This window comes from Prionailurus viverrinus, chromosome B1 (genome assembly GCF_022837055.1).
Source record: "Prionailurus viverrinus isolate Anna chromosome B1, UM_Priviv_1.0, whole genome shotgun sequence".
NCBI lineage: Eukaryota > Metazoa > Chordata > Mammalia > Carnivora > Felidae > Prionailurus > Prionailurus viverrinus.
This window is the reverse complement of record NC_062564.1, coordinates 196760661-196904839: the sequence shown is the minus strand read 5'-3', so window position 1 is coordinate 196904839 and position 144179 is coordinate 196760661. Positions and strand designations below refer to the sequence as shown.

Genomic DNA, 144179 nt, shown 5'->3' with positions numbered 1-144179 from the left:
TCCCTCCCTTCCTTCCTCCTTTCCTTTCTTCCTACCTTCCCCCTTCCCTTCCTTCCTTCCTTCCTTCCTTCCTTCCTCCCTCCCTCCTTTCCTTCTGTCCTTCCCTCTTTCCTTCCTTCTTCCCTTCCTCCTTTCCTTCCTTCCTTCCTTCTTCCCTCCCTCTTCTACCTTCCTTCCTTCCTTCATCCTTTCCTTCCTTCCTTCCTCCTTTCCTTCTGTCCTTCCTTCCTTCCTTCCTTCCTTCCTTCCTTCCTTCTTCCCTTCCTCCTTTCCTTCCTTCCTTCCTTCCTTCCTTCCTTCCTTCCTTCTTCCCTTCCTCCTTTCCTTCTTTCCTTCCTTCAGTCCTTCCTTCCTCCTTCCTTTCCTTCTGTCCTTCCTTCCTCCTTCCTTTTTTCCTTCCTTCCTTCCTTCCTTCCTTCCTTCCTTCCTTCCCAGAATATCTGTTGAACACCTACTATATGCCAGACGTCATTCTAGGTGCTAGGAACATATATATGAACAAAATAATCCATCATGAACCTTGTGTCCTAATGGAGGAGTCAGACAGTAAATAAATAAATTACATAATATTAGAAAATAAGTAAATAATATGATCTTAGAAAGTGATATGTGCTGTGAAAAAAAAACAGGGCACAGTAAGGAACAATTTGAATGGCCATGGTGGTAAGCAGCAGTCACTGTGACTTAAATGAGGCACTCAGGATAGGCTTCATCAAGAAAGCTAGCAAAGACCCAAAAGTGCTGACAGAGCGAGTTATTAAAATACCTGGTAGGAGCAAAGTAGGCAGAGAGAACACTATGCAAAGGCCCTGAGGCACATACAGATTTGAAATAGTGTAACAGTGGTTCCCAAAGTTTGGTCTGAATTATTTTTTCCAACGAAAGTGGCCTACCCCAGGATGTGGCTGTTCCTTCCATGTGGCACTGGTCTGTTGGGCCCGCCAGGTAGAGAATCTCTATCGTATTTTCTTCCTTATCTAATTTCATCATCAAAATAGCCTCTCCACGCAAAAGCACCCACTACTTGCAAAGCGATGCTGAGGCAGAAGGAAACCATGTTCATCCAAGGTTCAGTACCAGTGCAGCATGATCTAGAACACAACTCCTGGCCCTTTCTCAGTGTTTTCAGGACAGAAAAGGAAAAGATGTATTTGTTGAAATGGCTAAGATCATGCTTTGGTAGGAAACACCCTCACATCTCATTAGCTTTTCTTCCTCCCATAAAGTCTTCTGTGGATTCAGATGGCCAGAAGGGATGGCCTCCTGTGGTGGCTCAGACATTCACCTGCCCAGTTGTCTGGAAGGTGCATCTCACAGGGTGCTTCCAGAGTGGGCACAGCTGTGGAAACGAGCGCAGGACGGTCTCATGCTGGTGGTTAAATGCTTTAGCCTGGAGGTGAGGCATCTCTCGTGGGCTTACAGCCTACCAGCAGACTGGTCCATGGGCCCAAATTCAGATGCGGGTGACACCAGAAGTAGCTACCTGAAGTCCTTTCAGAAATGACTTTCCCAGAGTCACATGGCTAAGCAGGGACAGATAGGATGGACACAAGGTCTGCCCACCTCCAAAATGCTACCACATCCCACCCAGCTACAAAGGGCTCCTTAGCAAATAAAACTCCTCTCAGGCCCCAACTGGCTATTGTGTAAACTCTGAGTGGGAAGCTCTTCCAAGGGCACCACCCACAATCTGTTCAGAGGAAGCACAAAGGAGCTTCCTAATTAATCAGACTAATTAATCTAGTTTATTCGGTACATTGAGTTACCTGAGAAGAACTGTCAGACCAATAATGATAAACTTGAAGTTTTATTACGGGGGTAGATGCTATATGTGTTCCAAACATATGAAATTCCTCAAGTTTGAATATGTCCTGGTATAATGTCATCACTCGACACTATAATTATTAAAATGTTGTGTCAGGGGCGCCTGGGTGGCGCAGTCGGTTAAGCATCCGACTTCAGCTCAGGTCACGATCTTGCAGTCCGTGAGTTCGAGCCCCGCGTCAGGCTCTGGGCTGATGACTCAGAGCCTGGAGCCTGTTTCCGATTCTGTGTCTCCCCCTCTCTCTGCCCCTCCCCCGTTCATGCTCTGTCTCTCTCTGTCCCAAAAATAAATACACATTAAAAAGAAAAATGTTGTGTGTTGCTAAATAATTGAGTTTGCTTACCAACTGCATTATAATAAACTCTCATCAGGTCTTTACAAAAAAAAAAAAAAAAAACAAGGAAAAAAAAAAGAAAAGCATGATCACACATCGAGTGTCAAAGGGGGGATTCTCCCAGAATGAAGACCAACGTAACTTGATCTTGTCTTCAAAGCAAAGACATCGTGTGTGATGCTCTGGGAATGCCTCTTGTCTACAGCATCGTCTGTTATTGCCAACCACCACCCACAATTCCTGGGGCCAGGATTCCTGGGAAATAGCAATTGCTTTGTTCTCTAATCTTCAGTCAAACTGAAGATCTGGCCTGTGTCTCTGACTGGACAGCTGCAAAAGGCACTATTGTTGCTCTGGTGTTTCTACAGTTGAGTGAAGCCAGAGATGGGCTGTAACCTGTGCATGGAGGGAACCAGCTTCTACTCACTTAGATTATCTAGAATGTGACTCTGTGGGTCCCCAGTCCTGAGAATCTTTGTGAACAAAGGCTTCCTTTGCAGACAAGACCCCAACAGAAACAAGTATCTCACATAGACAATCATAGTGCTTAACAAGAAGACGTGGAAGGGGATTTCATTTTAAACATGTGCTCTGTAAAGTGGAAGCCAGAAGCCCAAGGGATATAAGCTTTTCAAGAATCACCCAAGTTCATGTCTTGCTGCTTAGGAAGATCCCTTTCATTTGAGTGCATGTGGGTCAAGTTACATTTCCTGCCTTACCTCAGGCTGCTTTGAGCCTGGCTATGGTGACAGGGTGGCACAGAGGAAGAGCACTGTCTTTTGGGAAACAGAGTCCTAAGCTCAAGGCCAAGTGTCCCATTCTAGCTATGTGACCAGAAGAGAGTGGCTCAGTTTACTCATATATAAAACAAGGATGAAAATATTGCTCATGCAAAGTTGAATGAAATGCAATGATACCTACAGAAATATCTACCATGGTGTCTGGCCTAAAATGACCATTCAATAGGTTGTTCCTGTCTTCTTAGTTACAGTGAGTACCACTGACCTTTGGAAAGAAGGTTCTAGGTGGAAGAGGTGACATCAAAAGATGGCCAGCTAGTTTGTGGCCCTCAGTGGGCACATCCTTTGAGAATGCATCTGGACCAGGGTCTGGCCCTTAGTCTGGTTCAGCATGCCCAGAGGATCAATCTTTTACTGATAGAGGATATAAGAAGTCAATCCTTCCCTGGGATCCCTGCCTAAATATCAAGGGTTAGTCATCAAAATCATCACATAAAAAGCAAAATGAAAGCAAAAGTACAGAAAGGCTGAATCTACATGTCATTGAGACTACTGTTCTCTGAGGATTAAATTTTCATTTAAATTTTGTGTTTTGATTTTCATGATAGTCTTTTTAAAAGCATATAAGTATATTCTAGATCGATCATATGTGGCTATCAAATTTTCTGTTAACTTTTTATTTAAATTCCAACTAGTTAACATACAGTCTTAGTTTCAGGTACACAATACAATGTTTCAACACTTCCCTGTGTCACCTGGTGCTCATCAAGACAAGACTACTAAATTTTTTTCTAATGTTTTTATTTATTTTTGCGACAGAGAGAGACAGAGCATGAGCAGGGGAGGGGCAGAGAGAGAGGGAGACACAGAATCGGAAGCAGGCTCCAGGCTCTGAGCTGTCAGCACAGAGCCTGATGCGGGGCTCGAACCCACAGACTGTGAGATCATGATCTGAGCCGAAGTCGGACGCTTAACCAACTGAGCCACCCAGGTGCCCCTAGACTACTAAAATTTTAAATTCAAATTGATAAGAAGTTTTTTTTTTATAATTTTTTTTAATGTTTAATTTTGAGAGAGAGAGCACACAAGCAGTGGAGGGGCAGAGAGAGAGAGAGAGGGAGAGAGAGATTCCCAAGCCAGCTCCAGGCTGCCAGCGCAGAGCCAGATGCAGGACTCGAACTCACCAATCATGAGATCATGATCTGAGAGTTGGATGTTCAACCGACTGAGCCACCCAGGCGTCCCTCAAATTGATAAGAATTTAAGAAATTTAGAAGTTCGTTTCTTCAGTCACTCCAGCCTCACTCCATGTGCTCATGACCACCACAGTGGACAGCATAGAAAGTTCTCTTAGATGATGGTGTTCTAGATCACTGTCGCATCAACAAGTATTTTCATAAGATTTAAGACTTCTTTTTTTTTAATTTTTTTTAACGTTTATTTATTTTTGAGACAGAGAGAGACAGAGCATGAACAGGGGAGGGGCAGAGAGAGAGGGAGACACAGAATCTGAAACGGGCTCCAGGCTCTGAGCTGTCAGCACAGAGCCTGACGCGGGGCTCGAACTCACGGACCGTGAGATCATGACCTGAGCCAAAGTCGGACACTTAACCGACTGAGCCACCCAGGCGCCCCAAGATTTAAGACTTCTGAGTATGATTTGTCTTTACCACTAAATCAGAGCCACCCAATACCACTTGACAAAGGCTAAGGCTGAAAAAACAACTTAATTAATATGATACATGCCTGTTCCGAGCAGGCGTGACAGCCGTCCTATATTTGTACTGAAGTTGTCATCTCAGCACAGAGGAGAAGGGACAGGAAAGAACAGAAGGGGTCCCTGTCATGGTCTCTGCAACCAGGGATCTGGAGGAGCAGAGGTATAATCCGTGGCTTCTGAGGCTGTCGCGGCCTGAGAGTAAAACAGAGTCCACAATCCAAGTGTAAAAACAGTATTGTCAGGCTCTCCGGGAGCCCCTGCCTCCTACTTCTTCCCAATCCATTCAGAAAGTCCCCACCTGGTGTCCCCTGTGTGCCCGAGGACACACACACTGTTGGCCGGAAACAAGGCCCTCTTGGCTGAGGGACAGAACCTGCCATTTTGTCTTCTCCCGCTGGGCCTGGTCAGGTGACATCTCTGGGCCACTTACTGCCCCAGCAGCGGGAGACCACTGTGCTGCCCCCTCCCCAGCCCAGGGAAGTCTGGGGAAAATCTGCCACCCTCTTGGCTTTGTCTCTTTCAGTGACATTTTCAGATATTTCAGTGATGTGCGGTGAAGACTGTTGTTTTCATTGTGGCACTTTCCTCCCTTCAGACACCAGCAAGAGCCCCCAGCAGGAGGCAGAGCCAGTAGACTAGCCAAGTGCTACATACCAGGCTTTACCCATCCCGCCCTCCACACCTCAAATCCTGGAGAAAAACATGTGCATCTTCATTTTATTTTCCATTGAGATGCACTCCTTCAGGCTAAGTGGAAAAGACTAAAATAAAAAAAATAAATAAACAAGAATCTAAGATCCCGTATAGAGCTATATTAAATATACATGTAAGAAGAAGAAAAGAAAGTATTACCTGTGGTTACGTGTGGGTAATGAGACTCGCTTGTTCAACAACTACCTCTTGAGTGTCGAGTAGGTGCCAAGGAGAGTTCGGGCACTGAGGGTAGAGCCGTGAACACCACAGACAAACCTGTCTGCCTTTATGGGAGTCAGTGGAGAGAGAGAATCCCAAGCCGGTTCTGCACTGTAAGAGCAAACCAGGTAAGATACAGTCTGTCAGACACCTTGCACCATGATGAAAAAGGGAGCAAGGAAGCAGAAATGGGGAAAAGGCAAGGCTCAGAAGGGTGGAGGTGAAGGTGGTTTGAAACGGCATTCACTCATAGAGAACTTCACTGACAAGATAACATTTGAGCATAGACCCACAAAGGTGAGGGAGCAGCCCAAGCCCAGTGGAGAACCTGAAGCTCCTCCCTCTGGGGGGCTCAGGCCTCTCTCCTTCGAATCCTTAAGAATCACTCCTGTCTTCCAAGTACCGCCACCAACCAAGATTTCATTGAGCTCCACTTCAAGGAATTCACATTAACAAAATAGTATCTTGGATTGTTTTGTTTTGGTTTCTTAGCATTCTGAAGATAATAGTATGTTACAATACTAAATATCCTCTCTTAAATCAAACAGCCACTGCCCAGAAATTCCATCAGACTCGGTCCCCAAATAACTGCTTTATTGAGGCAACACTTACAGCACGTGGTATTCTTCCCAAGCCCACTTCGGGCTTTGGGCTTTTCAAAAACTCTGAATTTTCACACTCCCTCTCACGCACAGACATCTTTGCATACACAAACGCTTTTCAGTAGCAGTCACGGAACAGCCAGAAAAATACACTGCAGGTAGTTCACACAGAAAGGGAAATCGGTTCTAACGAAACCACAGGGAGACCTGAAGAAGAGAGAGCCAGGGACGGCTTCCACCAGCCCCCTGCTTCACTACTAACTTCGAAAGGAGCCAAAGTTGAAGGAGTCAAAGAATGACCACTGATGAAAACCACAGGCAGCAAAGGGTTAACTCCAGGATAACACCTGGAAGCCACCACAAAGCCCCCCACTTGCCCAAACCCACCCCTCACTGCTGCCAGAGAAGCAATGATACTGATTTGGCCTCTGTTCCCCCTTGTAAGTCACCCCTTGGGGCCCGTTGTCGATAATGAAATCCGAGCTGGAGGCTTGCTGCAAGGAATTCTGGGACGGGTCATTCCCAGGCTCCAGGCCCTGTGATTTAGGGAGGAGCATGAAATCTTCATGGTGGGAGATGGTGGTGCTCACATTGACAAGACATTCTTCTGCACAGTCAACTCACCGTGCTCTTCAACTGACAAATGTGACTCGTGTAATATCCCTACCCCAGCATCTCAGCCCTGGGCAAGCATGCGGATAGGCTCAGGTGAACATTTCTAGCATAGTACTAGAGCTTTATTTCCTAGGTCTCTGGAGCCTCACAGGTGACCTGAGGGAAGGTAGCAGGTAGAATTCTGGGAGAATACTCCCTGTGGCAGAACTTAGCTCCCTAGGAGGGTAGTCGGTGGAGGGTTATTGATCCAGCAGGATGGCCCCTGAGACAAGAGAGCTGAGCAGGACTCCCTCCTGTCCCAAACTCCTTGCACCTTCGGCACCCCCCACCCCCGTCCCACTTGACTTCCCACACGGAAAGCCCTGGAGTTTAATAGCCCCTCAATACACCCTGATAGGCCATCAGAAAGAGCCTCAGGGGAACACTAACACAAATTCTCTAATGTACACCTAATGAAAGCTCATTCCCTCTGTTCCTCATCAGCACCACACTTTGTCTAATTTCCATTCTCCTGGGTAGGTGTTCTCTATCAATCCGGGGGAGGATGATTCCCCTCTTTAGAACGGCCCCAAATATTCCTTCTTTTAATTCCCCAAGAAAGGAAGACCAAACAAGTTGAACGTTCATGGGATTCTGTAAAGGTTTTGAGCCCGCAGTACAGCACTTAGTTGGGTGGACTCCCAGGCCCCGAGGCTGAAGGAAGCAAGATTGTGCTGTGAGATCTCCGGGGATTAGGATGCTCCTGGGTCCTGATGGACGAGAACTGTGTAGCTCCTCCAGGGATGACAGTCACAGCGGTCAGGCTGTGACAAAATCACATGGTGTGCAAATTTCATCTTACAGAGAGCAGAACTGTTTTATTTATTCCATGTAAATTAGCAGGGACCCTATCTGTAGACTGCACAGAGGAAGCCAAGCCAGACACAAAATGTCTCCGAATAAGAAACTGAAATCGCAAACACATTTACATCGCAGCGTGAGAACTCAAAGCACACCTGTGTGGATGAAGCAAAACATGTGTTCTTGGATAAAAATAAAACATCCTATCTCCTTAAGTTAGACCAGGAGAGTGTTTAGGAGGAGGTCCATAATATGGCCTTTGCTCTTAGAAATGCCTACAGTTTTTCAACTTTTCGACCACAGACCCTTTGAAAATCTGGTGAATGGCAGCCTATGCTCCATGTGCACTACCGGCCCCCTCCTTCTGCCCTCTGTGTGGACCTCTCCCCACATATGGCTCTAGAAGTAAGACTGTCAATATCAGTGTGTGCAACCCCAGAGTGATCAGCCAGAGGAGCTCAAGGCCCTAGCCCCAGGGATGGTGAAGGCTGGTCTATGTGACCCATGCTGAGGACTAACAGTCACTCTCTTACCATCCGGAAGTACTAAGCTGGGAGGGCTGAGTGTGGAGTTGTTGATGGCTTTTTTTTGTCCACCAAGGAGAGAGAACATCAAATCAGAAATGAAGTGACAGGCGAGTTTAGTTGAGAGGTGGAAAAGAGAAACAGAATAACCATACTCAGCCATTCTGGAAGCTATTAGTGCCCTGGGTATAAGCCCATGAAAAATAAGCCAATAAATTACCTTTATGCTCAAGGTTTCTGTCTTATACAACCAAGAGAGTCCAGGATAAACAGATCCTCTCCCTAAAGAAAACACACAAACCTACCCGTGCATAAAATAATTCATATAATATCAGTGGAATTTGGAAGTCCTTCCAAATTTGGAAGTCCTTCCAAAGACCCTAGGTAAAGAGCCCTGCCCAGCCCGTTTTCTAGATGGTCTTAGAATAGAGCTGATTTTACCATCAAAACCTTCTTCCTAGGCATCAAGTTTCTGTGACATGTTAAAATGTTAGACTCTGGAAAGGTAAATACCACGAGTCATTACTAGTCAGTAACAACCATTTACAAACAGTTTGAGGATAATAACTATGATTCAGAACTACCCGCATAGGCTTATTTGGCCACAGATGATGGACAAGTGACACTTGGCTCTTAGGATTTGAGTTCAAGCAAGTTATTTTCCCCATTTGAGCGGTTTCCCTATTTATATAATGAAAAGTTTGGACATGTGTCCAAAGGTCCTTTCACTAACGGATCTGTTAAATTAACCACAAGTGCTTCTTCCATCTTTGATTATAATGCCATTTAAAGCCATGTGAAAAAAAGGAAATATTTCTTCAATGAGCACAGCACTTTGCCTTCCCCATCCGTGAGTCCCAATGTTATACAGCCTAGCTCTGGGTTCTTCTCCACTGGAGTTGTTTATTGAAAGAGTATACAGAAGAGACTAGCAGAATAATAAATGCATCCCATTAGCCTTTAATGGCTGTTCTTTTAGTTATTCCAGGAAGACTCTAAACTCAATTAAATTCTCTAGGTTCCTCAATCTCCCCAGGAGGATTCAGAAATGAATACGTTAGTAGGGGTGTGTGTGTGTGTGTGTGTGTGTGTGTGTATACTTAAGAACAGAGCAAAACATTTTAAGATACAATGCCCAAGTATTCTCAGTGAAGGAATAAAATTTAGACTTTGCAACTTGAAACATGGAAGTACTTTTTTGTTAGAATCATCTCCAGAGAAAACTAGTGAATGAATAACTGTAGCTGAAATATAGCGTCTTTCTCCTCAAAAGAATATACCGGAAAACAGCCACTCTGGAAAACAGTATGGAAGTTCCTCAGAAAATTAAAAATAGAACTACCTTATGACCCAGAAATTGTGCTACTAGGTATTTATCCAAAGGATATAAAAATGCTGATTCAAAAAGGCACATGCACCCCAATGTTGATAGCAGCACTATCAACAATAGCCAAATTATGGAAAGAGCCCAAATGCCCATCGACTGATGAATGATAAAGAAGATTGATAAGACTGGTGTGTGTGTGTGTGTGTGTGTGTGTGTGTGTGTGTGTGTGTATAATGGAATATTACCCAGTGATCAAAAAGAATGAAATCTTGCCATTTACAACAGCATAGATGGAACTAGAGTATATTCTGCTAAGTGAAATAAGTCAGTCAGAGAAAGAAAAATACCATATGATTTCACTCATATGTGGAATTTAAGAAACAAAACGGATGAACATAGGAGAAAAGAAGGAAAGATAAAATACGATAAAAACAGAGAGGGAGGCAAACCAGAAGAGACTCTTCAATACAGAGAACAAACTGAGGGTTGCTGGAGGGGTGGTGGGTAGGGGGATGTGCTAAATACGTGATGGATATGTTGAGATGAGCACTGGGTGTTATATGCAAGTAGAACCATTGGGTTCTACTCCCGAAACCAAGACTACACTGTATGTTAACTAACTTGAACTTTAATTAATTAATTAATTAAGAATAATAATACACTGGAATCCTAGTCTGAGCCTCATCTGTGCCCACCCTGAGGTTTATTCACAGCTGGCAATGATGGAGTCATAGTGGGGTCCCAACGGGATATATTTTAATAAGGAAGAGAGATAAGACTGTCCTGGAAGATCAAAGCCTGCCCTCAAGAGAGTGAGCTCCTGGACACAAGTGTGGTGAGAGAGCAACTTGTCTGCATTTGTGGGGTGGGTCTGGGTAGAGCTCCTGTTGTCAGGTAGACAGAGAGCCAGAAGGTCCTGTACACAGGGCTCGGGCTGGATTTGCAGTAAGGGGGTTGCCATAGAAAAGCAAATCTGAGAAGAATGGGACAGCTTCAGGGCAGGGTACCTGCGAACCTTGATGCCAAGAGCACCAAGTGGACGCGGTGTGTTTGAGGCCAGTTCCAGCAGCCTTGAGCAGGTACTAGTAGGTATCGGCAGCCCTGGGGCCAGCGTCGATGAGCAATGCCCAGAAGATGGATGGCTCCAGAAATCAAGAGTGGCAGAGGAATAAAACTGAAGCCACACAACGCTGACAGGGCAAATTCCTGGAGGACTGAAGATGTAGTCACTTCTTGGGCTTCTCTGAAGACTTGGAGGGGTACTCAGAGGCTGGAGTTCCTTCTCACTCCACTCTCACATCCCCCCACCCCTGGCCGTAAGGCCGACTTGCTTTGTTTTTTTTAACATTCCATGGCGTTTTCTTCAGAGAGCCACCCTATTTTCCCTCAAGACGGCATGGGCAGCAGAAGTGCCAGTAAGGTAAGCCAAATGGAGCTTTGCCCAACAGTGGTCAAAAGATAATTAGAACATGGAAAACTTGGGTTGGGTTCTACCATTTCAGGCCCTCTGCCCAAGTCGACATTATAGAGTCAATAGACCAGCTGCCAGATTTCCAACTCTCCTCTCTCTGGATTCCTTAGTTCTAAAACAATGCTATGCCATTTGCATGGATATCTTCTCACTGAAATGCCCAGTGATTGCCAAGGTGACAACAGGAGACTGGAATATTCCAGATACAAACGGTTGTAAATGAAACTTTAAAACCTTGACCTAAAATGAGGGAAGGGTGGGCAGGCCCGTTTCCTGGCGAGTGAGGACTCTGAACGTGACACTTGTCACTGTTCCCTGGTCTGTTATGCAAGTATTCCATAACGTATGCAACTTGACAACAAAAAATAAAGAACTTGGTTAAAAAGAATAAAAAGAGGCAAAAGACCTTAGTTGACATTTCTCCAAAGATCTGCAAATGGGCAGTAAGTGCATGAAAAGATACCCCAAGTGACTCATCTTTAGGGAAACAGACATCAAAACTGGAATGAGACACACTTGGCAAGAGATGAATGGATAAACAAAATAGGATATATACATACAATTGCGTGGACACATAGTACACATACTCTGACACGTACTATAACATGGATGAGCCCTGAAGACATTACCCAAAGTGAAAGAATATAGGTGTAAAAGGACAGATACCGCACGATTCCACTGACATGATGTGCCAAGAGTAGTCACGTTCATTGCAACAGACGGTGGGATGGTACAGAATGGTGGTCGCCAGAGGCGAGGAAGAAGGGACAGGAAGAACCACTGTTTAATGGGAACAGAGTTTCCCTCTGGAAAGCTGGAGAAGTTCTGGAGACTGACAGTATCGATGGTTGAACAACGACGTGAATGTACTTAATGCCACTGAACCATGCCCTTATAAATGATTAAAATGGGGGGGGGGGGGGCGCCTGGGTGGCTCAGTCCGTGAAGCGCCTGACTCTTTGTTTTGGCTCAGGTCATGATCTCATGGTCATGCGACGGGTCATGCCCCACGCTGGGCTCTGCGCTGGGCACAGCGTCTGCTCGTGATGCTCTCTGTCTCTCCCTCTGCCCCTCTCCCTCGCTCACGCTCTCTGTCTCTCTCAAAATAAATCAACTTTAAAAGGTTATTTAAAATGGCAAGTGTTATGTTATATATACTTAACCACATTTTTTTTTTTAAAGAACGTGTGCTTCCCATGCGTGTCTGAACAATGATTGTGTATTGAGGTGGAGAGCCTTTGGTTTGTGCTGGCCCCACACCATGTGTGAAGATAGATGCCCTGTCACAAAACATGCCTTGAATCACCTGGATGAATCAAGTTTACCTCCAAAGGCTCCCGCGGGCAGACAGGAGTAAGTGGATTCACAAGATCCTGTACAATCCAGGCTACTACCATGAGGCAGAGCATGGGAAGGGACAAAGAGAGGCATGGAGCCTATTCCAAGGGCTCCCGGGTGTCCTCGGGCAGCTTCTCAGCCAGCTCAACGGCATCTGGACGACGCCAGGCTTCATTTATGCAGCACATGCGGTTTACAGAAAGGAGAAGCAGCAGCGAGAAAAACCACACCACTCCATATGCATACGAAGCCCTTGTTTAGAGAGGCTCAAAAGGGAAGTTCTTAGTCTATAATATCTCTTCCCTGAAATTCCTTCCGGGCCTCCTCCGACCTCAGCACCATATAGAGACATCAAGTGTTTATCCAAATCGCCCCCTGCTTCCTGTGGCTTCTCAGTCCCCCAGCCCTCTGACCGTCCTGGCTTCCCTTGGACGCCCAGAGCTGATTTCCTAGCTTGCCTCTTGCTTGCCCAATCTCTTGTTCGTTTTCACATTTATTTTTACTTCACCTGTGCGCCCAAAAGATTGGTGAAGCACATATACATACGCAAGTCAGCAAAGTACACATAATCAGGACTGTGGAAGGAGAATGAAAATGCTTAAACTCTAAAAAACATAGCTGCTGTAGCTTCACCTCAGAGATGCACTGTCACATTAGCTATCTCTGTCAAAATGAAAAAGCCTAGAAGTTTCTAAGCGCAACAAAGCTTTTGAGGGTAGTGAAGTTCTGTCACTTCTTACCTTATAAATGGGACCCTGAGTGACACGGTCTTGTTCCAACTTCCCCTGCTTGCCTATTGGAGGTTTACCTGAGTGACACCACAAGACTATTTGCTCTTGGATTCTATCCTCTTTGCAGTGGCCAACTTGGGGAGGAACAGGTCTCCCAGTTACAAACTTTTCTATGACCTGCTTCCCGTCAGGTACTGTGGGGAAGCCAGTGAGGAGCCATTGTGTCCTCTTGCACCAGGAAGTCCTTCCTCCCGTAGGCAACTCTAGTCTCCATGTCAACATATCTGACTACCTAACTCCTTGCCCATGACTCCTCCCATTACAGGGTCTAAGCATCCATTGAAAAATGGATGGAAGAGCCACGTGGGACAAATTGTCCAACAAGATTGACGATGGATAGGCGAGAGCAACTGGATTATGCTACATCCCTATCCCCTCCGCCTTGATTTGAAGAGAATAGTGGTCAACCTCTCACCCATCCTGGGTAAGACAAGAAAGTGAGCCTGGAAACTCATCTCCTTTGTCTACTACATGCCAAGAGATAGGCTAGAAACCTGAGATAAACCCACAGAGGAAGAGAAGAAGAGAAAAGGAAAGGCAAGCAAGGAAGTATGCTCAAACAATGATCTTTCATATAGCAAACCCACCAATTACTAATTTAGGATAGCAGCCTATTTAAAAAATAATAATAATTACATTGAGTCAAGTAGCAGACTTCCGGACAGACCTGCTTGGCTATTAATTTCTGTTTCCCAGTATGGAAGACATTGTTGGTTGGTGGACACAATTGTCATTTCCAACTGCTGCCTCCTTATTCAAGCTTTCTATATTGTTCTAAAAGCTAAAACTTGATCTTCCAGGCTGTCTTGTACTCAGGATGGCCTTGTGACAGTTCAGATCTGGGCAGTGGGAGGTAGGAAATAGCCCCTTGGGAAGGTGTCTGTGGTAGGCAGAATAATGGCCCCCAAAGTTGCTCATGTCCTAATCATTGGAACTTGTGAATGTTACCTTCTCTGGCAAAAGGGACTCTGCACATAGGATTAAAGTAGGGATCTTGAGATGGGGAGCTTATTCTAGATTAGCCAGGTAGGTCAAATGTCACCACAAGGGCCTCATAAATGAACAAGGGGGGAGCAGGGAAATCAGAGAAAGAGATGTGACAAGAGCAGAGTCCAAGTGATATGAGGAGAGAAAGACCCAACTGGCTATTCCTGGCTTTGAGGACAGAATGAGACCATAAGCCAAGAAATTCAGTGACTGCCTAGAGCCTCCACAGAAGAACACAGCCCTACCGGCCCCTCAACCTTAGCCCAGTGAGAATCATTAAGGACTTCTGACCTCCAGAAGTAGAAGGTAATAAATTTGTGCTGATTTTAGCCACTGTTGTTTTTTTGTTAAACATGTAATAATTTGTTACAGCAGCAATTGGCAAGTATACTGAGTCTCTTCCCAAATAAACACGTCACCCTTTTTCTCCTTCCCCTTTCTTGCTGCATAGGATGTGGATGCGGAGTCTGAAGGGATGGCAGCCATCTTGCAATCTTGCAGCAATACCCATGAGGGTGAAGGACCCATTCTCAGCATGGTGGAGCAGAAAGTGTCTGGGTCCCTGACGACCTCACCAAGCCACTAGCCCTGAGCTGCCCATCCCTGAACTTCTCATCACAACACAAATAAAATGTGAGTGTGTAAGGCACTAGAGTAGGACTTTGGGCAGCAGTGTGCTGGAACTGACTGAACCAGATCCTGAGAGAGAATCTTTAAATTTTCAGAAACTTAGTGAGCCAGTTAAACTTGAACATTATTAAAAATTAAGTTATAGGGGCTCCTGGGTGGCTCAGTCGGTTAAGCGTCCAACTTCGGCTCAGGCCATGATCTCCTGGTTCACGGGTTCGAGCCCTGCATCGGCCTCTGTGCTGACAGCTCAGAGCCTGGAGCCTGCTTCAGATTCTGGGTTTCCCTCTCTCTGCCCCTCTCCCACTTGCTCTCTCTCTCTCTCTCTCTCTCTCTCTTTCAAAAATAAACATTAAAAATAAAGACTCTCATAAAAAATTAAGTTATGTAATCTTACACTCAAATAAATTGGTTGACGGCAGTAAATACTGAAAACTCATCAATGCCCAAATATTTTACAAATTTTGCTATTATCCACGCTCATGAGGCTATGGACATGTATTGTATCTGAGTGTGGGGATGGCACGTATCTCCCTACACCATACTATACGTGATAGTACACACTCTACCAGGTACTACATATCTTTTCAACTCCACATTGGTTGACATCATAATGGGAGCTTGAAATCAGCCATGGTGGGAGTATTTCCACCGTAGAAATGAGCAAAAACTACAAATCAGCATTTAATTTTCCCCAGAGTGTCACTTGTTAATCATTTACTGGCTCGCCACTGGTTTTGCGTTCCACAGCCAAACACATTTCTAATGGATGCATCCCTAATGGTTTTTCATGCTACTTGTAATAAGATAAGGACCTCAACTTGTCAACTCGAATTACACTTGTAGGAAACTGGGTTCTCCTGGTCTCTCTCTTAAATGACCATTTAGATACCAGACACTATGCTAGGCAGATTCTTTTTTATTCTATCTCACATAATCCTTCCTAGATCCCTGAAAGGTAAATATTCTACACCTATTTCACACACATGAGAAAACCAAAGCTCAGTGGGAAGCAGGGTTTGCCAACGATGTCCAGCCAGTTAGGGGCCAAGATAGGATGTGAACACCCTTTCATCTGACCCAGAAATCTATACTCATTCTCCAGCAACACAATATGTTTTGAACATAGCACGCACTGAATAAATACTTGTTGAGTTATTGAAACAGATATTAACTACTCCTTCCAAATAGTTAGGGACCCAAGATGCTGAGCTCATGTGCGAGGCGGCTTTCACACCATATGTGCAAGAGACATTGGCACTAAGCTACTTTTCCTGAACATCAAAGAGAGCCCTGAAACTCTTATGGTTAGAAGATTGAGTTTCATGAAAGTATTAAATTTATGTTTTTTCGAACAGCATCACTGGGGGAGGGACCGTGGTTACAACTCTCTCATCTTGAAATAGACACAGAGCAATTTCCTCCATTGCTGGTTGTCAGCCTGGCTCCCAATCATTGCCCCCAGAGCTGGCAGAATTTCAATGACTCTAAAATTAATCTGTGGGGCAGAGAGTTTGTCCAGTGCCTTGAAATTCTGGGAGCTTTGCTGTGGTCAAAAAGTCAGTACCTAAAATGGCAAGTCAGGAGGTCAAAGGTGAAATCCCAGTTCTTGGCCCAACTGGGGACCTTGGAGAATCCTGAGGATACATTTCTCCCTTGGTTTTATGATGGGAAGCTGCACAAATTATTCTGAACTAGAGTGATCGGCAACTAACACAGAATTTCTAGGTACATACATGGGATATTTAATTAATTTGTTCAACATTTGTTTGAATTCCTAAGGAAGATAGTCATGTGAACAGATAAACAGTGTGATGTATATAGTGAAGAAGACATGTACAGGCTGCTAGGATTGCACAGAACCTGGGGTGACCAAGCCTATGAGATGCAGAGGAGGAGGCCAGGCAAGGCTTTCTGAGATGACGAAGACTGAGGTTAGATTTAAGGAAAAAATGAAGCTGGAGAAATGAAACAGGAATGTAAGGGATTACAGGTAAAGAGAGTAATGCCTCTACTAAGGAATTAAGATGGTTAAACTACAAGCAGTTCAGTGTTATAAAGCATAGAGTGTAACATGCAGAGTGGCATTAAAAATAGCTAAAGGGGTAAGGACCAGGATGCCCTTAGATATGCCCAATAGAGTAGGGAACAAGGATATTCCAGGAAAGCACTTGAAGTGTACTCCATATGGAATGGGAAGCCACCAGAAGTTTCAACCAAGGGATGATGTAGCCATATTTGTTATCAGAAACCATCTTGAAGGCCCCCAAGTCCATTAAAAGGTAACTGCAAAAGAATAGGTAGGAGATGAGGGCCAAGGATGGGGCTGTAGTGAGAGGTGAAAAGGGCAGCATATAGATTCAGAAACATTCATTGACAGAGTCACAGGATATAGAGATTGAGTCTAGGATAAGCCCTGAGTTTGCTTGGGCACCTAGCTGGGTGTGATACCAGTAACTAAGCACAGGCATGGGAGCGGATCTGGAGAAGAGAAGAGTTGTAGAATGTGTGCATCATCCAAGTGGAGATATCTAGTAACCAATGGACATATGAGTTTCGGAGACCATGCTTTATTCATTTTTTAATCCAACCTAGAGTGAATCCTAGCACATGTAAAGATCTTGACAAGTGTTTGTAAATTGGAAGGATGGAAGCCTGAATAAGGCTTAGGAGAATGGTTCAAGATAGTAACGGAGGTTTGGTGGGGGGAGGTTAGCAACTACTGAAAGTGATTAAAACTCAGAATAAATGAAATGGCAGAGAGGGTCTCTAAAGTGAGAAGACAAGAGAGCCAAGAATGAGATCCTTGGGAACACCAACATGCAGGAATGGATGAGACATACCAGTACAAGGGGATGGAGACCAAGGCACAGAGAACTTGGAGGGGGACTAAGACAGGGACGTCATGGAAGCCAAGGAAATCAGGTGGAGAAGCAGGGTCCTAAAGATACACCCAGAGAAAAGTCCACAGGGACCATCCAGGGGCCTCTGCAAGAACAATTCCAGTGGAATGGAGGAGACAGAAGTCAGAATACCCTGGGTATTCTTGGGTGAGGAGAGAGATAATAGGTGGGATAATCGGCGGACTCAAGGTCAAGGGGGGATATTTTAGGGAAAAAAAAAAACAACTTACACATGGTTGGAAGTGTTAATGGGTTGAAAATATGGGAGAGGCTCCTGGGTGTCTCAGTCAGTTAAGAGTCTGACTTCAGCTCAGATCATGATCCTGCTGATCCTGGGTTCGAGCCCTACACCAGGCTCTGTGCTGACAGCTCAGAGCCTGGAGCCTGCTTCTAATTCTATGTCTCCCTCTCTTTCTGCCCCTGCCCCACTCATGCTCAAAAATAAACAAACATTAGAAAAAAAAAAAAAAGATGGGAGAGAGATGGGGTCATCCACCCTCTAAGATGCCATAGAAGGTGCCCAGGCAGGAGACTGGCAACCCAAGTGTACAGAAGAGGTGCTGTGGCTTCATCTGAGACTGTGAGAAGGTAAGGTGAGGCATAGAGATTCCTTTGCGAGAGCAGAGGACAGAAACTGCTCCATTTGCTAGAGCTTAAAAGTTGGGGAATCCCTCCATGTCCAAAAAGGGGGAAAGGGCTATATAATTATATCTACATAAAATAAAACAAAATATCTTATGCTCACATATAGTCATGAAATGATGTGGCCATATTTAAAAAGGAGTTATAAAACGATGCTGAACAAAAAAGATGAACGATTCCTAATTCAAGTCACATTTCTTTTTATAAGAAACTTCAGAAATATGTCTAAGTTATTAACATCAACTGTGATCATGTTAAGGTATGGAAGTTTTGTGGGTGCCTCTTAGTACCGTGTCTTTGATTTTCTACAAGTTCATTGAATGTATTCTGAAAATTTTTTAAATAATACAGTAGGACTTACAACAGCTAAGTTTTTCCATAGGTGATAATTCTCATCCTTCTATAAATGTACCCAAGAATCAGAGCTCCAGATACCTCTGACCTCTGCTAGAAATCTTTCTCCCATTCTTCAAGTTACACCTGATGGGACCATCCCATCTGCCTCATAATTTAGTTCTCACCTTTTCCTTCACTGCCCTTCCCCTGGAGAATCCAAAGACCTCCCCTGCCATGAACACAGGCTTTTCGTTGCTGTGTCCAAAGAACTGCATCCAGACCACAGGAAAGCTTCTGTCCTCACCATGGGACAGATGTGCCAGCCAGCCCTGAAGTCAGCCTGTGTTCCATTGGATACTTTGCCAAAGGTCTCACCTAATTCTGCAAACGTAATTGAGACAGGCACCTTACGGGGAGAACCCAGGTACCGGAGTGAGGCAGAACTGGGTTAGAATCTCCGTGCCCTCTTCTTACTAGGACAAGCTACTTACAAAAACGGACCTTCAGTCTCTACATCTGTAAACTGGGGGTAATGAAACCTACCTCAGTGACTTTGGAGAATTGTTAAAAAGCATCACATATGTGTGTGTATTTATTATATCTACATATGACAGTATCTGTATCTAAATGTCTATATTTACATTTTACTGACCTAGAATTTCACAGTCTGGGGCTTGCCATTCCATGCGGTCATTTACAAACCATCTGAGACTTTGAGCATGTTACTTAACTACCAGTGACTGAGGACGAGACAGGATAATGGGGGGCGTCTCTATGGATGCTGGTGAGGATAGATGTAGTAAAGACCAAATCGACCAGTCTCTTTCAAAAGGTTCCAGAACTTGTCCGTGACCCTGGTGAAAGACAGGACACATGACTCAAGTGTAAAAGGAGCTTGAGATAAAAGTTTAATTTGTTGGGGCGCCTGGGTGACTCAGTCAGTTAAGCACCTGACTTTGGCTCGGTCATGATCTCGCGGTCCATGAGTTCGAGCCCTGCGTCGGTCTCTGTGCTGACAGCTCAGAGCCTGGAGCCTGCTTCGGATTCTGTGTCTCCCCCTCTTTGCCCCTCCCCCACTCATGTTCTTTCTCAAAAATACACATTAAAAAAAACAAAGTTAAGTTCATTGTAATAGAAAAATAAAGGTATATTTCTAATACTCCTGAGTTTGCACATGGAACATTGCATGGTAACTTGGGTGGGAAGATAGAAGTGGACTTAGCTGCTTAGTAGTGTGGAGGAAGGTGGCAAGACAAGCCTATGTTTCCTTCCCGATCTAATATTCTCATTTTACAAAGCACTCAGTGGGAGCCCAGACAGATGAAGCAAATTGATCTTAATCACAGAGCAAACTAGAATTGAGGTCTTCCAAATCTCAGGCTCGTGTTGCCTGCTGAAATAGTTTGTTATGGTTTTACCAAAAGCAACAGAATGGGAACGGGATGCCCTAGGTTGGGCAGAACCAAAGCCTGGAAGCTGACCCATTTGCCCAAATTGCAGTTGCCTGAAGGAAGAGTCATTAGGAGAAAAGCAAAGCCGACAGTCTCTACAGTTCATCTGACTCCTCAGTTACATCTGAGGACACATAACCAGTGCATCCAAACTGACTGACCCAATAGACTATCATCTGTAGAGTATATACTCATGTCACAATTTGCTCAGCAGCATTCATTCCTAAGGCAGGGGCTTGCCAGTGAGAATGTCTGCCAATGTGACAGAATCTCTGCACCTTCAACCCAAGTGACCTTGGATTATTTTCTACCTAAATTACTGTGTGACTTAAGATTACTTTGGCCAAAAGTACATGCCTTGAACTAGCTTAGGTAAGCATGTGAGCCTCTTATATTTTTTTTTAATGTTTATTTATTTGAGAAAGAGAGAGAGAGAGCTCAAGCAGGGGAGGGGCGGAGAGAGAGAGAGAGAGAGAGAGAGAGAGAGAGAGAGAGAGAGAGAATCCCAAGCAGGCTCCACGCTGTCAGCAAAGAGCCCGATGTGGGGCTCAAACTCACAAACTGTGAGATCACGACCTGAGCCGAAATCAGGAGTCGGATGCTTAACTGACTGAGCCAATACAGGCCCCCCAGCATGTGAGTTTCTTATAAGAATGTTTCTGGCTCTCGCTCAAGACCAGACACGTCTTTGGGTTTCAGGATGCATTGGAACTAGGGGTTTGAATGCCATCAAAAACTCTGTCTCCATCTTGCATTTCTAAGGCACTGTTCCTTTCCTCAATTCAGTAATCCTGGAAAAGGAACTCACTGGTCTGTTTGGATCAAGAACTCACCCTGAGCTGACCAGCTTGGCTAGAGAGGGTGAGTCACAATTAAATGCCTTCTGCCGTCGTTTAAGGATGAGCTGGGAACAGACAGGCACCAAGTGTTCATTTTAGTATTTATTAAGTGTAGGGCTCTGTATTAGGCTCTGGAAGAGAAGAGCAGTAAGGCAAACAAAACGCTGGCGAGGAAACAGATTCCTCTCTCCAGGAGACTCCCACTTTGGAAGGGAGAGTGACCTAATAGGGCCGAAGCAGTGCCACCACCATGGGGAAATCTCTTCTTGCACAGGGATTGGATTGGATTCTGAAGTTAGTAAGCAAAGCAAAAAAGGTCTGTGGTCAAGTATGACTGCCCTAAGTACCTGAATCGCACCCAACACAACAAGATTGTCGAAGCAGGAGACCCCCAGAACAAAACTGACTCAGCACAGATCCATACCTCCCACCTCTCGCTCAGGGTACGGTCTCCCTGAAGGGACCGGCGGGCACAATCACCCACCATCGCCCACCCTATTGAGAGCAGTTCTCTTTATTTCATGCCATTTTACTTAAAAGCTTCAGAAATTCAACACTTTTACGACGTGACTCGTTAACTTGCCAAAGTCACACCACATTGAACTTGAGAACCAGAATCTGAGCCCAGGGTTGCCTGACTTCTCAGTCCATTATCACTCCCCTATCCGCCATCTCCCAGAGTTGGCTTTTCCCCATTTTCTAAGCCGTTTAAAGCTGGAGGACCCAACTTGTCCCTCCTGGGAAATCCCTGGCCCTCAGCCCAGAAGCAGCACAGAACTCTGCTCAGGTGAGTCCGTGTGAGCAGCGTCGGGCGGGTGCTGGACTGAGCAGAATCGGAGGGTCATCTGGACAAGCACAGGGGACAGTGATTCCAGGGCAACGGGCACAGGGACATTCGTTTTCCTTGGTTGTATATGCTATAAAGAGCTGATCGAGGAGATGTTTATAAACGGGGAAGGGAGCTTGCTGTTTTTAACTGGTTATAACATGTTGGTTCAGTGACCTGATGGTGCACTTCCATGAACCGTTACTTTACACTTGACTCTTTTTCTTGGATGGTAGGCTGATAAAGAGGCTGCCGGGTTGACACAGGAGAGGCTGGCCATGCCCAGAGCTTCCATTAAGCCATGAAGCATGGACTCTTCAGGCTCTGGTACAGCTTAGAATCCACCCAGGATCGACATTTTGCTCTTTCTACATGGCCATCGAAGACCTTCCACCACCTACCCCTGCCGAGGGCCCCGTGCGTGTCTCAGGTGGGAGGGGCTCTCAGCTCTTATGCCAGTCCCTCTTTCCAGAGCTTTCCTAGATCCCTGGAACTGTACCTATGTTGGTAGATTCTTTTGGATGTCTACTCAGATAGCCACACTTCCCTTTCCAAAAAGGCACCCCCCATACCAGGAGCTAAAACTTGGTAGAATTACACCAATGATTCCTAACCCTAGATGTTCATTTTGGAATGCGTGTGCCCCCCCCCCCCACACACACACACACGCTCACCTGAGTGTACAAAAGGACATGAACAAAGCCCAATTAAATCAATCTCTAAGGGCATAACCTAGACACCTGAACATATTTTAAAGACTTCCCAATTCACTCTCCACCAGAATTGAGAGTCACCGGCCCTAACCATTCCCCCTACCACTGCTCTGGGATGAGCATTTGATAAAATCCTGGCCAACAAACGGAATGAGAAGTCTTCTGGGAGGTGGGGCTTTGGGGAAATTTTTCTTCTTTCTTTAAAGGAGACATGAAAACAAGATGGATCCCCTTTCCTCTTTCTGACCCCTGGGTTTTGCAGTATAAAGACATAAAAACCTGGAGTTGTTGCAGCCATTTTGGGACCATGAGGTAGCCAGCCTAACCACCAACAGGCTAAGAATGGCAAAGACAAGAAGGAAAGCATCTGGGAACTTGGTGGCATCTTTGAGCAGCTTTGTTCAACAATCCTGGAATCAGCTTACCCTGAGAATATGTGTGGTAAGAGGCGATTAATATTCTTAATTGTCTAAGACACTTGAAGTTAAACGTTCCGTTACTTGCAGCCAAAAAATCTCCACAGATATACCCACTAATGAGCTTCCCCTGCCTACTGCCTGAGCCATTTCTAACAGGCGCAGAAGGACATCAGCAGCTGGGCCCCCCCAGACAGTAAGTCTAGTGAGACCCAGTCTTGCTGCCCAAAAGACTAATAACTAATGTGAGCCCCGGGGCGTGTCATTAAATAACTAGTTACCTTGAGAGCTGTTCCAATAATAACCCTGACATTTATTATGCACTTACTTCATGCCAGAAACTGTGCAAAGTGCCTGAAGTATGCCATTTCATTCCATCCTTAAAATTACCCAGTGAGATAAGTATTATCTATGTGTTACACATTAGGCAACTGAGACCCAGAGAAGCTGAGGAATTTGACCAAGTTTGCATAGCTAGAGAGTGGCAGGGGGCAGAATGCCCGCCCCGATCTGTCAGACTCTCGAGACTTTCCTTCTTTCCAGGAGACCATGTTGTTTCATTTCCCTATGACTTATGATGCCCTGTGTGTTCACACATTCGCTGAAGTGCTTAACGACGCGAATAAAAGGCATTCATCATTGTAATCCCTAATGGAGATAACAGAAATATTAGCAAAGGCTGAAGTGAAAACAGTTCAAGTGAGGCCTCATTTTTTACAAGGCCAAGGAATGATTTACTTTATCACAGCAAAGAATTTTATTTGACAAATGCATACTTTATCATCTCTGGTCTGCTGAAAATGTAAGTTTACATTTTTCCTAGCCATAAAATTAAAATAATTTTGGCTCCAAAAACTTAAGAGAAACCCCATTCCAGGTTCAAGCATGTCCCTGGAAATGGAGAGGCTAAATGTGGAGCGTGAATGAACTCCATTGCCGTTGGGCGGGACAGACTGGAGTCACTAAGAGCCGGGTTCAAATCCTGGTCCTGCCTCTTATTGACAGCGTGATATTGGACAAGGACCCATCGCTCCATTGAGTCTCTGCTTCCTGGTAAGATGACAGTCACAACTGCCACTGCGGGCCTGGGACGGAGGATTAAACCAGATGGCCTATGTAATACTGCCTGGCAAAGCAGATGCAATAGAAAGGCCGCCTGTTATGAAATATACGTACAAAGTGCCGAGCGCGGTACCTGGTGCAGAGTAGCTACTCAGTAAACCTCTGATGTCTTCCCTCTACCTTCCCTCATCTTCCACTGTCTTCAGGAGTGAGCCTCCAAAGATGAGCCAGGCTAGGTCCCCCCTGTTCTCGGTTGGGGAAGGAGGTGTGGGATGGGGTGCACATCTTGGTTCACTCAGCTTCGATGGCATCTTCCTCCACCCTGACCCAAACACAGGGCAGCTAGCCAATCCATTAGTGGGCCACCTGCCAATTTGGAAGACAAATCTGAGAAAGTGTCAGAGGATAAGAACAAGCGACAGAGCAGGGGGTGGGGTGCCGTGAGAGGAAATGGTTAAGCTGGTTCAACGGCCAAGAGTCTTTGGGAAGCCAGGAGGAGACAATCCACACCGCCCGCCCCCATCCCCAAATTAGAAACAAATGAGGAGATTTCAAGGGAATCTAATCTGCTGGTGGGAGAAGCCAAAGAGGGGCCTCAGCAGATTGCCTATCCGTAACAAGGGGGGCCCCTCACAGGATTGGTGAGCCAAAACTGGACTCCCAAGTTGCACCAAGAAAAGCACACAGAAAAGACCAACAGTTCACATGCTTGTTTGGAATTGTTGTAAGTTTTTGAAGTCCTGCCTCCCATGATTAGGGTCTCACGTCAGCCCCAAGAAGCTCCTAGGACAGTCACCATGATTATCATTCCATTTTGCAGATTTGCAGATTGAGGCTTCAAAACTGGCAGTATGTTCTGGGTCACATAAGGGAGCAGTAGATACACTGAGAGATGAGTTTGTCCAGTGCTTTCCTCTTTTTTTTTTTAATATTTATTTTTGAGAGAGAGAGAGAGAGAGAGAGAGAGAGAGAGAATTAGTGGGGGAGGGGCAGGGAGGGAACACAGAATCCAAAGCAGGCTCCAGGCTCCGAGCTGTCAGCACAGAGCCCGACGCAGGGCTCAAACCCATGAACCATGAGACCAGGACCTGAGCCGAAGTCAGACACTCAGCCGACTCTGCCACCCAGGCGCCCCTGTCTGATGATTTCCAAACAGAATCCAGGGCCCTGCAGCTGAGGTCGAGCCCCAGAATCGGTATTTTGTGAAGCCACTCAGGTAATTCTGACAATCAGCCAGGTTTGGGAACCACGGACGGCATGTACCAAACTTGCTGTGGATGAAGAAAACGGAGCCTGACAGGGGTGGAGGAATTTGCCCAAGGTCACACAGCTGGCGAGTGGCTCAGACAAGGAGAGCTCAAGGTCGGAAGAGGAGTGAACAGGAGAGACTTGGCCGTGGGATGGCTCGGTGCTCCTACTTTGCTCGGAGCTGGCCGGGCGCTTGAGCCCGGGGTCTCTGCTGGGGCCGCGGTCCCATGAAAAGCTGCAGGATTCCCTTCCATGTACAAGACAGGGGCACGAGGGCTTAGAAGGTTCTGCCGGATGGCAGGGGGTTGCGGCCAGGGAGGACTAAGACTTCAGAGGAAGGCAGAGAGAAACAAGGAAACAAAGGCTCCTTCTATGGAAGGCTGGCTATTTTTGTTTTAATAAAGCCACTTGCGTGCCGTGATTTTATACAACTCGAGTTAGGATAAACGATTCGGAATGAAAGCTTTCTAAGGATATTTACTGGGTATACAAGGAACAATCTGACATACTAAAACACTTAGGACCGAAATAGAGGCAGCAGGGAAGCGTTCCTGTAGACGTGAGTCCTCGCTGTCGCACACAGACCAGATCTGCCTTTGCTCACGGTTGTTGATGAAAGTTTGTCCACACCCGTGCTGTGGAGGGCACTAGGCAGGTCAGTGAACCCACTACATTTACACGAGGAACTCATCGTACTCTGATGTTGCCAAGGTCACGGGGAAGTGGACAGTGTCACCTGCCATTAGCAGAAAAAGTGGTACAATATTTCCGAAACGCGGTTTGGCAAAATTTATGAGAATATAAAATTGTTTTCAAAATACCCTTTGAGCCAGAATCCTACTTCTGGAAATTTAGTCCGTGGATAATAACATAAAGGCAAATACAGAAAGTTATACATAGGATGCTCAACAAAGCATAGTTTCCAGTAACAGTGAAAACTTGGGAAAACAACGAATGTCCATAGATAGAGGAATGATTACATAAGTTATTGGATTATCCACTCAAAGACCTGGGAGCCATTAAAACTGATGTGTGTTTATGTTATGGATGTTTACCTATGATAGCACTTAGTGAAAAACATACATCGCAAAGCGAGTTATTTAATGTAATGCAACTCATTATTAGTATAGCCTCTGGACTTGTGGACTGATGCACAGAGAGATCTAGAATGTGGCTTTTCATCAAAATGTCAACGATAATGAGCAGGGCAGGGGTGACTGTAACCTCTTTATTTTCCTCTGTATTAAGTATTTTACAGTATGTTAAAATAATTCTTAAAATTCTATCTTATATGAGTGGACTTGTGCTGTGAGGCAGGGATCCAGGTTTATACTTATTCCTTACTGCTGGCTAGTTTTCCTAATATTACTTGAGTGATACACCCTTTCCCCACTGATTTGAAAAGTCATCTAATGCTTATTGCTGAGAAATAGGAAGGTTATTCATATTGTTTAAAAATTACCATTGGTATACAATATTATAGTAGTTTCAGGTGTACGAGATAGCAATTCAGTATTTTTATACACAATGAAATGATCACCGTGACAGGTCTAGTTACCATCGGTCACCATACAAAACTATTACACTATTGACTGTATTTCCTATGCTGTACATTCCATCCCCACGACTTATTTATTTTATAACTGCAAGTCTGTACCTACCAATCCCCTTCACCTATTTATCCCATCCTGTCACCCCCTTCCCCTCTGGCGACCACTAGCTTATTCTCTGCACCTAAGAGTCCGTTTCTATTTTGTTTTGTTCACTTGTTTTTTTAGATCCCACACAAAAGTGAAATCATATGGTATTTGTCTTTCTCTGTCTGACTTATTTCATTTAGCATAGGACCCCGTAGGTCTGTCACAAATGACAAGAACTCATCCTTTTTTACAGCTAATGTTCCACTGTATGTACATATATACATAGCACATTTTTATCCGTTCATCCATCGACTGGGCATTGGCTGGTTTCCAGATCTTGGGTGTTGTAAATTATGATGCAGTGAACATAGGATCACATATACCTTTTCAAATTAGTGTTTTTGTTTTCTTCAGAAAAATACCCAGAAGTGGACTTATTGGATTACATTCTAGTTCTATTTTTAATTTGTTGAGGAACCTCCATACTGTTTTCCACAGTGGCTGCATCCATTTACATTCCCACCAACAGTGCATGAGTATTTTAGAATATCTATATAATCAGAAAAATGACAGAGGTCTTTTCATTTGGAGACTAAACTTAGTCTTAGGCAATAAGAAACTCCAACCTGACTTAATGGAGATTGAAAATATTCATTATTTTTAATATATCTATACATGCAATCCACTTAAATGTTCAGTCATGAAAGAAGTTTGTTCATTCATTTGAAATTGCTTAGTAAGCACGTACTGTGAATCAGCCACAGGGATGCTAATAAGTAAGGAGTATCACACAATACCTAAGAAGTCAGGCTTCTAGGGTATCTGGCTGGCTCAGCTGGAGGAGCACGTGACTCTTGATCTTGGGGTTGTGTGTTCGAGGCCCACATTAGGTGGAAAGAATAAATTAATTAAAAAAGAAAAAAGAAGTCAGGCTTCTGAGCCCAGCAGACCTGGGTTTGGATCCCTGTTCCATCATTCCCCAACTGTACAACCTCCTCCAACAAGTTATTAAACTGCCCTAAGCCTCACTTTCTCCATCTGTCAGAGAGAATACAAATACCCACAGTATTGGTCGCCCAGCACTGTGAAGCAAATTGTCCCAAGAGTTAGTGGCCTAAAACAACATTAATGACTTATTATCTCTCCTAGTTTCTGTGGACTTTGGAGACACCTCAGCTGGGTGCTTCTAGCACAGGGTGTCTGGTGAGGCTGCAGCCAAATGAAAAGCCAGAGGATTCACTTCCAAGCTGGCAAGGGGCGGTTAACTGTGGGTGGGAGGTCTTCTCGCAGTGGCCTTCCCCACACTGCTGCTTGAGCGTCCTCATGGCATGGTGTCTGTCTTCCCTCAGAAGGAACAACTCGAGGGACCACGGTGGAGGCTGTACTGCCTCTTGAACTCCATCACGTCTGCAGTATTCTACGGGTCACATGGGTTAGCCCCGATTCGGCACAGGAGGGGAGAACACAGGATGTGAATACCAGGAGGCGATGGTCATGGGGCCATCTGAAAGGCTGGTTACCACACAGGGCACTGAGAAGATGTCTACAAAGAGCTCAGTATACCTGCTCTGCATCCATAATGAGCCATGGTGACAACAAAGAGCAAACAGAACCGTGCTTCACAAATGGGCCCCAGGAAACTGGGCCTGGAGACGTCAAGTGGTGCCACTCATCACACAGCCCATTGGTTGTTGAGCCAGCAGAAGCCGTGGGTTTTCTAACTTGCCTCTTCGGGGTCTCTCTTTCCACTGAGAAAATCCCAGTGGAGACCCAGAGGAGAGGGACCACTTGCTAGAATGAAGCAGTCACCAGAGTTGAAGACGAACAGATGTCACAGAAGCAAGCATGGGGAGGCAGTCAGAGGTTCTGAATGTCAGGCTGAGGAGGTCATTGTCCTCTCATGGAAGAGGCCATGGGGAGCCACTGAGGAGTTTGGAACAAGAGTAACTTAATTCAGACCCATGGGTCAAGTTCATTCTCACAGCTGTGTGCAGCACATTGTGGAGGTCTCTGCAGGAAGCAGGCCGTTGGAGCAATCCGGGCATCAGGGGATGAGATACGGTAGCTAGGAGTCCTAGCCACATGTCACCTGTGGATTCAGGTTAGTTAAGGACTGAGGTGGCCAGGTGACCAGGATTAGGTGACGGTGGCTCACTGAGCTGGCCTGTGCACAGTACCGGTGACGTCTGCCCCTCCAGCCCAACCTCCAGCCCTGAGCCTCACTTCAATCTACAGTGTGGGAGGCCCAGGCGCATTCAATACAACTTGGAAACAGCACTTTAAAACAAATAGTCTGCCTTTCCTCTCGGTTCCAGCTCTCTGGGGTGGAAAACTGATGTGATGAAGGACCAGACAGAATGGAATGTATGCGGTTCTGAGCTCGGCCCAAAGGCCCCACTCTACAGAAAGGTTCACTTCCCCGGGCTGATGGTGTTGGGAGGGAGGGTGCCCCAGGCCAGGCTGTCAGTCCAAGCCTCACCTCCCCTATCAGATCTGTCCTGACCGCTCCCTCACGCCGTCCAGACAGAACTTAATTACCCTCAGTGCCCCTCACACTGTTTAGCAGCACGGCTTCTCTCCTGACACCCAGGATGCCATGACGCCCTGGTAACTTGAGGGCAGAGAACGCATCCCTGGGCATCGCACGTCCCTAGGGCCCAGTATGAACACCAGGGTTTTGCTAAGTAGAAGTCTGACAAATAATTCTCCCTCCTAATTCCGTCAGTTTTACATCCAGATGCTAAGGCTTACAGTCACAAGGGTGGCCATCTGGCCACCAAAGGACTGAATGTACCACAGCCATGAGCTGCCATTCACATCACAAGTATAGTAGATTTATCACCCATTTTCCAGGACAGTAAAATGCCTTGTTCTAACAAAATAGTGTGGCAACTTTCTTTAAGACGGAAGCAAAGTGACTTGAGAAAGGAACATTTTGTTTGTCCAATCGGCCCAACAATTCTATGATGGGTTAGAAGTGGCCCTGTCTATACCTAGGTTTTATTGGGCAGATAGAACTTAAAAATTGGATTGGAATGGCTTTAGACAGAGCACCCCAGCTTAATACCCACTCCCTATTGTCATACATTCTTAATCATTCTTTATTCATTTATTTATCTACCTAGTCCCTGATGGCCCACGAATTTGCAGCCCTGCAATGTGGCACACTCCCCAGAGCAATGTCTTCTTCGGGAAGCAGCTGTTTGCAAGGTTCTTTCTTGACCTGGACTGAAATCTTTCTATAGCTTCTGCCTACCCATCCTACTTCTGAGGTCCTATAGGTTCTACAGTAGAAGATTCATCTTTTTCTAAACTACAGTGTTTCACCTACTTAGAGAGTATGATCAGAGTCTCTCTGAGGCCTCCCCTTTTCCATATTAAGCATACTGTCTTCCTTCAACTGTTTCACAGGACACTGGATCCCCTCACCATTATCAGAACATGCCCTGTCATCCTCTTAAAGAGGGGTACTGGGAAGGGGGAAAATGCTGCAGGCATGGTCTAATTCCTTACAGTGCGAAGCGTAATCCAAAAGCCTGCAGCATGAAGTACCATTTAGGAGCTTGTTGTAAATGCAGAACCTTGAACCACCCTACCTGGGGTCTCCTGGATCAAGATCCTCCGGATGATCTGTATGCACAAACCACCTTGAGAACAAACTCTCTTGGCATTAATGTAGCCTAAGATAACATTAGCTTTTGAAGGTGATTATGTCCCACCGTTGACTCTGATTCCTGTTATCTGAAACCCTCATTTTGCCACACACACTGCTAAGCCACATCTTCCTATATTGGCTTCATTGAAGCGTTCAACAGAGTCATTACACTTTGAAGAGTCGTACATGTGCCTGGACTAAGGTCTTGAGGACAAAACACAGATCATGTTCACCCCTGTCTTTGGTTCCAAGCAAAGGCCCCGGTACATAACAGTTGCTTATGTAAGAATTAGGAAAAGAATAAATCAACAGCTGAAATGAGAAAGGAAATTGAGTCACGCTGTTAAAACAATTCGTGGCATGACTGGATCCGGGGCTCCGCTTCCGGGACTGGGACCCTCCCGCTCGTCACCTCTGCTCCCTTGACATCAGCTTTGTACCTGGGCAGCCCCCGCTCTGTGTTCTCAAGACGGCTGCCATGGCTGCTCGGGGCCATAGCCTTGCTCATTCAAGTCCAGTGGGCAAAGAGTCATCTGGAAACCTCAGGGGATGGAAACTTTTTTTCTTTTCTCTTTCCGAAACCTCAGCAAATGTCCCCTCCAGTTTCATTAACTTTCATGGAGTTATCCACTCATATCTGAGCCAATCCCCGAGGCCAGGAAAAATTAATATCCTAATGGGTTCAAGCCAGTGAGGATCCACTCCTAGGGCTTTGCGTGACTGGAAATGGAGGAGGGCTCCACCAGGCAACCAGGGAATACTGTGGGAGGTGTGGTGGCGTGGCTGCTGGGGAGGCAGTGAACAGATGTCTACCACAATGCTCTGTAGGTCTGCATTTCCGCGGCCTTTGAGTCTTGCAACGGTCTTCCAGGATGGCCAACATTACAGCAATCACTAGCCTGGGCGATGGCCAGAAAACTTTTCTATTTTTAAATTTGACACACAAATTATTATGCTCCATCACATTGTTTCAGCGATCGACTTTAAAGGGCCCTGGCTTACCTCCTCCTGGAATAATAAAGCAGTCGCAGGAGTTCTTTGGGCCACTCCAAAAACCACTCCAGAGCGGTTTGCCACACATAATAGAGGGTGCACTTGAAAGGCAGCATCCAATGACCAGTTCTGGCTGAAAACTTTTGTGTTTTTTGAAAGTTCAATAAGCAACAGAAGTGACCACAATGCGTTTGAAACTTTATAGCATGTGTCTTCAGGAGACGAAGTGCCTAAAACTAGATGGGAAGACTTGTAATTTTTTAAATTAAAAACTGTAGACAGGAGAGGTAACAGTCAAAGTAAAATAAGCATGAATCCTATTTTTTTCTTTCAAAAATAAAGCCCGAGGTATGGGGAAAATTGTAATATGGAATTCAGAAATCTGCTTTGGCCATATGTTACACTGCATGTTCGCTGTGCCTGCTCTCCTTGGGCCAAAAGGCTCTCAATGATGGGTCAAGCTTAGGTGGGGAAGACAAAACCGATGGGACCAAAGGCGCAGGGTGGGGGTGGGGGGCACACTTTCTGTCCTCAAGTCAGGGATCAGAGGGCAAACTGAACCGCCACCAGCCTCTTTAGTGGTCTAGGTGGTCGGTGTGCGAAGGTGGAGGGACCAGCGGTGGACATCACTACTTCTCGAGACACTCAGGCCGGGTCGACTCCCCACAAGGAGGTCAGCTTTGTGATCTGCACGAACGGAAGGCAGCCAAAATCAGTACCCAGCCTTGTCCATCCCGTCTCAGAAATGGTTTGTGCGGATCCTGGCTCTCCCACGTACTCAAGGAGGGAATTGGTTGTAACCACTCCCTCTCAGCTTTGGGGCCCTCGTGTGCAAAATGAGGGCAATGATAACTCATGTTGCAGACTGATGTGAGAAAAAAATTAAAAAAAAAAAAATAGCTCATGTGACAAGTGCCTGAAAATGTCCAGGACAAAGCGAACCCTACAAAGACCATTCTCCCTCCTGCCCCGGCTCAGTCCCCTTCAGTGCTCTAACTTTATAAACATACAACTAAAGTGCTTTGGTGTGATCACAGACCTTTCGTAACTTCTCTCTGCCTTTGCTAGAATGCGTGCAGCACTCAGCTTGTACAATCATATATATTTTTCAAGTCATACCTTTTAGTGCTGCAGTAATTGGATTAGGGGGAAAAAAAAAACTGAAAAATCTTCCAGTTTTCACACGGACGTAAAAACAACACGAAATGACGGCAGGAGCATGGCTTCATCTCCTGCTGAACGTACCGTCTTGGGCAAGTTTAGTTTAATAGTAGATTTAATCACAGCTTTTACAACAGCAGCAACAACAAACATTTCTCCTATTAGATTGTAAGATCCTTGAGAGTTGAGCTCTCTTTTATTCAAACTTCCATTCTCCTGAGGAACACAGGGAGAATACAGTCTCTGTCGAAGCCTGGCCAAAATGGTAGGAGAGGCTGAAGGGAAGGATAAAATGAAATACCTTGAAGGGCTTATTGCCTTGCAAGGCTGAAAAGGCTGCTTAAGTGCTAGAAAATAAAAAACAAAGAAACCACCGTTGAGAAAGCGTGGACTTGTTGCCTGACGACTACAGAAGTCACGATTTTTTTAAATTTCTTCAACTTCAAATCACTCTTGAGAAAGGGTCACCCTGGCCTCGAGACACAAGGTTTCCTATCGGGTCTAGCTTTGATTCCATGACCTCTGGGAAAGCTCCTTCTTCTCTCCAAACTTCAGTTTCCTCAACCACACAGGATACGGAAGAACAAGTTTTCTAAAATCCCTTACAGCTGTAAAATTAGGTGTCCAAGACTTCTGCGAGTACTTGTGGCAGTAAGTCTCCCCGGAGAGAGGCACCCTTCCCCCGCACCCCCCCCCCCGCCCCCCGCTAGACACTCCCGGGACAGACCTGGACTGTCTTCCACAGGCTCATGGCTTCGTAAGCAATAAAACACAAGGATGCAAGTGACTGTGATTCAAGGTGGGAAGGGGGAACGGCCATCCAAGAGGCGCTCACGCGGAATGTGGGCCGTGCAGACGAGGGCCAGCTTCGTGGCGGGGTGGCATCCGTGCCTGTCTCCGGGTGGCGAATACGAAGCACGCATTAGGCCAGACAGCGTGTCTCAGTACGAAAAACACCACACAACCGGGCCTGAGAGAAACAGAGCCAGGCCCTCACAGTGCCTGAGGCCGGCTGGCAGGAGGCAGACATCTGGAGCGGGAGGGAGGCCAGGCAGAGGGACCTGGACCTCAAGACGGGAGGGCAGGGCCTCCAGAAGCACACAGGAGCGAGCCCGCACTCAGCCTGTGCGCAGGCGGGCAGGGCACGGGCCAACGGCGGGAGGAAAGGCAGACGGGTGGAGGGTGGAGCCCCTGACGTTGCCAGGCTGCAGGGTCTGGACCCGAATCCGTCCAACGGAACAACCTAACAATTCGAAGTGACCGAACGCTTAGGAAACGCGACGTGATCGCTCATCCAGTACCCAAACACATCGTTTACTGTCACTACAAGGCAAACGGCAGAAGGAAAACACCCCCACAAAAAGTAACTGGAATGAGTTTATTTGCAGAACGTCTGAACATCAGGGACAGTCCGACCCACAATGATCCAACAGCAGTCGTGACACGTCCTGGGAGGGCTCTTGCACGGTCGCCGGACCACGTCCGCGTGCAGCACCAGCTGGACAGTTCTCCAAATTCACAAAGCCATCTAACCTGAGTAGTACATAATATAGCATGAGCATGATACAGTAATAAAAATACAATATCAAATACTCACTACTCTGTGAACTATAGCTACTATAGAAACCATTTAGGCCTTTTTTAAAAAAATGAAAAAAAAATAGATCTATTAGAGCTTTATTTCAAGCATTTTCAGGTGGATACAACTTTAGATATTTTCACTCACAAGAGATAGCAAAAGAATGCCTTCTGAAGTATCTGTAGACAAAATACGTTACTTGTTTAAATGTTTGCAGTCTGACGCGTACTTTGCCAGGTAGGAGTTCAGAGAAGAGAATGAAACCGTGCCGTGGCCAAATCCTGGCTGCTGACCAAGACTCGTGGAGTTTTCAGATTTGTCTAAAAAAGTTTACATCAGGTGAGAGAGAAGGGAGAACGTAAAGAGGACCAACGTTATTCTTCTCCAGTGAGGCCGTCTAAGTCCAGAGAAGGGCCATTTCGGATTCCAAGTGTGCCGTCCAGAAGTGGAATTCCGTCCGGGCCAGGGAGCGGCCTGCGGCTGACTGAGGGAGCTGAGAGGAAAGCGTTAACTGAACAACAGAGATGGCCACGGAGAACACAAGCTTCCAGAGGCGCCGGGCCCACACAGAGGCGAGGGGCAGCCAGGACTACGGGGACAAAAGCAAGCTGTGCTCACTGAACTGCACACATAGAGCTCCTAGGAGGGTTAACAGTTCTTGACATGGGCTCCTGGTTGTAGTTTACAATATCTGCCTTCACCACTCTCTGTCATAAAAGAAAACAGAGTCATTATCAGGACATCAGACCATTTAGAAAGAGCTCCTTAAAGTATATTTTTATTTTCTGAACTCTGGTGAACTCCTGATGACAGACATCATAAATGAAGCCGGAGCGGATATTAGAAGAATCAATCAGAGAACAAACTCATGTAGAGCTCAGACGGTGGGGAGAGAGGGATGTGGGTTTTTGTTTTTTGTTTTTTAAGGATGGAATATTAATTCCCTTGCCGAGTCTTCCCCGGTTTCATGACGCTAACTTGAGGTCACCAAAAGTCTAATAAAAAATTGACAAATCAACATGCCTTATAATTTAAGGCAAAAGAATTAAAATCATTCAGCATATTTTAATTCATAGGTAAGACCTCATAATTTCGAAGTAAAAAAGTCATTATTTATTAATATTTAAATAGACCATTATTTGCAGCCGTTAACTTTTTTAGAATGTTTGCAGCAATTTGTGAGTTAGTAAGAAAATGTGTAAGTGTTAAATAGGAGTCACATATAAAGGAGAAATGTTTTGAGCAGTCCAATTTTTAAAACTTTCCTCCCAAATCCCTAACTTACTTCCAAAGATCTCACTATTGGGTTATGAATAATGTTTCTAACAAAATACAGAAAGAAAAATTTAGAAGATTACCTCAGATTCGTGTTTTTAAAATAATTTCAACCAAAAGACACTTTTAACTCTTCTTTCCATCCCTCTAACCCACACTTCAAGGAATATCTTCAATGATGAATTTAGCAATTATGCCCTAAGTAATAATTTAAATTAAAACAGCTCCTTTACTGTTCTCAACTCTATTACCAAGTCTGCACACACGAGCAGACAAAGAAAGGTAATTCAAGGCAAATTTTAAAAATACTCTTTTGATTACCACGCTACTTCAGGAAAAATGGGAAGGAGTGAATAATGAAATAACTGTCTCAATTCTCCACTTTACTGCACATGCAATAAACACAACTATAAAGACAAATATGTTTGAAAGTAACCGAAATGTTATTTTAATTTGTTCCAATTCCTTGTTTAATTTGTCGGTCTCCTGGCAAAGAATCAATTTTCTAAAGTTCTAAAACAGAACTCACACAATATTAATTCCCAATAATGTACAATAATCATTTGAACTTCAGAATAAAGAACAAGATAGCAACCACTAGTTCTCCCGCCCTCCTCCCCCAAGTTGCAATCATTTGCCCATTAATACCTGCACTACTGTACTGAACAGATTCTACTCTGAGCAGAGTTGGTACGTTGATTGTCTTCTTCCGGGTACTTCACTATTTCTGCCCTGACAATATGCTGCCAATTCCGTACGATACAAACAAGATGAGGAAGAAAGAAAAACAAAAAGAAAGAAAGAAAGAAAGAAAAAAATGGAAAGTATGTTCAATGACGATAATAGAAGGGGGCATCAAAGAAGAAAAAGAAATACACACATAACTTTCAACACGTCACAAAAGAAACAGCAGAATATATGCATATAAAAGGAAAGAAAATGAACAAAGACCCAGGAAACGTAATTCTTTGCAACTCTATTTAGTTATTGAAATAGACATGGCTACTGACCCTCCCAGACGGGCTGTGAGTTCTATTTTTGGTGTCACAGTTACACATAATATACGTAGTGCCCAGAATTTCAGAGGACAACAAGGAATTACAGGGCTTTTCTATGCTTAAGCACAGTGAAAGTACTTAATTCCATCTCCTTCGACATTCCTGAAGACCCCTCTTTGTGCCAGTCATCCTGTACTGGGAATGCGTGGGGGAGTTCACAGGCTCTGTTCACAAGGAGCTCTGGACTTAATGGGCAGAGAAACACGTACACAGCTAATTGCCATACAAGATAAGTGCTCTACTAGTGGACTTATACTACGCTGTGGGAACACAGGGGAAGGAGTAATTAATTTTCTCTGAAGGTGGGGAGAGGATGCACAAATCCGAGGAAGCCATGGGTCACGATCTTTACATTTAATAATGTCTATTCCTTGTCAAAGATTTAATTTTGAGGCTCATTCCCTCATCCCACACAACCCTTACCTTCACGCTTCCAAATTCCATATAGAAGTAAACAAGCTGCAAAGCATACTTTTCTATCATTTAAAAAAAAAAAACTCCTGACATACAATATTTAAGCCCAAGAGCTGTTGTTTCAAATATCTAAGTGTTTGGTTGAATGAAAAAGCACAACTAGTTTGCTCGGTTTGGATCGCTATGACCCTGAAGATAAGAAGAGAACGTATCACAAGCAAGTATGATAAACATCCCCTCGAGTGTGGTAGACTTGAAATTATCCTCTCTTGTTTCATGATTTCAAATACCTGATTTCAGAAGAACTCTCTTTATAATAGTATCTATTAACACGTATTGAAAAGCACGTTAATCTGGGCAGCTGTTTGTGACGACATTTCTAGAGACTGTGGACAAACAACTGAAAGCAAACAAAGAGGGCGCTCTGGTATATTAGCCTTGGATGGGCTCCGCTCCAGTTCTCTAGCAAGCAGCATTAACTTCTGGACAAGACTCGTGATTTACTAGGCATTTGGCCTGATGCTATCAACAGAAGCATTACCAACTGCCACATGAGGTATTAACGTTGAACACCATTATCTGACCTCCTCAAACCTAACCGTTTCAGGCCAAACTATGGGTTACAATAAAGAAAAGGGATTTTCATAATCAGTAAGCAACTCATTAATCCTCCGCAATGTTGTTTAAAACCTATCCTATAAACACAACCAGGTTACTGACCTGTGGTCAAAACATTTTGGTTGAAGTATTGACTAACATAAATGAATTGGATTTTCACCATTAATTTTCATCAAATTAACGGAGAACTAACAGGGCAATATCTTTCTCGGAGGCATTGGCTGTCCGACATAAAGCTTTATACGAAGTTTCTGAACTGGAAGTTAGACCAAGGCTCTGCAGATTCAAAACTTTGCTTTCTATGAGGAGAAAAACATAACTTCCATGCAGTAAACTTCATGGTAGGTGATTTCATAGTAGTCAGCTTGTTTACAAGCCACTCAGTGATGTTTTCAGAGAAAATGTTACCTACAAAACATCAACTTCTACTTGTGGAGCCACAAAGTACACTCTGCTATTATTCTCTGCTATTAATCAATGGAGTCAAAATAAAGAAGTGGCCCTAAGGGGAAAGAACACCAGCTTAACCCTTATTTGTCGAAGAGTATTTATGAGTGGATACTGAAAACGAACTTGTAGCTATGTAGAGGGCAAGCAAGAAAGCAACCCAGGAGCTGGGGCCATACGGTGTAAGGAGTAGATAGACTTGTGGGAAGACACTAAAGATAAATTTGGCCAATTCTGTAATTGTGTCCTAATCCAGACAGCAGCAACACATTTACTATGGTAAAACTCGTAGTCTGTCATGTTCAGGATGTGGAGTAAACATACCCTGAAGGCTAAAACACCTGTCACTACCACTCATTCAAAGCCAATCACTATTCTAGATATCGAAGACATTCAGATAAATAATATATAATCTCTGGTTTTGAGATGCCTAAGAGTCTAGCATGGAACACAGGTACGTAAAATATTAAAGAATATCATGATGGATAAACACTCAAAGTGGAACAAAACTGTAGAGTACCATTTAAAGCATGGATATTGCATTTTTTTAAAGCACAGTACTTTGCACACCGTAAGAATTTTAAGGAAACTACTTTTCTTTTTCTTCCATACAATGTGCCATCAGATGCTGCCAGTAGCTTTCATTACTTTGGGTGAAAGTTACTTTACCGCTTTGGTGCTCACAACCTCCTGGTCTATAAAACACAAGGTTTATATACATGGTCTCTAAAGTCCCACCTTTAGATCTGGACACCATACGAGAAAGTAACTTTAAAAGGTGAGGAGAAAACGAAAAACATGGGATATGATATGGAGATCCATGAAGCAATGTTCAGTATCCGAGAATTAGAGTAGTATGTACAAAGTGAGTAAATACGTTTCACAAGGAAGACAAGGATGTTCAGGATAAGAAAAGAATCCCAGTGCAGTTTTTGTGAACAGGTTGAAAAAATTTATAAAGATTAACGTGTAGGTTAAGAAGAATCTATGTTCCTCATGGCTCCTTAAGGAAGGTCAGTTTTCAGATACAGCTGAAGAGAGGGACCCTAGGACCAGGGGTCAAACAGTGCTTGAGTCGTACAGTCATGTGCTGACTTTAGTTAAGTCTTGAGCATGCCTACCACATACCAGGTCCTATACTAGGTAAGTTCATATATAGTGTGAAAATACTCAGAGGGGACATAAGGAATACATAAATTTTTAGCAAGTTTAGTATCTCAGACATGAGAGAAATTTTTGTTTTAAAGAAACTAATGCTTACCAAGTTCGAACCAAACAGAAATACTACAGTTTATTAACTGGCAAGTGAAAAATGTCAAGGCTTAAAAATGTATTAACAACACTTAACACCAAGTATATATGGCAAGGCCTCCCTGCAATTCAGACTGAAAGAGGGAAGACACAGGATGATGTATTTTCTTCTTAGATGATCTGATGGATTACTGAAAAGCTAAATGCTGTACGTTTTAGAGAACAGCAATTGGAAATTCGTTCTTTCCCCTAAAGGTCTGACTACTTTGTAAACAAACAAACCAAAAACTTAAGCAACATGGGAAATGAGGACATCTGTTAACAACTAGTCCTAACTTTTATAGGATGCTGCAGGAGAAGAGTTGAGGGGAGGGGTGGGGCAGGGCGGAGAACAGATAAAGGATACAAATGCAGCTATTGCTTAAATCAGGGATTGTGGAAAAGGCATCCAGAGTGCACATTAAGTGTCTAAATAGCTGTCTGTCCCCGCTGATTCCGGGAGCTCCTTGAGGACAAGGACTTTAATGCATTTCTCTCTGTATCCCCAGACGCTGCTGTGGTCCCTGGCATGAAGGAGGCCATCAAACAGTGTCTGCTGTATTAATGAACTGTGTGCCCTTTCTTTCCTCCCTTTTCCCCTTTCCCTTCCTTGCAAAGCTTGCAAAACGTGCTGGTAACTTGTTTTCTAGAACTTCCTGAGAGGAACAATGCAGGTTAGAACTAAAATAGCAGAATCTCTTTACATAATCACTGAATGGAACTAAGACTCTAATCTGATTATAAATACCTATGTCACAAACTCAATTACTAAGTATCAATTCCCATGTGTCTGGTGAGTCTACCATCCAGCTCCTTCTCCATAAAATAATACAAAACACTATCAAATGTTATACTAAATTCCCCCAGGTATCCTTCAAATGGCATAAAAAACACAGAAAACAAGTGTACATGGGCTCTCCCACCCTGCCTTGCCTCCATGCCCCACCCCCCCCCCCCTCCTTCTCTCTCTCACTCACCAGTTAGAATGGCCATCATCAAGAAGAAAGAGATAAATGTTGGTGAGGATGTGGAGAAGTAGGAACCCTTCTGTACTATTGGTGGGAACGTACATTGGTACAGCCACTATGAAAGACAATATGGCAGTTCCCCCCAAAATTAAAAACAGAACCACCATATATATAAGTTAGTAATCCCACTTCGGGGTATTTAGCCAAAGAAAAACACTAATTTGAAAAGGTATATGCATCCCCATGTTCATTGCAACATTATTTACAATAGCCCAAGATACTCAAACAACCCAAGTGTCCATCAATAGATGAATGGATAAAAAAAAAATGTAGTGAAAATATATATAATGGAGTGTTATTAAGCCACGAAAAAGGAAGACATTCTGTCATTTGCAACAACATGGATATCCTTTTGAACTCATTAGGCTAAATGAGAGATGTCAGCCAGATGAGCACTGTGTGGTATCACTTATGTGTGAAATTTTAAAAAGTCAAACGTGTGAAAACAGAGAATAAAATGGTAGTTGCCAGGGGATAGGAGATGGGGAGGACCAAAGAGATGTCGTTTAAGGGTACAAACTTTCAACAAGTAGTAAATAGACTCTAGAGATGAAACGCACAGTACCTTGAGGATAGACAACAGTATTGTATTATAATCATGAGACTTGTTAAGACACCAGAACTTAATTATTCCAACTACTAAAAAGAAAGGATAATGATGTAATGTGACAGAGGTGCTAATTATCACTACAACTGCAACCATATTACAATATGTAAATGTATCAAATTAATGTGTCATACACCTTAAGTTTATCCAATGTTATAGACCAAATAAATTTCAATTAAAAAAAAAAAAAAAGAAAGAAAGAAAGAACTCTGGGCTCACCACAGCTGGCTGGCTTGCAAGTAAGGTTCTTAGAAATCTCTTTTTAAAAAATAAACTTTCAAAAATGTTTCCACTGAGAAACATTCATTGTGCAATCAGTAATTTAATTGGCAAAGACACCAAATTCGTCAGGTTCAGGAAAGAAAAATGAGGCTTCCCTACACAAAGGATTCTGACAAACACAACAAAGGAGGGCTCTAGTAACTTGAATTCCTTCTCAAAGAAATGAATTCAAAGTAAACGCCACCAACAAACTGAAGATTGAATTAAATGTCGTCACATAATAAACAAGATGACAGGGTGCACTAAACAAACAAGGTTTACAAGGTGTACAGGAAGTATAGAGAGCCATGTAATTTACACATCTGGATACCTCCGCAGTTAAAATATGCCTAGATTGCTTCAGATTCTGTGTCCCCCTCTGTCTCTGCCCCTCCTCCACTTGTGCTCGGTCTCTCTCAAAAATAAACAATAATTTTTTTTTTTTTAAAAAGGGGGTGCCTGGGTGGCTCAGTCAGTTAAGCATCCAACTTCAGATCAGGTCATGATCTCACGGTTCGTGGGTTCGAGCCCCACGTCGGGCTCTGTGCTGGCAGCTCAGAGCTTGGAGCCTGCTTCGGATTTTGAGTCTCCCTCTCTCTCTCCCCCTCCCCAACTTGGGTGGGCTCGCTCTCTTGCTCTCTCTCTCTCTCTCTCTCTCTCTCTCTCAAAAATAAATAAAGATTAAAAAATTTTTTTTAAAAATATGCCTAGATGTTAAATCCATCTCTAACGTCAAAATAGTAGCTATCTGGCTCTGGTGACTGAGAGGGAGCTAAGAACCTTAAAGCCTCCCTAAAATTTTGCCGACAAAAGTATCCCAAGTTAGTCCATCTCTCTGGAGTTTTTCTTGAAACTGACCACTGTTGTGAAGATGAGGCAGTACAGAGAACTTTCTCCCGGAGTGGCTGCCTGCGATGTATCAGCACACCTTCCACTCTAGGGAGGGCCCACCAGTCACCAGGGCTCTCCTTTGTCCATCCCCTTAGGAGGGAAATTGCAAAGTAATCTTGGACTTGTCTCTTTCGTCCTGTCCATCCACAAGCCCTGTTGATTCTGCTCTCTCACATCCATTATTTCCCTTCCTCTCTGAGTCTGGTCCTTATCACATGAAGGCAGTATAGTCTCCTTGCTTCAATCTCTTTTCCTACCAACCACACACACTCTCACACACACACACGCACACTCACACACACGTGTGTGCACACAGCCATTCGATTACTCCCACCTAAAAACTGCTTTCATTTTATTTCCCAGCTTTAAAAAATGATTTCCTACTATCTACATGTTACATAAAATGTATCCACTTGGCATTCATAAATCTCCATAATCGTTTTTCAAATCCCTTTCACTCTACAATGCAATGGTCATTTATTTTAACCAAACTGCCCTTCTGCTTCTAAAATGTAACTTGCGCTTTTCAGCTTGTCCATACGAGCTTCTCTTTCTGTCATTTTCTTCCTCCTACTTCAACCTGCCCAGCAAATCTTCCAATAGAGCAGCGTCATTCTCAAATGACCCTGAGTTCAAATCCTGCCTCCACCACTGCCTAATCATAGGTCAGTGAAATCACGTTACTCAATCTCAACAGTTTCCATACCCTGCCCGTAAAATGATGAAATACTGCCTGCCCCACAGAGTTAAGAAGATGGTTGAATGAGGTAACACAATGCCTAGTACATGATCATAATTTTCTTCACTTAAGGCAGAAACTAAATTCCTTTAAATCTTCTTTAGACCCACCACTATACTACATCTATATGATCAATATGATAATCACTCATGGACTCTCTAATTAACCAGAGACAAACATCATTTAGAAAGAGAAGCTAGGGGCACCTGGGTGGCTCAGTCAGTAAAGCATCTGACTCTTGATCTCGGCTCAGGTTACGATCTTATGGTCCGTGAGATCAAGCCCTACATCAGGCTCCTCGCTGACAGGGCAGAACCTGTTTGGGATTCTCTCTCTCTCCCTCCCTCTCTGCCCCTCCCCCACTTGTGCATGTATGCGCACGTGTTCGCTTGTGTGCTCTCTCTCTCAAAATAAATAAATAAACTTAAAAAACAGAACAAAAAAACAGGAGCTAAAAAGGAGAGGAAATCATTCGAGCTCTGGAGTCTGCCAAGTTCTGTTCAATCAAGCAAGTCATGGTCATTGCTCTTTCTTGTAGCCATCCTCCTGGGCCAAAGCCAAGCACAGTTGACCTTGGGTTTGAAATGCACCAGTCCATGGGGCGCCTGGGTGGTGCAGTCGGTTAAGCGTCCGAATTCAGCCAGGTCACGATCTCGCGGCCCGTGAGTTCGAGCCCCGCGTCAGGCTCTGGGCTGATGGCTCAGAGCCTGGAGCCTGTTTCCGATTCTGTGTCTCCCTCTCTCTCTGCCCCTCCCCCGTTCATGCTCTGTCTCTCTCTGTCCCAAAAATAAATAAATGTTGAAAAAAAAATTAAAAAAAAAAAAAAAAAAAAGAAATGCACCAGTCCACTTATACTGGGTTTTTTTTTTTATAAATACAGTAATATAAATGTATTTCCTCTTAGGATTTTCTTAAAAAACATTTTCTTTTCTCTAGCTTACTTTATCGAAGAATATAGTATATAATACATATAACATACGAAAATCAACTGGTTATGTTATCAGTAAGGCTTCCAATCAACACTAGGCTATTAGTAGTTAAGTTTTGGAGTTTTGGGTACACCAAAAGTTACACGTGGATTTTCGACTCTACAGAGGGTGATGTCAGTGCCCCTAGCTCCCGTGTTGTTCAAGAGTCAACTGTAGCTATTTTTATATGTCTGAGAGCAATTTACATGGCATAAAATATCTTAACACTGTGCCTTACCATAATAAGTCTTGAAAGCTAAAAAATAAAAGATTTCCACAGTTTCAATATTATAATCGAATCCTAGAAACAGCCACATCAGCGTGACAATTTTCAATTGATATTTGCTGTTTTAAAACACACACACACACACACACACACACACGCACGCACGCACACAGAGTGACCATAAAAATAAGAAACAGAACACTGAAAGAATTAAAGAAAAATATAAAAAGGGAAAAGGACAATTATACCCTTTTAGCTGTATGGGTTGGGGACAGAGCGGAGGGGATTGAGGAAAAATGTAATTTATTTGTTGCTTTCTCAGCAAACCAAAAGCTTAACGTTATACGATAGGCTCTTTCTCTGATTTTTCATTCTATCAAACATGTGAATTGCATAATATTATGGTGGTATTTTAAATGCTTGATTGTTGGTATTCGCATTTGTTTCTTAGTCTAAGAATTTCTAGAAATAGTGAAAGAATTCAGAAATTCTCAATAATTAATACCATCATTAAACTGTGTATTAAATTAATGATAAAATAACATCAAGAATTAATATCTTTACGGGGGGGGGGGATGTTTTAGAGAAGAACGGAGAACAGAGACATAAAGAAAACATAATGTTTTACCAAAGCAAACATGGAGTAAATGCTGAGACTGAACTTTGATAAATCTCTGGCATTTTATATGAAACACAAAAAATATTATAGTGCAGTAATCCTGGAAGAACTTAAATAAGGAAGTATAAAACAATATGATCAACATCTTAACCCATTATTTAATCACTGATGAAATTTGTATTATAATAATCTCAACTTTAGGACAAAATGGAGTTTGAAGGGCATCATAATTTGGCAAAATTATTCACATCTTCCACCTTCCACAATAAACACTGATTCACACACACAATTTATTCCTAAGGCTGTTAGGGATATGTACATAGAATGCATAATTGTGAAGGGAGTCAGTGATGAAAATTAATGCCTTTTAGGAAATAAATTGTTTTTTAAAAATATAAAGTTCAAATATAATCACCTGTGACTGTTCTATTTCTGCTTTGTTTAACTTGATTCCAAGGATTTCAGCAGCAACTTTCTGAAAACACAGGAAGACCTACATAACAAAAATAGGTTTAAATGATTTAAAACAGGCATGCTTAAGTTCCTTCAAATAAATTGAATTTTCTAAAAAATGATAAACAGCAAGAATTGCAAAAATATGATGTACCAGGTTATTCCAAAAATAGCTTTGTCAAATACACTAACATTTTAAGAGTAATAATTTTTTTTAATATTGAATCATAATTTGAAAATCATACAATTCACTAAATTGATCTAAACATAAAGTGGCGCCTGGGTGGCTCAGTCAGTTAAGCGTCCAACTTCAGCTCAGGTCATGATCTTGCGGTTCGTGAGTTCAAGCCCCGTGTCGGGCTCTGTGCTGATGACTCAGAGCCTGGAGCCTGTTTCAGATTCTGTGTTTTCCTCTCTCTCTGACCCTCCCCCGTTCATGCTCTGTCTCTCTCTGTCTCAAAAATAAATAAACGTTAAAAAAAAAAAAAAGATTTTAAACATAAAGACATTTATCCCTAAAAATTTTAATTTTTAAGATTTTAACATGAAACAATTAATTATAGATACCACATTAAAAACAAAACAAACAAACAAAAACTACTAGTATAACAAACTCCTAGAAGTCCTGGAGAAGATGAAAATAAATTAGCCTATACTTCAGTACCCAGGTTTTTCACTGCCAATTCTGTATCCGTTTTTGGTCTAGGTTTAGCCTATCTCAAAAGGTCTTACTTTCCAACCCTTTAATAACCTTTGTGGCTCTCATGGATTTCAAGAAATCCTCCGTATATCTTGAGCAAAACAACTTAGTGATGTCTACTGTATTTTATCAGTGCAGAGTAAAAGAACAGTAAACTGTTATCACTAAACAGAAATCAACAATACTTTTCTATAAATAGCCTTTCATACATATGTGACTTATAATGGGCCCACTATGATTCCTAGGGCTCCAATCGCACACTGACTATGATGTATAACTTGTCTTGCTTCATAAGTGTCTTATCATATTCTTACTCCTACTTATCTCATGATTGCTTACTGAATACTTATTGCAACAAATTTAATTTTGATTTCTAATAAAAAAAAAAAGGTATACATCTACCCAACAGGCATATGTTGTTTACATCCTAAAAAGCATAATGCGTTATAGTCTGATGGTCAACAGTCAAGGAAAACAAGGAAGCTGGTGTGTTGGAATGGAGACAAAGAGAGGGTTTGTGGAAGAAAATGAGCAAAGAGATGAAGGCAATACAAATCACAAGATCTGGCAGGCTATGGAGGACTTTGGCTTTTACTCTGAGTTAAATGGAAGCCATGGGAAGATGGCCTGATGTGACTTCTATTTTAATGCGGTCAATCTGATGGTTGTATTGAGTATTCTCACTGTAGAAGATCAAGGGTACAAAAAGAGAAGCCAGCAAGGACACTGATGTAAGAGATGATGGCAGCTTGAAACGAAGTGGCAGCAAGGAGAGGGTAAAAAATAGTCACCAAATCCTGCACATATCACGAAAGTAGAGCCAACAGGACTTGGCAATAGACAGATGTGGGGTGTGGGATGTAAAAGAAAGACAGGAGTTGAGACTGATTCTAAAATTTTCTCGGCCTTAGCAACAGTAGAAGATCTGCCATTTATTGAACTGGGGAAGACAATGAGGGATTTTAGGAGGGACTATCAAGAGTTCAGTTCTGAACCTGAATTAAGTTAGGGCTGCTTATTAGACATCTAAGTGGAGGTGCTGAGCAGACAATTGGATATATGAGTCTTGAGTTTAGGGAAGAGGTCTGGTCAAAGCCCTGAGCCTAAATGAGATGACCAAGGGAGTAAGTTTAGAAAAAGATACCCAAGGACTGAGCCCTAGGGCACTCCAATATTCAGAAGTTGGAGAGAAAAGGAATCAGCAAAATGAAATGAAAGAGAGTAGCTAGCAAGGGAAGAGGAGAACCAGGAGGGGCAGTATCCTGGAAGGTAATGAGGAAAGTATTTCAAAGAAGAGAGAGTGATCAGCTATTTTACATGCCACAACTAAGTCCAGTAAGATGAGGACTAAGAACTGACCACCACATTAAGCAAAAAGGAGGTCACTGGTGACTTTAATAACAGTAGTGTGCATCAAATACTGGGGGCAAAACTCCAACCGCAACTGTTCAAGAGAAACTGCAAAGAGAGAACTGGGAGCTACTCTTTCAAAACATCCCACTGAAACCAGGGGAAAGAAAGAAAGCTAGAGCTCGAGAAGGATGTGGGCTCCACAGTTCCTTGTCTTTAAGATAAGAGAAGTCATAATATTTGATATGCAGATAGAATAATCCAATAGACAGAAAACAAGCAATGATGTAGGAAGAAGAGAGAACTGCTGAGCAATGTTCTTCACTAGGCAAGGAGAAATGGGAACACACACCGAGCCTGGGAGCACAGAAGGTCTCCCACAGTAATCGTAGAGAAGACAGGAAATATGGGAACAGAGGCAGCAAACATGGCAAGTAAGGGTAGCTGTGGCAAGAGTATGCAGCTGTCTTCTGTTGGCTTCAAATTCCTTATAAACTAGGAAAAAAGGCCATCAGCAGAGAGAATGGACGAGGAAATGCTGAAGATCTGAGGAGAGAAGAGAAGTGATAAAAACAGTCAACAGCTCATCCTAGGTGAGCAGCAGAGACATGGCCTAGGGACACGTGGCATAATTACTGGGCAGCATTAAGGGCCTACCTCAGGTTGATGAGTATGAATTTTGAGTGAAACAGCTAGCATGCCTCTGTTCAAATACTTGGGTACGGCCACAAAACAGTGGGGGCTTGCTTTAAACCAGAGTGAAGACTTAGCCAAGTGAGTCTGATACTCTCAAAGTGGGGAAATGGAATTAAGGGCATATGCACGACATAATTTTGACTGCACCTGAGATTTAAGTTAGGAAAAGAGGAAAATGAGAACATGACAGGAGGTGAGGAACATTAAAAATATGTTCAGATCAGGGTCTATAGGTCCTGCCCAGACTGCAGATTGACTGGATTAGGGCAGTCAGGAGTATGAGCTGCAAAGATGGGAGGGTGGTCAGTGATTAGGATGTCTGACACTGAGACAGAGATAACAAAAGAGCTGCAGTGATTTGTAATGACAGAGCATGGGAGCCAGTGGCGGAGGTGGAGTGGAGGACAAAGAACATGAAATCACCGAGGATTATGACCAAGGTAGTATTAGAGAAAAGTACAGTAAATTAGGAGTGCAACTCCTCAAGCGACGAGGGGAATAACCTCGAGATGGAGAGGACTACAAGTGTCAAAGTGATTCCATAAGAACAAATGACTTCAAAGTTGCATTTAAAAAGAAAATAATGAGGATTTTTAGTGGTGGCTCAACATAAGTACACAAAAAGTACACAAAAGTACTGAGTGGTTAAACACAAACTAAAATACTGGAAGTTAAAATAGTTCTAAAATGACAAAAGACTCCAAGGAAGATAAATGAGAGTAGAAGCCCAGCCCATGGATAGACTTACCAAGGAGTACTGATTTTTGTATAATTTTAAGTGGCATGTGTGGGTATGTGCTGATGTTTGCATTATCTTGGGGAAAAGGGTTCTGATAATAATCAGAAAATAAATACATAATGAAATCTTTAAAAGTTTAACCTTGATAAATCAAAGAAATTAAAATAGGAAAATACTTTTTTTTTTTTTTTTTTTTTTTGCCTACCAAATTGACAAAGATTTGAAAGTAAATACATAAATCCTGGATGCTAAAAAATAGTGCCATGATATGGCACTCATACAAATGTTGGTGGTAGTATAGATTATTAAATCTATTTAGTAATATTAAGTGGCATGGCAAAACTTTCTGCATATAAATTTTTAAATAAAAGTAAAACGCAAAATTATTTCTACATTATGATCTTAATTTTTTAAATAAACATTTAGTGCAGTTCAAAACGCTGGAGTGTCACCGCTTGGGTTTACAAATCCTATCCCCACCACTCATTAGCTGTGCACCCTGGACCCCATTACATCATCTCTCCAGGACTCATCCTTAGCACAGAGATAGCGAGAGAATGAGAGAACCACAGTGCAGTCACGAAGCAAGCATTCAGTGAGTTCAATTCGCTAGCAGCAACAGCAGTAATGTTGAGTATTTGTGCGCCTCAGAAAAAGAAAACTATAAGGAATCATATGAGGTTGTGAGTGGTCACCTCTGGATGCTGAGATAATGTATGATTTATACGTTCTTTTTCTTATGTTCTTTTTAACTCTCATATTTTTAAATTCCCTAAAATATCCATAAAATTACGTTAAATGAATTGCAAATTTAATACAGACCAATTAAACATTATATCTATTTTATATCTTCAACAGGAATCAATTTGTTCCAAAAGTTATGTCTGGGAAGTATACTTCCTATGAATATTAGTAATAAACAAAAGATCACTTATAATATGCAGTATTCATTATTTTACTTACAGAGTCTCCTGTCTTTGCTGAGACAAAGTGGCTACTAAAACCATTTTCCTGGCAAAACCGTAAATGTTTATCAGGTTTTACTGTTCGCATATGCTCCAAATCAACTAGAAAAGTGAACAAAAACAAACAGAACAAAACTCAGTATCAGAGTCAATCAATACATTGTTAACAAGTTTAACTGTGACTTACTTTCCAATATTATATCCCAGCTTAGACACTATCTGTGTAACCTTGAGCAATTTCTTTAACCTCTTTATGCTTGAGTCTATAAATCTAAAAACGAATAACAAATAGACCTCCCTCATATAGAGTTATTTGAGAATGACTCCATGAACATTGCACAATGACCAGCACATGAAAAGTCTCAAAAAACGGAAAGTACTCATTCCTATTATCTACAGCCTCAGGCACACTGATGAGACACGAAAAAGATCTCATCTTGGCATCACATGTTTAAACACAATGATTACAGTGGACTGTTGAACATCATGGGTTTGAACTTACACGTGGACTTCTACTGTATAGTACTCTAAATGTATTTTCTCTTCCTTATGACTTGCTTGATAGCATTCTTTTCTCTACCTTACTTTACTGAAAGAATATATAATACATATAGCAAATAAAAAATGTGTTCATTGACAATTTATGTTATCAGTAAGCCTTCCGGTCAATAGCAGGCTGTTAGTGGTTATGTTTTGGGGAAGCCAAAAGTTATACATAGATTTTTGACTATGCGAGGGATGGGCACACCTAACCCCCATGTTGTTCAAAGGTCACTGTAATTGAAAGCAAGATGCACTTCCCCAAGCATATTTAGTTTGAAACAACTAAATTACCTTAATAATTACAACAGTTCTATAATCCCTAGAAACTTTAATGTTAACACAAATTCAAAATTAATTTTGTGCCAAAAGATAACAATATTTTGTTGCATGTTTACTTTATTTATAGCCACAGTTTGATTCACAAAGATATAGCTCAGTTGCTTTCCAAATCTAAAGTGTACATTTTGAAAGTAATGGGCAAGCGAATATTTCCTTGAAAGTTGTAGGTACTTTAAAGCAAAGCACGGTACCAAAGCCAATACTGGCTTTATCCAGCACAGTCTATTTTTTCAAATGTGATCCTTTATTGAACAGTTTCTCCTTTTACAACACTACAGACCCTATAAGGGTGTTGACGCAATGCCGTCAAATTATAAGGCAAATATATTCACAGGATTTAAGGACAACTAGGCTCTTTGAGTCAATATAGGAAAAAAAAACTTAAACTGATTTCCTGAGGAAGGGACCCAACTGACTTGTAAAAACTTGTAAATTTGCAAATCTACTAAGCCTACATAATAGTGGCAATTGATTATCAACTAAAAAATGCTCTCATACTACATAAAAGGCTTTATTTAATATTATATCGAAGGTCTTTAGTTTGTAGGCTCAACAGATCTTTCTCTAGGAGATTTCTGATCTAGTGGGGGATTTCTGAGTCCCATTTACACTGCTTAGCTTGGATAATGTGGAGCTTTTTTCCTTTCTGGCCACAAGTGCTGTTCCTTAAACATCACTGAGACCTTATTTACAAGAACAAGCCAAAAAATGTCCAGATACCACAGGCATCAATTTGTAGAAGACTAAAATACTGAGCTATTAGCACTGACATTTATACATCTAGTTCATCATAATATTGAGGCTAAAATGCTTTCCTAATGCAACATGAGTAAGAACAAATCATGTCACTAAGAAAATTACCCAATGAAATCACTGTCCAATTAAAAAGAAACAAACATGAAGTTTGTCACTTAATGTGTGTGTGCATTTGTTTTTCAAATGGAATAGTCTATCAGTGTTCTGTTTTTTCTTTCTCTTTCTTCTTCCCTACCACCTGCCCCCCAACTCCCTAACTACCACTTACATTTATCTATAGCATTGGGGAATTAACCACCCAAGTACGAGTTTTTTTCCTAATAAAGATACTAAAGAAACTAGTACTATCACTGGTCAACTGAAAACAGCAGCAACATTTACCCAACAAACATTTATTGAGCACCTATTATATACCAAGCACTGTGGGAGGCAGTGAGAACCCAAAGATAAAAAACATATAAGCCATGGGGCGCCTGGGTGACTCAGTCAGTTAACTGTCTAACTTCGGCTCAGATCATGATCTCATGGCTCACAAGTTCGAGTCCCACATCGGGCTCTGTGCTGACAGCTCAGAGCCTGGAGCCTGCTTCGGATTCGTGTCTCCCTCTCTCTCTGCCCCTTCCTCCCTCCCTCTCTCTCTCTCTTTCTCTCTCAAAAATAAACATTAAAAATAAAAAAGAAAGAAAAGACAAAAAGAAAAATATACAATCCAGGTCCTAAAAAAGCCACCACCCTACTTTAAGAACATAAAAGACCATCAGAAACGTTATTTTAAATAACTGAGAGTCTGACAAAGGAGACAGCAGATCAAGAAAAGGCCCTCACAGAACTTCACCACAAAGTTTCCCTCTGTTCTGTTAGAATTTAGTGGGCAACCCTGAAGAGGACACAGTTACTAGAATACTTAATTCTAAATAACCCAGAAATGTACACCCTGAAGATAAAGTTATGTTGAGACAATGCTAAAATCTTTCCTTTCTTCACTTTTAAGAGCATCCTTAAGATTATTATCCAGTAGTCATCTATCATACATGCGATAATACTCTCACTGCTACCGTTTAATTTCTTTTATGTCCTTCAGTGAGCTACATCATCTTTCCAGTTCTCATATTTTATTTTTGAAAATGGAATAAAAATTTCCTAATAACAGTAATACATACTCATTTCCCAAACATTCTGGCGTATATCCTTCCAATATCTAAGCAACTGAAGGACAAAGGCATTAACATCATACATATGTGCAATTCCTTTCACCTCAATCACACTACAACTCTGCTTAAACATGGACTTAACAATCCTTTTTTTTTTTTTTTAATTTTTTAAATGTTTACTTTTGAAGGAGAGAGAGACAGAGTGTGAGCAGGGGAGGGGCAGAGAGAGAGGGAGACACAGAATCCGAAGCAGGCTCCAGACTCCAAGCTGTGAGCGAGCACAGAGCCCGACACAGGGCTTGAACCCACAAACCGTGAGATCAGGACCTGAGCCAAAGCTGGATGCTCAACCAAATGAGCCATCCAGGCTCCCCTGGGCTTAACAATTTCTAAGGACAGCCACTTTATTGAACATTCATTCATTTGGTTATATAGGAGTGCTTATTATGGCCAGGCACTGTCCTGGGTGCTGGGGACCCAAGGAGCTTACATTATAGTAAAGGCAAGAGACTGACAAATAAAATAACATAGTATGGCAACTGCTAATAGATCTTATGGAGAAAAATAAAGGGCACAGGAGGGAAAGTACTATTTTAAACAGGTAAGCCAAAGACCTTCAGAAGGCTAAGGGGCAAGGAAATCTGGGAAAAGCCTTCCAAGCAGAAGAAACTGTAAGGGCAACGGCATTAAAGGAAGATTATGCATAGCAGTGAAAGAAAAGCCAGGAGGCCAGAGTGGCTGAAATGAGTTAACAAGAAAGGGAAACAGTAGGGAATGAGGTTTAAAAAGCTAGGAACCAGATCACAAAGGGTGTGCAGGTCACATTTTATAAGGTTAATACGGGCTGCTGCAGAGAATAAACTACAGAGTCACATGTAAAGCAGAGAAGCCACTGCAAAAATTTAAGAAAACAAACAAACAAACAAACAAACAAAACCACCAGGAAAGAAAGCAGAGCCAAGAGAGACTGGGTTGCAGAGATTGTACGTATTTTTTAAGTCCCTGGATCACACCACACCTGAACACAGCATAGTTATTGGGTTTTTCAGTTATGTAAGGCAATAAAATTCCCTCTAATCTTGTCCAAAAAAAAAAAAAAAAAAAAAAAAAAAATATATATATATATATATATATATATATATATATATATATATATATATATATAAGAAAGAGAAGATGGTACTTTGGACAATACTCTAGTTGGTAGCAGTAGAGATGATAAAAAGTAGGGCAGATTCTCAATATATTTTTGGAATAAAAAGTAAATACAAAATACTAATGGATTTGATGTGGGATGTGAGAGATTCTGAGAAATCACTTGCAGATAGTAACCTGGATTTAAAATGAGACACAGTATATTACAGGTCTTATTCCAGCCACATTCAGCTACATGGGTGGGAGTGCATTCAAGCAGAGAAATTACTTACTAATTAAACAGAGAAACTGTACCACACGTACAATTACTGCAAAGAAGGCCAGGTAAATTGAGGACAGTAAACGTAAGGAAGTGATTATTTTGATGAAGCATGAAATCCAAGTTGGGTAAAGAGAGGTTCAGGAAATTGAAAACTGTTAAGATGTAATTGATAACTGATGTTAAGGTTTTGTGTGGGTCGAAAATTTACTGGAGTTACTAAAGAAGCTGAGTTGGAAAGACAGGAGATAATGGACAGATTGGGATATATGAAATTAATATCAATAACTATGGGAAAAGCTCAGAAACTGTTAATGACTAGGTCTTCAGAATAACTGTTGGTGTCGATCGGGGGCAAGATGACTGGAGGTAAAGGATTCATGGAACATGAGAGACTGAGGACAGTCCATATGGATACTGAAACTACCAAGAATGGTGACAGTAACAGCAATGGTGTGACTGTAATCCAGGAGAAATTTCTCTGAGAAATTCAAGGAATGATTCAGGCAGGGGTTGGCTGATAAGGCCAACAAATACAAGCACCAAGAGGTATAATCACATGGCTTGATATTCAAATCTAAGGGTTTTAGGGAAGACAAAGGAGAATGGTCTGAAAAGAGGCATATGAACAAGGCCACCTATCCCACCTCCAGTCCTTACTGATAAGGTAGATAATGGGTCTTTAGGTATTGGGTCCTGAATCATTAGTTAACTGAGCTAACAACTCAAGACCCAATCTTGAATCTAAAGTTGTCACTTCATCCTTCATTTGGCCCTAATTCCAATGGAATACTAACTCCATAAGTTGATGTGATGGTTCAAAATGTATCCACGTGGGTAACTTTCAGGATAAAGTGGCCTGTATATGAGGATACAGAGACCGATTTTATGAGTAACAAGAAGTAAATGATGTTTAATAAACAATTATTCTAATAAGTCACATCACATCAAATATCATCATAAAGAGTTATTACAAAAAATTATTCATACACCAGTAGATGATCTTTGTTAGTATTTTATTGATCTGGAGTGATATATTACATATAAGAACTACTCTCATACAAGAAATAACTTTTCTGAAATTCTCAATTGTTTGCACTAAGGCAAATATAGGGGAGAAAAAAAAAACTATGGTTCTTCAAAAATTAACTGATTTACCTCAAGAAGTAAGACATGGTAAGTAAAGAATGCAGTCTCCAAAGCCAGACTGCCTAGGTTTGATTTCCTATTCTATTACCACTTGTGGAATTTTGAACAAATCAATCCCTTTATCTCAGTTTTCTCACCTATAAGAGGAGGCAATAACAATACCTACCTCATAATGTTACTGTGATAGATAAAATAAGGAAATACGTATAAAGCACATGCAGCACTGATTGGTACATGGAAAGGCGCATACTATGTGACTGGCACATACTCAGTAAGTATTAGTGTATTATGGTCTGTCTATCCATTCATTTATTCGTGAATTATTTACTCAGCACCTTGTAAGTGCTATAACTGCTAGGAAGGCTAAGAGAAACACATGTAGACAGATATTATACAATGGAATTCTGAGACCAAGAGAACAATAGTGGTCTGTATAAGACAAGGTACAGCAAGAGAAAAGAGAAATGAAATTTCTAGAATTGCTCAGAGGGCTAGGAAAGATGTCACAGAGAAGATGATGCTTCAGTTGCCTCCTAAACTATGAGGGGAAAAAACAATCACACAACCCCGGGGATAGAGAGGATGAACATTCCTTAACAACATCAGCAAAAAAAAAAAAAAAAATGTGCATGAGCATCTGGAAGAACCTGGCTTCCAAGAACTGGTGAAATCAGCAGGGCTGGGACATCAGGATCCTGTATGGGGTGCTAAGGAGTTCATACACATATAGGTTCCATCTACACAGCCACATTTTCACCCATCTTACCTTATGTATTCCAGTCCACCTGAGCAAAACTATAGGCACAAAAAGGAAATCCCTCTGGGTGACATATATTAGCAAACCCTCATCTTTCCCCTGTTGGGTTCAAAGCACTTCCATTCACTATACAGTGACAACTCCTTGCTTCCAAATTCAGAGACCATTCAAAAGAAAATTACAAATGATAAAAAAGGGTGCACTCCTACAGATTTGATGAATATGGCATTTTTTTTTCCGTTTAGCCAGCTTGTATATGGAAATAGTTACCATTATCTGTAACTTTCAAAATAGAAGGTGGCAAGTGTTACACATGTGCAGCTGATGATTCTTCCTCCCCAAAGTTGTAACAATCCTACATTAATCAACCTACAGATGACTCACTGGGGGAGGAGGAGCAGATGGGGAGTGACAGGAGCCAAGAGAGTAATGATGACAGTTTCATACAATGGCTATAGGAGACCTCTTTCATCTGAGACATAAAGGATGAGAACAAGCCAATCAGGCTAAGAGGAGGCTGGAGGAGAGAAATGTTGCAGTCACTGGAACTAGGACAAAACCAAACAGAGGAAAATGACTGTGTGCAACTGAGGAAAACCAAGAAACATAATGATCAAGAGTGGGGACATGTGGCATGTGTAACAGGAGGATAGGAGCCAAATTCAGCAACATGAAGCCCTTGCAGGGTCATAGCCCATGACACGATGTGATCTTGTGTTTTGAAAATATTACTTGGATAGAAAAGATGAGGAGAAAGGATGGGAGGGCAAAAACAGAGAGAAACCATTCTACGAGACTCCAGAAACAATCTAAACTCCGTTTCAAAATCTGCAAAACACTCGGACCTGGTAACACTCCTGGCAAATAGGTAAAGCACTCATCTAACTCACACATAAAAGAACCAAGGCTCACGGTGACTTAACCACAGACCCAATGCTAGTTGTCAGTAGCACCAGAATTAGAACCAAGCCATTCAAGGTCTTGCAAAGAAGAATGAACATCAGCCTTGGGGATGATGTTTCCTTATTTTATCTAACATCAACCTAACAGAGATTTAGTTAAAAGAATATAGATATACAAACTTTAAATTCTCATCATTATAAAAAAGTAAACTATTAAATACCTGGTTACTACTTATTAGTACTTTAAAAGTATTCATTACTAACAGTAAATCATAAAATTGAGCCCATCAACATTATAAACTAAGATACTCTTTGCCTTAGCACTTGATTATAGAAAGTCTTTTACAAAGTACTTGCAGCTGTACAAATTGTGAAATTACATAATGTTTAAAAATGATCCATCATGATTAGCCCAACTATGACAAGTAAAATACCTTTAATAATGTACTAAATTTGATTTACATGTGCTTAAAATATGTATATATTTTGACTTCTAAAACACACACACTAATATTAATTAGCCAAGTATATGAGAACTTCTCTTTGTAAGTCCTATTTGTTTACTGGCATTCAGGCATCCTCATTCAGGACCTCCACTACATCTACCAATAGGATTACTGATATAATGAACAGAGCAGTCTTCAAAGTTACAGTACCAAATGTAATAAATAGCTTAAAAACTAGGTATATTAAAAAAACATATCAAATGTATAATAATCAGAGCTACTGATAAGAGACTAGGTGATGAAAAATTTTAAGATTTTTAAAATCTAAAAAACATAATAGTATTTTTTTTATTTCGGTCTGAAACTTTACAATATCCCTATTTTCCTAATATTCATTTTTAAACATGATATAAAAACATATTCTATAATGAATATGACTTTTTCATCCAAGCCAGAATGTATTACTACAGGTTTTTACAAAAAGGGAAAGCGCTCTACGATGCTAATTATTATTGTCTACATAGATGCTAAATATTAATGTCTATTCCCTATCAGTGGAAAGAAAGCATTAAAAGGATAAACTGGTTTTGCCCCTCAGTTCATATATGATGGCAGAAACAGAATATTCTCCGTGAAATGACTGTAAAATATGTTGCTGTCTAACTTAAAGAAGTAAAAGCAAAATAGAAACACAGCACTTGCACAGATTTTCACAGTAATTTTTAGGGTATCAAGGAAACATCTAGAGTGTTGATCTGGTTATACTCAATTCAAACAAACTACTTGTCACATTAACTACCTCCAGGAAGTTACTCCAAACACAAAATAAACTGTTTATGCCCCTACTCAGATAGATAACATGACAGATTGTTATTAGTTGAAGACAGATGAAATACATTAATTTGATTGTGAGCATGTGTTTAATTTTACCCTGCCATGTACACTCTCTAATGCTGTCTTTCTCTGATGACACAGTAAATCATACTGTATTAGAAGAATTGCTAATGCCACAAAATAAAAAATTATCAGAACTTGACTTTGTAGATTCTTAAACCAACCAACCTTCTTAAAAAAACATAACTGCCTGGAAATCACTGTGTTCCACAGATAAAGAAAAAAGGTGTCATCAAAGAAACTACTTTAGTTTCTAGTATAAATTTAAAGACCTCAACGCAGTTTACCATTTTTCCTGTACACTAGATGTTTTATATGTGTGTGTATATGTGTGTGTGTGTGTGTGTGTGTGTATACTAGTTTTTATATTTATTTATCAAATGTCTCTTCCTTTCTTTTCCATTTTCTACTGTGATTTAAGTGTTTAACCTTATCAATGTGTATAAGCACTTTCTTTGATAAGGACATTTGCCAAATTTGTTCCAAACATTCCCCTCAGGTTAGGATTTTCCTTTCAATTGTTTCATGATGCTTTAGAAACACAGAAATTCGGATTTCATGAAATCAAATACACTGAGATGGCAAACTGCTAATTTGGTTCTTTTGTTATGTGCAGCTAAAAACAAAAGCAGATGAGCACAGGAAAGCACAGAACACAAGAGCCACTGACAAAGTAGGTGTTGAATAAAGACAAAAACAGTTTTAAGCTCTTAAAAGAAATACAAAGTATCAACTGTGTCTAGAATAAAACGCAGTGGACCCTCGAAGGACTGAGTTTGAGCTGCATGCGTCCACTTGCATGTTGGCCTTTCTTTTTTCTTTTTTGAGTTCCAGTCCCACTTCCTTTTTATTTAAATAACCAAAGCCACTGCCTTGGCACAGCAGAGGGAGGCTGGGCTGGAGTAAGAGGTGGCAGTAAGTAGTATGACCTATGGGGGGCCGGGGGGGGGGGGGGGGGGGAGGGGTGGTGGAAGGGAAGCAGTGCCTGAGTCACACTGCGCTCCCCACACGGGTGCCCCACACCCCTCCGTCAGGTTCGGCAGTCCCGGCTGTGGTATTAGGGGCACCAGAGAGGAGACATCAGGTAATGATGTCTCACCAAGTCCCAGAGACCTTGGGGATGGGGGCTAAGTCAGCTCTGGCCAGTGGTAGAGCCAGGGCATCCCAGTCAGGGGTCACGGGGCCTGGGCTGCAGTGGCAGCTAAGGTTTGTCCCGCAATGTTGAAGACACCAGAAGCTAAGCCTCGCCAGGCGTCTGAGCGCTGGCACCTGTTCGGCACTACGAGGAGCGGACCTGCCTGCACATCACACTTCCCAGGACAGTGATGCCGGTGAAGAACATCAGATGACAAAACCACAAACAACAGCAAGGAAAAGATTAGGACGAAGGATAACAGATGCCTCCAGAGCTAGAAAGAGGATTGATAAAGACACTTCGTGGGCCTCTGGGGTGCTTGGCAATACAATGCTCTGTCTCCCAACCCGGGAATGAATGGCTCTTCTCTCATCTGTACGTAGATTTTACATATTCTTAGGTACGTAGATCTCACTACATAAAACTTCCTATTAAAATGATAATCATGACAGTCTTTTCCTCAAACCTATTTTTTCATATGATCATAAAGAAGGTTCATTGCTGCAAAAAAACTGATAGTTTTCATAGTTTTTCCCAAGGACCTTTATCAATCCTTTATCAAAGCCTATTCTTTTGACCTCCTATACGCGCCATGAGTCCTGTGGATTTTCTCTTCAATTATTTACCACCTGACTCTGCCAGAGCCTCATTTGTTACCTACTTTGCTTCTAATAATCCTGCAACACGTTCACAGATTCTCTATATTGTTACAGAATTTGCCTAATCCCTTTGCATTGCATTTGTATTGTAGTCACATACGTATCACAAAGCAACGTATAAGAATTCTGAAGTGATAATGAACATGAACTCCATGGAGTCACGAGACCAACACCAACAGCAGCCAGAATCAACAGGACAGGAGGGAGTATGTGAGAACTCATATTATTTCCTCAACTTATTTAGCTTCATTAGATCACCTAAATTCTTTCTGGCGATAGATAATGGATAACTACTTCTCCTCTAACTTCATGCTAAAATGAAATAATAGGTCGAAATGAGAACACGGCACCACAGAGTAAGTAAATCTTTCCACATCTGTGGCAGTCTACAACTTACTGTTGCTTTCTAGAACGTGTGTGCATAAATCATGAAGATTAGCATTAGCCCACATGCCAAAAGCCTAAGGGAACTGGGAAATTAATTCACGTTTTAAACATTCTCCATAGGAATTCTCACTAGGGAATCGCATACCTGCACAGAACTATATAGGTTTGTTTGCAAAATTCTGCATGATATATATGTAATAGATAGGTATAATAGACACAATAAGGTCCAAGTTCACTTATGCCTTTCATACACAGACTTGCATGGGACGAAAAGAAAAGTGTACCTGTCTTGCCTAGATACCAGCATACCCTGGGATCTTGCAAAGAACAGAAGCCACAGTGAGAATTGCCTCAACTGGCAATGACACTATGGTTATCCAATTCTTCTTTATATTTTCCAATTCCCCACCACAGACTAGATCTACTGAGAGAGGCGCAATGAAAGAACATCATTTCAAATAACAACAAAAAGGAAACAGTAAAAGAACAGAGAGCAGTAGGAGCAGCTAACATACACACAGCAGCGCAGTTTTCCACGTGCTTTACTCCTATATCGTATCCATTCATCCTCACAGCTACCGTCATTGACAGATGAAACAACTGAGGCACGGAAAGGGTGTAGGACTTCTGGAAGGACACACATCTAGCGAGGAGGGGAGCCAGAATTCCACCCCAAGGCAATCCAGCTCCAGAGTCTGCGTTCTCAACTCCCGTACAACTTGCCCTTCACACGTGTAGTGTTCCGAGACGGTCTGTTTCTCATACCGCGTCATTTCAGGCATGGTATCCCAAGTCGAACAGTCCACTTGTTTTCACCGCCACAGAGGACACCTCTGGACAGACACAACACAACTTAGAGATCTTTCCGCCCGCTGATGGACACACAAGCTTCTCCCAGTTGTTGGCTATTACCAACAATGAAGCACTGTGATCATTCACAGTACACGTCACCTGACACACATGGGAAGCAGTCTAAGATACACGGCAGAGTAAAACTGTTGAATCATAGTCTACGAATGTTCACTGCTTCTCGGCCTTTTGGCTAAGACCAAGCATCGTCTATGAATGTTCTTCACAGATTAACGCCAAGTCATTTTCAAAGCGATTGTACCAACTTATAATCCACCCAGTAACGAGTATGAATTCTTATAGATTCATATTATGTCTCCATCACTGTTATTCTGAGGCTTCTTGATCTGTATCTCATTTCTTACCTGTGGTCCTATTTTGCATTTCCTTCTTAGTGATGAGACTGCACTTATTTTCACCTCTTTGGGTCATTTGTCTTTCTTATTCTGTGAAATCCCTATTTCTGTTTCATTTCCATTTATCTAGTGAGTTGTCTTTTCCTCATATATTTGTAAAGTATACTAACCTTTTGTCATTTACTTTTATTATAAATACCTTCTCCCAGTTTGTGGCTCATCTTTTGAATTCTCTAATGTGTCACCTGAGAGAGGCAAACGTGTTTATCTTATGTGGTTGATATATTCAATATTTAACTGCATCTTGGTTAAGAAACCCTTCTATGTACCAAGGTAAGAGAGAAATTCCTTTATTTTTTTCTTCTAAAAAGTTGTGCCAGGGAACCTGGGTGGCTCAGTCAGTTCGAGTCAGGTCATGATCTCACAGTTCGTGGGTTCGAGCCCTGCGTCAGGTTCTGTGCTGACAGCTCAGAGCCTGGAGCCTGCTGCGGATTCTGTGTCTACCTCTCTCTCTCTGCCCCTCCCCCATTGCACTCTGTCTCTCTCTGTCTCTCAAAAATGAATAAACATTAACAGAAGACCATGGGGGAGGGAAAGGGGGGGAAAAAAACTTACAGAGAGGTAAGGAGGCAAACCATACGAGACTCTCAATAACTGAGAATCTCTTAATAACTGAGAATAAACTGAGGGTTCATGGGGGGTGGGAGGTCAGGGAAAGTGGGTGATGGGCACTGAGGAGGGTGCCTGTTGGGATGAGCACTGGGTGTTGCATGGAAACCAATCTGACAATAAATTTCATATTAAAAAAAGAAGAAAAAAATTTAATAATAAATAAATAAATAAATAAACAGTTGTGCCATTAACATTTCATTCCAAGTGAACAGTTTTTTTGTGTATGGGAATAACATAGCGATCCATTTTCTTTTTCAAGTAAACAACTGTCCTAGGACTACTTATTAAACACCCTACTCTTTCTCCAAGGTCTCCAAGACCATTTTCAAAATAACATCAAAGTTCCATTTACGTGAGCTTCGTTGCCAGTACCTCTATTGTGTTTCCTGGAATGAACTCCACATTGTCGTTATTAAAAGCTACTTATAAAAAGTCTTGATCACTGGCAGGGCAAAGGTTCCTCACCTAATTCTGAAGTATAGTGACTATTCTTGGTCCTTTACTCTTCCACATACATTTTAGATTTGGCTTACTTAAACACCACACACACAAATACCATCTGACTTTTACTGAAATGATGCTGGATCAATAAATCAATTTGAGAAGAACTGACAATTTTATAATACTGAGCCTTTGTATCCTTGAATTTTTCTTATTTGGGTCTTCTTTATGCTTCTACACTGTTCTCAACACAGGGATTTTCTTTCTTTTTTTTTTTTAAGTTTATTTACATTTATTTTAAGAGAAAGAGCAAGCAAGGGAGGGGCAGAGAGAGAGAGGGAGAGAGAATCCCAAGCAGGCTCCACACTGTCAGAGTGACCCTCAACACAGGGATTTTCAACATAGTTAATCACATCTCAGAATTTGGTCATTTTGTTTCATTTTTAACCTGTACATTTTACATCTTTTTCTTACTGTTTTACAATAGCCAGGACACCTTAAGAATGATGTTGAATACGAGAGTCGTGGGAGTAGACATTCTTGCCTTGTACTTGATCTCAGGAGGAAAGTATTCACCCTGTGACTACTAAGTATGATATTGACTACAGCTTTTTCATAAGTTCCATTTACCAGGTTGAAGAAGTTCCTTCTCCTTCCTAGTTTGCTCAGAGTTAAAACGGATGTTGAATTTTATCAAATGCTTTTTAGATATCTATTGAAATCATCAAATGGCTTTAAACTCCTTTAGCCTATTAATAGAGCAAATTATATTAATTGATTTTGAATACTGAATTAGCCTTGAATTTCCAGGATAAACCAAACCCCCACTTGGACATGACGTAGTATCTTTTTTATTCTGTATATTGCTAAATTCACTGTTAGTATCTTGTTAAAGATTTTTTGTGTGTGCATCTGTGTTCATGAGGAATATTGGTCCGTAGTTTTCTTATAGTGTCTTTACGTGATTTCAGTACCAGATTAACGCTGCTGTTGTGAATAGGGAAGTGTTATATCCTCTTTGGTTTTCTGGAACACTTTACATACAACAGGTATTATTTCTTCCATACGTGTTGGTAGAATTCACAGGTAAAACCATCTGGGCTTGTAGTTTTCTTTGTGAGAACATTTTAAACTATGAATTCGATTTCTGCAGTATTCAGTTTACCTGTTTCTTCTCAAATGAACTCTGGTAGTTTGTATCTTTATAGGAATTTATTTAATCTAAGTAGCCAAATTTATGGAAATAAAATTTTTCTTAATATTCTCTTATTCTCCTTATAATACCTGCAGGATGTGTAGTAAATTCTTCACTTTTTTGTCATTTCTGTCTTCTTTTTTTCATGTTCAGTTCGGTTAGAGGTTTATCTATTTTACTGCTCTGATTTCAAAGGACCAGTTTTGGGTTTCATAGATTTCTCTACTGCTTTGGATTTCTACTTTTGCCTTCACTTTTCCCTCTCTTCTGCTTGCTTTAGGCTTAATTTACCCTTCATTTTCTAGTTTCTAAGGAGGAAGCTTAGATCACTGGTTTTTTGAAAAATTTTTTTTCTTTTCGAATATAAGCATTTAACAATGCTAACAATTTCTCTCTAAACACTAACACTTTGCTGCATCCCATAAATTTTGATATTCAGTATTTTCATTTTTGCTAAATTCAAAATATTTAATTTTTTGTGACTTCTTCTTTGACCCATTGGTTACTTAGTGAGTTAATTTCTAAATATTTGGGGATATTACAAATATCTGTTACTGATTTCTAGTTTCATTCCATTATTGACAGTAAACACATTCAATTCTTTTAAATTTTTAAGACTATTTTTATAGGCCAAAATATAATGTCTTGTTCCGTGTGCGCCTGAAAGCAACATTTACTCTGCCATTGTCAGATGGAATGTTCCATAAATGTCAATCACGCCAATCAGCTGGTCAATGTTGTTCATGTCGCTATGTCCTGACTGATTAATGGTGTATATGCCCTGTCAGTATTGAGAGGAGTGAGAAGTCTTGCCAGTAGTAAGAAATCTCAGCTGCAATGGTTCATTTGCCTATTTTTCTTTACTATCAGTTTTTGCTTTAAGTATTTTGAAGTTATGTTTGTGGGTTTATACACATTAAGGATTAAGGATTATGATTACTTTTTTGTGAAGTAACCCTCTGAATATTATGTAATATCTTTTTTTTTTAAAGCATTTTTTTTTTCAACGTTTATTTTATTTTTGGGACAGAGAGAGACAGAGCATGAATGGGGGAGGGGCAGAGAGAGAGGGAGACACAGAATCGGAAACAGGCTCCAGGCTCTGAGCCATCAGCCCAGAGCCCGACGCGGGGCTCGAACTCGCCGACCGCGAGATCGTGACCTGGCTGAAGCCGGACGCTTAACCGACTGCGCCACCCAGGCGCCCCTGTAATATCTTTTTTTAATCCCTGAACTAAATTCCTTGTTATTAATTTTCTACTCCAACTTTCTTCTGATTAGTGTTTGCAGAATATATCTTTTTCATTCCTTTTATTTTATTTTATTTTTTATTTTTTTATTTTTTTTTATTTTTGGGACAGAGAGAGACAGAGCATGAACGGGGGAGGGGCAGAGAAAGAGGGAGACACAGAATCGGAAACAGGCTCCAGGCTCTGAGCCATCAGCCCAGAGCCTGACGCGGGGCTCGAACTCACGGACCGCGAGATCATGACCTGGCTGAAGTCGGACGCCTAACCAACTGCGCCACCCAGGCGCCCCACATTCCTTTTATTTTTAACCTGTCTATATCTTCATATTTAAAGTGGGTTTCTTACAGATAGCACATAAGTGGTCCTTGTGTCTTTATCCATTTTGAATATCTTTATATTTTAATTTATATATTTAGACAAGGTTTTGGCAAACTTTTCTCTGTTCAGTGTCAGACAGTAAATATATTAGAGTTTGTGGGTCATACGTTCTTCATAGCAACTACTCAGCTCTGCCTTTGTCGTGAAAATAACAGCCACAAACACAGTAAAATATGAGTGTGGCTCTCTTCCAATAAAACTATTAATGGTCGATTTTCATATAATTTTCGGAATATCATTCTTTTGATGTTTTTCCAACCATTTAAAAATATAAAAAACATCCTTAGCTAGTGGCCATACAAAAAGAGGATATGGGCCATAGTTGGCTGACCCCTGCTCTACACTACTGGTCAAATCACTCTTCTGTAGCTCTCAGGAGAAAATCTAAACTCCTTAAAACATTATCTCTGTTTCTCAACTCTCCTTGCCTTACACCCTAACTTCCAGCTGGGACAAATGTAAATTTCCCTTATATTTCAGACTGTTTCCTAGCTTCTAAAGTCCTGGACTGGTCTTTCTTGGCCTTCTCTGTATGGTACATTCCTTAAGGGATGAGACATACCCCTTAAGATTCCGTTTACGTATTTACTTCTGCTGTAAAGTGCCCCTGTGTGCCAAGCACATCACTCTAGGACAACACTATCATATGGCTCCTCCACCATTGTGCTTGGTACAGCAAAGGCATGAATGAATGGATACTTTTAAATGTAAGTAGAAATTGAATGTGTACAAATACTTACAATAATAACAGTCAAATTCTAACACACAATTGTTTTTAATGGTCATCAGCATGTGTTTTAACCAAACTGATTTTAGAAAAAAAAATTTAATTCTCATAAAAGCTGAAAGCATTTTCTTAATTATAAAATGTCCCTTTGACTTTGATATTAAACTATAACAAACTCTCAGATGGTGGTGCTAGCCCAAATGTCAATAAGCAAGAATACAGATAATTCCTAACAGAAAACTTCCTTTGAAAGAGGAAAATTTCACTCCCAAACCTAAGATTAAATGTAAAGTTTAATCAATTCGTATAAATTCTTACATACAGAATAGTGATCAGTAATTTTTAATGCTTAAAAAAAAGAGATCCCGAAGAAACAAGGAGCTTAACTGCAAACCTAGAAAACACTAATCTCCACTGACAAAGAATTCAGTCCAGTCTCAATATATTGGTGGATCAAGGTGTAACTCTATGGAGATATGTAGCAGTGGTGAGGAAGAAGACAGAATAAAAAATGAAACAAAATTATACAATCATTTTGGTGTTCAATTTTAAATCAAAAAATACGTTTTTAAACTGAAACTAAAACGGGCAAATTCAGTTGATAAGTTTTAACAACACTCACTTGTTTTTTGTTTTCAGACACCTGCCATTTTGGGTTTTTTTTTTGTTACGACTGAACAGACCACTCTGTACTTTTTGGCTAGTCCCAAATTACAGAAAAATTCTAAAGTAGGATTTAATAAACACTCCTGAAGATTCTTAAAACTCTACATTCAGGTATTCATTTTCAAAAAATTTATCATTTTTGTGTAGAAAATCTGTGTCTCCTAATAAAAATGTAAACCCATATGTGAGAAGTCAATGCTTGTACTGGAAGATTCAGTGAAAATCTTCTGGCTGAGGAGGAAAACAAACCACCTAGGCAAAATCTCAAATCTAAGACTATCTGACTTAAAACTATCAGTCTTTCTTTTATTGGGGTATGTAACTAAATGATACATCCTAACATTAAAATACATTCAAACAGGGGCGCCTGGGTGGCTCAGGTCATGACCTCACAGTTCGTGACTTCGAGCCCTGCATCAGGCTCTGTGCCGAGAGCTCGGAGCCTGGAGCCTACTTCGTATTCTGTGTCTCCCTCTCTCATTCTATTCCACCTCCACTCCCTCTCTTTCTCTCTCCCTCTCAAAAATACATAAACATTAAAAAAATTAAAATAATATGGTGTGCCTGGGTGGCTCAGTCAGTTAAGTGTCTGACTTAGGCTCAGGTTATGCATGATCTCACGGTTCATGAGTTCGAGCGCCACATCAGGCTCTGTGCTGACAGCTCAGAGCCTGGAGCCTGCTTCGGATTCTGTGTCTTCCTCTCTCTCTGTTCCTCCCCTGTGCTCTCTCTCTCTCTCTCTCTCTCTCTCTAAAAAAATAAATAAAGATTTTTTTTTAATTAAAATAATAAAAATAAATAAAAGACATTCAAATACATACAAATACAGCACAGGGTACTTCTTATTCAAAATTAAACCCTAGAGGGGTGCCTAGCTGGTTCAGTCAGTGGAGCATTCAACTCTTGATCTTGGGGTTGTAAATTTGAGCCCCATGTTGGGTGTAGAGATTATTTAAAAAATATTTTTTTAATCTTAAAAAAAAACATAAATCTCAGAAATATCTCTCATGGGTGCAATATGTTCTATGAAGCTGAAACAATAAACATATGTGTTTACACCCAAAAGAGGCAAAAGAAAGCTGTCAGCCTATATGAATTATACTGTAAGTTAGAGATTACAGAAAATCCAACTGAAAACTACAGTGTATCTTTAGATAGGTAACTTTACTTATGTTAATGAATCATCTGATTCTGAGACTATCAAAAAACAGACTTCTTTTAAAAGAAAAACTTTTTTTTAATTTTTTTTTAACGTTTATTTATTTTTGAGACAGAGAGAGACAGTGCATGAATAGGGGAGGGGCAGAGAGAGAGGGAGACACAGAATCCGAAAAAGGCTCCAGGCTCTGAGCCGTCAGCACAGAGCCCGACACGGGGTTCGAACTCACAGACCGCGAGATCATGACCTGAGCCGAAGTCGGACGCTCACCCGACTGAGCCACCCAGGCGCCCCTTAAAAGAAAAACTTTTAATAAGAAAAGCTGACAGCCTTCCTTCTAATTACATATCAGTAATGCAACCAATATTTATGGATAAAATTCTGAGATTTCTTAATGAATATTGTAATCATGGGAGAGCAATGAAAAGGAAACTACTGAACTCTGATTCTCCTTTTTCAGAATACTCACTATTTCAAAAATAAATGAAGATTACACCTTGAGAATTTAGAATGAATAAGCATTAAAGCTTTTTAGGTGAGAGAACCTAATAAGAATTTTCCATTCCTCTTATCACTTTCTCAGTTTACTGGGATCTATTATTCATTTAAGTTGGACTCTTGATTCACTGTCTCTCTTATAATAGTGAACATTATAAAAGTCATGTTTCTTGAATTCAGAAATAATCACAAAGAAATAATCATAAATAGAAAAATAAGTAACCTACAAGGCATCCAATCAGTAAAAATTTTAGGTAGCTCTTCAAAACACAGCTTTAAAAAACAGGTCTGCATTCAAGAAAAACACATAGGTTTAAAACCGTCAGTGAAAAAATACATATACAGAAAGAGACTGAAAGAATACATGCACATATTAATAAGCAGTCGGTTCTGTTAGGCAGAATTATGAGTGATATTTTTTTTTTGTCTTCATAGGTTTCTGCATTTTCCACATTTTCTAAATCGAGTATGTAATGATATTTTTTTTTAATTTTTATTTTTTTTAGCATTTATTCATTTTTTGAGAGGCAGAGAGAGACAGTATGAGTGGGGAAAGGACAGAGAGAGAGGCAGACACAGAATCCAAAGCAGGTTCCAGGCTCTAAGATGTCAGCACAGAGCCTGACCCGGGGCTCGAACTCGTGAACAGTGAGATCATGACCTAAGCTGAAGTCAGACGCTTAACCAACTGAGCCACCCAGGCATGATCATTCTTTACTTTAAAATCCTACAAAATATCTGTTACATAGTAATTGTAGAATAACTCTAGAATAACACTATAACAATACCTTAGAATACATTACACAGTGACATATATTAAATACTCCACTATGCTAAAACTTCAATATGAGACATAAATGTACGGAAAAATGAGTTTTTAAATAAGTATATCAATGGCATCTTTGGCATCAATGGCACTGTAAGAAGTTATGAAGCTACTCCACTAATATTTAATAATATATTTTATTAAAATTTAATAATATTTTCAGATCTCCCCGTTTGGAATTAATTCATTCAATAATTATTTACTACATTGTCTTTTAAATGTGTCTTGGAAAAAAATAAAGCATTACAATAAGATCTCACGTGGGGCAAAAGTGGCATCAATTAATTTGAGTGGTCAGAAACAATTCTATTGCCAACAAAAAAGTCAACCTCAAAAGTCAAAACATTCAACCTCTGATACTAAATAATCATGCTAAAAAAAAAGATATGCAAGCCAATTCCAATGAAGAATCAATCACATGTCACTGAAAGCTGTTCAAACTTTAAAGCTGCCAAAAAGAAAACTTTATGCTGATCATCACATCACATTATATTATATGGCTATAGCATAATGCAAAGCTATGTCTGAATGTCAGTTGTCAAACATCTTTCATTATACCTCTGTCACACAGAGCTGATTTAAAGTGACACTTGTGTCTCACTCTAGACCCTTTAAATGTGAGGACTTCTTTGGGTTTTTTGTACCTTCCCCAGCTCAACGTTTTTGTTACATGAGTCTTTTTGGTAAAAAAGACTTCAACTATCTTTAAAATATGCCTGTTGGGGCGCCTGGGTGGCTCAGTTGGTTGAGTGTCTGACTTTGGCTCAGGTCATGATCTCACAGTTCGTGAGTTCGAACCCCGCGTTGAGCTCTGTGCTGACAGCTTGGAGCCTGGAGCCTGCTTCAGATTCTGTGTCTCTCTCTCTCTCTGCCCCTCCCGTGCTCATGCTCTCTCTCTCTCTCTCTCTCCATCAAAAATAAACACTAAACATTTTTTTTAAATAAAATAAAAAATAAAATAAAATATGCCTGTTAAATGTTTTTAAAACCAGCCCTTAAGCACAATAAGGATTTTTTAATCCAAACTGTTATTTAAGGCTCAAAGTACCATTGATATGCCAGATGAAATATTAAAAATGAGAATAGATAGCAGTATTTTTAAAAAATAAGGAAAAGGTGCCAAGAGTAGAAGAGAAAAAAAATTCCTGGAAGATAAAATGAGCTGGTAGAAACAACTCTCTAAGTACGGGATCTAATAAAAGGTTTCTACATGAATCCTAGAACGGGTAAAGTGTATCAATCAGGGTTGGATCAAAGAGGCAGAACCGGTCTGGTGATAAAGAAGTGTTTGTTGTAGGAGTTAGACCTTGGGTGCAGAAGCTTTTGGAGCAGTAGGTGCAGTATGCTGCCTCTGCATCTAATCTTGAGCCTGAAGTCACTACACGTCAGCCAGACCAGCAGTCAGCAAGGGAACTGGATAAGAAGAGGAGCAAAGACAAATTGGAACCTGTGAGGATGAGCTAGAACCGATAAACACAAGAACAAACTGGAACCAGAGCGCCTGGGTGGCTCAGCGGGTTAGGCGTTCGACTTCAGCTCAGGCATGATCTCACAGCTCATGAGTTTGAGCCCCACAATGGGCTCTGTGCTGACACTTCAGAGCCTGGAGCCTGCTTTGGACTCTGTGTCTCCCTCTCTGCACCCCTCCCCTGCTTGAGCTCTGTCTCAATCTCTCTCTCTCAAAAACGAATAAACATTAAAAAAAGAAAAAAAGAGAAAGAGAGAAAGAGAGAAAGAAAAAGAGAGAGAGAAAGAAAGAGAGAGAGAAAGAGAGAGAAAGAAAGAAAACCATGTGCAATCCTATACCTACAACGTGAGCAAACAAATCAGGGACACTACACTGTAAGAGAGCTGACACAGTGCCTGGTACTCAGCACTGACCCTACGAGAGACAAAAAACATGCAGCATGCCTGTCACTTCCTGTGCAAAATGTAACCAGTACTATCCAAAGAAAAACACGGAAGGAAATTTGGGGAAACATTTTCAGGTCAGCCAAGGTGACCACCAGAGAGAGAAAACAGATCAGTAACTCCACATAACCTCAAATTTTACAAAGATATAAAGAGTGAAAGAAAGCTATACAGATTGGGAAATCAGTGGTAAATCGGTGCAAAGAAATTCCTCAACTTCAAAATGGACGGGGGGTGTCTCAGCTATTGCTTGCCTGTGTATCTAAATTAAATTAAGCCTGACCTTTCAACATCCTACCAATACACTATGTTCAGGGTGAAATATACTGCAAGCCCCGAGATCTGTCCTCACATTCATAACAACTGCTAAGAAAATCCAAATTGGCTTTCATCATACATTTTAAAACCCGGATCAGCTACTAATACTATTCAATTCTATCTACACATTTAAATAGGAAGAAGCAAGCATCTATAGATCGTAAGGAATCAAAAACATGAATGTGAGGCCACAGAGCTATTGGCTCTCAAGAAAGAGTCAATAAAAAACAATGAAGAACAATGCAAAAGATAAAACATGCAAGCATCCTGTCCTTCTCATCTCCAGTCTCTTCCTGTTTGCCTTCTGGGGGCTGCTGCTACTGATTCTGCTTCTTTCATTTCTGCATCATGGTAGAGACGATGGCTGCAGCGGGGTGTGGAGGTCAGTGAGGAAGACCGGGCTCATCTGGGATAGTAACATCCTGTATTTGATAAGGATTTAGGTTTTACAGGTGTGTGAACTGTCAAAAGCAACAAATGGTACTTGAAATTTTTTTCATTTCACTGTCATTAAATCTCACCACCAAAAAAAAAAAAAAAAGGAACTCTAAGTAACGATATATACAATGAAATGTTTAGGTTTAAAGAGCACCGTCTGCAACTTATTTTGCAATGCATCAAAATGTAGCTGAACTGCTAGACTGATAGAGGGATGGACAGATGGACAGATATGTGGTAAAGCAAAACCAGCAAGACAGTCATTGTAAACTCTACATCAGGGGTCAGTAAACTATAGCCGGTGGGCTGCATGTGGTCTGCCACCTGTTTATGTTATGGCCCATGAGCTAATGACATGGTTGTACATTTTTTAAAGGTTGAAAATAAATGCATAACTCATGACATGAATGTGAAGTATGAAATACAAATTTCAGCATCTATAAGGTTTGATTGGAACACAATCACACACATTCATTTACATATCGTTCGTGGCTGGTTTTGCCCTACAATGGGCCAGTTGAACACTTGTAACAAACACTGCATGGCTTGCAAAGGCTAAAATATCTACTATCTGGATCTTTTCCTTTTTTTTAATTTTTTAATGTTTATTTATTTTTGAGAAAGAGAGAAAGGGACAGAGCTCAAGCAGGGGAGGGGCAGAGAGAGAGGGAGACACAGAATCGGAAGCAGGTTCCAGACCCTGAGCTGTCAGCATAGAGCCTGATGCAGGGCCCAAACCCACAAACTGTGAGATCATGACCTGAGCTGAATTCGGAGGCTTAACCAAACTGAGTCACCCAGGTGCCCCTATCTAGATCTTTAAAAAAAAAAAGCTTGGGGCACCTGGGTGGCTCAGGTGGTTAAGTGTCCGACTTCAGCTCAGGTTATGATCTCACAGTTCATGAGTTCAAGCCCCATGTGGGCTCTGTGCTGACAGCTCAGAGCCTGGAACCTGCTTGGACTTCTGTGTCTCCCTCTCTCTCTACCCCTCCCCCACTCACATTCTGTCTCTCTCTCTCTCTCTCCCCCAAAAATTTTTTTTTTAATTTTACTAACCCTTGCTCTAGACAGTAAGTATACAAGTGTTTACGGAAAACTTCTCTCAACTTCTCTGTGTTTGAAAATTTTTATAACAGAATGCTAAAAAAAATAAAATAATAAAATCAGTCTTTTAACTGACTCTAAACTAATTCTACATTAGCCCACCAGGAGGGGAAGGGAGATTCCATCCTTTCTAAGTGCTGCAGTCAGCTTTTCTAAAACCTGCCCAGAAGAAAACTCATGTGCTTGGAGATGCAAACGGAGAGAAAACTAGTACCAAGACTCTAGTGTGAAGCCGAGAATCCTGAAGAGATGCCTTGTCCGTTAAAAGTGGGGAGAAACATTCTACCCACCAGCCAATGAAAATGTCAAGGCAGCCTGACATCATATGAAGTCTTAGGTCAAAGAAAGAAAAGTTAAGAGACATCCAGAAGAAATCAAAACCTCAGGGCTTCTTCCGTTCTCCCCATCAGTTAAAGGCTGGTCGTTTCCAGGAGCTGCCATTAACAACGTATCATAAACTAGGTGGCTTATATTAACACAACAGAAATTCATTCTCTCGCAATTCTGGAAGCTAGAGGTCAGAAATCAAAGTATTAGCAGGGCTGTGCTCCTTCTGAAGGCTACAGGGAACAACGGTGCCTTGCCTCTTCCTAGCTTCTTGAAGTTTCCAGCAAACCTTGGCGCTCCCTGGCTTGCGGCTGCATCGCTGCAAACTCTGAGTCCACCTCCACACGGCTTTCTTCCTCATTTGTCTGTCTCTGTCCAAACTTCTCTCTCCTTAAAAGGATACATCATTGGATTTAAAGTTCACTCTAATCACAGTGTGACTCACCTTAACTTGATTACATCTGCAAAGATCCCATTTCTACATGAGGTCACAGTCACAGGTACTGGAGGTCGGGATTTCAATATACCTTTTTGGAAGGAAACAGTTTAACCCACAACAAAGACTATGCTTCCTATTTCACTGAGAAACTGGAAACAGCCGAGACCTTCCACACACAAACATGGTATAAGAAATTGCCTATACTCCTGTTACTATGAACTGATAAACGGTCCATGCTCATACCTCAAGCCAAACATTTGCACCCTAAATCCTACCCCTTTTCAACCATCTAATGACATCACTCCAGCGATTCTAACCTCGCTCCCCTACATCATCAGTTCCACCTTATTACTTCATTTCTATCAGCATACAAACGTATTTCTCCCATCTGAAAAAACAAAAGCAAAAATAATTTTAAAACTCTTCAGCATCCCCTACTTCTATTTCTCTGCTTTCTTAAAACTCCTCAGAAGAATAATCTAAACTTGTTGATTCCAATATGGCTTTTGTACAACACTATAATGATGGACAAATGTCACTGCATATTTTTCCAAACCCAGAGAAGGCATAATACCAAGAATGAATCACAGAGAGAACGACGGACTTTAAGTGATTATGATGTTTCAGTGTAGATTTATCAACTGTAACAAATGTACCACTCTGGAGTGTGAAAAATGGGAGAAGCTAGCCGTGTACCTTCCCTTCAATTTTCCTGTGAATCTTACTTACACTGCTCTAAAAAAATCAGTCTTAATGATATTAAAAAAAAAAAAAAAAAAAAGAGTATCAGTAAGCAGGCAACTGATTCCGGAATTAAATAAGCTTCCGTGGATATTACTAAAACTAAAGACTGGGCGCCTGGGTGGCTCAGTTGGTTAAGTGCCCGACTTTTGATTTCGGCTCAGGTCATGGGATCAAGTTCCTGTGTCGGGCTCTGCGCTAACAGCATGGGGCCTGCTTAAGATTCTCTCTCTCTCTCTCTCTCTCTCTCTCTCTCTCTCTCTCTCTATCTCTCTGCCCATCCTTCACTGCACTCTCTCTCAAAATAAATAAACTTAAAAACAATATGAAAAGCACTCAAGATCCTACATTAAAGCTGTTGGTGTGGAGGTTGCAGGGGGTGTATACACAAGCAACTGAGCAGGAGGAATTCTTAGAGAAAGCCAAATTTGATCCACATATATTTTTTTCAAGATCTTGAATTTGGCATTATAGGAAGATCAATAGAAACTTCTTTTTCTTAAGGATTTATTTAAGTTTATTAACTTTTGAGAGAGACAGAGAGAGAAAGAGAAAGTGAGCAGGGGAGGGGCAGAGAGAGAGGGGGACAGAGGATCCAAAGCGGGCTCCAGGCTGACAGTAGAGAGCCCAATGCAGGGCTCAAACTCACACACCGTGAAACCATAACCTGAGCCAAAGTCAGACATTTAACTGACTGAGCCGTCCAGGTGCCCCAAATCAATAGAAATTTCTAACCTCTAGCAAAGTTCCTGGCTTTAATACATCCTGGAAGTTTTCTGGGTTTTGATTTTTTAATTTACCACATGTATACGAAGTTCTGTGGCAAGAAAAACGTAACAGTACAACAGTCATACTTTGGAGCTGAATCAATTCTAAACAATACATACATGACAATCCTCATAATGTTATCACTTTGAGATACTACTTTCCCCTTCCATTCCCACTCAACACCTACTTGTATTACAGTAGCAAAATAAATAAAAGAGAAAAGAATTTGGGGCACCTGAGTGACTCAGTCGATTAAGGGTCTGAGTTTGATTCTGGTAATGATCTCATGGTTCGTGAGTTTGAGCCCTGCATCGGGTCTGTAATGACAGCTTGGAGCCTGGAGCCTGCTTCAGATTCTGTGTCTCCTCCCTCTCCCCCTCCCTCCTTCTCTCCCTCTCTCTCTGTCTCTCACACACAAAAATAAGCAAACACTAAAATATTTTTTTTAATAAAGAAGAAATTAAAACTTAGGTTAAAGGCAAGATTTGATTTCAAATGTCACACTGATAACTTTGGCTTAAGTTTCATGACTATCATATTACTATCAAATCTATTTTCTCTAGAGATTTAAACTTGAGATAATGTTCAAATTGAAGAGGACACAAATTTGCCCTGATTGCTGTTTCAACCTGGAGCCCCTCTCTTTGACATTCCCATCTTTTGAAAAAATTCCTGGGAGACTCCGCAAAGATTCAGTGCAAAGGCCTTAATGGGGAAGAGAGAACAGAGCAGAATTCATCCTCTTCTTCACCTCAGGTCACCATCTGGTCTCACCTAATCTCACAGGAATCCTGTGCAATTTAAGAAGCAACCTTGGGGAAGACTCTCTGAGGAGGAGAACCTGAAGTGAGGCCTCAATACAATGAGAACCATGAGGAAAAAAACGTAAGTGATGCCATAAAACCCCAAATGATATGTCATCCACATCTATGCCTTTTTTATTCCATAGTCTTCACACAGTACTGATCCTTCACCTTGATCTCCATGTAATATCCCACCTTCCCCTGACTGTCCATACTTCCAACCTTATGATTCCAACTTTCCTTGTAATTTTATGACCATATCTTGAAAACTATCAGGTCTTTAAGGATAGGGACCACACCTTAATCTTCTTGTATTCCCAGTATTTAGTATGATTCCTAGGCATAACAGGCCCTTAACAGATATTTGCTAAGTAAGCACATTACCATATTGCACTGCTGAGATGATACTCATGTTATTCAATAGTATTAGTCAAAATATTTGGCTGACCTTTAAAGTACTTAACTATTAGTCTTAGTAACCTTTACTCTAAAGAGTATCACTAACAAGAATATTTTTACCCTATGGGTAACAACATGTACTTCAGAGGTTTTGATTTTCAAGGTCACTTTCTTAAAAGAAAACATCAGTTTGTGTGGTTTTTTTATTTTTTTTTTTTTTATTTTTTTTTTTTAATTTTTTTTTTTTCAACGTTTATTTATTTTTGGGACAGAGAGAGACAGAGCATGAACGGGGGAGGGGCAGAGAGAGAGGGAGACACAGAATTGGAAACAGGCTCCAGGCTCTGAGCCATCAGCCCAGAGGCCGACGCGGGGCTCGAACTCACGGACCGCGAGATCGTGACCTGGCTGAAGTCGGACGCTTAACCGACTGCGCCACCCAGGCGCCCCTGTGTGGTTTTTTTAATCATCATCAACACTGTCTTTCTCTTTACTTTCCATGAAATCAAGTATGTATGGTGTAAGAAAATGGCTCAGCCTCATGACCCAAATGAGTGAAATTCCCTATAGATTGGTATTCTGAAATGAACTGATTTCTTTTTTTAAGTGGGGAGAGTGCAAGTGGAAGAGGGGCAGAGAGACGGGGACAGGATCTAAAGTGGGTTCTGTGCTCAGCACAGCAGGGAGCTGTGGAGCAGGGAGTCCAAAGTGGAGCTCGAACTCATGAACTGTGAGATCATGACCTGAGCTGAAGCTGGATGCTTAACCAACTGAGCCACCCAGGTGCCCCTGAACTGATCTAGTTTTGAGTTTCTCTAATTATTTTTAATCTTGAAACTCTCTTCATAAAAAAACCTAATATAAAACACTGGTAAGTATAATCTATGTTTTATTTGATATACAAATCTGAAAATACAAAACATTTTGAAGATATAAAATATTTGATGACTTTCTTAAAGTACTACTACTTCCAGTTACGATAGAATACTTGGGACGAGATTTTCTCCTACCATAAACCACTAGAAAATTGGGCAAAATACATTCAGCAGACACTGAACATCAGGCCGGATGACCCCTGAGAGATGAGATACAAATAAAGTGAGTTTACAGTCACTTTGACTTTCTGGACCATAGAAAGGAAAGGGAGAACTGAAGTAAGCACCATCAGCTCACTGACGAGTGAAAACTGGGAAAACAGTTCAAATCAGCAGAAGCACCTGGGACTCTGCAACAGACTACCGAAAAGGACAATTCTACAAGGAGAAAAAGTCCAGAAATCTTTAGGAGAGTCTCTTTGAGCCTGTTCTGGACTAAGGTACATGTGTATAGGGCAAAATTCCATAAGGCTGGGCAAAGAAGAACCAGAAAGATTGCCAGAATGCACAGATCTAGATCTAGCAGATATTCAACTTCCAACCAACTACAGAGGATGGAACTCACTGAATACCCAGGGCATTAAGTAGAGAACACAACAGGGTAGCACCTTAGGAATGGAACTAAGTTAGCCCTAGAGTACAGGGACTCTAACAAAGCTTAAAAACTCAAGCTACAAAAAATTTAAGTGCCTACCAAAGCACAAAAGAAGGTAATAAAATACAGCACTCAAAATTGTCCAAGCCCAATAAGTATTTATATAAAGAAACAAGAAAATCTGAGCAATACTAGGATAAAAGCCAGTCAGAGAAACAGATTCAGAAATGATAAAAATCATGGGGTTAATTAACAAGCACTAATGAAAAATTCACTAGAGAAGTTGAAGTCATAAAATAGCAGATTCAACAGAATAGCAGATTCCAGCAGGCAGGAAAAATGAGTAACCTAAAGACAGGTCCATTGAGGCTATTCATAATCAAACTGGAATACAGAAAAACAAAAACTAAAACAAACAAAAAAAAGAGATGATTGTCTCAACAGATACAGAAAAAGCATTTCATAAAATCCAACACTCTTTCATGATAAAAACACAACAGGGATATCTGCTCTCATCATTTCTGTTCAATGGAAATTCTAGCTGGGGCAATTAGACAAGAAAAGGAATTAAAAGGCATCCACGTTGGAAAGAAAAAAAAGTAAAACTATCTCCACTTAGAGATGACATGATCTTATGTGTTGAAAATCTTAAAGAATCCACACACACATAAAACTATTAGAAATAATAAACTAGCACAGCAAGGCTGTAGAATATAATATTCAAAAATCATCGCATTTCTATACACTGGCAATAAACAACCCAAAAATGAAATTAAGAAAACATTTCTACTTATAATAGTACAATAGCATTAAAAAGGATAAGATACTTAGGAATAAATTTAACAAAAGAAGTATAAATTTTACTCTCTGAAAACTATAAAACATTGTTGAAAGAAATTAAAGAGGGGGTGCCTTGGTGGCACAGTCGGTTAAGCGTCCGACTTCAGCCAGGTCACGATCTCGCGGTCCGTGGGTTCGAGCCCCGCGTCGGGCTCTGGGCTGATGGCTCAGAGCCTGGGCCCTGTTTCCGATTCTGTGTCTCCCTCTCTCTCTGCCCCTCCCCCGTTCATGCTCTGTCTCTCTCTCTGTCCCAAAAATAAATAAAATAAATAAATAAAGAAAGAAATTAAAGAAAAACTAAATAAATGAAAAACTTCCAATTTCATGGACTGGAAGACTTACTATGGTTAAAATGGCATTACTCCCCAAACTGACCTACAGATTCAACACAATATGTACCTAATTTCCAGCTGACTTCTTTGTAGCAAATGACAAGTAAATCCTAAAATTCATATGGAAATGCAAGGAACTCAGAATAGTCAAAACAATCTTGAAAAAGAAAAAAAAAAAATAGGAGGAATCACACTTCCTAATTTCAAACAAAGCTACAGTAATAACTCAATGTGGTACTGGCACAAGGACAGACATACGGATCAATGAAATATAAATAAGAGTCCAGAAATAAACTCATACATCTTCAGTCAATTGACCGTAACAAGTGCCAAGACCATTCAATGGGGAAAGAGTATTTCCAACAAACTATGCTGGGACATACACATATGCAAAAAAGAATAGACCTGGACTCCTATTCACAGAATACAAAAAAACTTATTCAAAATGGATGAAACACCTAACCTACAGAGTTAAAACTATAAAACTCTTAAAAGAAAGCATAGATATAAATCTTCATGACCCTGGATAGGGCAACAATTGCTTAGATATAACACCTAAAGTGTAAGCAACCAAAGGGGGGGAAAAAAGATAAAACAGATTTCATCAAAGTTTAAAACTTCTGTGTATCAAATGGCATTAACAAGAAAATAAAAGGTAATCTGCAGAATCAAAGAAGATATTTACAAATCATGTATCTGATAAGGGTATAATATCATATAAAGGACACTAACAACTCAATAATAAAAAGTCAACCGCAGCAACTTCTTGCTAGACATGTCCCCAGAGGCAAGGGAAAATAAAAGCAGAAGTGAACTATCAGGACCCCATCAAGATAAAAAGCTTCTGCACAGCAAAGGAAACAACCGGCAAAACTAAAAGGCAAACAGATGGAATGGGAGAAGATATTTGCAAATGAAACATCAGAGAAAGGGATAGCATCCAAAATCTATAAAGAACTTAAACACAATACGCAAAAAACAAACAACCCAGTAAAGAAATAGGCAGAAGGCATGAATAGACACTTTTCCAAAGAAGACATCCAGATGGCTAACAGACACATAAAAAGATGCTCAACATCACTCATCATCAGGGAAATACAAATCAAAACCACGATGAGATACCACCTCACACCTGCCAGAATGGCTAACATTAACAATTCAGGAAACAACAGATGTTGGCGAGAATGCAGAGATAGGGGAACCCTTTTGCATTATTGGTGGGAATGCAAACTGGTAGAGCCATTCTGGAAAACAGTATGGAGATTCCTCAAAAGATTAAAACCAGGGCTACCCTATGACCCAACAACTGCACTACTAGGTATTTATCCAAAGGATACAAAAATGCTGATTCAAGGGGAACATGCAACCCCAATGTTTACAGCAGCACTACCAATAATAGCCAAATTATGGAAGGAGCCCAAACATCCATTGACTGATGAATAAAGAAGGTGATATAACATTTGTGTGTATGTAAATATTTATGTATTTATGTGTATATATGTATGTGAATATATATTATGTGTATATATGTGTGTGAATATATATTTATGTGTATATATGTATGTGAATATATTATATATAATTATAATATATAACATATACGCATAAATACATAAATATACACACGTAAATATATAAATATATACATACAAATTTATATATACACGTAAATACATAAATATATACATACACACACATAAATAAAAAATAAATGAATAAATAAATAAACAAATGGAATACTACTTGGTGATCAAAAAGAATGAAATCTTGCCATATGCAGCAATGTGGCTGGAACTAGAGTGCATTATGCTAAGTGAAATAAGTCAGAGAAAAACAAATATATGGTTTCATCCATATGTGGAATTTAAGAAACAAAACAGATAAACATAGGGGAAGGGGAGGAAAAATTAGATAAAACAGAGAGGGAGGCAAACCATAAGAGACTCTTAAATATAGAGAACAAACCGGGGGTTGCTGAAGGGGATGCGGGTGGGGGGATGGGCTAAATGGGTGATGGGCTTTAAGGAGGGCACTTGGTTGAGTTGAGCACCTGGTGTTATATGGAAGTGATGACTCACTGGGTCCTACTCCTGAAGCCAAGACTACACTGTATGTTAACTCACTTAAATTTAAAGAAATAATTTTTTTAAAGTTAGCCCAATTTAAAAAATGGGCAAACAGGGGCACCTGGGTGGCGCAGTCGGTTAAGCGTCCGACTTCAGCCAGGTCACGATCTCGCGGTCTGGGAGTTCGAGCCCCGTGTCAGGCTCTGGGCTGATGGCTCAGAGCCTGGAGCCTGTTTCCGATTCTGTGTGTCCCTCTCTCTCTGCCCCTCCCCCGTTCATGCTCTGTCTCTCTCTGTCCCAAAAATAAATAAACGTTGAAAAAAAAAAATTAAAAAAAAAAAAAAATGGGCAAATGATCTGAATATGTACCTCTCCAAAGAAGATCTGCAAATAGACATTAAGTACATTGAAAGATACCTAACATCATTAATCGTTAGGGAAATGCAAATCAAAACCACAATGAAATATCATTTCAGAAAACACACTAGGATGGCTATTAAAAGATGAGCATAATAACAAGCGCTGGTAATGATGTAGAGAAACTGCAGCCCTCACACATGGCTGGTAGAAGTGTAAAATGGGGCGGCTGCTGTAAAAAGTAGCTTGGCAATTCCTCAAACACTTCCTCAAATATGACCCAACAATTCCATTCCTAAGGATCTTCCCAAGAGAAATGAAAAACAGGTCTACACAAAAACTTGTGCACAAATGTTCATAACAGCATTATTTATAATAGCCAAAACTTAGAAACAAGCCAGAGTCCATCACCTGATAAATGAATAAACAAAATGTGGTAAAGTGTCTCCATATAAAGCAATATTCTTCAACCATAAAAAGAAATGAAGTAGTGATACGCATTATAACAGAGTACCATGAAAATGTCATCATTAAGTGAAAAACCCAGAAACAAAGGCCACATATTTCATGATTCATTTATAAGAAATACCCAGAATAAGCAAACCCACAGAGATGGAAAGTTGATAAGTACTTGCCAGGGGCTAGGAATGGAAGGGGGAAGAAGGGAAAAGGGCAATGAGTACTAATGGGCAAAGAGTTTCTTTTTTGGGTAACAGAAATGTTCCGAAATTTGATAGTGACAATGGTTGCATAACCTAGTAGATATTCTAAAAACTATATGCTTTAATGGGGCGCCTGGGTGGCGCAGTCGGTTGAGCGTCCGACTTCAGCCAGGTCACGATCTCGCGTTCCGTGAGTTCGAGCCCCGCGTCAGGCTCAGGGCTGATGGCTCAGAGCCTGGAGTCTGTTTCTGATCCTGTGTCTCCCTCTCTCTCTGCCCCTCCCCTGTTCATGCTCTGTCTCTCTCTGTCCCAAAAATAAATAAACGTTGAAAAAAAAATTAAAAAATAAAAATAAAAATAAAAATAAAAACTATATGCTTTAAAATGGCAAATCTTATGGTATATGAATTATATCTCAAAACAACAACAAAAAAAAAGATCCTAAAACTACAGCATCTTAAAACAATAAAAGAGAAAAAAACTATAAAAGCATAAGATACTATATGGTCTCTTGGACTAATAAGAGGTGTTTTGATTCCTATTTTAACAATCTGAACTAATACATGGACAACAAAACTTTAAATCGTGCATACAAGACTCCCAGAGCCCCTTTTAATCCTCAAATTTTTTCCAATACAATATGCGATGAATAATGCCATCAAACACAGTTATGTATGCACAATTCCCAAAGCACTTACTGAATCTCCACTCATTTCTCTCTCTCTTTAGAAAGCCAATCAGAATACAAGGTAATACTTTATATAGACATATAGTACATTATATAGTTATCATATATTACATACATAGGTCTGCTTTATTATTACTAAATTATTTGTAATACAGAGCACAACTGATTACATCAAGTGTGCCATGACTGCCTTTATTGCACCAGAAAATGTTTTCTGTGATGATTTACTTGAAAAAACAACGACTGTTCCTTCAACAAATATCATTGGGAAAACTGGACAGCTATGTGCAAAAGAATGAAACTGAACCACTTTCTTACACCACACACACACACACACACACACACCCTCAAAATGGATTAAGGACCTAAATGTGAGACCTGAAACCATAAAATTCCTAGAAGAGACCACAGGCAGGTATTTCTCTGACATCGGCCATAATAACATCTTTCCAGATATGTCTCCTGAGGCAAGGGAAACAAAAGCAAATAAACTATTGGGACTACATCAAAATAAAAAGCTAACTAAAACCAAAAGATGACATACCGAATGGGAGAGGATATTTACAAATGACATATCCGATAGAGGATTAGCATTCAAAATATACAAAGAACTTAAACAACTAGGGGTGTCTCACTTGCTTAAGCATCTGACTCGATTTCAGCTCAGGTCATGATCTTATGGTTCGTGGGATTGAGCCCTACATTGGGCTCTATGCTAGCAGCAGGGAGGCTGCTTGGGATTCTCTCTCCCTCTTTGTCCCTCTGCCACTCACTGTCTCTTTCTGAAAATAAATAAACTTAAAAAAAAAAAAAGAACTTTTACAACTCAACAGCCAAAACCCAAATAATCCAATTAAACAATGGGCAGAGGATATGAACAGACATTCCTCCAAAGAAGATATCCAGATGACTAACAGATATATGAAAAGATGCTCAACATCACTTGTGATCAGGGAAATGCAAATCAAAACCACATGAGATATCACACATAGCTAAAATATAAAACACAGGAAACAATTGTTGGTGAGGATGTGGAGAAAAAGGAACCCCTGTGCACTGCTGGTGGGAATGCAAACTGGTGTAGCCACTGTGAAAGACAGTATGGAGGTTCCTTGAAACATTAAAAATAGAACTACCCTATGATCCAATAGTCATACTACTGGATATTTACCCAAAGAATATGAAAACACTAATTTGAAGAGATATATGTACCTCTATGTTTACTGCAGCATTATTTATAATAACCAAATTACGGAAGCAGCCTAAATGCCCACTGATAGATGAATATGGATAAAGAACATGTGGTGTGTGTGTGTGTGTGTGTGTGTGTGTGTGTGTGTGTATACACACATACATAAATAATTCAGCCATTAAGAAGAATGAAACCTTCCCATTTGCAACAACATGGGTGGGTCTATACAGATGGCTTAATGAAATAAGCCAAAGAAAGAAAATTCCGTGATTTTACTCATATGTGGAACTTAAGAAACAAAACAAACAAACAAACAAACAAGAGACAAGCCAAAAAAATAGACTCCTCACTATAGAGAACAAACAGAGGGTTACTAGAGGAGAGGTAGATGGGGGAGGGGGTGGTGAAATAGGTAAAGAGGATTAAGCGTACACGTACCCTGATGGGGACTGAGTAACATATGGGCACTAATGGATGAACTGCTATACTGTACCCCTGACAGTTATACAACACTACACATTATACTAGAAGAGAGGAGAGGAGAGGGGAGGGGAGGGATCAACATCAGAATCTTTGATCATATAGAAACTGATAGATTATAATACGAAGTACTTCTTAAAAACACAGTTACAAATTTTAGTAAGTACCCAGTAGCTTCTTGTATAGTTCATTTGTACCTCATCATCTGCCAAAAGTTATTTAAAATTTATAGTTCCATATTACACATTTATTAAATTTGAGAAATCCATAGAAAAGCATTAGTTCAAAAAGAGGTAAAAGAACCAAGCTTCTGTAATTAAACCTACATACTCATTAAAAAAAAAAAAAAGTACATTTGAATGTTAAATATGTTTCTAAAAGTCATATGTAATACTGTATTTCTGTAAATCAATTCACTATCACCCTTCCTTTGGCTTCCATTATATTTTTAGAAGTACTGGAACAGAAAAAAAGAGGAAGGGCACCATTTACTTTTAGAAGTATTCTTCCTTAATTTGCAAAGTATGTGCATTTGATTCTCCTAATACCAAAAAAAAAGTTATTTAAATAATCTAATTCATCACCACAATAAACCACATTTTTATATACTAAATATTCAAAGGTAATTTGTAAATTTAATTCCCACTAATTTTCATGTTTCTAAAAGAGCTCTAATTTTGGTTTTCTCATTAGTAAGTAAAATAACAAAATTTTAAAAGTTCTAGATTCTTCTAGTTTCAACTTCTATAATTCTTTGAGATTTACTTCCAACATATTAAACATAATGGTTCTGTTTGGGGCTTAACTGTGTCACCCCCATCCCCATGAATTCATATGTTCAAGTTCTAATTCTCTTGTTCCTCAGAATGTGACTCTGTTCGGAGATAGAGCCTGTAAAGTAAGAAGGTAAAATCAAGGTCCTACAGATGGACCCTACTCCACTCTGACTGGTGTCCTTACAGGAGACTAAGATACAGACGTGCACAGAGGCAAGAACGTGTGAAGACGAAGGGAGATGACTGCCAGCCAGCTGCAAGCCAAGGAGACAGGTCTCAAAAGGAAACCTTGATTCTGGACTTGTAGTCTCCAGAACTGTGAAGAAGTAAGTTTCTGTTGCTTAAACCACCCAGTCCGATGTACTTCATTATGGCAACCCTGCCAAATTAACCCAGGCTCTAAAATTTTTCAGTTATTTAGATTTTCTTAGCATGGAAACAAAAACAAAATAAAGAAATAGAACTCCTATTTCAAGAAACTAAAATGAGTTCTTTGCAGATATAAGTGTGTAAAAGGGCTCTGGACATCCTTCCCGAGAAGCTGAATTGTTTTGGGTGCAGCAGGGCTTTAGAAATAGTAAATTCCACATCCCTAAAGCAAAAGTTAACTTTCTACCAGCTTTTCGTGTTATGGTATACGTATACATATGTTTCTTTAATGTTTTTTTAATTTAATTGCAAAAGAGCCAACATTAAGTTCCATATGGATAGATATCCTTGAATTGGCTCAAAACAGCTGTAACAAAATGGAAAGGAGTGAAGGTCTTCAAGAGGAAAGCAGCTGAGTTCAACTCCACCTCCTACTAGCTATCTAACAACAACCAATCTACCGTCTCTGAGATTGCTTCCTCAGTCATAAAGGGATATCACTTCGCATGAATGCCTGGCACATAACAAATGTTCTATAAAAGGGAACACCATACCATCACTATATTTAAACAACTCAGCATTAGTCCAAAAGGAACAGTAAGCTACCCACCTAAGCACTGTGTGTGTGTGTGTGTATGGCAGCAAAATGCCAAAACCTATAATGTAATTTTTACTATAATTTAAATAATAAAGCCCAAATATAATCAAATTGACACATAGCTTATACTGCTTTGAAAAATAGTAAATACTTGGCATAGACTCTATTAAATGAATCAAATAATTAAGGATTCAAGACTCTGTCAAATTCTCCCTAACTACACTTTATCTTAAAATGTTAACATTTTGCCTGAATTTCAGTCCTTCCATTTATATATCCAAACCCTACTACTTTTGCAAAGACTCAGTGTGAGTTACACTTTCCTCTTAATCCTTAGGTGGCAATTTTTCCCTCCCACTGATACGACAGTACCAAATTATATGTTGTCTTTCCTTTGTACTTTTTATGTTAATCTCACTTCCACAACAAGACCTGAAATTTCCTGAAAGTAGGATCCATGATATATTTGCCTAGAAAGCAGCCATGTGCTCACAGAAAGAACTTACTACTTTATGGACTGTTGTAATGAAGTTTGCTGCTGCCTTTCTATGTTGCTTAACTTAAAGGTATTTCAAATTAGGGAGAAAGCAAAACATATGTAGAAGCACACACAGACTTGAAAGCATCCTAAAGAATCACCTAATTTAGCCTAATTACCTAATTACTTCTTTAAAAGTAATTATCAGATCAAATACAGACCACATTTTTTTCATTTTTTATTTTTTTCATTGTCAGCACTATATCTCTTTTACAGTCTACAGCAGTTAATCTCTACCCTTCCCTGAATGATAATGAGAATATATTTTCACAGTAGCAACTGGTGACATTTCAATAAATCAATGTGCTGCAGTGATACCTAAATAAAAGCTTATTTCACTATAATGATGCTTCCAGGCTTCCCTCAAGTCAGGTGGTTACTTGCAGTTAATGATCTGTGACATACCACACAAGTAGTCCTAAAAAGACTTATTATCCACTGCGTGTGCAACAATATTTGCTTTATGGATGGCTAAATGAATGAAGACATTCAATGTAACTGTAAAAGTAAAATCAAAAGAAAACGTACAAGTAACATGTTTTCTTTAAGTAAAAGGGCTGTGACCGTTTTCCATTAATACTTAACCTTTTGCTGGAGCAGTGCAACCACATATAATGCTCAAATCCATAAAGCCCAAGAGCTGTTCTGGGTTAATGCTAATTAACTGCCCCCAATCAAAAGAGCAGTAACTTTCCAAAAATGTGAGATCATCAGCCTCTATTGTTGACACCAAAGTCATATCACAAAGCTTAATGAGACAATAAAATAGATAAATTTTAGAGACAATAAAAGAGACAAATATGCTTTATATATAAGAATCTTTTAATCGAATTTCTATAAACCTGTACAATCCAAACATGTCAAGAAAAGATAACAATAAAAGAGACAAATATGCTTTATATATAAGAATCTTTTAATCGAATTTCTATAAACCTGTACAATCCAAACATGTCAAGAAAAGAATTATGCTGCACACAAATTTGCTAATCTCAAATAATACTCCATCTTCCATGGCTGCCAGACTTTGCAAGCATTCACATGTTTACCATTTATAATTTTATTTCATTCACTAGACTCGGCTTTTGTCCACCATATGTCCACTGTGGATTAACTATTCCCTTAGGTACAATTAAGGCCTTTCCATTTGTTGTAAGAAGAGCTAAGTATGAAGGACACGGCCAGAAATAACATTTATACCTCCACCAAAAACAGAAGCACATTGAAACTCAAACGATGGTTTATGCAGCATCTTTTTTTTTATTAGACATATGTCTACATAGCAAAATAAACTTGAGATAAAATTCATGGCAACTATACACCAGCTTTCACCATTGAGATTAGATATCAAAATCGTATCACCTCCACCAAGTTTAAATAATTTTTCAGAAAAATGTATTTCTAAAATAGAAGCTAAATGAAGACTGGCTTCCAAATATTAATTATAACTGAAATTTTAATCACTATGTATTTCAGAGACATTTCACATGATTTTTAATGGTCTTGACTTTCAAATCCTTAAAGTAAAAAATTATATGTACTTAGCAATACTTCCTCCCATTATCCATAATTAGAAGACAGAATTTGAGGACACAGTGGGAGACACAATAATGACAACTAACACACATAGCACCTGTTACATACAGGCATTGGTTCTGGGAGCTTTATATAAATAAGTCTTGCAACAACCTCCCTGTAAATTATTCCCACTTAACAGATGAGAAAATCGAGCTACAAAGAAGTGAGTACCTTACCATGGTCAACAATTAATAAGTGAGCCCATATCTGAACTTAAGTGGTCTTACTTAGAAGTCTGTGCCCTTAACCACTGTATGGACAATATTAACGTGCCAGAACGCACTATAAAGTAAATATCTATAAGGGAAAATACAATTTCTCATCTTTTTTAAACTAAAATTTTGTGTGAAAATTAAGAGATTAATTAAAGTTAGGAGTTTGGTTTTCAAAAGAACTACATGTGTAACGTAGCAGGTGTCTTGCCTGGTCTGATGTGATAGTGACTCATAAGCATGAAATGAGTCTGTCATTATTAAACTCCTCTTCTGATTCAAAAAACCTGGGCTCAGCATTACACAAAAGCTAGAAGAACAGTATTATTTTCACTGTATCATCTCAAAAAGTCCATAGTTCCGTTTTTCACTGAGGTAGAGAATGAATACTTTTCAAGTCATTCATAACAAGTATCTACTGAGCACTTTGGGTGTTCGGGGACTAAGCTAGATAGATGCTAGAGAGACAGCCGTGAACAAAGCAGTCTCTGCTTTCAGGGAGCTTCAATTACAGAACACCTGGATAACTGCAAAGGGGCAGGGGGGGAAATGTGTATTCGAAAAAAAGGTGACTTTTTCAGAAGAATCTCAGAGTTTAAAAAGCAAGAAATAGCTAATAATTATTAAAATCAAGCAAGAAACTACCTAGCATTCTGTCCTACTCCTATTCTATTTGTTCGTGTCTCTCAACCCTCTAAGATGAGTTTAAGATTTGGGAAAGTCCTCACAAACCCCTCATGTTCTACTTTTTCACTAAATCAGAATCAGTGCAATAGACTGAAGATTAAGGAGTGGAGCTGACTCATTCAAAATTATATCTAAAAATAGAATCAGTGCTAAAACAACAAAAGAAGACGTAAGACGCGCTTAATCATCAAGTGTTTGCACACATACCTCCATGTCTGTCTCCGTCTCTCTCCTCCCATAAACACAAAACATGCTGTCATCTCTCCCAACCTTTAAAAACAACACCAAAGAGTTCGGACCCACATTCCCTCCAGCTGCTGCCCCATGTGTCAATTCCCTTGTAGACTGGCATTACATATACATGTTGCTTCTATTCATCGTCTACAATTCATTGTCTTCCTTTCTCTCCCCAACTCACTATACTCAGCTCTCACCCCCACCACTCCAATGAATCCATTTGCCAAGGTGATCACCAATCACCTCAGCCTGCTTAATCTAATAACCATTCTTAGAGCTCACCTGTTGATCACTCCCTTCTTAAAACACCTTCACATGTGGCTTCCAGGATACTTCACTCTCAGACTTTCCTCGTACCTCCACTAGCCACATGCCAATTCCTTTGCTGATCTCTCTATTTCCCCAAGCTTTAAAACATGGCTGTAACCCAAGGATTAATCTCTGTAATTCTTCCCTTTTTATACTCACTCCTATGTAAAGTTCATCCAGTCTCAAGGATTTAAATATCATCAATATGCTGTTGACTCCCAGACTTTTATCTCTAGACCTTCTCTTGCCTCTGAACTCCGGACTCATATATCCAACTACCTATTAAGTAGCTCCACAGAGATGCTTAATAGAAGTACCTCACACTTAACATGTCCAAAAGGAAACTTGAGATCCTCACCCAAATCTGTTCTTCCTGCACTCAATTTCTGACGTCAGTAACCTGAACTTCAGCATTCCAAACGCCTAGGCCAAAACTCTTGGCATTATCTTGCCTCCTCTCCTCTACTCCACAGCCAACCTATGAGAAAATCCATCACCTGTCCCTTCAAAATATATCCAGAAACCAACTCATTTTCTCCACCACTTGCACTGCTGTAACCCTAGTCTATGCCACCATTACTTCTCACCTGAAATATGTCCAGTCTCCTATCTGTTTACTTTGTTTCCATTCTTACCCACTGTAGTAAATTCTCAAAACAAGAACTGCAGTGATCCTTTCAAGTTAAATCACTTCACTCTGCTGCAATCCCTCAGTGGGTTTCCATCTCACACACAGTAAAAGTTGAAGCCCTGACAATGGCCTACAAAGCTGTTCCTGATTTGTCCTCTTCCTAGATCCTTCCCTCTTTATATCTAGTTTCATGTCCTACACTATTCTTTTGCTGACTATTCCCTACTAATTGCTACCTACACACACACACACACACACACACACACACACACCCCTCTTTATAGCTCCTAGGGAGAAAAAACAAAATCAAAAACAAAATACCACCTCAGGGCTCTGTTCCTACTCTTCCTCCTACTTGGAAAAATCTTTTTTTTTTTTTAAGTTTATTTATTTATTTTTTGAGAGAGAGAGAGAGAGAGAGTGAGAGAGAGAGAGAGAGAGAGAGAACGTGAGCAGGGGAGGAGCAGAGAAAGAGGGAGACACAGAATCTGAAGCAAGCTCCAGGCTCCAAGTTTTCAGCACAGAGCCTGACGCGGGGCTCGAACTCAAGAGCCATGAGATCATTACCTGAGCCAAAGTCGGACACCCAACCGAATGAGCCACCCAGGAGCCGTGGAAACTCTTCATCCAAATATCTACATGGCACTGTCTCTTCCTTTATCTCTTTGTTCAAATGTCATCTTCTCAAACTTTCCTTGCTACAATATTTAAAATTTTAACACCCTCTTCCAAGTCTTCCTTTTTCTCCCTTTCCTGCTTTGTCTATGCAAAACTTACCATCATTTAACATATTATATATTTTCTGATTTACTTATTTACTATCTTCTTCTACTGGAACCAGGCTAGATGAGGGCAAAAAAAGTTTGTCTCTTCATTTCTGTATCCCTAACACCTAGACAGGTATGGGCTCAATCACTAACTTTTAAATGAAATGAATGAAAGAAGACATAAGAAAGCAAAAAAAAGGAAATACATGCTGAATTGCTCTATTTATACTGCAAAACTACACATTCATGTGAAATTTGAGAAAATGTCATAGAATATAAAAAATAATTAAATCTAACTTCAAGAACAATTTTAAATTAAGAAGAAATGCTATTTTTAGAGCCCCCAAAACACTCCAAAGTTGACCATAGTTCCAGGGTGTGCTTGGCAAGTAGTAAGAAGTCAATAAATCTTAGCTAGATTTATTATTGTTATTATTAGGTATGGGCACTTATCCATGTATCAAGAAAATAGATGCTTAATAATCTAACAAGTGAATAAAATGACCTAAGAAACCATCTCTGCAAAGATAAGAAGACAGTGTTTACAATACACATAAATTTAAAATTAAACTCTCTTAAAATTATATGGCAGGGGGGCACCTGGGTGGCTCAGTCGGTTCAGTGTCCAACTTCAGCTCACGTCATGATCTCACAGTCCGTGAGTTCGAGCCCCGCGTCGGGCTCTGGGCTGATGTCTCTGAGCCTGGAGCCTGCTTCAGATTCTGTGTCGCCCTCTCTCTCTGACCCTCCCCCGTTCACGCTCTGTCTCTCTCTGTCTCAAAAATAAATAAACGCTTAAAAAAAAAAATTATATGGCAGGGATACCCGGGTGGCTCAGTCAATTAAGCATCCTACTCTTCATTTCGGATCAGGTCATGATCTCATGGTTCATGAGTTCAAGCCCCACATTGGGCTCTGCACTAACAAGTGGGAGGGCCTGCTTGGGATTCTCTCTCTCTCCCTCTCTCTCTTTCTCTGTGCCTCGCTTCTGCTCGCTTGTATGTGAGTGTTCTCTCTCTCAAAATAAATAAACATTAAACAAATTATAAAAAAATATATATGGCAGTAAATATGTTCAATTAAGCAGACTTATTACTGGACATGTTTGGGTCATTGTATTTTAGGAATGGAAGGTGCTTATGATTACCGAGTATAATCCTTCATTTTATACATGAGGATGATCCTAAGTGATTAGGTAAACTGCCCAAGGTGACATAACCAGATAAAATGACAGCCCTAGCACAGAAGCTAAAGTTTTCTGATCCTCCCTATAAATGTTCCTTTAATCTGTATTGGATTTGTTCCTCAATCACTGCAAATAAATTTAAATTAGTAAAGGGACTTAAATTACATTAATGAAAATTTTAAATCTTTTCACAAAATCTGTTTTTATACCAATAAAAGTTTAATTTATACATTTTACAATGCTATATATTTTTTAACTTTTAATAGATTAAAATTAAGTTTAATATTTTATGTCTTCTAATTTTTAAAATCAGAGATTCATCATAAAAGAAATAAAAAGTAAAGTGGATGATCCTTTCTTTAGCATTTAATAAACTCTATCATGACAAGAAGATGGACAGAAATCATATAAACTGATTGTTATAACATATACAATGCTTACATAATTGCCCCAAACAAAGCAAAACCACAGAAATCTTAATACTTCTCAGGCTAAGGAAATTACAATACTGTCAAATGGTTTGAAGTAAACTATCTAAAAAAAAGTTACTCTGAAATGACATAGTAACATCACTGCAACAATTGTCAGGTGAAAATGATTTTTGATTAGTATTATGAAAAAGCACTCATCTGACATTTTGTTCCCCAATAATTACCAGTCCTAATACCAGTCTGAATGCAAGCTTATGCATTTGAGGAAACAACTCCACCAATTAAACTGGAAATACTATCAAAATGTTCTGAAAGTTCAGCAGAAGTGTGAAATATCATGTAAAAGAATAGTTTTAAGAGCATGTATTAGGGGCGCCTGGGTGTCTCAGTTGGTTAAGCATCCAACTCTTGATTTCAGCTTAGGTTATCATCTCACAGTTTGTTAGATGAAGCCCTGTGTCAGGCAACGGGCTGTCAACACAGGGATTCTCTCTCTCCCTCTCTCTGCCCCTTCCCTGCTCACTCTCAGTACACAAAATACTGATGCTGTCACTATCAGAATCAGATGCTATCAGCACCTACTAGCAAATAACCATAGCTCTAGTTAAACAAATGTACATATAAAGAGAGGGGGAAAAAAAAAAGAAGAAGCAATAGAAACAAAAATATAAAGTCCATCTGAAAAAGACACTTGGATCTGATACTTTGGGATTACTATTCCCAGAACAAAAAAGTATTAAAACAAATGGGCAAAGAGGTGGAATGTTTTAATTCACAATGTATAAACAGAATGAATTTTTCAAATCTTCAAGAGTTTTGATTCATGCTTTATAAATTACAAATTCTCTTAAGCAAACTGATAATAATGACTCACTCGTTCACTTTGTTATGATACTGTAGATGGTAAATTTTACAGAAGTTGATATGAACTCTTCAACTTAGGAATCAGAGTAAATGTCACCTACCTCACAGTTTCCTATTTCTACTCTCCAGATAAAATAAGGATTTTTGAAGACTCAAAAAGTCACAGTATAGGCAAGCACTTTCATGTAAATTCCCATGAAACTTTTCAAGCCGGATGCATAACCATTTCTTCACACTCCTCTATCACTAAAAATAATCTTTAAAAAAATTGTCATAATTTTATTGAGGGTATCAGTTAAATTTTCCAACCTGAAATGTACTTGTCTTACTAATACATTTCCATTGAGTTCAGGGAACACAACTACAGAGTACATTAAAATGTGACCTTTGAACCTCGCAGTGTAACACATCACTTCCTGGGCAGAGATAGTACTCCAAGAACAATCAATCACTGTTAAGAAGAATATACACTCAACATTGTTAATTAGTGTTGATGCACTCTTCTCGATGCCCTCATCTGTCATGAAGATTGTTTAAAAATCTGAGTTATTAGTCTTTATTTGGGAAAGGATCTGGTTAATATCTTTAAGAGCAGAAATCATTCATCTATCCACTCTATCTTGGAGCGTGATAATTCCTACCCCCAATACAAGTTACTGATAACCACCACCCCTCCACTGACTAAGAAACTATAAATCAGGAAGAGGGCAGCTTCTATGCAACCCCTGTTAATTTCTGTTTACAATCTATCCAACCGAGAATGTTAGCTAGTCAGGGGAGAAACTAGCTGATGGATCAGATAGTAGGAAAACATAACAGCTTAAAGATAGAAAATAACAAAATGACAAATTAAAATGCCATGTGCTTATAACAACATGGATTGAATTTAAAATTAATTCAAAAAAAATGAATATTCCTGAATGTTCATTTAATTTCAATGTGAACCTTCCCTGAAACACTGAAAGAAACATGAAAACTGTTACTTCAATGCAGATGGTTTTTGAAATTAAACAAAAAAATTAAAAATAGGGGCGCCTGGGTGGCGCAGTCGGTTAAGCGTCCGACTTCAGCCAGGTCACGATCTCGCACTCTGTGAGTTCAAGCCCCGCGTCGGGCTCTGGGCTGATGGCTCAGAGCCTGGAGCCTGTTTCCAATTCTGTGTCTCCCTCTCTCTCTGCCCCTCCCCCATTCATGCTCTGTCTCTCTCTGTCCCAAAAATAAATAAACGTTGAAAAAAAAAAAAAAATTAAAAATAAATAAAAAGTCAAAAGTGTAGGTTTTCTATCATTACATAAAGGTCACTTTAGGAAAAAGCAAAATTCTTAATTCTTTTGTATTTACTTAACCTAAAATCATGATATAAAATCTATGACATTTTATCTTGAACATAATCCAGCATAATATAACTTCAGAATATTTCCTAAGAAACTCTCTGACATTATTAACCAAAGTGGAATTCAGTAGGCCAGCCGGGCCTGAAGGCCATCTAATAGATTCCCTGTATCTACGTATGTATTTTTCCTCATTAAGAAAACCATTTGCCTTTAATAACACATCCCAGGCCATAAACACTTCTAATTCCAACAGAGGCTTCATGAAAAGGCTTTTATTCATTCATTCAGTATTCATTCATTCAGGCACTATTCTAAGCGATGAGGTCCCTATGCTTCATTGAGCTTAGATTTTAGCAGGGAAAGACAGACAGGAAACAAACAAGAAACATCAGGTGGCACTGAGGTGACACAGAGAAGTGAAACAGAATGTCCTGAGACAAAGGGACTACATGGCTCGTTTACACTGAGTGGTCAAGAAAAGCAACTCTGAGGAGATGACACCTAAGATGTGATCCAAATGATAAAATGGAGCCAATCAAGTAAAGACCAGAAGAGAAAACTTTTTCAAGCAGAAGAAACCCTATGATACAAATTAACTTGGAATGTTAAAGTAGAGGAAAAAATACAAGTGTGTCTTAGCACAGAGTGGGCAAGGGAACACACAGACGAAGTCTAAGAGGCAGGTAGGAGCCAGATCACCTAGTGTCTGGTAAACCTGGATGAAGAGTTTAGGTTTCATTTTAGGTGTGATGAGAAAGCACTAGAAGAGGCATACCATGATTTGCCATTAGAGAACTGGATAGTATGAGAGCAAAGCTAGAAGCAGGAGGGACAGTTAGGAAGCTACTGCAGTATTCGTGTGAGAGGTGATGGTGCAGTGTTAGGCCATGGCCAGGTGCACCTGTAATAAGCCCATAAAGCGGACATGAATGGAAAACCCCCAGGTTCTGCAGTGTATAGGCTCTGGTCAAGTGGGAGACCAAGACTTTCAAAACCAGGAAACCAGGTATCAGACCTGGTAAAGACAGCTCTGTGAATTGCAGAAATTGCCTTTAGATGGTAATACAATTGTTTCCAGGTGCCTATCAGTCATCTCCCCCCACATCAGGCTACAGACACGATCAAACTTCAACAGAGAACTTCTGTAAACTACACAGAATAAACAGTTGACTTACCCTCTTTCCCATTTTGGAAAAGACCTAGCAGGAATTTATATTTACCTTGCTAGGAAAAAGTAGGGCCTTCCATGAAGATTTGGACATAATTGTATTTATTAATCCCAACAACCAAACAGAGCAAAAGAAAGGCAGTCAAGTTTTTAGAAAACTTGAAGTCAGCTAAAAAAAAAAAAAAAAAAAAAAATGGAAAAAAAAAACAACCTCAAAAAACTAAGAGTAAGGTTAATAGGCCCTTTCACTACTTAAAAGCACTCTAGCTCAAACTTTGTGCAAATTAACAATGACTAACTGAATACACATAAATGGCACTCAAGAGTGTTTGCTGAACTGAACCGCCCTACCCATCTTATGGTACAAGAAATATCAATCTAAAAAAAAAAAAAAAAAGGAGGGAGGGCGCCTGGGTGGCTCAATCGGTTAAGCATCAGACTCTTAATTTTGGCTCAGGTCATGATCTCACAGTTCGTGAGTTCAAGTTCCACGTCGGGCTCTGCACTTTCAGTACAGAGTGCTGGGGATTCTCTCTCTGCCCCCACCCTGTTTGCCTCTCTTTCTTAAAATACATAAACTTAAAAAAAATTTTTTTTAAGAAATAAATGAGGCATAAGATAGTGACAAAGGAATTCTCTAGGAACCATTTCCTCCAGGCCACTTTTGTAAGATGTCTGTTTCAGCTGTACTAATTTGTAATTTGTGATCACTCAAATTGAAGCTATAGTTAGTGTTTTTTAAAGGCTATTATGATTAATAATAATAATGATGATAATAGTTACTGAGCATTTACAGTATACAGACCTCATGCTAAGCACTTTCCATGTAAATCTCACTTAATCTTTAACCTTATCAGACAGAAACTACTATCTTTACCTGCAGATGAGGAAACTGAGGTATAAAGATATAAAGTAACCTATCTGATGTCACACTGCTGTTAAGTGAAAAAACCCGGCCTTGTAAAAGCAGTCTCTAAATTCAAAGTCCTATGATCTTAACCATGACTCAATACTTCATTTAAAGTCTTCTATACTACAAAAAAAATCACTAACTAGTGTCTTACAGCCTTTCAGAATATGGAAAAAATAAACTTGTTTTAAGTATTATACACTGAAATAGTTTAGTCATTACTAATTCTATTTCATTAAAGCAAGTCTCTTCCTCTACTGGCTACTTCATTAACCTACTCTAGTTACTGTTTATATTTAAACATAATAAAATACAATTTTTAGTAAAAATAAACCTGTAATTCATCCTTACCTAAGAGTATCCTCAATCTTCAGTCCAAATTTCAGTTTGCTGGATTTTCATAAAAACACAAACAATTTTAGGGGCACCTGGGTGGCTCAGTCGGTTAATCGTCCGACTTCAGCTCAGGTCATGATCTCAGGGTTCATGAGTTTGAGCCTCACATCGAGCCCTGCGCTGACAGCTCAGAGCCTGGAGCCTACTTCAGATTCTGTGTTTCTCTCTGTCTGTCTGTCTCTCTCAAAAATAAACAAACGTAGGAAGGAAGGAAGGAAGGAAGGAAGGAAGGAAGGAAGGAAGGAAGGGTCTCCTAAAATGAAAAGCTGCACTCAGAAATAGAAGGTAAGGTCACCAAAACTTATGATTTCTAAAGGGGAATTTCAATGAATTGAAAAGCATCAGATTCACTCAATTAGAATTATTTACGGAACAGAAAAGTAAAATTCACCTAAAACTTAAAAAAAAAACTGTACCCAAGGCATCCATTTCATGATATGTAATACTATTTTTCTAGACACTATTATAAAATTTGTATTTTTAACTCTTCAGAGAAATGTCCACACCTGTTTTGTAATGGTTTTAAAGTAAGGCTTGGATTTATTAAATGTTCATCTAAGTGTGCAAAACCACATAATGAAGAAATCTTGGTTTAGTCCTTCAGGAAGTACTATTTCCTAAATAATTACAGACCAAAAAAACGCACTATACTTTTAAAGACCTTTGGAGAAGATAATTCTCTTGGTAGTATACTTGGGTATTGGTTTAACAACGCTTGTAGTCAGGAAACTCTTCCTGACCTAAATCCTCCATGGTATAATTTAAATTCATTTTCTCTTTTTGTGACCTCAAATAGTTGTAGAAGATTAGGTCATATTATAATATTTTATATATTTAAAAACCCTTATTAAGGTCTCCTTTTCCAGGTAAATGCACTGCAGGACTATGAACCAACAGTCCTGTACAAAATTCAGCCTTATTAATTTTATATGCTGTATATAATAGCCCAGCTGACAGATCTCAAAAATTATCCACCCTTTTCACCACGCACGACAACTCCCCCAATACACTCTTTCTCAAAAAACAAAACAACACAAGAAATTATCTGTACTTTAGAACTAATCTCAAAATTTAGAGAGACGTTTGCGAGAAACAGGAGCAAGGAACCACACACCCAAAACTCCACCCGACGCTGCTCTCTTCCCTACAATGGGCGATCATTTAATGAAATCTCTCTCTCAAAATCTCTGGGGCAGAGCTGAAGCTGCAGTGCAATATCATAAAATCTGCAGCTGTGTTGCTGTTCTTAATAGTCCGTGCTGCTTCCTTAGACCACAGGAAGCCAAAACACACACTGTCAGAACAGAACTTACCTTAACGGGAATCGGCCAAAGCAGCAGGGCAGTGAGATCAAGCATCAGAACTGTCACTGAAAAGATTGTATACATCCATGCAAACTTTCTCTTCAAGCAATTTACTTACTCCAGGAAAGCTGTATCTTTTATGTTTCTACACATCAGAATTTGTTTAGACTAAATAAATTTGTAAAGACTAAAGGATAGGCAGATAAACAACGATACAGAAAGAAGCATTAATGACTTACTTTTATTGCCCACCAAGGCAACCAGCGGCTGAGTCTCTGACTCCTCGCTCACTTTCTTCACCACAGAATACCAATCTTCTAAATTCTCAAAGCTTTGATAATTTGTAATATCATATACCAACAGGATTCCCTGTCACAAAAGAGTTACAGAACTTTTTGTAAGATACCTGGCATAGACGTGGTGAGCCACCACAAATACGAAAAAATCCTATCATGGGTGAAAAGGCTGCAAAGGTCTACAATCCCGCCTGTTACTTTCATGAGGTCAAACATGTAAACCTTCCAGTAAATAACCATCTGCTGCTGCTCTTTCTAAATATTTTCAAAAATGAGATTTCATGACATCCCTTGATAGTCAATTTTAGTGTTTAACACAATTTTCTTTAAATGAAGTAAGTCGATTTCCTCTTTTGGTCCTCTGTGCATTTGGAGAACAACACTGGGGTATCCTCCTTGTAATAACCCTTCATGTACTTGAAGATAGTTAAGTGACTCCTTTACCATCTCCTTTCCAGAATAAACAAACTCAATTCCTTAAACTTGCCTCAAAGGACCTATTTTCTATCCCTTTAATCATAGTTGTTGGGTTCTTCCCAGGACACACTACATACAGTTTTTTGACATCCTCTTTAAAATGAGCAATGTAAAACTGGACATGATACTGTAATAAGAGCCTGAACAAAGCCAAATATAACAGAGGGATTGCTTCCTGCCTCTTATATATCATATTCCTTTTAATATATCCCATTATTTTGTGTGGGAAGGAGAAGTATGTACACACACAAAAATAACAGTGCCACATTCTTGATTCTCATCCAGTTCGTGGTCAAACACTTAATACAAAGCTCTGCATATAGTCTAAGTCTGGACCCTAATAGCATTTACGTCTCCTCCTTCTTAGGATATAATCACAAACTTTTACTACATTTTTGTACCTACTATCCATCTAGACATATATTTAGATCTTTTCATCAGTCCTTACAATAATCATCTAATGCTGCTCTTATTCTCATTTTATAATAAGGAGAAGCTACAATAACGAAGGTCAACCATACTTAGGTCACATACCACTACCACTAGGGTAGGTGAGGAAGCCAGATCTGAATCAAGGGCTGTGTGAATATAAAGTCTACTCATGCATTCTATAAGCATTTGTCTGCCAACTACATGCCAAGCATTGTGCTGGGTCCTAAGGATATAAATTCCAAACCTCAAGAAACTCAGTCTTGCAGCCAGGCACATGAACAGACAAGTATAGAACACAAAAGTAATGACCAGTGATATGCTGGTAAATATTAATAAACTGGCTAGCGCCGTGGTGGGGGTCGGGAAGGGTAGAGTGTTATTTGTCTCATTTGCCTATTTCTGTGGTATAAATACTCCCCTATGGCCATTTTCAAGCTATCAATGTCACTTCACTCAACAAAGCTGGGTAGGACATCGCCATATTGCATCTGAACCATACAGGTACATTAGACATCAATAATTTCAAGAACATACTTAAGAAAATATCTGGTAAAATGATTAGTAAGTGATGAATTTTGAGCATATATCTTCGTTTTTAATATAATTGATGAGTTTATGTATTTTTAATCATGAATGTATTTAACGACTGGCTCACAAAAATTCCCGAAAATTTAACAACTGCCTTTCTCAAGCCAGAGAATAGCATACTACTATTATAACCTTCTAGGACCATGTTCTTTTATTAAATTACACTGGCCCCTAAGTCACTTAGCTCCTCTGGGTCTCAGGTTGTTTGCCTCTAAAATTAGATCACGGAAAGTAAATGGTCTCTAACATCCCTTCCAGTTTAAATATTCTATAATTTTTATGCAAAATCACTTGTCTGATTCATTTTGGTAGCTTAGACACTTCTTTCTGTCTTCCTAAATGCTTTGAAATAATGCCCAGCAATAGAATTATTTGAAATAATCAGCACAAGCCCACTTTTCTTATTAAGAATAACGCCCCAGAACTGGCCTCTGAAGAAAACTAATCTTCAGTACTCATTTTGGCAGCACATATAGAGAGGAAGAGAGGAAGAAAGGAAGCTAATCTTCAAACGACTGACTCCACCTTCAGTTGACTCGAATGATACCACATATTGTGTTGAAGGAGCTCTGCCCTGAAAGTCAGATCGCCGCTGGACTGCAGTCTTGGCCTGGCCCTACCATCCACTGATCTTGAGCAATGCTTCTGTAATCTACCTTGATGATAGCTGCCATGTCTAAGCGATTATGGGAAGTAACAAAAAGATTTATTTAAAAACTAACATACTACACAACTACTGGGAATTTTTACTATTCTGTGTGAGTAAGAATCACATTTTCAAGGCAACCCTGTGATAGTTTTTATAACTCATAGATTGAGCTGCTGACCCACGATGACTCTTAAACCTTAAGATGTTTGGAACCCTTCTAAATCAATATGTGAAAATCTTCATCTCAACATGGGCCAGTACGTGCATATGATGCAAATAAAACATGGCCACAATCCCTTAATGATCAGTACTAGACCAGAGCTTAGAATGAAAACTAAACACTAAGCTTAGAATAGGTATCTATTATATACCAGAAGTCAGTGAACTATGGTCCCCAAGTCAAACTCAGTTCAAAGCCCATATTTGTGAATAAGCTTTTATTGAAATATAGTCATACTTACCTGGTTAAGTATTATCAAGGGCTGCTTCTGTACTACAACTGGAGAGTTGAGTGGCTACAACAGAGCCAGTACTGCCTGTGACACCTAAAATATTTCCTGTCTGGCTCTCTAAGGAAAAGCTGGCCAATTCCAGGGCTAAACCAGTGTGTGTCAGTATTTTTCAGAGATCAATAAGTATGAATCTTCCAGAAGTCATGAGAAAGGCAAAAGGTTAAATGCCTTTCATTAATCTAGCTATCCACAAACCAAACGTCATATACCCCATTCTCAGTACCACTTAATGTAAAAACTATGATTCCATCTTTGCTCCTAATATGGCAATTTTTCATCAGTTCTAACCTATACCAATGTGGTCAAAATCCAAAAAGGGAAATGGGAAAACCAAAAAGACATTAAAACACAAAAAAAGTTCTAGAACTGTCAGCTTCAATTCTGACACGTAAAGACCCAAGAAGTTATCATGTCTGTCTTTACAGTAAGAAAAAATCTAACAAACAAACAAAATCAATGACTCTTCTGGACAAAACAGAGAGCTGAGTTTGCAGGGTAAATCGCCACCCTGAAATCTGGGGAGACAGGTGAATCCAAAGAGTCACAGCCCAAATATGCTAACCTGGCGCAGAAGCCACCACAGCCAGGAAACGGTGGGAACATTTAAATGGTAATTTTGAGGGGCGCCTGGGTGGCGCAGTCGGTTAAGCGTCTGACTTCAGCCAGGTCACGATCTCGCGGTCCGCGAGTTCGAGCCCCGCGTCAGGCTCTGGGCTGATGGCTCAGAGCCTGGAGCCTGTTTCCAATTCTGTGTCTCCCTCTCTCTCTGCCCCTCCCCCATTCATGCTGTGTCTCTCTCTGTCCCAAAAATAAATAAACGTTGAAAAAAAAATTTAAAAAAAAAATGGTAATTTTGATAAACTGGTGGAGGCTGCCTGTGTTCCACTGTGAGAATGAACAACTACCAGGCGACACAGTCTGTGGGGGTACCCCCACACTTTCATGGATTTTACCTCCAGAAACCCTACCACATCCTCTCGGTAGAATCAAGAAAGATCCCCACATGGCTCTGACATGGGGAGGGGAGAAATTACCACTGTAAATATGCCCAGAGTATTAGCCATAAAAAAGGCATACTGTCCAGGAATAAAGCTTAATGAGTGTCTTATATCACATGGGGGTAGGACAAGTTCCCATCTCTAGCTCCTTCTAGCCATCCTGTGTCTCCTAAGTGGGAAGAGCTAATAAATACCTGTGAAGGTCACAGCCCAGGGACACAGGCCCACCATAAGGCTATGACTTAGTCATAAGAGCACAGAATGAGAGAATTCCCTCCCCCTCCCTACACTTCACCACGACACCAACTGGGCTCCAGCATAATAGTACTACACTACATTTGAAAGAGCTGCAAAACATAAACTTCAACTGAGGAAGAGTGCTTTGAGATGTCTAAAAAGACAGGGGAGAAAAAAAACAAGGACACTAGAGGAATTTGACATCTCTGGAACCTAGAGCCTCAGCAAACATTAAACGCAGACCAACTCCTGCCCAATTAACATAAAGCTCCACACTAAAGGCCTATTTACCTGAGTTCTTATCTAGCCTTCAACAGAAAACTAGAAGGCACATTAAAAGGCACTTTGAAGAGAAAAAGTAAGCCTTAGAATACGAGTAAGACTCAAATATGATACAGATTTTGGAATGATCAGATGATGACTTTAAAACAACAATGATAAATATTTTAAAGGTTCTAGTACAAAAGGTAGACAACACGCAAGAACAGGTAGATAAGGTACACAAAGAGATGGAAACACTAAAGGATAACAAAAAGAAAATGCTAGCTATCAAAAACACTGTAACAGAAATGAAGAATGCCACTGATGGGTCTCATCAGTAGACTAGACACAGCCTAGGAAAGAATCCATGAGCCTGAAGATAAGCTAATAGAAATTTCCAAAACTGAAATGCAAAGAGAAAAAAGAATGAATAAAACAGAACATTAAAAAACTATGTGACATTGGGGCGCCTGGGTGGCGCAGTCGGTTGGGCGTCCGACTTCAGCCAGGTCACGATCTCCCGGTCCGGGAGTTCGAGCCCCGCATCGGGCTCTGGGCTGATGGCTCAGAGCCTGGAGCCAGTTTCCGATTCTGTGTCTCCCTCTCTCTCTGACCCTCCCCCATTCATGCTCTGTCTCTCTCTGTCCCAAAAATAAATAAACGTTGAAAAAAAAATTAAAAAAAAAAAAAAAAACTATGTGACAATTCTGATTTGTATATCATACGTATAACTAAAACACCAGAAGAGAAAAGAGAACAGAGCTTAAGAAATAGTTGAAGTAATAATGGCCAAGAAATTGCCAAAATCAATTAAAGACACCACACCATTGATGTAGAAATCTCAGAAAACACCAAGTAGGATAAATACCCAAAAAATCTACATGTAGGCACAGCATACATCCAAACTGTGTAAAACAAAACACAAAGAGAAAATCTTGAAAGAAGTCTAGGGGTTGGGAAGGGGTGGTGAGAAGGAATATGTTATCTACTGAGGAACAAGGATAAGAACTACAGTGAATTTCTTATCAGAAACCATATAAGAAAAGAATGGAGTGAAATATTTAAAGTGTTGAAAGAAAGGAAAAGACCAATCTAGAATTCTATATGTAAAATTATCCTTTATAAGTGGGGGAGAAATAGACTTTCTCAGATAAACAAAACCTGAGAGAAGTCAGAGCTAACAGGACTGCCCCAAAGAAAATGTTAAAAAAGGCCCCTGAGGGGGTGCCTGGGTGGCTCAGTCGGTTGAGCATCTGACTTGGGCTCGGGTCATGATCTCATGGTTCATGAGTTCAAGCCCCGCGTCAGGTTGTGTACTGACAGCTCAGAGCCTGGAGCCTGCTTCAGATTCTGTGTCTCCCTCTCTCTCTGCCCCTTCCCTGCTCATGCTCTGTCTCTATCTCTCAAAAATAAATAAACATTAAAAAAAATTTTTTTTTAAACAAAAAAAAAAGAGGCCCTTGAGGGAGAAAGAAATGATATGATATGGGTCAGAAACTCATTTCTACATTAAGAAAAGGAGAATTTCAGAAAAGGAATAAGTAAAGACAAAACAAAAGCATTTATTTTCTTATTTTTAACTAATCTAAAATGCAACAGTTTAAAGTAACAATACTAACGATGTATTGAGTGATTATAACATATGGGTGAGTGAAATGAATGACAGCAATGTCACAGGGACAAGAGGGATGAATGGAGAATATGCGTTCATGAAGTATCTGAGCTACATGAAAAACAATACACTGTCAGACGAAGGTGGACTTAAACTAGTTAAAAATGTATACTGGAAACGCTAGAGCAATTGCTAAAAAAAATTGTTCAAGTATAACTAATAGGCTAAGAGAGAAGATAAAATGCTCAAATAAAACAGTAAGAGAAAGAGAAAAGGAAAAAGGCAAACATAAATAAAAAACAAATATGATAGAAATGAACCAAAATGCATCAATTATCACTTTAAATGTGAATGATCCAAATATATCAATTAAAGGACAGATCATCAGAATAGATGAAAAACCAAGATTCAACTATACGATGACTACAGGAAATTCTCTTTATATATAAAGACACAAATTAAAAGTAAAGGAATAGAGAAATACCATGCTAACACTAATGAAAACAAAACTGGCGTACTCGTATTCATTTCAGACAAAGCAGACTTCAGAATAAGGAAAGGTATTAGGTACAGAAATTGGCACAATGATAAAGGAGTTAATTCTCCAAGAAGACATAACAACCCTTTATGTATACCCACCTAACAACAGACTATTAAAATATGTAATGGCAAACTGATAGAACTGTAAATCTGCAGATCCACTAGCATTGTTGGAGACTTCAATGCCCCTTTTTCATTGACTTTTACATTAAGCAAGGAGAAAATCAATTAACTCACAATTAACTCACACGAAATATGCACCAAGACAGATGACATTCTGGGCCACAGAACATACATTAACAAATTTATAAGACTGGAAATCATACCAAGCCTGGGAGTCAGGCTGCTTGTATGAGTATTGGTAGTTTGTGTCTTTCAAAGGACTGGTCTATTTCATCTACATGAGCAAATTTTTGGCCATAGGGTTATTTATGTTACTCCCTCATTATTCTTTTAATGCCTATGGGATTAGTAGTGATGGTCCCTCATTAATTTGTGTTTCTCCTCTCTCTTTCTCTCTCTCTCTCTCTCTCTCTCTCTCTCTCTGTCTTTTTTTTTTTTTTTTTTGGTTAACCTGGCTAGAGGTTTCCCAGCTTTTGGTTTTATTGATTTTCTCCATTATTTTCTTTTTTTAAAATTTCACTGAGCTCTCCTCTAGTTTTTATTATTTTTTGGTTCTGCTTTCATTAAGCTTAAATTGCTTTTCTTTCTCAGTTTCTCAAAGTAGAAGCTTAGATTACTGATGATTCTTCTCTTCTAATATATATATTCACTGCTATTCATTTTCCTCTAAGCACTGTTTTTGCTATCTCCCACAATTTTTATTAATTTAAGATATTTTAAAACTTCTCTGGAGACTTCTGTGTTATTGAAAAACATGTTTTTAAATCATCATAGATTTTGAGTTTTTCCAGCTATCTTTCAATTACTGATTTCCAGTTTAATTCCTTTGTAGTCTACCCCAGAGCCAGACCTCTAAGTACTCACCTCTTCAGGAGCCTAGAACACAAGCACCCCCAATGCCTAAGTATCTCCCCACATCCATCAATCCAGACCTCTTCTGACTGCTTCCAGAAAACTATCAGAATCCTCTCAGCCACAAGAAGGTGTAACTCCCTCAGAAATGCAACACATCTTGGCAACAGGGGAAACCCATGAAGAATCTACCAGGAACTGCTGGAAGCCATTTTCTTGGCAAGCCGGTGGCCATCGAAATCCATCATCACGTCTCCTGTCCCTGATGGGCTTTTATCACCCTCCTATCTACCATTCATCTTTTTCCATCTCTTCCCCACAATGCCCCATGCTTGCTCTTCCCATCTTACCCTCCAACTGCTCCTCTTCGTTTTTGATAGGACTTTTGGAAATCAGATTTCAAGTTTAATACATTCTTCTATAGTTTCAAATTCTTCAACAAAAATTCCCTATATTTTCTATGCCTTCACTTCACTTTTTCCACCTACAATTCCCCAGAAGATACTATCACCCTTCTCTTCATAAACCTCAACACTTTTGGTAAATATTACATAAAGTCTCTTCACACAGCACTCTGTTTTCATCTCTCTACTGATCATATCTGATGAACACGACGAGTCATTAACCAGGCAGAAACCATTCTCCAAGGAACACTGAAGTCTTCAAGGAAACGTGAGCACTGGTGGCAACATTTAAGTCCTGTAGGTGACTCCATAGATTTAGTTCTAAAATTCAACCCACACAGTACGTACACCATTTAACCTTCCCAAAAGTGAAAGGGTCCCAAATCCCACAAAGCAGGTATTTTTTTCTCCCTGATTTATATGACAAATAATCTACAGTAGCCTTTTATACGCAGAAATGGATTAGATCATACAGATTATACCACAGTTATACCACTAACAACACATACTTTGCTGTGTAAGAAGGAACACTAATCCAAGAAAGGTGTATAATCAGTTCTAAGCTGGCAAATAGCCAACTAAAAATGCATAGTAAAAGACAGCAGAGGGTCTCAGAGAGTCCAGCTTTGAGATGCGCTCTCTCCCCAGCTGCCATCCAGGCAACCAAATCCTTTTGTAGCTGGTTAACAGGCAAGCTCATCTGTGGGGGGCACTGGCACACAATAGTAGTTATGTTCTGCCTTACAAGTGACTACACTTCATTGAGTTTATGCTCAGTAGGGCAGTGTTTGCAAACCACTTAGATTCCAGGACGGAAAGAGCTACAAAAATGAAACACCCAGTCCTTCTCTGAGGTTTGTTATTAGCCTCTGTTAGCCACAGGTTACAGGGCACTAAACACTATGTACTGTGTGTTTGCTCGTAACCACTATGAAAAATAGCCTATAACATCTTTCTGAAGACTCCTAGAAAATTTTAAGTTAATTTAAAATCTGGGAATTTAACTGGGAAATACTTCAATTCTTAGAACTAGTTCTTGTCAAAATACCTCATTAATTCTTTCTTGGGTGTCAATCCAATTTTGTTTCAACCAACACTGTTCAACAGACGATTGCTGAAGTTTAATGCTACTAGGGGAAAAATGTGAACGGGGTGAAATAATCAGTTCCATTTGAATCTAAGTTCATTCCCAGCCTACAAGTAAACCTCTTTCTGATGTTAAGAAATGTTTTCAGAAAAATTGATTCAAGGGGCGCCTGGGCGGCTTAGTTGGTTGAGCGTCCAACTTCAGCTCAGGTCATGGTCTCACGGTTAGTGAGTTCGAGCCCTGAGTCGGCTCTGTGCTGACAGCTCAGAGCCTGGAGCTTATCGGATTCGGTGTCTCCCTCTCTGTCTGCCCCTCCCCCACTCATACTCGGTGTCTCTCTCTCTCTCTCTCTCTCTCTCTCTCTCAAAAAATAAATAAACATTGAGGCGCCTGGGTGGCTCAGTCGGTTAAGCGTCTGACGTCAGCTCAAGTCATGATCTCACGGACCGTGAGTTCGAGCCCCGCGTCAGGCTCTGTGCTGACAGCTCAGAGCCTGGAGCCCATTTCAGATTCTGTGTCTCCCTCTCTCTCTGCCCCTCCCCTGTTCATGCTCTGTCTCTCTCTGTCTCAAAAATAAATAAATGTTAAATAAATAAATAAATAAACATTAAAAGAAATTAAAAAGAAAAATAGATTCATTAGCTTAATAGCCCAGGTATGTATAAGATGAGGCTTTCCATACACCATACAGAAGTTAGAGAACCTAAAAGAAAATCCTAAATACACAGTAAACTGATGTCCTTCCTCAAAACAGCCAATCAAAACATCATTTCTGAAAGATTTCTATCCTGTTGCATGTATACCAAAATACAAAGTATTCATAACCAACATAAGCATCTACAAGAACTCTGGAAAAAGTACAGATTCATTCTGAACAATAATTATATGACTAAATGATATAAAGTGATTGAGTATATTAAAATACTATTTAGAATGCTTCTGAAAGGAATATTTTTAAAAAGTAACATTCCTCCAATTTATGGTAGTGAATTGTAGTCTGAGCTTCTCTGGCCTAGATAAAATATTTACATATATTGGGGCACCTAGGTGGCCCAGTCAGTTGAGCATCCAACTTCGGCTCAGGTCATGATCTTGCGGTCTGTGAGTTCGAACCCCGTGTCGGGCTCTGTGCTGACAGCTCAGAGCCTGGGGCCTGCTTCGGATTCTGTGTCTCCCTCTCTCTCTGTCCCTCCCCCACTCGTGCTCTGTCTCTCTCTCTCTCTGTCAAAAATAAATAAACATTTTAAAAAAATTTTTAATTTACATACATTTTACAAAAGAAACTACTAGTAAATGTTGTTTATGTATTACGCATAATTTAGTTTAGAATCTCTGGAAAGCAGGGAAAATTTACTATGTTATCATTAATTTATGATAATTCATTTTATCACCTCAGAATTCCCCATTTGCTGGCACAATTTCATGGAAATGTCCATGAACTTCTCAGAAATACTGTACTACATTGTTGTTTAATGAAACAAGACATACGCTTACAACATTCACAGAAATTGTAAAATATAAATAATATAAGGCACCATCCAAAGGAAAAAAAGTCCCATGTACCTTCAAAACAGAAATCTTATTTGACAAGTTCTAAGAAGGAATATAAATATAACAAGCTCTTTCTCACAAGATATGAGGTACAAGAAGAGAATGAAGACATCCTACTGAAGTCAGGTCCTCTCAGAAAAGATGAAAATTTTTTAATTTCTACAAATTTAACCAATAATATCTGATTTTTAAGCAGTTACATAATAGCATAAAATATGCACTGTAAAAAAAAATGATTTAAAATAATGGCCACAAACATTGTGAATGCACTAAATGCCACTGATTACATACTTTTAAAATGGTTAACTTTATATCCTGTCAATTTCACATCATTAGTTTTATATATAATTTTATATTAATAAACTGAATTAATTTACATAAATCAAATAATAAATTTTTAATGATCTGAAGGTAAATTTAAGAGAATCCAAATCATGAGCACTATATTCTCTCAATTTTTAAGTCAAAAAAAATTCATTAATTGAATTTCATATTATTATTTTCCCTGAGAGTCATAAAATTTCCTGTTCTCTAGATAAATCTAAATAATAAAAAGTTATTTTATTTGACATTCAGAGTCAAATATTATGAGAAGCTTGACACATCTAATATTTATTTTTTTTTAAGTCCAATATGCACCCTTGAAGGTATACTTTAATGGACAAAGAGGAAAGAGACTACTATTTTCGAAACCAATTTTACCAAAAAGGGGAGTAAAATAACAACTATGGCTTCCCACACATCTCTGTCCACAAATTTTTCTTTAGCTTAATACCTACTTCAAATATAATCAGTTTAAAACAGAAAAAATTAAACAACAAAAAGCCAGACACAAAAATCTTGAGACTTATCTTTTAAAAGAAAAATGAATACGCATAAAATATTAAGTCATACATTACAAGTGAAAAATGCTAAATAACCAACAAGAGTTTCAGGAGACAAAGAACAATGCAGAAGAAAAGGCATAGAAAAAATAGTTCTAAGATCCAAATCTATATATTAATAGTGCAAAAACCAATACTCTAGGGCCTTCACAAATGATTCAGAACCATATGAGCTTCATGTACTTTTCACTGAATATTTTAGAAAATAATTCAGAATCTATTTTCCATCCAAAATTAAGGCAATGGCATATGCCAAGAATCAGCGTACAGAACAGTGCTTTTAACAGTCCGACTTTGTCTCCTGTCTTTGTCACTTCCTATAAACATAGTTCCACATAACCAAGGTAAAATCCTCCCACTTAAAACATTAAACTCCAATAGAGAACCAAATAAGGGTTATGGCTATTACCCCCTCTAATGCTTCATGATGGTGTAAAAGACACACACTAGAGTGGAAGAAAAAGCAAAACTAAATAGCATGTCAATAATTAACTTTTTAAAGTATATCACTACCATGCACGTTTTCTATTTGCATAATAATTTAGCAACTTATAAATTATGTCCATATAAGCTCATGTCGCCAAAAAAAAAGTGTTATATAATTATTTGAGTGATTTTTCTCCTTCTATATAGATTTTCTTCTGAAAAGGTATCATATATTATGTTAAGATATTGTATGTGCTTCATATATATAATTTTTCATACTTAGTTTGCTCATATAATAGATTCATATATGTATTAAATCTGAAGAATTATAAATATTTAGTAAACCATTTTATAGCACAAAAATATGTAAATATGCTTTTTGTCCTTACAACTTAAAATGAAATTAAATTTTTCCCTTCTATATTTTTCATTCAGTTTGAATATTCTGAAAGCAGTCACTATAACCAAATCAGCTAATAAATATATCACTTATCATGCATTTATTTAACTGCTGACATAATACCTAACAATATAAGTAAGCATACAAAAGGTATTACAGTCACACCAGTTCCCTGACCCAAATCATTCCAAACATAATTTGGGGACGATGAAACCAAAGGATTAGCACAAAGATAAAATCAGTATCTCCACATATCAGATAAAAATCAAGTTATAGTGTGTGTGTGTGTGTGTGTGTGTGTGTGTGTGTGTCTGTGCGTGTGTGTGTGCATGTGCGTGTACCCAGCTATATGTGCTTGGGAGAGGATATTTTAATACTGGAATAATCACAGAATGTCATACCTGTGCTCCATAGATATATTTATCCAACATCTTGCCTCCTATTGTCTGTCCTCCTATATCCCAAACTTGAAGAGTAACATTCAAGTTTCCTTGAATATAAAAATAAGAATGCAGAAAAGATAAGTAACAAAATAAGTGAATACAGTTTCAGAGAACACTAAGTCACAATGATAAACTATGAATCTATTTTGCCTTTTATTCTGCATGTTCCTATGGTCAGATATTTGGAACTGTGAAATAACGTTGCCAAAAGATATTATAGTGGGGGAATTTAGGTTTATACTTTTACCCCATTTCTGTAGAACCGTATTTATAATCACCTTCAAAACAAAAGAAAGATTTAATTTCATAAACCTCTTAAAACTTAAAAAAACAGTAATTTCCTTAAACAGAGAATAGAACAATAAAGCACTTATATGTGGGGTAAAAAAAATATACTTAAAAAATAAAAATAGAGCCGTATATACTAACCTGCCCTATAGCACATAATGAATTTTGCTGTAATCTAAACTCCATAGCTTCTAATACTCATAGATTAATAATAGAGTACAAAAATGGACCCAGAGTTTCAACTCAAATTAATGGACCTTTAAAATTTGAATGTCACCTATTATATGCAATAGTAAACACATTTTTTTTAAACTACATGTTTTCAAATTTAAGCTATAAAATATAAACACATATGATAGCTATCTTCATAACAGACAGGATAGATACCCAGTATTTCACTAAATATTATGATACATTTATAACTGTTCAAAGAATTTCCGGTGAAACAAACTATTACATGTGCTTCGAAGCCTTCATAAAATGGTGTAAATCTTCCCCACACAAGCATAATGAAAGCATTTTAAAATACTAAAAAGCAATCTTTAAATTTCTTTTTTCTATTTTGCAAAATATTCGGCTGATCCAAAAATTTATGAGATAAGCTATTCTCTTATCAATGCAGAACCCCAGAAGTTAAAGACCATGTCCAACATGCTTTTAACATTTCAAACTGTTTCTCCTAAGAAAACTATACAGTTTTCTCCAAAGTTAGACAAAGTCTCAATTAGTACCTTCAAAATGAACTCCCATACTACAAATGTATCTTTCTGAATGATTTGCAAATAAGGAAAACTCAAAATAAAAACTTAAAGACAGCAAAAAATGGTCTTGCTTCAAAAGCAACCATAAAAAAGATTATAAAGACATGAATTTTTATACCAATGCAAAACACTCAACTTGGAGAATGTCAGTTTCACCATTCCACTGAAAAGCAAGTATAACACTGGATTAACCAGCCAAGTTTTACCCTTGACTCTAAGTTTTGTTGGGTTTGTAATACAGTCTTTCCATTATTTTGAGGTGGGTCTGTTGCATCTGCCAATGGGCAAAGGATTTACATGGGGAACTTCCATGAGCATTAATGAGAGCTCCTGGAGTTTATCACTCGTCATCATTCCCACATACACCATCAAGGCTCACAGAGTAATGACAAAAATGTTCTTAAAGCTCTATGAATGTGTAAACCAAAATGTCACAAACTAAGACTGTATCCAATAACTGGGATAAACCCACTTACTTAAAAATCTAAATTTTTCAAGATTCAAAGCTGAACTCATTCTCCTCTGATGTGGCCTCAAATTAAGCAGGTGAGAAAGGGCCAGAAGTCACTAGATCTATGTCAGACAGCTTCAGAAGCCCCTAGATAAACAGGCAGTACTCTATCCAGTTTACTTGCACACTCTTACAGTCATTTATTTACTTCAAACCAACAGTGCTTAACAAAATTAACTTTCTTACAGGATTTTAGGCAACACTTAATAAAAGGCATTTAATCCCATTTTCTTCAAGGTCAATAACTCCTATCACTTAACTTTATATCAAGAAATAGAAAGCTTTTCTTTCTTTAAATTCTAATAGCGAGATCCTATCTGAATTAGTTATTGTGAACACCTTAACTACAACTTTAGGAACATGAGTTTCATTACACGTTTCCAAATTCTGACAACATCATTTCAAGACTCTACATTGTTTATTCAATTGTCCCCCATCCAAGAAGCTTTGATTTATATTCATGTGTTGCAGGTATTTTTTAAATCCATACCTTTCCAAATAAACAGTGTTGGTTGTTGTTGGCTTATTTCTTTACTATTTCTTATTTCCTTAATATACATATTCTAGTGCCTCAGAAATAAAAATAGTTACGCATTACTGATAACCCACAATGCTAGCCAAAGCTGGGGGGGAAAAAAACACTTTTGCTATCAGTATAGCTTCAACAAATGATACTAATTTCATACTCATTTCGTATATCTAGAAACATATTTTTAACTTCCACATTTGAATTTTAGGCTTATTAACAAATAAAAATAAAAATAAATGAGAGTCCTCTATTTGGGAGACAAAGTCACATACGGATGAAATTCAAGTTAATATTCATTTTACTTTTCCCAAACATAAACATATAAAGCTTCCAAGTATATTTTCAAAGTGACATACCTAATAACCTATGTATGAGTACTCAAGTAATCAATACTATAAAAATTTTAAAAACCAAAAATCCATCTAACATAAATTTCCAACTAACAACATTAAGGAAATTGTCAGCAATCTAATCTTGAATGTAAAATGCTACAAAATTCCTGCTCCTCAGTAAGAAATGACATGTAACCAAGGAAAAAAATAAAATAAATGAGGTGACAAAATACAGGTAAGTTGCTTTTGGTATGAATCAAAGCCACCAAGAGGATTCAACAGTGACCTTGTGAAAGTACACTTGGAGCCTTGGTTAACCTTACTTAAAGTGCTGCATAGTCAAGATGGAACTAAAAACACAAGTCTGCCCACTTCTTGTACTAAAGACTTAGAAATCCTTTTCACAGTAGAACGCTGTTTACTGGACTGTACCCACAAGCTTCCTGAAAGTATTTTGACTAAGGCTCTTAAGAAGCTCTATCAGCAGAATCTCTGACTAACAGATACACTATTTTAAGCAGTAAAATCTGCACAGTGGTTGCATCCAGACTATACAGCATACCGGAACATGAAATATACTAAAATGGATGAATATTTACAAAGTAATGACCTTGAAAACTTGCATGAAGAGAATGTCAATAGATGGACAGGAGGTATTACACCTCTAACAATCTGAATGGACAGAAGACTTACCAGAATACTTAACAAACATTAGATTTGCCTAGTACACTCTATAAATTCAATAATGCTGTCTATAATGTTTTAGCTAACGATACAAATATTAATCATTCTACATTTGACACAGTTAAAATTAAGGTTGAAGTTATAAAGGATATACTATGAACCTTGTAATTTACTTATCTCATTTGTTAATATACTATTAATTGTATAAAATCAAGTTATATTAAAATAATTTTTCCTGCTGAAATTTCTAACATATTTTGAGTCTATTAAGCAGCATAAAACCAACTGCCTTAAAAAAAAATTTTTTTTTTCTTCTGGAACTCTACCCATCAAAATAAAAACTTAATCAGGAATATTAAAATACACATTCATTGGACTATCAATTTCCTAACATCATTTTTAATAGAAGTACTCTCTAACTCTAAAATATTATACTATAAATGTTGATTTCAAAAAATACCAAGTATTTTTACAAAGTCATCAAAACTTTAAAATGGGTCACACTGTGCAACAAATCCGAAATCATCACATACATATTATATATATATATATATATATATATATATATATATATATATATATAAAATGTCCAAAACCAGTCTTAAAATATCTTAGTATCTGCATGGTGCTTATTCCTTTATTTAAGCCTTTGAACTAAAAAGTCAGAAAAACTAATATTAATGGTACAGAAAGCTGATGCTTTTGCCGATTAGCATCAAAAACAGTCAATAATTATATGCATATTAAAGTTCTCTGTACAATTGGCATCCCTGAAAACACTGTTGCAAAAAATAAGCTTCCAGCATGTATATTACATGATTTGAGCATGTATTCTGCTAGTGACTACTGTAAAAATTCTGAATGTAGCGTTGACCTATCCACACTAGTGAGAATAATAAAATGAGATTTTCAGTTTTGAATAGATTAAAAGTGAATACAATCGAAACAAAATATGCATATGTTTCTCATTAAGCCTCTTGCTGAACAATAACTTAGAATGGAAAGTTGGAAATCTTTTGTCACACTGTATCTTTTAATGCATTCTTCATTGGTAACTGCATTCAGTCACAAAATATAACAGAGCATATTACCAGTGAGATATGCAGAATACCTTCAATTACCAAGAGTTTTCATTGGCTGCTCTAAAACTTTCACGGAAAGATGTCTGATAGATGGGATGCTTGAGAGGTTAACATATTTCAATAATATTGGAATTTATTAAACCCCTGCCCACTGTATCACTCATGCTCCAGTATATGAATCTGACGCTATACTTGCAACCGTTTTTACTCAAATGTGTTTCCTCAGAGAGGAGAGGGATGGACTGGTTCAGAAAGTCAATCAAGATAAACTGGTTTTAATAAAATACTTTAAACATATAATTTAACCATTACAAATGAATGGACAGAGCATTTTAAAGCCCCAATTGTTCAGAAACTAACTTAAAACAGAAACCACTCTCTTTTTGTTATTATTTCCCTGTATTTCCCACAAAATGTGCTGCAACTGGCATCTAAATAGTTTCTTTGCATGGTGAACTGAAACATCTTGAATGCTCAAACTGTATTTTTATGAGTGCCTAGGGACCCTAAATTTTAGTGGTCTATTAAATGCCAGCAATTTCATGCTGCCTTGCATAAAACAGCATTCACATATTAGAGCACAGAAGTTCCATAGCTACATTATACTTCTGTTCCAACTTTCTCTCGAACAAAAAACTGAAGCAGAGGCTAATCAAAATAATATTTAAAAAAAATAATCCTTTCCAGTCTTTTCACATTTAGTTTATACAATATCTGTTTATAATTGTACAGCATTTGATTTTTTTAACTTTTTAGAATTTTATAAACAACTATTATGTATCCTCAAAAAAATGTGTAGAGTGGTCAAAAATAGCAGGAGAGTAGGGGAGTATATAAACTTTTCTCTCACGCCCATAGACAATTCGTCTTCATGGTAGATGCTGATGAAGGTTAACCTCTGAAGATAGATTTGCTAATTATATATATTTTCACACAGAAGCGACCCCCAAATTTATTTTGCATGTCTCCCTATGTCTCTTATTGTAAGATATATACAATTTACTATGTTAAGATTTTTTAGTCTCTTACCTGGCAGTGTTATCCTTCTCAAAAAGAAATCCAGTCCTATAGTTTGTTTGTACTGTTTCCCAAAAGTTTCTTGAGCAAAACACGTAGCTAAGGAGGTCTAAAAAATTGATGCATAGAAAACCAAAATTAATGTCTTTGTTTTAGAAATGTAAACATAAAATCACTACTAAACCTTATTAAGTAATCTTAGTATTTACACTCCCATTAATCCAACAAGCAACTTTAAGCAGTTCTAATCAGTTGCAAGGGGAGGAGGGACTTAACACTCCACCAGGTAAATTCACTTGCAACTACTATCAGTGGGGGCAACAGGCTAATGGGTTGGATCTCTTTAAATCCCCAGATAGTCAAGCTCCTTCTTGCTGGAAATCAGAATTTGAGATATATCAACAAGAAAACTAAAACAACACGACTAAAGATATGTATATCTATAGATATCAGTTGAATACAAATTTCAGAGAATTCTAAGTTTCATTTCTGAGGTTAAATATTCTGAGTATTTGTGCCCTCAGCCAATAACAAGCAGTACTAATTTAAAAGGGGGAAAGACTGTTTATATAATTTCTTTTTTCCCCACAAAAAAGTGTCTTTAAATGTCTAATTTTCTCTACATTAAAGATGTTAAATGAAAATGATCCTATAGAATGACTGTGATAATATTTATCTTTAAAATTAAAAAGCATTTTTGAGACTAATGTTATAGGCAAAAAAAAGTATTTTCAATCCAACAACCATAAAGATTAAAAGTCACAAGATTATTATAACCAGAACAGATATATATATATATATATATATATATATATATATATATACATTTTTTTTTAAATAAAAACTCAAAGTTGTACTCAAAACTCTAGAGTACCATTTCATATCAAAGTAGAATCATCACTCTGGTAACAAGTGAAACAACTCAATAACTTAAAGGCTTCTTAAACATTAAATGCACTATTTATTTGTACACTTCACCAAAAAGGAGAAAGGCAGCTTCACGAAGCTTTTATGCTCTTTAAGCAAGACTCCCAAAGTTAAGTGAAAATTACCCTTTTTTACTCTGAAAGTTAAAATTAGATGTCAACTCCCAAAATAACGAAAACTAAAATAAAATTTCGAAGATAACTTAGTATAATTAATTATGACATAAGTGCAGTAATGCAAAAGAAAACTTGGCCACATTTCAATTCCTTCAAACAAAAAGACCTAAAATTCCTTTTGACACAAGAACCAGATTTTTCACACAAAGAACAATTTGCACACCCTCACTCCAATTCTTTTATTATTTAAACACTCAGAACTTGTAATAAATTTCTAAGATATTTGGTCAAATATTTATTGAGCACCATAGGAAAGAGGTTCTGCCAGGCACTGAGAAATAAACTCACTACACCCAAATGAAAATTTATTTGGCTTCCCTGAACAATAGTATAAAAACTAAGAGATTAGAATGAAAAAGGTAAGCATTCCTTTTTAAAGCTTGTTTTTCATTTAGCTTTATTTATGCCACCGAGCTTGTTTAACTTAGAGTGCAAAATCTGTTAAGAGGCTCATAGTTCTAGAGAAAAATACCACTATTTAGTACAGATGTTTCAAAGTGTTTAACACAGGGATGGTTGATATACTTTTATAAGACAAAGAGAAATTCAAGGCACATATAGCATTAGCATCGTGCCATTTAAGGTAATTTTTCCCATTCATTTAGGGTTTTCAAAGTTCAGTATTTTTACATTGATGAGTATTTAGAAAAATTCGAAGGTTCTTTTCTTGGAAACAGGACTGCAAGATTCTGAAAGCCCTACCCTCACACTTTTGAGGCAAACGTAAAGCTAGGATTTTTACTGGAATAAAGTATAATCTGTCAAAAGCATAGGTCACTGGGAACACAGAATATTAACATGTGTTCTTATACCATCTCTGGACAGAGAATCGGCTGAATCAGTGGTAGGCACTTCCTCAATCCTCTGGACTTTCTGCCTCTTTCATACTCAAATAAGTTCTCACAAGTCATTATATAAATATCATTCTTAAACAATCATCTACCACATCTGAAACATTTTTATCTGATTCTTTATATTGGTTTTTTTGGGGTGAACTTCTGCTTATAATTTTTACCAATATTACATTTACTAAAACCAAAAAAAAAGGGACCAAAAAAGAACATTTTGCCTCAAAAAAATCTTAAGAAATGTGTAATAAAATCAAAAGTATGAATCAAAACAGAAAGAAATAGAAACACATGTTATTAGGAGGAGGAGCTTATATTTCTCCTGGAGAAACTGTTAGTGATTATCTCAATATTCCACTGCCTCCGTCCATGTGTATCTAAATCCCAGGAGTTAAAACTAACAAGAAAAAATAATGCTAGAAAAAACAGTCAGGCGTTGAATCAGGATACAAATAAGAATGAAAGGGAGGCCGAATTCATAAAAGGATAGTAAAGGAAACAGAATGGGGATGTTGATAGCAGCCAGTAACTTGAGGGCTGGACAGGGTATGGAGGAGAAAAAAGCTTGGTATACCAACAGAAAAAAAGTTCAGTTCCTGATGTTTGTGTCTGAGAATCTCGGGCAGAAAATGCCTTTACAGCTTCCAAATAGATTAGTCGAGATGATAGGCTCAATCAGAACACCATAAAGAGTTACCACTGTTACCCTCTGAAGCAGAATGATAGTCCTAATTCAACAGTATGGAAGGGAGAGAAAGTATGCCCTGTCCTACACTAGACGGAATTTTATAAAGAGATGAAAAACTGCAATTATTCACATTAAATTAGCAATAAGAAAAAAAAAAAACATATGGCAGGCTAAATAAAAAACCCACATACAACATGATGAACAAACTTCAACTGAGTCACACATGTATGAAGACTGATATATACTAGGAGGGAAAAAAAAATGAGCAAAAGTTTAAAGACTTATGATAGAATGCAGGATAAAAGGCAATTTTTGTCTCTTTAAACAAGTGTATTGGGGCTATAGACTGTCATTACAACTTGAAACAGGAAATAAATTCAGTTATGAGCTGACTGTAAAAGATTTAGGAGACGAAAGCTTTGAAGGTATTCAGAAGGAAATTGAATAAAACCATACAAATACACAACTTAAATTTTTTTTTTATTAAATAAGAGTGTTAGAAACAATGCCGATTTAAAACAGTCGAACTATTCAAAACGTTGCTTCCCCAAAACCTTCAAAGGTCATTAGAGGGCACGAGGACGCTTTTCCTCAGCAATAAAAATCAGTAACAAAATCTCCACCCGGGAAGGCAGAAGGAAATCAACGGAATGCTGCACATTTTGCATGTGGATGCCACCTCTCCCAGGTGCCCCAGGGAACTCGAATCCCACAAAAGCCAGGGGCAGCTCTGCAGGGCCGACTGCCAGGGAAGATGCAACGAGCAGGCGTCGCCACAGAAGCCAGGGTCCGAGCTACACCAGTTATACGGGTCGGTGAAGCCGGACACTGGTGGACAATAACCACCTGCGTTTCTGCAGACTCTGGCTGGGAACAGGGAGAGGGGAGGAGCGGAGACAGGCTGCAGCAAGACTCCAGAAACTGTGGGCGCCTTTGACAGAAGCGACAGGTGTGAAGGCACCGCGGGCAGCAGCTCTTCGCTTTATTTGGGGGAGAGTCACTGACCCTTCGGGATCCCGTGGACCCTCCCCAAAGAGCAAGCACCGAGAGAGGATTTTATACCATTTGCGGAGCTCCACGACCCAGAGTTAAAAGCCTCAGCCTAACAAGCCAGGAGACTGGCTGTCGGATGTTCTCACGCACTCGGGCTCAACCAACCGTCCCCAAAGGCTAGACTAGACCCTAAGCAAGGACCCCCTCTGGCAGGAGAGCGGCCGTACCCCTCGGCACCCGGCCCTCACTAGGAGCGCCCAGGTACTTGTTGAATGAATGCTTGTGCGGACAGGTGCTGCATGAGCAGCAGCGACGACGAGGTATGACGCCATCAAACAGCAACTGGCGTTTATTGGGTGCACGCCGCGTTCTGAAAGCTTTACGTGGCTTTTCCCATCTCATGTGCATTTGCACACTGCACCCTTTGAGGCGACCCCTCTCCATACCCACCTGACCGATGAAGCCCAAACAGGTTAAGAATCTGCCCTCCGCTGCCCCGACAAGTTAGCGATGGAGCCCCGAGGCGCACCCAGGGAATCTGACTCCAGAGCCAAGTTCCTGGCAGCCGCCAGCGCAGTGCTGGCATCCGAAACCGTAAAGCGGCCGGGGGCGCGGAGACTGGGGGGCGGGGGCGGGGGGCGCGGAGGCAAAGTGCGACCTGGACTAAAGGAAGAACAAGTAAGAGGCCCTGGCAGATGTCTGCCAGTCGTCGGAGGCGAGAAGCTGGAAAGCTTCCCAGGAGGGCGATGCTGGCCCGACTCTTGAAGAAGTAGGAGTTCGAGATCCAGGCAGAGAGAGCCGGGGAGTGACTTTTTTTTTCTTTTTTTCTTTCTTTCTTTTCTTTTTTTTCTTTTCTTTTTTTTTAATTTAATGGGAGCTGGACAGCTCCGTCAGCATTCACCCCGCGCCTACTTCGTGTCTGGCCCCAGGCCACACGACCAGGTGGGCCCCCGCCCTTGGGGTAATGAGGCGACGCAGAGCGGCGGGGAGAAGGCTGGGGGGGAGGGGGGTGCCGGGGCCGCGCCAGGGTTCCTGCAGGCCGGGGACGGCGGGCCCGCTGGAGGACTGACCTTCCCGGAGGTGCCGTCCCCCAGCACGACGATTTTCAGTTGCCGGTCCTGGCTCTCCTCCTCAGAGTCCGACATGGTGTCCCGGGAACCAGGCTCGCCCCCCCACCCCCACCCCGAGGTAGAGGGAGGAAGGGTAGGGGGGGGTCTCCGGGGGTGGGGGAGAGGAGGAAGGGCGACCGTGGGGTCAGGACCCCCCGCCCCGGTGCCTCAGCGGCCGCTGGACGTATCTGGGGTGAATCACTCGCCGGGCGCCATCTTGCCTACCTCCCCTCCCCCCTGAGCGCGGCCCCGCCCCCCACGCGCTACGTCGGTCGCGCTCCCCCCTCCTCGGGGCCAACCCGCGCCGACCGCGAGCCTCCCTGGCGAGCCGACCCATCCGCCGGCCTGGGATGGGGGAGGCATTCGAACCGAGCAGGGAGAGATGGTTGCTCCTCTCGCAGGGGCAGCTGTGAAGCATAAAACTAAAATATAGCGTCCCAACCAGGTAGAAAAGTGGAAGCTGAGGAGCTCTCAGACGTCGTATCATATTCCTGTGTTTCCATCACCTCCTGAGAAGGTCCCTGAAGCAAATGGTTTAGCCCGAGGGGAGGGGGGCGCGTAGACGCCCGGGCTGCGCGCCACGGTTGCCATGGAAGGCGGTGGGGCGGGGCCTGTCTCCAGGCGCCCGGGAAGCCGGTTGCGAGGGGCAGCGCACTGGGGCGGGGCCTCTGAAAGTGGTGTGGGCGCCGGGGGTGGAGACCCCAGAGGAGCGTGGACGCCGCGGACGTTGCTCGGGATCGCGCTGCCTTCGGGGACACAGCGATAGTGGCTTGCCGTTTAACGGAGCTCTAGCGCTTATTCTGACCTCTCGAACCATGGATTTTCTCGACGAACAGAATCCGATGTTTCATTAATCTAGCAAGTACCCTGGAACAGCAGTTCTCAAAGTGTGGTACGAGAAACCCTTGGGGGGTTCCCAATAAAGTCAAAACTATCTTCATGACAATACAAACACCTTTTTGCCTTTTCTGCGTTCCTTCTCTCACGAGTGTACGTTTTCCAGGGGATGCATGATGTGTATGATATCATTGCTCGGACAGTTAAGGAAGCGTGTGCTTGTTACGAAGTTTCAAACATTTCTTGGTATTAATTGCAAAGCAGTCATGATAACTATAACTTACATAAACAAAAGGTCTTTGGGGCCTACAATAATTTGTTAAGAGTGTAGACAGGCCCTGAGTCCCAAAAGTACAAGAACTGCTGTCCTGGATGATCTCAGTCCATTAGGGTAGGTAAAAAGACATAACTGAAAATTTCAAGATAGTAGGATAAATTCTACAATAATAATGCCAACTTACTCCTATGCTTGTCTCGTTGTTAACTACTTTACAGGGATTGTCACGGTTGATTCCTCGCGGGAACCCCATAAAGTAGGTAGAATTATCTCATTTTACAGATGAGTGAGCTTAAGGGACAGAAAGCCTAGCTCAGAGGCAGTGGTCCTGGAAAGAATGTAGGAAGTAGAATAGGAAACCAGTACAGTTTTAAGAAGTGCCCAGCCCTAAGGGGAGCATTGGAGTTCTAATCGTAGACCCACACTTACTAAATGTGTGACCTTGAACCACAGTTTCCTTATCTACAAAACAGAGGCACTACCTCCATCATAAGGTTGAAAATTAAGTGAAGTAATCAATGTAAAGTAACAGCGCAATGCCTGGCATATACTAGTAAGCACTCAATATTAACTGATGTAATTACCATCTTCATCATCATCATTAGCGATGGTCCATATTGGAGCATCACTGCTTCCTAGCCATGTGACCTTAGACAGGTTTCTTATGTAGAGTCTAGTCTCTTCATCTGTAGATACGGTTAGTCCATGATACCCAGTTAGTAGTAGTTCCCAGTACCTTCCCTACTCCCAACCACCACCACTAACAACAACTTCCTACATTACTAGGTGTGTTAATGAGAATCAGAAAAAGTACCTCAAAGGGATCTGCAAAGTTATTTGTAAATGTTCGTTTGAGGCATCTGTTTCTAATGAGGACAGATTTAACCCCTTCTTGTCAATGAAGGGAGTTAACGTTATAGAAATTTGCTTTTCTACTCATCCTTAATGGAAATGATTATGTGACCCAGTTCTGACCAATGAGACAGAAAAGGATATGCTTTGGGAAACATCTGGAGAAGATTTTCCTCCCTGATGAAGAAGAAGAAGAGGAAGAAGAAGAAGAAGACGACGACGACATGCGGGGAAACAACATCTCCCCCTCCTTTCCCTTGCTGTTATTATTTGGGTGAGGACATAATGTTTGGAACTGCCTCAACTTGCTTCAGCCCATCTTCCAAGCTTCTTGTCATGGGGCACTTTGGCAATGAATTCCATTACTTGCAGATAGAAACATCCCAACTGGCACAACTACGTTGGCCAAAAGCTCGATTTAGTTAAGATCATAAGATCAGTTATCGTGTGTGGCTTCATGTGAGAGGAAATTTAGAAGAAAACTTTGCATTTTCCTATCATCAATTTTCGAGACAACTGTCCTGATGGAGAGACCTCACTTATTTGCATATGGATTCATCCCTGGGCAGTGTTGCTACATGAAACAAGCCAATTGCATTATTTTAGTGACCATATTTTATACATCAGTGGCAAGATTCCAGGTTGGAAATTAGATTTGAAGACTTGGAGCCATATTTGTAAATTAAAGAGAAAAAAAAATTCCTCTTTCAGGCTAGCTAGCACTGAAAACTTCCAGTATGGTGTTACCAGTCTACAGAGACATAGAGCTGATCCATGGGAAAAAAAAATATATTTCTGTGGCGCCTCTGTAAAACAGCCACAACAGGGCCATAAACTAGGGGAATCTTTTTCAGTGGTCATAAAACCAACAATTTAACAAAATGCTTAAAGAAGAATTCTAGAAATTTCAGGAGATTAGGGTTCTTTAGATATGAAGAAGTAAAAGTACTTACACAAGACAAACTTGAATGCTCTCTGCTACCACCTTCCCAACTAATTTTAAAATACCCTCTGTAGCATCCCTCCCTAACAGATGATAAACCTTGTTGGAATACATCCAGATACAAGGAGTTTATTCCCTCATGAAGCAACGCGAACTGTGGACTGATAGGTCTAGTTATTAGAATATTCTTTGTGAGATGAACTGAAGCCCTTCACTATAAATCCCAACTAATGGTATTGGCTATCTTTTGGAGTAAAACAGATCTCCCCTATTCTAAAAGAAGATCTTCAAATTTACTCATTATGATTACTTACCTGACATATATTAAGTGAATGACTACTATGTGCCAGACATTCTCATTGCACTGTTTTAAGCAATGAGAGCACCCAAAATATACAAGGGCTCTGCTCCCATGGTCCCTGCAACTTGGTGGAGAGGTATAGTAGACTGAATGGTGACTGTCCTACAGCTATCAGGTCCCAATCCCTGGAACCTATAAATATTACCTTGTTCAGAAAAAGTATCTTTCAGATGTGATTAAATTAAGGATCTTGAGATGAAGAGATAATCCTGGATTATTGGCTTGGGTCTTAATTGCAATCATACATACCTTATGAAAGAGAGACAGAAAGAAATTTGACCCAAACAAAAGAGAAGGCAATGTGACCGCAGAGACAGTAACTAGGATGATAGAGCCCCAAGCCAAGGAATGCCAGCCACCGCCAGAAACTGGCGGGGGCAAGGAAGGAATTCTCCCTATAGAGCCTCTGGAGAGAGTGCAGCCCTGTCCACACTTTGACGCCAGTCTAGTGAATGCGGATTTAGCATTTATGGGCTCCAAAGCTATGAGAGAATAAGTGTTGTGTTAAGCCACCAGGTTTATGGTAATTTGTCACAATGGCCACAGGAAACTAATCCAAGGAGGAACACAGATATTTCATACATCAACAGGAAAATCTTAGATTCAGGTAAAATAGGTAATAAAACATTCAATGGATAGAATTAAGAGTCAAAACATCGGAACATTCTATGTATCACCAATTAAGATGAAAAAATGGTAAGTGAATCAACAAGTAAACTAATTTCAAAACCCCCATGTCTGCTATCATTTTAAATCCAAGAGCCATCCATTAGTTTTCTGTCATCTTTTTAAATATTGCATAATTTTGAAGATGCACGCCTTAGGATTAAAGCCCAAGTGAGGATAGATTTGGAAACAAAGGTAAAATATTGTTGAGGAAGGCAGAATAATGGCCATGCTTTCCGCTTGGGCGCTGTGGCTGTATTTCTGCTGAAAACGTAAGAAAAATATAGAAATGATCTATAGGCTTTATCGGTCCGTTAAATTCCTAGAGGACATAAATAAATAAATAAATAAATAAATAAATAAATAAATAATAAGCAAGCCTCTCTTCCTGAAATTCTCTTCTCCCTTGCTTATACACACCTGTACGTGTGTGTTGCAGGTACATGTAACCACCACAGAGATCAAGATACAGTACAATTCAGAATCCCAGCAGGCTCCCTTGTGCTATCTCTCCATCACTACCTCCTCTGCCACTTTGACTTCTAGCACCATAAGTTAATTTTACCTGGTTTTGAACTTTATATAAATAGACTCCATATAGTATGTACTCTTTTGGTATCTGGCTCTATTCACTAAATATAGTCTGTGAGAGTCATCCACGGTGTTATGTGCAGCAATAGCTTGTACTTTTTCATTGCTGCATACTATTCCATTGTGCAAATTAACCACAATTTAGTTATCCACTCCACCATCGATGGACAAATAGATTGTTTCAAGTTTGGGGATATTATGAATAACACTTCATGTCTCCCTCAAAGAAAACCACAGACCACAAAACAGCACTCTCCTTTCCCACATGCATGTAAGCGCTCACACACACACACATACACACACACACACACACACACACACACCAATCGTCCATCTACATTTTATAGCCTTGAGATGGTTGGAGCACTTAATAATCATGGAGCTGGTTTTTGAGAACACCTTTGTAACATCTAGATGTGTTGATTTGCTTTTGGAGTGGCTCATCTGTCGTATCTAGTGGTCTCCACTGAAACTTCAGTTTTCACACAGGGGTTTCATTCAGCATCATAAACATGCCAGTTCCACACAAACAGATTGAGCTCATTTTCAACCAAAACCTCCCTGACTGTCTTAAATGGCAGATAATGTTAAACTTCATCCAAAAGAATGAACAATGAGGAAAATTAAGGGAAGAGGTAAGAGATGAAAGGATCACCAAACAACACAATTTTTCCAAAAGACACTATTTACCATTTCAACTATATCATGCAATACCTAGGAATGTATCTCAAATATGTATAGGAAAAAAAATTATGAAACATTGAAAGACAGTAAATAAACAATAAATGGTGATATATCTCATGTCCATGTATAGAAATATAATACTGGAAATACATCAGTTCTCTCATATGACCTATAGTGTAAATGCAACTAATAAAATTTGTCATGGAATTTGGAATGGTACATATGGAAGGCAAAGACCCAAGAACATGGAAGATATTCCTGGAAAAGAAGAGTAAAGAATTTGCTTTACAGACATCAAGACTTTGCATCAAGTTATATGAATTAAGATACAGTATATTATTTCAGGGATACACAAATTGACCATTATTTAAAAAAATGGAGAGCCACAGATAGGCTCCCATATTCATGGAACTTTGATATATGACACAATATATATGGTAGTAGATAAAAGGGTAGGTAGCAGTTAGAAACCATACAGGAAAAGAAATGAAACTGGAATCCTACATCTCATCTGTCTCTCACACACACAATCCCAATGTAATCAAGATTCCAAATGTGAAAATCAAAATTTAAATGATTTGAGGTGCCTATCTTTTCTCATCTTGAGATAGAAAAGGGTTTCTTGAACAAGATGCAAAGAGTTCATCATAAAAGATGACATGAAGGAAATTACAATAAATTTTAAAATGACTAATGAAAAGATACCATAAAGAAAGTAGAAGGACATCTGGGTGGTTCAATACGTTGAGCGTCTGACTTTGGCTCAGGTCATGATCTCACGATTCATGAGTTCAAGCCCCACATCGGGGTCTCTGCTGTCAGCACAGAACCCACTTTGGATCCTTTGTCCCCCCTCTCTTTCTGCCCCTCCCCCACTCATGCTCTTGTACACTCTTTCTCTCTCTCTCTCTCTCTCCCTCTCTCTCTCTCTAAAAATAATAAACATTAAAAAAAAAAGAAAGGGAAAGTAGAAGTCACAAACTGGGAGAAGATATTTCCAACACCTAAAACTTAAAACCAGTTGATATCCGGAATCCACAAAGAACTACTAATCAATAAGAAAAAAAAAATCAGTGGAAAAATGAGCACATTCATAAAAAGTTATTTTACAGAAAATGAAACATGGAAAATAAACTTATGGAAAAATGTCCAATCTCCTTAATATAACCTCAGAAACACACACACACACACACACACACACACACACACACACACGCACACACAAAGAGAGCTCAATGAGATACCATTTCATGCCCAGTACATTGGCAAAACTTAAGAAGTCCAACAAATCTTTATCAGTCAAGGAAAGAGAAACCACATAGTAATGTTATCAGAGAGAATTTAACATAGGGAATTGGTTACATGGTATTGAAAGGCTGAAAAAAAAAAAAACAAAAAGGAAACACTGCGGTAACACCAAGTTAGTCACTCCCGGAGGCAGTTAACTACCCCAAGACCCAGAGAATAAAGGGAAGAGGTCAGGAGTTATCATAACATTAAAGCTCGAAGGAAGCCTGGGGCTTTGGGACCCAGACTATTGGCTCACTGCTGCTGTGCTTCAGGGACAGAAAGAACCCAAGTAGCTGAGTCAGAATTCTGAGGACAGAGTTCCACTTGCTGCTACAGGCCATGCATTGGAAGATCTGCACAGGGGGCCCCTCCAGGGCTAGAACTCCCCACAGAGGAGAAAAAAACCATTCCACTGCTCTGGTGCCTTTATGTGAGCACAATGAGGCTAATTCTAGGAGTGTGGAAAGAAGTGGGAAACTAGAAATGCTGCTGAGGTGAAATGTCATTGTTGGAAGAACATTGATAGGAATATGCCAAAAATGGGGAAGAAAAGGCCCTCTGCATCCTCCTACCTTCAAAACTCTAGTACCCCTGCCATTGGCAGAAACTGAAAGGAAGAAAATGAGCAAAAGAACAATGCCGAGTAGAGAGTACTAGCCCTTATCATACTAAGTCCATAGAGATGGTGGGGTTGGGGCTTAACAATGATATTACAACCAGAACAACACCAATTGTTCAGGAGAGTGTGGATCAACAGGAACTTGTACTTTTCTTGTAGAGAGTATACGAAACCACTTTAGAAAACAATTTGTCATTATGTTGCATAATTAAAGATTTGTATACCCTGTGACCTAGAAATTGCACCCCTAGGGGTGGATCCTGAAAACTCCCATCATGCAGCAAGAGAATTGTGCAAGAATTTTCATAGGCTCATTTTCATTTGAGAAATAATCCAGTGCGTCTGGATGGCTCAGTCAATTAAGCATCCAACTCTTGTTTTCAGCTCAGGTCATGATCCCATGGTCCATGAGATTGAGCCTCATGTTGGGTTCTGCACTGGTGGTACAAAGCCTACTTGGGATTCTCTCTTTCCCTCTCGCTCTGCCCCTTCCCCACTTGTGTGTGCATGCGCGCGCGCTCTCTCTCTCTCTCAAAATAAATAAACATTAAAAAAAAGAAATAATCCAAAATCTTTTGACAGCACAATGAGTAAATCTTGAAATACTCACATAAGGAAATATCATATAGGAGGGTAAAATGAATAAACTACAGCTGTGTGGATTAACCTTAGAAACATAATATTGAGTGAAAAAGGCTAATCCCCAAAGACTACATACAGCATGATACCATATTTATAAAGCTCTAAAACAAGAGCTCAAAACTAAGTGTATATGCATATATATGTATATACATGATAAAAATTGTCCCCAAAAGATAATAATAAACATAAAATTCTAGTTAGTGGTAACCTCAAGACAGGAAGATGGATAAGAGAGAAGAGAAACAATCACAGTGGGGATTAGGTCTTCAACATAAGAATGGTGTCCTTACCCCCACCCAACCACCAAGTTCATGTATTGAAATCTTACCTCCCAAGGTGACTACATTTGGAGATTAGGGCTTCTAGGAGGTAATTAAGGTTAAATGAGGTCATTGGTGTGGAGTCCTAGGACTGGTGTCCTTATTTTTTTTTAATATTTTTTGAAGTAATCCCTACACCCAATGTGGGGCATGAACCCACAACCCCAAGATGCAGAGTTACGTGCTCCACCAACTGAGCCAGCCAGGAGCTCCAGGACTGGTGTCCTTATAAGAAGAGAAAGAGAATGAGAGACAGAGACAGAGAGACAGAGAGAGAGAGAGAGATCTCCCTCCCTACATCTGCACATGCCAAGGAAAAGCCACATGAGGAATGAACGAGACGGCAGCCATCTGCAAGTCAGAGATCCCTCACCAGAAACTGACCTGCTGAGCCTGGGACTTCTGGCCTTTAAAACAGTGAGAAAAAAAAAAAAACTTCTGTTGTTTACATTACCCAGTCTACAATATTATGTTATGGTAGCCCAAGCTGACTAAAAACAGATCAGGAACACAATTTATATCAGTATCTAAAAAAAAAAAAAAATAAGTGACACCTGCTTAATTTTTAAATACTGAAAAGAGATTAGAACTTCCAGATATTTTTGAAGTATTATTAAACTACTATAGTTAAATTCATGTGAAAGGGCACCTGGGTGGCTCAGTCGGTTAAGCATCCGACTCTTGATTTCAGCGTAGGTCATGATCTCATAATTCGTGGGTTCGAGCCCTGTGTCAGGCTCGATGCTGGCCGTGCAGAGGCTGCTTGGGATTCTCTCTTTCTGCCTCTCCCCTGCTCTCTCTCTCTCTCTCATAATAAATACACTTAAAAATTGTTTTAAAAATTATATGGAAAATACCCTGGACTAAATAGATGAATTCCTTCAACAGAAAAGTTCAGAAGGGTTGCGATATATAAAGCCATTAAATAAATAGAAAAGGTGGCATCTCTAGTCAGTGGGGAAGACATGTTATTACCCACTAGGTGTTAATTTTCAAAACTGGATGTTTACCTCATCCATTACCCCGAAATGAATTCCACATGAAATTAAATCATATTCTTTAAATAAAGCCATAACAAACTAGGGGGAAATGGGACAATATTTATAACTTTGGATGGAAATAGCTCCTGTAAGCATCGCATAAAATTCAAGTCAAAAAATTACATACCAATAATTTGTGTACCTAAAACTTTATATATCCATGTGGCAAAAAGCACCATTAGGATCATATAAGCTTCCAGCAACAATAGGTCAGTTAGGACCAACCTTCCCACTGAGGAAAGCTGGAAAAGCTAGCCATAACATTTATTTTAATCTGTTTGAAGTTATCAGAGAGTTACCAAAGATCTAATGGAGAAAGGAAGCCCAAAGAGCAGAAGCCAGCTGTAGGGCCACTCTTCCCAGAAGGTATCTGCTGATTCAAGAGTTGAGTTTGAGGGGCACCTAAGAGGTTCAGTTAGTTAAGCCTCTGACTCTTGGTCTAGGTTCAGGTCATGATCTCACGGTTCTCATGAGATCGAGCCCCTGGGCGGGTTTCAAGATGACAGCACAGGAGCCTGCTTGGAATTCTCTCTCTCTCCCTCTCCCTTAAAATAAATAAACATTAAAGTTGTGTGTTTGTTTGTTTGTTTTTAAGGGAGCACCTGTGTGGCTCAGTCGGTTAAGCTTCCGGCTTTGGCTCAGGTTATGATCTCATGGTTTGTGAGTTCAAGCCCCATGTCAGGCTCTTCCCTGACAGTTCAGAGACTGGATGGAGCCCGCTTCACACTCTCTCTCCCTCTCTCTGCCCCTCCCCCGCTCAATCTCTCTCTCTCTCTCTCTCTCTCTCAAAAAATAAATATTAAAAAAAAAATTTTAACAACAACAACAAAAAAGAATTGAGTTGAACGATAGGTAAGTAGTGCTCTCAAGAGCCAGGAACAGAGGTCTGAGCAAACATGAGAGTTAAGCACACATCAGCTCCCATCTTTTTTAAGACACTGAAAAGTTCCATTTTAGAAGTGAGGGTGGTTGAACCAGAAAACAATCATCTCCACAGAAACTAAAGTCAAGTTTTGTGTTATCTCAATCCCTCATTGGACTCAGATGACGGGGGCAGGAGGGGAAGGGGGGGGGGTTGCTGGTGCCCTTAAGTGAACTACTAGAAGTAAAGCTATAGTCTCTCTGGAGGAATATCAGAGTAGCTCTACAATTTCCCATGATCAATTTCTGACTCTCTGTTAAACACTTAGGATATAAGGAGAAAGACTTTGTGACTCAAACTCAAAAGAAATTATGAGCTACACAAGTATGCCACCGATATCCAGATAATGGAGCTATGCTACAGGGACTTTAAGTAGCTGATATGTGTAAGGGTTTATAGGACAAGATTGAGAATTTTGTTAGGGAGGTGGAAACTAAAAAAAGGACCAAATGGAAAGTAGCAATAAAAGATAGAATAACTGAAATTAAGCCCAAAAGTAAGTTTAATAGCAGGTTAGACATAGTTGAAGACAGAAGTAACATGGAAGTCAAAAAACAATATCTAGACTGAAGGACACAAGAGCAGTGGGATAGAAAATACAGAGAAGATGATAAAAGACATACGGACTATGTTCAAAATAAATAATTGCCATTCCAAAAGATAATACCTTTTTTCTCGATTCATCATTCTGGCATTCCAGAACACCGAGACAAGAAGACTTTTCAATAAATAACACTGGGCCGATTAGATATTCATATAGAACAAAAATGAATCTTGACTCCTACCTTATGCCATATTCAAAAATTAATTCCAGGCATTTTGTAAAGCCAAGTCCCAAGTAAGAAAGTTTTCTGGGTGCCTGGCAGACTCAATCTGTAGAGCATGCAACTCTTGATCCCGAGGTCATGAGTTCAAGCCCCATATTCGATGTAGATCTTTCTTTAAAAAAATAATAAAAAATAAAATAAAGTAAGAAAGCTTTCAAAAGATTACACAGGAAAGTATTTTCATGATCTTGGGCTAGGTGAAGATTTCTTAAAGAAGACACAAGATAAACCAATCTTTAAGGGAAAAGGTAATTAAATGAGTTACATTAACATTTTTAAATTGCGCTCATCAAGGGGCACCTGGATGGCTCAGTCCATTAAGCGACCAGCCCTTGATTTCCGTTCAGGTCATGATCTCATGGTTCATGTGACAGAGCCTGTGTTGATAGAGTGGAGCCTACTTGGGATTCTGGGATTCTCTCTCTGTCTCCTTTTCTCTCTGCCCCGCTCCCTTTCTTTCTCTCTCTCTCTCTCTCTCAAGATAAATAAACATTAAAAAAAATAAAATTATGCTCATCAAAAGACAACTTTAAGAAAATTAAAAATGAAAACCCAAGAGTGAAAGAAGGTATTTTCAATACACATAACTCACAAGGTATTTGTATCTAGAATTGGAAAGTATACCTATTTCAATAAGAAAAAGACACAAATGACCCAATAGAAAATTGGACACGAGGCTTGAATTAACACTTGAGAAAATTACCAATAACAAAAAAGTTTCTTAACTTCATTAGTAATCAGGTAAATGTGAAGGAAAACCACAATGAACCGTCACCACACCCAAACCAGAATGACTAAAATGAGACAGACTGCCTTGCCAAGTGGTGGAGATGTGGAGCATTTCAACTTTCCATGTGCTGTTTGTAGAAGTATATTTTTCTGAAGCCATTTTGAATTTTTTTTCAACGTTTATTTATTTTTGGGGCAGAGAGAGACAGAGCATGAACGGGGGAGGGGCAGAGAGAGAGGGAGACACAGAATCGGTAACAGGCTCCAGGCTCTGAGCCATCAGCCCAGAGCCCTACGCGGGGCTCGAACTCCCGGACCTCGAGATCGTGACCTGGCTGAAGTCGGACGCTCAACCGACTGCGCCACCCAGGCGCCCCATCTGAAGCCATTTTGGCAGCAAGTATGGCATCACCACCTAAAGCTGAATGTATGTCCAATAGACTAACAATTTCATTTTTTAGTGTCTATCTGACTGAAACGCACCTAAACGCATACACAACAATGTTCACAGCAGCATTATTCATGATACCCCACAACTAGAACCATTGCAAATGTCCATCCACAGTCGAATTGTGGTATATTCACACAACGGGAAATTATGCAGCAGTTACAATGAATGGGTGGCTACATGGTACAGTGTGAAACAATTTCATCAATATAATGTGGAATGAAAGGAAGGCAGACGCAAATGAGCATATTCTCCATGATTCCATTTACATAGGGTTCAAAAAAATAACTTCAGGTATTCAATTCAAAGTCAAATAAATGGTTACCTCTGGGGAGGAGGAAGAAGTGATCAAGAGCGGGACACAAGAGGAGCTTTTGGAGGACTGGTAAGGTTCTATTTTTTTACGTGGGTCACATGAGTGTGCCCACTTTCCTAGAACTCACTAGGGTGTAATCTTAAGACAGTGCAATTTTCTGTAAGTACGTTATTCTTAAATTAAAATAGTATAATGTAACATAACATAATATAGTATATAGCTGACAGCAAATAAATAGTAAAATTACACCTAGAAGAATAAAAACCGTATTATTAATACCCATTGATAGCAATGAGATCGTCAAGAACTGTCACTTTCCGTGTTATACATTTCTGCACTGTATGAATTCTTTATAGTGAGCATGCCTGTGTTATAATCAGAAAAAAAAACATGAAAAATATATCAACAACAACAAAACGCTAAATAGCTACAGTCCTTCTCACAGTGGGCAGATGAGAACTCCGTGATGTGAGTAGATTCCATGAATACAGAAAACTTGTTAGTTTCATAATCATCTAAGAGCCTTTGTTTGAAAAAGAAAAAAAAAAAAACCCTTGCTGGTAACAGAATCCCAAGCTGGTGTGCGAGCTGCAATTTCCCAGCTGTCCATAGTTCTGCCTCATTGCTTGGGGATGTGCTTCACTGATTCCTAAAGCATAGCTCCAGACAAAACCAAAAATTTGTAAAGCAGGAGAATTCTCAAGTCACCTCTACAGCTGTGAAAACCAGACCTATCACAACTTACCAGTGAGTCTGACATGGTTAAATAAGGTAATAGGTGTAGAAATGGTTTGAAGAAAGAGAAGTTATGGTACAAATGCAAAATATTATTTGAAACTTGATTGTGGGAGCTTTGGGAATGTGGATTTCCCTGACCGTCCAGAAGGAGCATAGAGAAGTCAGTGATTTTAAGGAAACTCTGCACTTCCAGATTCCATGGAGAGTTATGGCACAAACGTTCTCTGAGGCATAATATCCTTGACTTTGATCCCTTATGGAACCTTGTTTTACACAGCTCTCCTCTACAACATAACTGCTTTACCGGTGGTGTCCCTTAGCTGTCTGGGTTTCCAGCTTATCTACTTTGTTAAATTTAGATTTAAATCATTCCAACAAGAAAGATGCTATTATAAAGTGTTATCTTAACCTTGGGACAGCATTTCCCAGAAGTGTGTTCTTTGGGACACTAGTCCCATGAATTGCTGCTTAGATAAAGTTTGCGACCGGCTATAGCTTACTCCACATTTGGAAAGTGATCATGCCCTTTCAGCATGCCACACTCAGAAATACTGAAGAAAACAATCTCTTTGGACTTTTTTAACCCAGATTTGCCCAAGTTTATTTGACCAAAGAACCCTTTTTCCAAGTAATATTTAATGATACCATACAGAATTAATGTTGCATAAAGCATTATTTCAGAAACCCTACTTTTAAACTAAAAAGTTCCAAGAGAGAAATCTTAGAAGTAGTTAAGAAACTGATTTCCAGTTCTTACATCCTTGTTGTAGAAGGGTTCATATGAAAAAGGACTCAATTCTCCTACATGTATTAAGAGTTCAGTTACTACATACAAATGCTTTGATTCAGAATGTATTTAAAGCTTTTCCAGTGCCTTAGGTATTATTACTAAAATAAATTAGTATCATAAGAACACGAAGAGGTGCCCAAACTTAGTGGTTAAAGCTGTAGCCTATAAGCTATAGCCTACATTCAAATAGGTCGGATTTTCACTTGTAGTCAAGTTTATGATCTTGGACAAGTAATTTAAATCCTATGAGTTTCCATTTCCTCATCTATAAAATAGATATTCTAGTAATAGTACTTACTCAATAGGGTTGTTATAAAGCTTATCGATAATATATATACAGTGGTGCCTGGCTGGCTCACGGGGTAGAGTGCACGGCTCTTGATCTCGGGATTGTGAGTTAGAGCCCAGATTGGGTATAGAGGTTACTTAACATAAAATCTTTTTTTTTAAGTTTATTTATTTATTTAGAGAGAGAGTGTGCATGAGCAGGGGAGGGGCTGAGGGAGAGGGAGAGAGAGAGAATCCCAAGCAGATTCCACACTGTTGTTGTGGAGCCCGACATGGGGCTTGAACTCACAAGCCATGTGATCATGACCTGAGCCAAAATCAAGAATCAGATGCTTAAATGACTGAGCCAACCTTAAAAGTAAAATCTTTTCTTAAAAATACATATACAGTATTTAGTACAACACCAAATCTATGTCAGGACCTATTTTAAAGCTTCTTATGTTAATACCAAGTAAACACATTAGACTACAAATATTCAGTTGAAATTTGTCGAAAAGCCGTCACCATGGCAAGCTCCACAGTGAAGCTAGTGATGCCAATATTTTTCAAATATCTTTTTTGGAAGGTGAGCAAAGGGAGGGAGTAAGTTTTCTGATGCAATGTGGATAAATTAAAGCTTGGTGTGATACATGAGAAACATTCTCCAAAAAAAAATAGTTTAACTGAATTCAATAAAAACACGTGATGTAGGCTCTGTTTACACAAAGCTGTGGATTAATACTACACGCTGTGTGATGGCTAATTTTCAAAAACTGAGGTTTCCTGCAGAAGAAATTTTGCTTCAAGATGGCAACATAGAAATCCTGTTTCCAGCCTACCACCAGCCCACCCTACAAATCTTAGACTTACCAGCCTCCGACAGTCCCATGAGCCAATTCTTTAAAATCAGTCTCTCTCTCTCTCTCTCTCCCCCTCTCTCAACACAGACACATGCATACTCACACACGTGCACACTAGTGGTTCCATTTCTCTGGAGAACCACGACTGATACATGCTGTAAGGGATACAAGATGAATTACGACTTCATTGGATTAGCACTTATTCTTTCTGTGCAAATAAAATAACTTACCAGTGGCTGTTTGTTTGAATGCCCGTTATGAACCAGACACCATGAGGAACTTGGATGTACATCATCTAACTTCATCCTCACAATGATCCAATAAATTAAAAAGTAGTAGATCTTAAATTATTATCGATTGCAATTTGTAAATTGCCATATAGAAGATAAGATCCTAAAAAGGGGGGGGGGTATAAAAGTAGGAAAAAATAAAGCAGGAAGTAGTAAAAAAATAATAATAAGGAAGGAAAAATAAGTAATTCTGAAAAGGCGTTGTCATTTTGAGGAAACATTTGGAGTTATCTTGGGCTGAGCCCGATTAGCTTCTTCCAAAGGAAGTTTAATTTATAGATAAAGGAATAAAGACACCTTTCCCTAATCACTCAGCCCTCCACAATCCCATGCCAAGTACACAAAAATAATTTAAGGATTATGTGCTGGGAAATTATGGGATAGAACGAGAGTCATAGAACATGTGTGTTAATTTCAGCTCTACTTATTACTAGTTTGGAGACCTTAGGTAAGTCTCTGAGCCTCAGTTTTGTTACTCATAAAATGGAAATAAGAGTAAGCACCTCATAAGAGTACCATGAAGATCAAACTAAATACCAATATGTTAAAGAACTCTATAAACTATACAAAGATGTGCAAGTACTCGCTGTGGTTAATTTGAATTTTCTCGCTATTACATTTTCTTCTGTCTGCCAGTTTGCTTACTATACAGAGATGGAAAATCTTCCCAACACACAACGAAAGACTTTCAAAAATGAACCCTCTGGGTTTGTTTGGTTTTTGTATTATTAAAAACGGACCGTCAAGAAAGGAAAACTACAGCCATTGAAATTGAAATCTTAGCGAATGGATTAAGCAGTACATTTGAAACAGCTCAGCCACCGGAAGGTGGACATGATGAAATTACTCAGAACGTAACACAAATATTTGGGGAGATTAAAAAAATGAAAGAGGGATTTAAAAAAACATGGAGAATAAGATGAGAATGTGTAATACTCAACAGGAGCTGGAAAAGGACAGGGCAGAGGAGATGCAGAAGTGATATTCTACAAGGCAAAGCCTAAGGATTTTCCAAATTAACGAAGGGCATTAATGCAGACAGAGAAAACACAATATACGGAGGGGAATAACAGAATTGTGGCAAAACTTCATGACCTACCAAAGACCAAAAAAAAAAAGAAGAAAGAAAATGGTTTGCATATTATATTCTATATGCTAATCACAGACTTGATTTATTTTCTTGTAATCAGGAAAGCGCAAAATAATATGCCATAATAATGCATTTAATTGCTATTGTTAAAGCATTCGGAGTTTCTCTTGCATTTGTTTCTCTCTCTCTCTCTCTCTCTCTCTCTCTCTCTCTCTCTCTGTATCAGGCCAATTCATTACCTGCTGGAACTCACAGCACAAAGCATTTTTGCCAACTATTTATGTTCTTTTCTTACTTAGGTAAAGTAAATCCCACACTTTCTCAGTGGGGTTAAGGTCATGACTCGGAGGGGAGCCACTCCTTCCTAATTAGTTCCCCAGACTCCTCTCTTTTTTTCCCCCTGTAAATGGCCACAACAGTTTAGAAAAATGTGTGGAGTCATAATCCTCCTGATAAATGAATCCTTGATCAAGCAGCTGGTTTCCAGAAGGGCCTCCCTTGCTGTGCTGCAATTATGTTGAATCTGAGCCCCAGTAGTTGAGGTCACTGCTGAAGTACTTGAGGGAAAATACCTGTCTCGGAGCTCCACTGTATGATACGCCAAGCTAAGAGACTCCAGCTTCTCTGCTCCAAAACCCTCGTGCAAAATATCAATTTTTCTTCTTAGCAAATGAGAAAAATACTTATCCATGTGAATGCATATGAAGATCCTCTACTGGTGACCCAAGGTGGGGGGAAATCCATGCTTTTAGAGATGATGGCAATGTAATACCTATTCTAAAAATCTTGAAAGCAGTTTTCTATTTAGATAATGCGCTTAATTACTCTGCTACTGAACAGTATCTATTAATAGCAATGGCATAATAATAACTGTGGGTGGCACCATATTATCGGTCTGGGATTTTCTAGGCTTAAGTCATTCTAAAGGGAAATATTTATAAAAACGAAATTATATCTCAGACTAAGAAAAGAGTGTACAGGAAATTACAAAAGGCTACATCTTAAATACTATAAGCAATGATACTTTAACACACATACACAAATGTACATGGAATTTTTCATCTGAGTACACACTGAATGAATAGATTTCAGCTGCTTTTCTATAAATCTTATAGATTTATTTTCCCTGTCTAATTGTCCCAGAATAATAAAAATGTCTTCCTGCTTCGTGTGAAGGTGCAATCCTTCCTTAATTAGTACTGTCAATAATGTTACAACGATTTCAAAATTGATTTGTGTTTTACCAAGAGACTTTCCACTTTCAGTGCCTCTAATAAGAGCCATACTTTTTCTTGAGACTGCTATGACTCCACCTTTACCGTAATCACACACAAAAAATTTTTTTTTAATCTTTCTGGAAGAAAAGCTCAGAAGACAATGGGACTCCCTGTGTGAAAAGAGACGATGATAGCCCATACTCAGTTAAAAAACAAGAGGCTCATGGAAGAGGTTTGCAACATATAAAATAGAGAAAGAATTAATAACAAGAATAAAGAACCCCTAATATATTAGTTTTCTAGGGATGTCATAACAAATTGCCCCAACAGAAATCTATTGTCTCACAGTTCTGAAAGCCAGAAGTCCAAAACCAAATTGTCCATAGAGCTGCACTCCCTCTAAAGACTAGTGGAGGGGTGCCTGGGTGGCTCAGTCAGTTAAGCATTCAACTGGTTCAGGTCATGATCTCCCGATTCACGAGTTTGAGCCCCGCGGTGGGCTCTGGGCTGACAGCTCAGAGCCTGGAGCCTGCTGCAGATTCCGTGTATGTGTCTCTCTCTGTCCCTCCCCAACTTGTGCTCTGTCTCTCTCTCAAAAATAAATAAATAAAATAATAAATTTTAAAAAAGACTCTAGAGAAGAAACCTTCCCTGCCTCTTCCAGATTCTGGTGGCTGCAGGCAGTCCTTGGCTTGTGGCCGTGTGATACAGAGAGAAGGGGGAGAAGACCATGTAAGGAATCCACCTTCTTCTTCTGGATGTTTCTCAGAGTGACACTTATCATTGGACTTAGAGTTCACCTGGATAATCTAGGATGATCTCATCTTGAGATCCTTTACTTAATAACATCTGTAAAGACACATTTCAAATAAGGTCACATTCACAAGTCCCAGGGATTAGGATACAGACATATCTTTTTAGGAGTACTACATCTTTCGATCAGACTTCTAGTTAAAATAGTTCTATAACCTCTTGATTTGAGGCAATTTCCTCTACTGTGTACATATAAAATTTTACAGGTGAAGTATACAAATAGAATTCAAGGTATAAATCATGTTGAATTAAAGATTAAGACCATAGAACTGAAACTATGGGCATAAATGACTTCAGGTCTTGAAAAGACAAAAGAATTTATCTCTTTCAAGATTACAGAGACCAAAAGTGCATTCAACAAGAGTCCATATTAACTCATGGGGGGACTTAGGAAAAAGAGGAATAGAAGAGAGCTTACTTAATCTGATAAAAAAAATAACTCTCAGATTCTTCAAAATTCTCACAACCTTCATCACACTAAATGGCAAAACTATTGAAACATTCTTAAGTTAAGAATAAACAAGAATGCTTACTAATCAATACTTTAAGTGGAATAAACATTCAAAAGGAAAAGACAGATGATGTAGATGATATGATCATCTGTAGATGATATGATCAAAGACATAGAAATGCCAAAGAAGCATTTCAATAAACTTAGAGTACAAAAAAGAGTTCATTAAAGTTGCTGGATATAAGATCAACATACAGAAAATAATGGTATTTCTAAAGACCAGCTAAATCAAGTAGAAAGTATAAAGAAAAAAAAGGATACCATCTACATACAAACACAAAAATTATAAATGTAATGAGGAACAGAAGATCTGCAAGAATTTTGTTGAGAAAATTATAACACATCATTGAAGAAATAATACTATATATATACTATATAGTATTATACTATATATATATATATACTACATTCATAGATATATACTGCATTCATAGATAGACTAAAATTTTTTTAATAAAGTCTGTTTTTATTTTTTTATGTTTTATTTATTTTTGAGAGAGAAAGAGAGAGAGAAAATGTGAGCAGAGGAGGGGCACAGGGAGAGGGGGGGACAGAGGATCAAAAGTGGGTTCTGTGCTGAGAGCAGACAGCCCAACTCAGGGCTCAAACTCACGAACCATGAGGTCATGACCTGAGCCGAAGTCCGATGCTCAACCAACTGAGCCACCCAGGCACCCCAAGACTCAAAAACTTTTTAAAGTTACTACTGTAAAGTAGATCCAAATCTACAAAAATTCTACCCAATTTCAATTAATTTTTCAAACAGGTTTTAATGTGATACTTGACAGGATGATCCTAAATTTTGGTAGTCAAGTAAGTTTGAAAAAGAAAAACAAATTAAGCAGACTATGTGGAGGTAAAGGCACCAATGGAACGAAGAGAGAACCCAGAAATAGACTCTTACATACACTGAAACATGGTACTTCAAAACAGCAAGGAAAAAATAAACCATTTAGTAAGTGGCACTTAGACTACTGGATATTCATTAGGAAAAGAAATAAATTTTCTATTTTACACTATAAATAAAAATAATTTACAGATATAAAAATCAAACTTTTTTCTAGTATTTTAGGTAAAAAATATAGAACCTATGACTTAGAATAGGGACCTCTTAAGAACATATGACTTAGAATAGGGACCTCTAAAACAAAATGACAAAGAAAAATTTTAATGCTCTCCTTAAAATTAAAAAAAAAAAACTTTAGTTCAATAAAAAACATGGTAAACAAAGTTAAAAGCAAGCTATGAGGGAAGACCTATGCCACATATATAACTGACAAAATTCAAGCCATGGGGACAGCTTAAAATGGATCTCCAACCTTAGTGTTCTTAGGTACATGGGAAAAGACAAAAACAAATTATTTCTGGAGGTAAGCACCCATACCCTATGCACAAAGCGTCCCCACAATTAGTTTTATAAGAAAAAAAAGAAAAGAAAATGGAATTATTGATACAGATAATGAAGAAAATCTGCTTGGTATGTTTAAAGTGATAAAAGGAGGGGTGCCCGGTTGGCTCAGTAGGTGAAGCATTCAACTTCAGCTCAGGTCATGATCTCGTGGTTCACAAGTTCAAACCCTGCGTCAGGCTCTGTGCTGACAGCTCAGAGCCTAGAGCTTGCTTCGGATTCTGTGTCTCCCTCTCTCTCTGCCCCTCCCCTGCTACTGCTCTCTCTCTCTCCCTCTCTCTCTCTCTCAAAAATAAGGAAACATTAAAAAAATTTTTTTAAAGAGATAAAAGGTAAGTTTGAAAGCTTGAATATATTTTCGGGGAAAAGGAATTTATTAAATACAACAGGGCAGACATAAAAAAAATCAAATAGTATTTCATAACCTGAAAATGAAAATAATTGAGACTAAAAACACAACAGATTTGACAAAGATGATAAAAGAATCTTTGAATCAGAAGGCCGTCCAGATGACAGTATCCAGAATGCAGCACAGAAAGAAAAAATATTTTTTAAAAATATGAAATAAAAATTGAGAAACCCTCAGGATAAAGTGGAAAGATCTATCGAGTATCTAATCTGAGCTCCACAACACAATGAAAGAGGAAACAGAGCAGGTGCTAAGAGGGGAGAGTTGTCATGATAAAGGGCAGAAAGAGTTTTCCAAAAACTGATGAATAACATTAATCTACTGATTCAAGAATCACAATGAATCCTAAACACGTTAAGTAAAAATAAATCCATACCCAAATAAATCCTGTGGAAACACAGAACTTCAAAGACAAAGAGAGGATCTGAAAAGTTACCACTGAAAGAGAGGTATATTGACACTTCTTGACGGCTATAGTTGAAGTCAGAAGACTGAGGAACTGAACCTTCAATGTTCTACAAGTGAATAACCATCGTGCTAGATTTCTATATGCAGAGAAAATATTGGACAAGGAAAAAGACAGAATGAAGGTATTTCCAGGCTAGTAGAAATGATTTACCACCATTAGACCCACTCTAAAGAAAATTTTAAAGAATACACTTCAAGCAGGAAAAACGATCCCATATGGACTGACATGTAAGAAAAGAAAAGAAAGGGATAAATAAGTTAGTGAACAAATGAACGCTGAATATATAACATAGTAACAATCATATCCTGTAGTGCTTAAAAGGGTAGGATTAAAATACATGACAATAATTGCATACGAGCGGGAGAAAGAAAGGCATAAATAGAGTAACTTGGTTTAAAGTCATGATGAAGTTGCACTTCTCACGGGAATATAAGGTTGGTTTGACAATATAAAATTAAATAATATCCTATGCTACATTTAAGGATTAAAGGATACAAATTATGACCATCTCAATAGATGGAGGAAAAGATTTTAATTCAGTAGAATTCAACATCCTGTCATGATTTTAAAAAATCCTTTAGAGGCGGCTAGCTGACCCATTTGGAAGAGCGTGTGACTCTTATTCTCAGGGTCATGAGTTCAAGCCCTACATTCGGTGTAGAGATTACTAAAAGAAAGAAATAAACTTTAAAAATAAATAAATAAAAATAAAATATTTAAAAAATACTTTTTGCCAACCAGGATAAAATACTTTATCTCCTATTTTGATAAACCAATTTACAGAAAGCCTACAGCAAATATTACACTTACTGTTACAATGTAGAAAGTTTCTGGGTGCCTGGGTGGCTCAGTTGGTTAAGCATCCAACTCTTGGTTTCAGCTCAGTCATGATCTCACAGTTTGTGGGATCCAGCCCCACACTGGGCTCCATAACAGGCATGGGGCCTCCTTGAGATTCTCTTTTTCTGCTCTGTCCCCTGCCCCCCTCCCACCCTCTCTCTCTCCAAATAAATAAATAAACTTAAAAATATATATATTGAAAGTTTCCATCTGAGGTTGGGAAGAAGGTTCTCACTGACACTGGAATTATTAATTGATATACTGGCAATCCTATTTAAGAAACATAACTATGGGGGCACCCAGATGGCTCAGTCAGTTAAGCATCCGACTTCAGCTCAGGTCATGATCTCACAGTCCGTGAGTTTGAGCCCCATGTCCGGCTCTGTGCTGACAGCTCAGAGCCCGAATCCTGCTTTGGATTCTGTGTCCCCTCTTTCTCTGCCCCTCCCCTGATCGCCCTCTGTCTCTCAAAAGTAAACATCAAAAAAAATTTTTTTAAAGAAATGTAACTATATACTTTAACAACAAAAATATGCTGTTTATATTTTTACATAAAATATCAAGATATAGCATACAAAATTTTTAATTTTTAATTTAATTTTTAGTGCCCCACTAAACTCACGTTGAAACGCAACTAATGAGTTGTGCCCCAGCATTCCAATGACTGTGGCTGCATCACAAATCCCCTCACACTGGTGGCATGAGACAAGTACAATTTTATTATACTCAGGGCTTCTGGTGGTCAGGAATTTGGGCAGA

The 144179-nt window shown here is 39.6% G+C and overlaps 1 protein-coding gene across 7 annotated transcripts; it reads right to left on the bottom strand.

Moving 5' to 3' along the window:
* Positions 1-33826: 33826 nt before the first annotated feature.
* Positions 33827-121993, bottom strand: RAB28 (RAB28, member RAS oncogene family). Of its 7 annotated transcripts, none has more exons than XR_007151548.1 (8): positions 121316-121606; positions 116626-116722; positions 111368-111456; positions 98877-99006; positions 49460-49563; positions 44974-45051; positions 34317-34610; positions 33903-34071 (listed from the first exon to the last, which is right to left on the bottom strand). XR_007151548.1 is itself a non-coding variant. In XM_047855893.1 (8 exons), exons 1-7 carry the CDS (start codon positions 121388-121390, stop codon positions 36046-36048), a joined length of 663 nt encoding a protein of 220 aa, XP_047711849.1. In that variant the 5' UTR covers positions 121391-121607; the 3' UTR covers positions 33903-34071; positions 36041-36045. The 7 variants fall into 7 exon arrangements, 6 of the variants coding, with proteins under 6 accessions (XP_047711845.1, XP_047711849.1, XP_047711848.1 ...); XM_047855893.1 differs by lacking the exon at positions 34317-34610 and adding an exon at positions 36041-36135 and having other exon boundaries at positions 121316-121607; XM_047855892.1 differs by adding an exon at positions 36041-36135 and having other exon boundaries at positions 33903-34824.
* Positions 121994-144179: the final 22186 nt, after the last annotated feature.

Coding starts and splice junctions, on each gene's coding strand:
- RAB28 (XM_047855889.1), bottom strand. CDS start 121,390: ATGTCGGACTCTGAGGAGGAGAGCCAGGACCGGCAACTGAAAATCGTC. Junction 116,723..121,315: donor GGGACGGCACCTCCGGGAAG/GTCAGTCCTCCA, acceptor TCAATTTTTTAG/ACCTCCTTAGCTACGTGTTT. Junction 99,007..111,367: donor AATATATCTATGGAGCACAG/GTATGACATTCT, acceptor CTTTTGTGACAG/GGAATCCTGTTGGTATATGA.